The 144,179-nt window shown below is 39.2% G+C and overlaps 3 protein-coding genes and 1 long non-coding RNA gene across 6 annotated transcripts; 3 read left to right on the forward strand and 1 right to left on the reverse strand.

Annotated features, from left to right (window-relative positions):
• Positions 1-36,291: 36,291 nt before the first annotated feature.
• LOC104223780 (protein S-acyltransferase 10-like) lies at positions 36,292-56,155 on the forward strand. Of its 2 annotated transcripts, XM_009775276.2 has the most exons (11): positions 36,292-36,590; positions 36,726-36,840; positions 38,921-38,995; positions 39,108-39,179; positions 39,323-39,460; positions 40,596-40,629; positions 41,556-41,665; positions 52,806-52,892; positions 54,340-54,423; positions 55,349-55,414; positions 55,644-56,155. In XM_009775276.2, the coding sequence occupies exons 1-11, from the start codon at positions 36,515-36,517 to the stop codon at positions 55,819-55,821; spliced, it is 1,035 nt and encodes a 344-aa protein (XP_009773578.1). In that variant the 5' UTR covers positions 36,292-36,514; the 3' UTR covers positions 55,822-56,155. The 2 variants fall into 2 exon arrangements, with proteins under 2 accessions (XP_009773578.1, XP_009773581.1); XM_009775279.2 differs by lacking the exon at positions 52,806-52,892 and having other exon boundaries at positions 36,328-36,590.
• Positions 56,156-57,621: 1,466 nt separating this feature from the next.
• On the forward strand, positions 57,622-87,542 carry LOC104223779 (uncharacterized). Of its 2 annotated transcripts, XR_011405513.1 has the most exons (5): positions 57,622-57,726; positions 75,852-75,919; positions 76,899-76,965; positions 77,352-78,895; positions 87,241-87,542. It is a non-coding gene; the product is annotated as an uncharacterized lncRNA (long non-coding RNA). The 2 variants fall into 2 exon arrangements; XR_710209.2 differs by lacking the exon at positions 87,241-87,542 and having other exon boundaries at positions 77,352-82,052.
• Positions 87,543-92,035: 4,493 nt separating this feature from the next.
• LOC138885842 (uncharacterized) lies at positions 92,036-95,439 on the reverse strand. Its single transcript, XM_070166827.1, has 3 exons — positions 94,873-95,439; positions 92,891-93,046; positions 92,036-92,443 (listed from the first exon to the last, which is right to left on the reverse strand). The coding sequence occupies exons 1-3, from the start codon at positions 95,437-95,439 to the stop codon at positions 92,036-92,038; spliced, it is 1,131 nt and encodes a 376-aa protein (XP_070022928.1).
• Positions 95,440-135,118: 39,679 nt separating this feature from the next.
• On the forward strand, positions 135,119-136,843 carry LOC104211938 (F-box/kelch-repeat protein At3g06240-like). The gene is made up of 2 exons (XM_009761079.2): positions 135,119-136,433; positions 136,556-136,843. The coding sequence occupies exon 1, from the start codon at positions 135,227-135,229 to the stop codon at positions 136,397-136,399; it is 1,173 nt and encodes a 390-aa protein (XP_009759381.1). The 5' UTR covers positions 135,119-135,226; the 3' UTR covers positions 136,400-136,433; positions 136,556-136,843.
• The last annotated feature ends 7,336 nt before the right edge of the window (positions 136,844-144,179 follow it).

Below are 144,179 nucleotides of genomic sequence, written 5' to 3' on the forward strand. Positions count from 1 at the left end.
GTAGTATTTTGGCGCATATTTAATAAGGGTATTTTCTTAAACATGGGTGTGCATTTATGTAACCCAAATCCCAATCTTGGCAGAGTCAAAATGCGTCAACAAATCACGTGTACACTGGTTGTGACGTGGTTCGAGATGCGTTTTCACAACGTTGCAATTCTTGTATAAAATAATAAGAGGAATAATGATAAAAGCGGTTTAAAAGCTAAATTTGCATATAAGTTCTTAATTATTTAAAAAATCAGATAAATAAGCCAAATATAATAGTTGAGCGACCGTGCTAGAACCACAGAATTCGGGAATGCCTAATACCTTCTCCCGGGTTAACAGAATTCCTTATCCGGATTTCTGGTTCGCAGACTGTAATACAGAGTCATTCTTTTCCTCGATTCGGGATTAAAATTGGTGACTTGGGACACCCTAAATCTCTCAAGTGGCGAATCTGAAATAAATAAATAAATTTCGTTTCGATTGTCCTTTAATTGGAAAAAACTCCTTCACCCCTCGCGGGGCGGAAAAAGGAGGTGTGACAGCTCTGGCGACTCCGCTGGGGAAATGAACCCAGAATCTCTGGTTCAGGATTCAAGAATTCGAGCTTAGAATAATTGTTATTATTTGGCTTTATCTATTATTTGATTTTATTACATGTTTTGGCTTAAATATGCTAATCGATTGCCTTTACCGCTTTGATATTATCTGAACTGTATATAAACTGTGCCGAAACCCTTCTCTTCTTGCCTCCGGGGAGAAGCTCGCTGGTCGAGACTCCCTATTCTGTTAGTGTCAATACCTGAAATAAGAAAGAGGCTCGGATAAGTTACAAAGCTGGACGACCCCGCGGGTCCCCGGTACGTAGCCCCCTCCTCGATTCGAGTTGTCCGCTCGGGTAAGCCAAGTCTAGAACAAAGCCCAGTTTAAAGCTTAGTAAAATATGACTTCATGCTGGATCCCTAGTAGGAAAACGCTTATTTGCATCACGTTGCATCTGACTTAGGGGACTCAACACAGGGGTTGGGTCCGTCTAGGACTAGCAACCTGAAATGCAAAGACCATCCTGTTGCATCCTATTTGCTTTATGCATTTATTTACTTTAGACTTGCATGCTGACCGGCTTTGGAAAATCAGGAATATTGAAAATTGTGAAAAAAGGGACGAAGTAATAGTGTAGAGAATTAATTGCCTATTTTAAAAAAAATAGTTTGTATTACCATGAAAAAAAAAGGTCTTGTTTTTAATTGTTTTTTTATTTATTTATTTATCTACAAAAATGCCAAAAAATAAATAAAAGAGTCAGGCTATGCCATGTTGCAAAAATAGCTGAACATTCCCTAAAGGGGCGCTGAAAGGCTGACTCTGCATAAGCAGCCACCTTTGTTTTTTTTTACCTTTCGGCTGGTTAAATCCCTACAGCCTTAAAATCTTCATCCCTGAAAAGTCAGAAGGCCGTATTTAAAGAATCAATTTTTCTTTTCCTCAAAATTAGGAAAAAATAGGAAAATTAGTTTATGAGTCAAATAAAGATTTTTGGTTTTGTCTAAATCCCTTAATAAATGTGCAGAATGAGCACGAATAGGAATTCATTTGAGGCCATTGTAAATGGGATCCCTTTAGGCTTACGCATGTGGTGGAACGACTTAGAAGAATCAGGGCGAGATACAGTCAAGATGTACTTAGGAAACTTAGTTGGGTTACTGGACATTGTTCCAAGAGGGGACATTATAAGGGCGCTAATCTCATTCTGGGACCCAGCACACAATGTATTTCATTTCTCAGACTTTGAGCTCACACCGACACTGGAAGAGCTGGCAGGGTACATCGGGAGTCCCAAAGTCCCTATAAGAGAGTAGTATCTTATCGCACCAAGGACCGTGACCATACACAAATTTTTAGACACCGTGAAGATCCGCAGAGTTATACACAACCCAAAATTATCTGAAGGTTTTTGTAGTTTTGCATTCTTGTACGACAGATACGGTCATTTTGGAGGGTTCAACAATCCTGAGGGAAAGATCTGCAGCGGGTAAAACCAGCTGAAATGGGAAGGACATAGGTGTATTGCTTTCATGGTAGCCTTTCTGGGCCTTCTGGTATTCCCTAGAAAAGACGCGAAAATTAACATACAAGTCGCTGGGGTCGTCAGCACTTTGCTCAAGCAAAACAACAGCACTTTGGCGCCAATGATTATAGCAGACATCTTCCGCGCTCTCACTGTTTGCAAAACCGGAGGAGGTTTCTTTGAGGGTTGCAATGTACTACTGCAAATGTGGATGATAGAACACTTATGTCATCGCCCTCAGTTCCTGAAATATGAGTCGTCACAAAAGACTTGTATAGAAGAGTTTTCCACAAAGGTCAATGGGTTTAGCTTGCCAGAAGGGGTCGCCGAATGGGTCACTTTGTTGCGTTCAGTCTCAGCAAACTAGATAGAATGGGCATTTGGGTGGCTACCCATAGATGAAGTCGTACACATGTCAGCCACCGAATCTCATTTGTTGTTGATGGGCCTCCAAAGTATCCAGCCTTATGCACCATACAGAGTGTTGAGACAGTTGGGGCGATACCAAATAGTCCCAAAGGAAGAGGATCTCAGTGGCCAGGTAATCGAAATCGGGCCTGGTGGGCAGTTCCCTGAAGCAGTCGTTCGAAGAATCTGGAATGAATGTCAAACCCTGAAAGTAGATACTCATGTACAAGACCGGGCCAAAGGCGAAGTATCGCCAAAATACCTCACATGGTAAAGAAGAGAGCTTGAGCACCAGAGACCGACTAAGAGAGCTCACGTCCAATACTTTGTAGAATCATCGCGAGCACAATGGGGTTGGCTAGCAAAAGAGAAGGAATATCGGGTCGAGATTGGCAAGTTAAAACAACAAATTGAGGGGCTAAAATACCAAAGCAGCTTGCAAATTGATGCCGATACAGGAGAGAAAAGCAAGTTGATTCAAGAGAACAAGGCCTTGAGATCCCGAATTCGCCAAGTCAGAAAGAATGTCGGTGACCAACAGAAAAGGCGGTCCAATGAAAGGTTGATAGGAGAGTTGAGGAGTCAGGTCAACAAAAGCCGAGAGGATTTGGAGAGATCCGAGGCCTGTATAGCAAGAATACGGGTCAGGTGGGCAAAAGTTACAGTAGCGCGGAGAGAGCACCTATGGCAAGCAAAAAGAGACTACGAAATGAGTGTCGCAACATTGAGAGAAATAAACTCCATTCTCAATAATCGGGTCCTTAAACAAACCTGGGATGCTAGAACAGATAAAGAATGATGCTATGAGTCGATAGCCCGGATGGAAGAACAAATGGAGAGGTTCCAAGATCAGCTCATTGACAATATGAATATTGGGACTAAAGAATCAACGGATAGAACAGCTGTGCATAGAGAGGGATAGAATCAGGGGTAGGATCAATGAGATAGGGCGTTATATCACCACGAAGTGCCTAACATGTGAAGAGATGCCCCGTGATATCCTTTTTGCCTCAGTCATGGGTTATTTCCACCGGATCATGGAGGAACTAAAAAGCTTGCAAAGAGGACTGGCACTAAAGCCCGCGGAAAGGCCGAACGATGCCTCGCGGGCACCAAAATTCAAAGCTTTAATGTATCCCTAGCTCAATCTTGCACTTGTTTGAGTCTGTTGTCTACCCTTATGTTCTCTTCAAACGTTCTTAAAAAGAAAAGTATGGAGTCTGTATTTTTGTTTGTTTTTTTTAATAATGGCTTGTAATAGCATATTTGAATAATAAAAGTTAAAATTGAGTCTTTATTTTTATGGCACGAACTATGCTTGGTCTGATTCATGCGGGGTCACGATACGTAGGCAATCTCTATAGGATTCGACCGTAATTATGAAAAAAAAAAGAAGAAATATATATATATATATCTGTCAGAACAAAATAAGCCGGGATGATGCATGCGGTCAGAGCAAAAGCATGTTAGAAATGATTAACTACCTAAGAGCATTGCATCCCCCCAACGTGCAATTACAATATCTGTTAAGACTCTAACACTGACAAGTTTGTTGTTTTTCCAATCAATATCAGTTAGTTGTTAGAGCGTACTGGCACCGTACCATTATCAAACAAGATCGAAAGGTCCTATACCAGAAAGCATGACTGGATCAGACAACAGTGTTGAGTCGGAAAAGACGGCAAATCAGATGCTGAAGGAAGCCATGGAAAAAATGGAAAAAATGAGGTTGGAAATGAATGAAATGCAGATAGCCTTGGCTAGATCCCAAAAGGGGCAGGAACTACCTGTTACTCCTACTCTCCAACCAGGACACACGTCAGAATACCCCTCTCCTGGTCCTTCAACAAGTTTCCCAAGCCATCACTATTATCAGGGAAGAGAGGCTTATGATCCCCAAGCTCCACCACCCACTCAAAACCCTCCTCCACCAAATGTTCCCGTCTTTGTGGCACCTCCCCCAGCCCCATTGCACAGATCATCCAGTGAGCCACTGTTTCAGGCTCACGACACACAATATTACCCCCTGAACTCACATTCAAAGCACCCGAGCCACATACCTATAATCCCCACTTTGAGGTCCCGGCAGAGATTGAAAAGCCGGCTAAGAGCCCAGAGCAGGACGAGGTGATGCAGAAATTTAAAAGCCTGGAGCAGTCCTTCAGGAACATACACGGGTTAGGCAACCAGGTCAGCATGGCCTACAAAGATCTATGCCCTTTCCCTAACGTTCAATTACCACCAGGGTTCAAAATGCCCAAGTTCGATTTGTACGAAGGGCATGGCGATCCTATGGCGCATCTACGGGGTTTTTGTAGCAAAATGAGGGGAGCAGGGGGAAAAGATAAGCTACTGATAGCTTACTTTGGCCAGAGTTTGAGCGGGTCGGCACTGGAGTGGTATACAAGACAAGATCCGAGCAGGTGGTACACCTGGGATGACTTGACACAGGCTTTCGCTGGACACTTCCAATACAACCTTGAGATAGTCCCAGACCGTCTCACATTGCTAAAGCTTGAGAAGAAATCCGGAGAAAGCTTCAGGGAATTCGGGTTCCGATGGAGAGAACATGCAGCCAGAGTTGATCCTCCAATGAGAGAAGGAGAAATGGTAGATTACTTTCTACAAACTCTAGAGTCGACTTACTTCGGTCACTTGGTGACATCAGTTGGCAAATCCTTCAATGAAGTGGTGAAGATGGGGGGTATGATAGAAGAGGGACTTAAGTCCAACAAGATCCTGAGTTACTCGGCAATTAAGGCAACAACTCAGGCCATTCAAAGCGGCACGGGAGGTGCGCTCGGAAAGAAAAGGAGAGAGGAGGTCACAACAATAGAGGCGGGCAATTGGTCCAGATCTAAAGGCCCTTCCCCTCATTACCAACCCAGACCCCATCATCTAAACTACCCATCCAATCCATATAACCCTCCACAACCCTGCTACCCACTACAAGAACAAAATATTTCCGTCCATCACGCCCAAACTTACACCCAGCCTCCGGCTCGTCCGCAATGGCGTGTACCTGCTCCCCAACATACATATCTACCTCCCCAAAACACATATCCGCCACCGAGGGCCTACAGGAATCCTTCAGGGCCAAGTTTCCGCGGAAATCAGGCTTTCAGGAACGAAAGGATGCAGAAGCCAAGAACATTCACTCCGTTGGGAGAAACCTATACTACTCTGTTTCATAAGTTGAAGCAGATAGGCCTATTAAGTCCTGTTGAAACCAAATTGCCAAATCCCCTTCCCAGAAATCTGGACCATTCAGTGAGCTGCGAATATTGTTCGGGTGTTCCCGGGCATGATACTGAGAAATGTTGGAAGTTGAAGACTGCCATACAAGATCTTATTGACACAAATAGGATCGAGGTTCAGGCACCAGGGGCCCCCAACATCAATGAAAATCCGTTACCGGTACACCATGAAGCCCACATGATCGAATTAGTGCACGAGGGAGGGAAACCAAAAACACCCTCACAAACGGTAATGATGATTCGCGCCAGTACTAATGAAGAGTCGACCAGTGGAAAGGCAGTGGTACAGTCGGGAAAGGTATATGACAAGCCCTTTGTGATAGCAGGGAAAGGATCATCTATTACTGCGAAGAGGCCAGAGTCAGTCAGAGCAGTGTTGTAGAGAGTAGCAAACAAACCAAGGTTGGTAGTAAAAGGGGTCCATGTGGGACCAGTTGTTATCAAGCCGGTCATACAGTTGCCGATAACATGTGAGAAGGCTGTGTCGTGGAGCTACAGTCAAGTGACGGTGACGCATAAGGGGAAGGAGGTTGTGGAAGACATATGCGAGGCACAAGGGTTAACTCGATCGGGAAGGTGTTTTGCTCCCGCAGAGTTGAGAAGGGTCAATCCTGAAACAATAAAGAAACCTGTAACAGAGGAAGAAGCAGAGGAATTTTTGAAAAAGATGAAGGCGCAGGATTACTCAATTATAGAGCAATTGAGAAAGACCCCAGCCTAGATTTCGTTGCTATCCTTGTTAATCCATTCAAACGATCACTGTCAGGCCTTAATGAAGATTCTGAACGAGGCCTATGTCCCGGACAAACTCTCAGTGAACCACTTGGAGAAAGTAGCGCACAAGATCTTTGAAGTAAACCGAGTGACATTCTCTGACGATGAGTTACTGATAGAGGGTACTGAACACAACAAAGCACTCTACCTGACGGTAAAATGTGAAGAATCGATGGTCACTCGAGCATTAATTGATAACGGGTCAAGTGCCAATATCTGTCCTTTGGCCACTCTCAACAAGCTAAAGGTTGCTGATGACAGGATCCACCAGAACAGTGTCTGCGTCCGAGGTTTTGATGGGGGCGGCATTAACCCAGTAGGTGATGTCATACTGGAACTAACCATTGGCCTAATCGAGTTCACCATGGAATTTCAAGTAATAGATGTGGCAGTGTCGTACAATCTTTTGTTGGGGCGACCATGGATCCATGTAGATAAAGCAGTGCCTTCTACACTGTATCGAGTGGTCAAATTTGAATGGGATAGACAAGAGATTGTGATACACGGGGAAGAAGGCACACACGCCGTCAGTGATGCTATTGTGCCCTTCATAGAAACCGACGATGATAAGGGCCCGTGGGTTTATCAGGTTTTTTATGCAGTCTCGATAGACAAAATTCCTGAGGGCGAGGGCCTTCCACTTCCCAGAATCACAGCTGCAGCCTTCATGATAGCAGCAGAAATATTGAATAATGGGTTTGTACCAGGGAAAGGTCTGGGGGTTGATTTGCAGGGAATGATCCAGCCAGTTTCTTTGCCCAAGAACCTGGAAACTTTTGGGTTAGGATTCAAGCCTACCGCAGCGGATGTGAAGCGAGCCCGCAAATTGAAGAAAAGAGTTTGGGTCCTTCCTAAACCAGTCTCACGCCTGTCCAGATCATTTGTCAAAGCAGGATGCAGAAAGTTGCCAGTCCCGGAAGTTCTTGGACCTCTGATGGGGCCAAACGGAGATTTGAATGAATGCTTTGGAAGAGTGTTTGCCGACGTCAACATGATAGAAGCTGGAGAGGGCTCCAGTAAGGCAGACATACAATTTGTGCGTCCCAAAGTCAAGGTCAACAATTGGGTGGCTACTCCTCTTCCTACTTGGAGGGAGTCTTGGTAGTTGATTCTGATTTTCCTTTTCTATTTTCTGGATTATTCCAGGGCTGTAATCCAGATTTCTTTTTAGTACATCAAATACAGTGTGAAGCCTTGTTATACCATAAATAAAACGAAAAGTTTCTTCTTTATTTCTTATCTTATTTGTTATTATTTTAATTTTTGTTTCTTTCGTTTCTTTTTCTGAACAGTTCTTTTCATACTGGTTCTAATGACATGGCATGCATAACGGATCTTCAACCTAGTCTAAAAAATCAATCTGATTCCGAGCTAACCATACAATAGGTCGATTATGATAATGAATCGGAATACGATGAGGATGAAGCATTCGAGGAGATAAACAGGGAGTTGAGCCAGTTTGAAGAAAAATAAAAACCCAACTTAAATGACACAGAAGCCATCAATTTAGGGAATGCAGGCGATATAAGAGAAACTAAAAAAAGCATCCACATTGCACCAAATATCAGGGAGGAATTGATCAAAACACTTATTGAGTTCAAAGATGTTTTTGCATGGTCATATGATGACATACCGGGGTTAAGCACAGATTTAGTGGTTCATAAATTACCCACTGACCCGGCATGCCATCCCGTCAAGCAAAAATTAAGGAAGTTCAAAACGGATATGAGTGTGAAGATTAAAGAAGAAGTAACCAAGCAGCTGCAAGCAAAGGTTATTTGTGTCACTCGATATCCTGATTGGTTGGCTAATGTGGTGCCGGTACCAAAGAAAGATGGAAAGATCAGGGTGTGTGTCGATTACCGTAATCTGAATAGGGCAAGTCCTAAAGACAACTTTCCTTTACCTAACATCCATATCTTGATCGACAATTGTGCCAGACGTGAGATCGGATCTTTTGTGGATTGCTATGCTGGGTATCATCAGATTCTGATGGATGAGGAAGATGCGGAAAAGACAGCCTTCATTACGCCGTGGGGAACTTATTGTTACCGGGTAATGCCATTTGGTTTGAAGAATGCTGGGGCAACGTATATGAGAGCAATGACCACTATGTTTCATGACATGATTCACAAAGAAATTGAGGTGTACGTAGACGATGTGATCATAAAAACCAAGCATCAGGAAGACCATGTAGCAGACTTAAGGAAGTTCTTCCAAAGACTTCGAAGGTATGATATTAAGCTCAACCCGGCCAAATGTGTATTTGGTGTTCCATCTGGAAAGCTTTTGGGATTCATCGTCAGTCGGCGAGGTATTGAACTGGATCCATCAAAGATCAAATCTATCCAAGAGTTGCCACCGCCAAAGAACAAGACAGAAGTAATGAGTCTGTTGGGAAGATTGAATTACATCAGCATATTTATTGCTCAACTCACAGCAACCTGTGAACCCATTTTTCGGCTGTTAAAGAAGGATGCTGCAATAGGATGGACGGCGGAATGCCAGGAGGCATTCGACCAGATCAAAGAATATTTATCAAATCCACCTGTATTGGTTCCCCCTGAGCCGGGAAGACCATTAATTCTTTATCTAACGGTCTTGGAGAATTCTTTTGGTTGCGTGTTGGGGCAACACGACATTACAGGAAGAAAAGAGCAAGCCATCTATTATCTCAGCAAGAAGTTTACAGTATATGAGGTTAAGTACACTCAACTCGAGAAGACATGTTGCGCCCTAACCTGGGTGGCCCAGAAGTTGAAACATTATTTATCCTCATATACTACTTATCTCATTTCCCGGTTGGATCCGTTAAAGTATATTTTCCAAAAGCCTATGCCCACAGGAAGGTTAGCAAAATGACAAATATTACTCACGGAGTTGGACATCGTCTATGTGACGAGGACAGCCATGAAGGCCCAAGCGTTGGCAGATAACTTGGCTGAGAATCCTGTTGATGAAAAATACGAGCCGTTGAGGACGTATTTTCCTGACGAGGAAGTAATGAATATAGATGAGTTGAACTTACCTAAGGAACCAGGTTGGAAGCTTTTCTTTGATGGAGCCGCAAATGCGAAGGGAGTTGGAATAGGAGCAGTGCTTATTTCTGAAACAGGACATCAATATCCTGTTACAGCTCAACTGCGTTTCTATTGTACCAACAACATGGCTGAGTATGAGGCATGCATTTTGGTTTTGCGATTAGTGGCAGACATGGATGTCCAGGACGTTTTGGTCTTAGGGGACTCGGACCTCCTGGTGCATCAAATTCAGGGTGAATGGGAAACACGGGATTTGAAGCTCATACCATATCGACAATGTTTGCACGATTTGAGAAAGCGATTTCGATCAGTGGAGTTCAGACATATCCCAAGAGTTCACAATGAGGTTGCCGATGCATTGGCCACTTTAGCATCAATGTTGCATCACCCAGACAAAATTCATGTTGACCCGTTGCACATCCAGGTTCGTGATCAGCATGCCTATTGCAACATGATAGAGGAAGAAGTGGATGGCGAGCCATGGTTTTATGACGTCAAAGAGTACCTCAGGATGGGGATATACCCGGAGCAGGCCACCGGAGATCAAAAAAGAGCCATTCGGCGATTGTCAAATGGTTTCTTCCTCAGTGGGGGAGTGTTGTACAAAAGAACCCCAGATTTGGGATTGCTGAGATGTATAGATGTCAGTCAAGCCACGACAGTTATGACCGAGGTACATGCTGAAGTTTGTGGGCCACATATGAGCGGATATATATTGGCAAAGAAGATTCTTCGAGCAGGGTATTATTGGCTCGCTATGGAGCATGATTGTATCAGTTTCGTACGAAAATGCCATCAGTGTCAGATACACGGAGATCTGATTCATTCTCCACCAACTGAATTGCACACAATGTCAGCACCATGGCCATTTGTGGCATGGGGCATGGATGTCATTGGGCCTATTGAGCCGGCAGCTTCGAACGGTCACAGGTTCATTCTGGTGGCCATCGACTATTTTACTAAGTGGGTTGAAGCCAAAACTTTCAAGTTAGTAACCAAGAAGGCATAGTAGATTTTGTCCATTCCCATATCATCTGTAGATTTGGGATCCCGAAAGTGATAATCACGGACAATGGTGCTAATCTTAATAGCAATTTGATGAGAGAAGTATGTGAACAGTTTAAGATTACACACCGTAATTCCACACCTTATCGTCCCAAGGCAAATGGAGCTGTTGAAGCGGCCAACAAGAACATCAAGAAGATACTGAGGAAGATGGTAGAAGGATCCAGGCAATGGCATGAAAAATTACCATTTGCATTGTTGGGTTATCGCACTACCGTCCGGACCTCAGTAGGTGCGACCCCTTATTTGTTGGTATATGGAACTGAAGCAGTAATACCGGCGGAAGTGGAAATTCCATCCCTTATGATTGTCGCCGAGGGTGAGATTGATGATGATGAGTGGGTCAAAACCCATTTGGAACAGTTGAGCTTGATTGATAAAAAGAGATTGACAGCTGTGTGTCATGGCTAGTTATATCAAAGGAGAATGGCAAGAGCCTACAACAAGAGGGTGCGCCCCAGAAAATTTGAAGTGGGGCAACAAGTGTTGAAATGAATCCTGCCACACCAAGCAGAAGCAAAGGGCAAGTTCACCCCGAATTGGCAAGGACCATTCATTGTAACCAGAGTGTTGTCCAATGGCGCTTTATGTTTAATAGATATCGAAGGGAAATGCGTCGACATGGCTATCAATTCTGACGCAGTTAAAAGATATTATGTATGATCTCTTTTGATTGTAATTGTCATTTGTTTGTGGTTGGCATTTATCGGAGAATGAAATGACCGAGGCAATTCTTTCTTCTATCCAAACACCTTAACCTTTGCTTACCCTTTTGAGCCTTATTTATTCTTTCATATCCCTCTTTTGGAGTCAGTAATTAAAAATAAAAGATAAAAAGAGAGAAAAACAATAATAAAGACAAAAGCAAGATCACAAGAAAAACAAAGGAGTTGGGAACTAAGTTTGACCTGATTCCTCAAAGAAGGATACGTAGGCACACCTCACGGCTCGGTCATAATGTAAACAAAAAATAAGAATCCCCAAGCAAGAAAAACTGGGGCAGAATTTGTGTTTATAATTTTGGGAAAGAAAGTTTGATTCCAAGAGTTGTAATGTTTTACCCGTCAAAATTATTTTGAGCTTTTGATAGCCTTTTCTTTTAACCCCACACAAAAATCCCTATTGATGTCCAAAAAAAAGACCTCCCGATCAGTATCCGAGAAGTGCCAAGTCATGCAAACGGAAGTCGGGAATAACACTCTGATCCCTAACAGAGAAAAAGATCATAAGCTGGAAATGAATTGATAGCCGAAAGAATCCCCAACAAAGAGCGTCATATCGACAAACACTCCAATCCCCAACTGAAAAATAAAATAAAATGAGAGAGTCTTGTTGGTGAAAACCTTCACAGGCACCATGAGGCGACGGGAGTTGAGAGAAATGAGAAAGCCTTATTAGTGAAAACCCCTCGAAGGGCACTATGAGGCGACAAGGCGAGATTGGCGGAGAAGGTCCACCTTTGTCAAAAGTTGAGTATTTATTTATCCCCAGCAAGATGAGGCCATCCGAAAGATTGATTGATACAAGTAGACTAGGTTGATCAATCCAAAATGCACGACATGATCGTTGGGATTAGTTATATCATTCAGATAAGTTCTTTTCTTTTCTTTTTCCCCAGCGTTTGTTCAGAAAGTTTTCTTTTTCATTTCTCGGTTTAAAAGATTTTATTCCCCAATAGTTTATTTTTGAAAAGGATTTTCAGAGTTTACTGCCAATTGCCAAAATGGTGCAAGGCAAAATGCGAAAAAGACAAGCCAAAGATAAGGCGACAAAGCGAAAAGAAGTTTGTCGCAAGACCAAATGATGAATGAGTCTAGATCTTAAGAGGCCCAAATTTCCAAGGGAAGTTATGGATCAAATTCCAAGATGATCCTCAACAGATTTGCGAGATACAAGGATAACTCCGACAGATTCTCGACCAAGCTCCACAATGGTCGGACGACACGGAGTGGAGAAGGAAGAGAAACGACAACCATCCCCAGCGGGAATATCAGCCCCAACAATTAATATTCTCCCCAGCAAGTTTTATAGCAATGCAAGGAAAGGAAAAGGGAAAAACCACTCTTCACCATTTTAAACTAATAAATTTTTCTTTGATTTAAAACAGGGAAAAGAAATATTATTGACCGCAGGAAGACAGGGTCACAGAGAAGATCATCAAACTGGGGCAGAAAATTTTCTCTCATTACAAAAATTTTCTTAAAATCAGATAGTCATTTGGGAAAGAGAAAAAATAACACAAGTGTTGAAGGAAGAAAAAAAATCCCCAGCAATATACGAGAAAAGAGATACCAGTTTTAAGAGAAAAGCAATCTTGGAAGAAGCAAGATAATCAGTATCATCCCTACCATTGTTAAAAGGAGAAAGATAATTCCCCAACAGTGTTATTCCCGACAGGTTTCAGGGAAGTGAAAGCACCAGCTTTAAAGGAAATAGTCTTTAAGGAAGAAAAATGACACATTGGTGAAATAAAATATCGATGTTATCCCCAGCAATTTTCAGAGGAATAAAACACCAATTTTGAAGGAAGCAGTTGAAGAAGTCAGGAGCCCGCCTGGAGAATAGAGGTGATAGAATTTAAGAAGTTGAAGAAGTCAGGAGCCCGCCTGGAGAATGGAGGTGATAAAATGTAAGAAGTTGAAGAAGTCAGGAGCCCGCCTGGAGAACGGAGGTTGTTATATTTTTAAAGTTGAAGAAGTCAGGAGCCCGCCTGGAGAAAAGAGGTGTTATTTTTAAGGAATTGAAGAAGTCAGGAGCCCGCCTGGAGAATGGAGGTGTTATTTTTAAGGAATTGAAGAAGTCAGGAGCCCGCCTGGAGAATGGAGGTGATAAAATTTAAGAAGTTATTGAAGTCAGGAGCCCGCCTGGAGAATGGAGGTGATAAAATTTAAGAAGTTATTGAAGTCAGGAGCCCGCCTGGAGAACGGAGGTTGTTATATTTTTAAAGTTGTTGAAGTCAGGAGCCCACCTGGAGAATGGAGGTGTTAAAATTTTGAGAAAGTTGAAGAAGTCAGGAGCCCACCTGGAGAATGGAGGTGATAAAATGCAAGAAGTTGAAGAAGTCAGGATCCCACCTGGAGAATAGAGGTGATAGAATTTAAGAAGTTGTTGGAGTCAGGAGCCCGCCTGGAGAACGGAGGTTGATATATTTTAAGTTGAAGAAGTCAGGAGCCCGCCTGGAGAACAGAGGTTGTTATATTTTTAAAAGTTGTTGAAGTCAGGAGCCCTCCTGGAGAATGGAGGTGTTATTTTTGAGGAAGATGTTGAAGTCAAGAGCCCGCCTGCAGAATAGAGGAACGCATTTCCAGATCAAACAGAGAAATCAGTAATCAGGAGGAGTACAACGAAGATCCCCAGCATAACAAGCTTTAACATAGGAAGCAGTTGTTCCCAGCAGACAGAACGGAATAATAAAACTTATACTCAAAAAGGCAAAAGGTCAGTGTCATCCCCAGCAGTTTTCGAAAGAAAGGCGCCAGAGGAAACACAAGCCGACAAGAAAGCAAGGAAACCAGAGCAAGGGGGAAGACAGATAAGATCTTGTAATTCGTAGTCTAACCTAACTTCTTGATTTTTCTTTTAAGCATGGTATAATAAGGAGGTCAGCAAACAGTAAAAGTAGCATGCAACAGCAGTAACATTGCAGTCTCATGGTAGTCCCAGCTACCAAAACTTCCCGAACTACATTGACCTGATTCCTGTTCAGCCCAAGATATGTAGGAAACCTTTGAAGCAGAGGTTCGGTCAGATCTTTCAAAAAATGCTTCACACGGAGTACTCGAACAGGCAAAAATCGCTCGTATCCGCTCACTTTATCTTTGCACGAAAACCCTTCGTGTTTTTGGACAAAGAGGGGCAGCTGTGAGCACGTGATTTTTGCCCTATATGAGAATCACTCCCAAAAAATTCAAAATAAAATAATTTTCCTTTGTGTGCAATTTTTGTATTTTTGTGGTATTTTTGTATAATTATTTGTATTTTTGTATGTGCATGTTTATTTGTTTTAAATTAATAAAAATATAAAATATGTAGCATTTTCATTTAGTATTTATTTAAGTTTGTTTTACAAAATGAGAAAATCATAAAAAATAATGTACGTTGCATTTTTAGCATTTAACGTCTAAATTATGCGATTTTATCGTTAATTGCTATTTAAATGTGTGATAATAGTTATTTGGAATTAATTAATATTTTTGATAAGTTAATTTAGAATTTTAGTTTTATTAATTAGGAAGTAAAAGAAAAGAGAGCAAGAATATAAAGAAAATCGGAATTAGGTCTTTTCTTCAATTTTGAACCACAGGCCCAAATATACCCAACCTTTCCCTACGACCCGGTCCATTTCAAAGCGGGTCGACCCAGTCCATAACCCCAAAGACCCAACACCCCTATTTCCCTATCTTTCATTTCAAAAAACAAAACCCTAAAAAAAATTTCACTGTTGAAAAATCCCACTCGCCCCTCTCTTACCTTCTTCTTCTTCAAAGCTTCCAAGCTGCCCTCCCATGTCCGCCCGTCGACCACCCTTCGTCCAACAGTCCCAGCTTCACGTTCGCCATTGACGCAGCAACGAAGCTGCTCTCCGACCACCCATGGCTGCCTTGTCTTCATCTCCTTCTTCTTCGTCCAACTGTCCCAGCCCTATCCGCCATTGATGAAGCTCGTCGAGCTCCCATGGCTGCCCCGTCGTCATCTTCTTCTTCTTCACTTCTGTTCCTTCACGTCCAAACGGCTCTTTTCTATTTCTTCTCCAATGTCAAGCTCCCATGGTTATTTGCTGAGCTCCGGTCATCTTCTTCCTCGTTCCGCCTAAACAGTCCGTCACCCATAACCCCGCCCAGCAGCGAACCAGCATCCATCATCCCCAGCCCCGTCGTCGTCATGTCCAAACGACTATCGTCGCCTTCATCAACCAAACAACCAGTAGCAACTACCATGGCTGCCGCTGCTTAACCTCACCTCTCATAGCTGTGGTTTTTTCTCCCTCACGTCAGTCCCTCGACCAAACAACCATAGCAACTTCCACAACTACACGCACACACACGGAGGAAAAGCGAAGCAGTCCGGTTAAAGTCCGGCGAAGTTATGTCAAATTTCGTTTGGTTTCGTTTGAGTCCGTTCGAGTTCATCGTTGGTCATTTCCGGTCAGTTATTTTAAGTTTCATTTCTTCCGTATTTTGTTTGATATTTTCGGATTTGAAATAAGTATATGTTTGATTTTTTTCTTGTTCATTATTTATCATTTCTTGATTATTCCTTCATTTTTGTTTTTATTCATTTGTTTTGGTTTAGTTTTAACATAAAAGAATGTTAGTTCGATCGCTTGAATCATCCATCTTTGTTGTTTAGTTTAGATTTAATTCGTGTTCATTTTTTGTTTTGTTTGAAGTTCATTTTTAATTCGGTAATTTAATGTGAGTTTATGTTTTGGTTTTTAATTTTTTGAATCATGTATTTTTGTTATAATTTTATTGGAGTTAATTAAAAAGATCAATTGATTATTTGAAGTTTAGTGATTTGAATATGTTTATTTTTTTTGTTTAAGCTTAATTCGAATTTGAATAAAACTTGCTTGTTATTGTTGTTGAAACTTTTCATTTATGTTCATACTTTGTTTGATTGTTCTTGAATCCGAAATTAGTATAAGTTTGATTTTCTTGTTTGTTGTTTATCATTTATGATTATTTCTTCAGTTTGCTTCATGATCTTGTTTAGTTTTAATATAGAAATTGTTGGTTGTAATGTTGTTAGATTTAATTTTAAGTTCAAATGATTATTGAATTTAGAAATCTGAATATACATGTTTGTTGTTGTTGAATCTGAAAGTAGGTTTGTTTGTTGTTAAAAATATTGTTCAATCAAGATAATTTTAGTTGTTTCTTTGTTGTTCATCATTTAGTTTGAATTTGTTGTTAAAAAATTGTTTAGAAATTGGTCATATTTGCTGTATTTTGGTTGAAATTAATTAGGTGAATTGGTTATAGCTGATGGGGGTAGTTTGGTAATTTGCAGTACGTTCAGGGGTAAAATGATAATTTCAGTAAGGGCAGAGGGGTATTTTTGGAATTAAAATTCTGAATAATTATTTATTTTGAGTGTTCTTTCCATTAAAATTAAGATAATATTAAAATAATCAATAATGGGGGGACAAGATATAATGGTGGGGAATAATGCAATTGTTTAATATAAGCATGGGGGACAAGATATAATGGGGTATTTGTTTAATAAAGTGGGGGACAAAACATTAGGTAGTGAGATTAAAAGGGGGATGAGTGGAAGATAGTGAGTTTTAATTTTTTTTTAATGCTGAAAGATGTTAATAAAAGGAAGGACTTGATCAGATTTTGAAAAAAAAGGAAGACAGATAGGGAGAGAGAGAAAAAAAAGAGCTGAATATTTAAGAGAGAAAGAAAAATTTCGAAAAATATTAAAACTTTCAAGAAAAAAAAAGAAAAAAAAATACAAATAAAAAAGGAGCTGGAAATTAGAATAGAGAGTAGAACACACCTGATAAATATTCTGATATACGGGTTTAGAAATTAAGGGTTAAACATTAATTAGCCTTTCAAATCTGAAAATTCCCTTGGTTTCTGTCCGTTGTTTGTTGTCGGTGTTTCTGGATTTTATTTTGATTTTCAAATCTGTCACTGAGATTTCTGTTGACTGGATTGCTGGTTATTATTGTTGTTGTTGTGTTACGTACTACGTGGCTGACTTTCTTCTTCTTATATTGGCAATATCAGGTACACAACTGTAATTTTGAAATTTTGTAAGCTGAAATGAAGAATGGAATGTTAAATTTCTAATTTAGTTTTAATTTTTTTTAATTGTATTTAGATTATTTCATGTATTATTATTCTGTAAATCACTGTCATTTGGCATAACTAGACATGTTTTAGCGTATATTAAACAATGCCTTAACCTGATTATTAGGTAGTATATATTTAAGCCTGTTCATTACTGATTAAACTGTCTAATAATTAGAGCGAGAAAAAAAATAACGTAAAAAATGACTTTATTAAATTAGTTTGGCAAAATTGATTAAGTTCCTTATTTATAAGGGTTTTAGTATCGCTAACCTTAAGTTAATCGAAATCATGTAGCTAAATTTAGGTAAAACAGGATTTTTTTTTTATTTTGCGAATCAAGTATTATAACATGATTTGAATTAAAACAAGGTTAGTTAAGGTTAAATTAATTAAATTTTAGAAATACGCATTAGTAATCAAGATTGTTTCTAATTCTCCGTAATTGTAAATAATTAATTTCAATAGCTCAAGTCATCTAACAATGTGAATTTAATCTAGATGGGATAATTAGTTTCTTTTAAAATATTATTTGACAATTCCATATTGTTTTTATAATTACATTTTTAGTGATATTTCATTTCGTTAAATATTTGTCTTAAACTAGTATTTAATACGTTATTTTAAGTATGTAAAAAATTGATTTTTGTATTTATAGACAAGTTTAATAAAAAGAAATGTAGTCATTTTAAGATATTCATAAAATAAGGGAGGATTTCGCTAAAAATAAATAAATATAAACAATACAAAATTTGCAGGGTCCTTCAATCTTATTTATTTATTTTTTTAAAAAAATACTTAGATTCCGGGATGGGCCATTTAGTAAATTTCACAGTCCTACCTAATAGTATAATAACGCGTAGTATTTTGGCGCATATTTAATAAGGGTATTTTCTTAAACATGGGTGTGCATTTATGTAACCCAAATCCCAATCTTGGCAGAGTCAAAATGCGTCAACAAATCACGTGTACACTGGTTGTGACGTGGTTCGAGATGCGTTTTCACAACGTTGCAATTCTTGTATAAAATAATAAGAGGAATAATGATAAAAGCGGTTTAAAAGCTAAATTTGCATATAAGTTCTTAATTATTTAAAAAATCAGATAAATAAGCCAAATATAATAGTTGAGCGACCGTGCTAGAACCACGGAACTCGGGAATGCCTAATACCTTCTCCCGGGTTAACAGAATTCCTTATCCGGATTTCTGGTTCGCAGACTGTAATACAGAGTCATTCTTTTCCTCGATTCGGGATTAAAATTGGTGACTTGGGACACCTTAAATCTCCCAAGTGGCGACTCTGAAATAAATAAATAAATCCCGTTTCGATTGTCCTTTAATTGGAAAAAACTCCTTCACCCCTCGCGGGGCGGAAAAAGGAGGTGTGACAGCCTCAACACAAGGTCTTGTTTGAATTTGTCAACAAGTGCCTATTGCCTAGACAGGAGAAAAGGCATATTGCAAATTATATGGACCTAGTTCTTATGGAGTTCCTGGAAAGTGGAAGGTAAATTAATTGGCCTGCCTTCATCATCAAGCTACTGGACAGGGTCATCAATGGCTCCAAGGCTCATGCTAGCCCCTATGGATTTATTCTGACTATGATTCTGGATATGTGCAATGTGCCTCTGAAGAAATGGGAAATGGCCTCAAGCAAGGATCACTTTGGCATTAACACTCTGATTGTTTGTGACTATTTAGTCAGTGCCATCTCAAATGAACCTGGTTGATCCAAGAAGACTCCTATCAACAGTAAAGTCAGGACTCTTGTTCAGGAATATGCAGCCAAGGATGCTGAGATAGCTAGGCTCAAGGCTCGTGTGGCAGAGGTCGAATCTGAGAGGGATGCTCTCAGAACTGAGTTTACTAAAGAAAAGTAGAAGAATGATGGAATTCTTCATAATATGCTGAATCTTCTCCAAGCCCAAAACTAACCCTCTAGCTCCCCCAAGCCTTAGAAATTCTAGCTTTTGTCTCTTAAACCTGTCTAGTACCTTCAGTGACCAGCATTAGGGATTTTTCTATCTTTTTGTTCATGTTTTAAATGTTTTTTTCTTTCTGGTTGTGGATTGTGGTAGCAACATATCCTCTATCAATGATATCTACTGTTTTTGCTCTTGTTCTATGTTAATCTTTCCTTGATAGTTTAAATATGTTTGCTTGATTACTGATGATTAAACCATGATTGCACTTGCAGTTGCCCCAGTGGGCATGAGTACTTATTAAAATCTGGGACTCGTACTTTGTATGCAACTTTTCGATGATGCCAAAAGGGGAAAGAGAATTTGTGCTTTACTCATTCTGAATAAGTGATATTTATAACCTAATTAACCTGGTCCTTAATGATAAATAAAATTTCTAAACTTTGTATTGATGGTTAAGCTGAGTTCTTATAGGATCCAAGTAAGTAAAAAGCACAGAGTTTGTCATCATCAAAATGGGGAATTTGTTGGCCCAAGAACAAGTGAAACTTTAAAGATTGGCAAAAGAACTCAGACATGGACCAGGTTCATCTTGTGAAGCACAGTTATGATCAACCTGTACATGTGAGATGCACGTAAAGGAGATAAATCTAACTGATCAAGAAGCAATATCTCCTGATCTGATCGAAAATGTTGCATATTGGATAAGGAGAGAAAGACTCTTTACATGAAGAGAACACAGTTTAGGAAGAAGATAGTGTTAGAGTTTGAGATCACCATGAACTCTTCTACGATATAAGAGTAGCAATTGAATCCCAGTCAAACTCTGATTACTAACCTATTAAATGTCAGTGTTGCTCTCTTTTACAGGTGTCACACCTCCTTTTTACCTACACCCTAGGAGGGGGTGTATATAGGGAGTTTTTTCCAACTTAAAGTGACAATCGAAACGGGATTAATTATTTATTAAATTCAAAGTCGCCACTTGGGAGATTTATGGTGTCCCAAGTCACCGGTTGAATCCCGAATTGAGGAAAAGCTTGACTCTATTTAACGGTCCGCGAACCAGAAATCTGAGTAAGGAATTCTATTAACCCGGGAGAAGGTGTTAGGCATTCTCGAATTCCGTGGTTCTAGCACGGTCGCTCAACTGCTATATTCAGCTTAATTATCTAATTTTAAAACACTTATGTGCCTTTTAGCTTTAAACAGCTTTTAATCATTTTAAGGAAACTTTCAACGTCATCTGAAATACATCTTTAGACCGCGCCACATGAAATGCACCCACAATCCGAGACACATTTTATTTAACGTTGTTAAGATTTGGATTTGGGTCACATGAAATGCACACCCGAGTTTAGGAAGGTAATATTATTAAATGACACGCCTAAAGCAACTACGCGTTTGCACTGTGCGAGGGCCATGGAATTTGCTAAATGGCACGCCTCGGATTCTAAGGTTGAGTTCAAGCTAATTAAAACAAGGGCTACACAATTGATATTTTATTCGGCACGACGCACCTCAAATCAACTACAAGGATCTGCTAATTAAATAAGGCTAAAGGAATCATAGCTACTTTTAAACCGCAGCTAAATTCAAGTTGTGAATATAAAGGCTAAGACTAAGTGAAGTCTGCTCTATTTCCGTCTCAGAACTTGGGCCTGGCTTGATGCCCGACAGTTAATTGCCATGATAGGCGAGGGGGCATGATTGGGCTCACCATGAAGCCCAGGTTAAAACTTAACACAAATGGGGAAGCTCAGTGTATATGGATCCCTGTTGATGGCCAACCCAATGCTGTTATATTTGAGAGTATTACATCTTCTATACCATTTCCACTTTGAACCAAATCTTGACACACATTAAACACATGAAAGTCAAAATTCGGAAAATAATACATATATTCTATGGCAAAGTGGAACTCCCAATCACGTTAATAAGCATTTGCCCAAAATATCCATCATTTGATATCAAAACTTAATGATCATAAACTCGTGCAAGGTCTGATTCAAACCAACACATTTAACTAGATCATACATGACTCGCAATTCTTAAAGAAGAGGAGAGAAAACCAAACGTGAACTGACTTAGGCCTGGGGGTTGTCAAATTTGAAGTCAGACTCAGTTCACTTGAAAATCCCTTTCCAGAAATTCGAAGAGCTCAGGACACACGTAAAAGAAGAACCAATGATAAATTATGAAAACATTGAACCGTGTTTCAAACCACACGGAATCCAAAAGCCAAATAATTTAAACTAACCAAACTACAAAATCAGAGTCCCTAATTATTACATGTTCCACCAAGTCTACAGCACTCTAGAGTCTTTTATACTCAAACAAAATTCAAATTCAGCATTTGGAACAGGTAGACAACAACTTCGATTAAGATTTAGAGCAAAAAGAACCCAAGAGATGACTAAACTTGACTAGGCCTACTGTTAATCAACTTTCATGATAATTTAGAACCACGATAAAGTTCAGTTATACAACACCATCATTTAACTATGAGACATTTGACAGAAAATGGTGTCTCTGGCCAACTCTAAACCAAATTCAGCCCTTAAAGGGTATCATCACCAACCAGTGGAAAAGGAGAATAGGCACCATATAACTCATGATTATTTTTTAGAAAAAGAAAACAAATAAAGCTACGCTACACAAAAGAACAGGTTGACAATAGGCTCCAAAGCTCCAGATTTCCATATCAAACTTGAAGCAAGCTTTACATTAGGTAGAATTAAAGAACATATACCTGGAAAAGCAAAGAAAAATAAGAAGACTGAAGGATTAGCAGTAGGCAACAATAGAAGTCAGCCCAGATTCAACCAGTCAAGCTATGAAATTAGCTCAAGAAGATCAATAGAACGTTAAACCAACAACAAGACTTGAACCAAAACTTTTCACAACCCAAATTCAATCCATTTCAACCCCAGAAAGAGAATCTATGATTTTCAGAAGTTTTTCAAGGAATTCTCACTAAGGAAAGGATCAACAATTTCCAATTTATTCGGAATTTCTGTACAATTCTTTTTCCGTTTCTGTTTTCAGGTTTCTATTTTTAATCCCTGCCTTGATTATCAAGGTAGAGTGCCTTTATAGGCAAGGCATTTAGGGCTGCTTAAAAGAATTCAATTTTGCACTTAGAACCTTTTGAAATTTTGGTTTTTGCTTAGATACTCTTAGCTTAAAACTCAGATTTTCAAATTAGCCCCCCACCCCAGCTTCCTAGAAATTTCCTTAGGCTGTTACAACTGATACAATTCCTATTTTACCCCTTAAACACCATGTTATTACCCCTAAAATTAGACGAATTTGGGTCATGGGTTGAATTGACCCAGTAGTTAAGCCCAACGTGGGCTCAATGCTGACCCAATGGCCTAAATCAAACCCCTTGGAGGAGGTTCTGATTTTTGCTTCAAAGCCCAAACAAAATGATCCAAATCAAATTAGTCAACAAATTGAGGGCAGTCACTTAAATGATTTTGAAGCTAAACTTGCACTAATTGAACACAAGTAAGTAGGAAGTTGACTAAATTATCAAAATAAACCTAATTAAATTAACTAAATGACTAAACAAGAGACGAAATCAGAACTTCATTCATGCTGTTACCAAGAAAAACTGAACCTACCAAGAAAAACCAGGGGATAGGATTTTTGAAAAACAAATTTAAAAGGGAATAAAAAGAACACTATATATTCTCTCCCAGAAAATTTTGGTCGAATTTCAATTGAATTGACCAAAGAAGAAAAAGGATAGATGAAGATGAACGAGACTAAAACAATGTCAGAAAGGAGTAAGGAGGGAAAACTCACTGACCAAAACTTGAACTCGCGACCGATATTTTGATTTAAATCCCCAACGAACGTCAACTGCTCGTTCTTTGTCGAATAACGTTGTTTTGTGGTAAAACTGGCCTTGAACACTTGTGAAGACTGGGGAAACACCTTTGCATTAACGAACTCGACCATGACTTCCATGGCTTGAACCCTAGATTTGAAATTCGAGAAGCATCAGACAGATTCGAGGGAAACCAACGGTGGATTAGGAACAAGGGGGTCATGGTGGTTATGTGGTGTAAATTTGGTGAGGATTTGAGGCGTTAGGGTTTTGGTTGTTCACTTCGATTCAAGATTCGAAGAGTTCTAGTAAGATTCAAGGGAGGGGGTTTGGAGATTTGGAATGGGGAGGTGGAGAGGAATCAGGGGTGTAAAATTTGGTAGTGTTTGGACGCCGGCCGACGCCGTGGGCGATTTCCGGCGGGCGGCAGGCGGTGGTTTAGGGCGGGGCAAAAAGGGAAGGTCTCTGATATGGTGAGAGACGAAGATAGAGGGGGGGGTAGGCGGATTCGGATATATATACCAGGTGTCCCCCACTTCTGAGCCGTTAGATCGGTTAACCTCGACGGCTCAGATCTATCCTGACTAAACGGTGTCGTTTTGGTTTAAGGGGGATTGGGAACCGGGTAATGGGGCGGATTTGGGCCGGATTGGGGCAGGTTTGGATGGGTTTTACATTGGGCCTGGAAAGATTTATTACTTAGCCCAAAATTCCAATCCTCTTTCTTCTTTTCCTTTTCTTTTCATTTCTTTTTTTCTAACTTCTTTTAAAACAAATCTAAATTAATTCCTAATCAAATTATCCTATCCAATTAAATTGACTATCTCTAAATAATAATTACCACAACTAATTAAATACCAATCTAAAGAAAAACCACCAAAATTCAAAACTAAAACTAAAGAATGCAAGATAAACTATTTTTGTGATTTTTCCATTTTTATAAAACAACTAAATTACTTAATTAATGCAAAATTAGATCCTAAATGCAAATGCAGAGTATTTTTGTATTTTCATGAATTAAATAAAATAAACACGCACATACAAATGCAGACAATTATCAGGAAATGCCACGAAATCCACAAGAATTGCAAATAATGAAAGAAGTTATTTTGTTTTGAATTTATGTGAGTAATTCATATAGGAAAAAAATCACGTGCTCACAACTGCCCCTTTTTGCCCGGAAACCCCAAGAGTTTTCGTGCAAAGATAAAGTGAGCGTGCACAAGCAATTTTTGCCCGTTTGAATACTCTGTGGGAAGCATTTTTGAAATATTTCACCGCACCCTGCTTCCGAGGTTGCCTACATATCCTTGGCTAAAAAGAAATCAGGTCAGTGTAGTTCCGGAATGTCTGGTAGCTGGGACTACCATGAAGCCGTGATTTCACTGTTGTTGTTGCTGCTACTACTACTTACTGCATCCCCTTATTACACCATGATAAAATAAAAAGAAGCTAGACTATACTATGATCTATGCATTACAAAATCATATCTATGTCTTCACACTTGCTCTTGTGGTTCTTGTTGCCTTGCTGACTTGATGAAATCTCTTTGTTGCCGCCTTAAGTTATAATCTGAGATGTTTTCCACTTCTCCAGGTGGATGCCTGACTGCCACCTACACTTTGAGACGTTTTTCCTTTCTCCGAGTGGACACTTGACTGTTGAACTTGAATGTATTCCCTGCTCTCCAGGCGGGCTCCTGATTGCTAAACTTGAATGTATTCCCTGCTTTTCAGGCGGGCTCCTGACTTCTAACTTGCAATGTATTCCCTGCTCTCCAGCCGGGCTCCTGACTTCTAACTTGAAATGTATTCCCTGCTCTGCAAGCGGGCTCCTGATTGCTAAACTTGAAATGTATTCCCTGCTCTCCAGGCGGGCTCCTGACTACTAAACTTTGAATGTATTCCCTGCTCTCCAGGCGGGCTCCTAATTGCTGAACTTGAAATGTATTCCCTGCTCTCCAGGCGGGCTCCTGACTTCAACAAAATAAACGAAAACAAAGGAAATTTTCTGCCCCAGTTTGGGTATCTGGGAACATATGTAAGTGTAAAACTAGTCACATTACCAAATATCAATAAGAACTTGAAAACTAAAACTTGAATTGTACTCCCTTGTTCTCCAGGCGGGCTCCTGACTGCTGAACCTGAATGTATTCCCTGCTCTCCAGGCGGGCTCCTGACTGTTGAACTTGAATGTATTCCCTGTTCTCCAGGCGGGCTCCTGACTACTGTGTTAAAATGTATTCCCTGCTCTCCAAGCGGTCTCTTGATTGCTAAACTTGAGTGTATTCCCTGCTCTCCAGGCGGGCTCCTAACTTCAACAAAATAGACAAAAACAAAGGAAATTTTCCGCCCCAGTTTGGTAGCTGGGCACAGATGTGAGTGTAAAACTAAATCATATTACCAAGTATTACTAAGGATTTGAAAGCTAGATCCCATTATTCAGGGGGGTCCTGACAACTCTTTACTAAACGACAATTATAAATCTAAGTTATATCTTCTACAGGTGTGGCTTCTGCTAAATCTTGCTATCTAAGAGGATCTTTTAAACTACTTCCCATTATCCAGAAGGGTCCTGAAACTCAAAGGTCAAATTTTATCTTAAGAGTGACAACTTTTATGGCTGAATTATACTATCCTACAACAGAATTTACGCTAAATGTTGTTATCTAATCGAAATCTTAAAGCTAAGTTTCATTATTTAGGAGGGTCCTGGAAACTCCTAATTGAATCTTATCTTGAACATACAAAATTCTAAACCTGCTTATACTCCTTTGGGATGCTAGATTACGCTATTTCTAAACTTTACACTGGGTCCCATTTTCCAGGAGGGTCCTGAAAATCAAAAATCAAACCTGTTTGGTGACCGCCTTTCTCCACGGTGGGTTTCTCCGAAACAACCGAAATTTCCTGCCCCTGTTTTAATCAAAGAAAAATCTTGTCTGTTTAAAATATGGTGGTTGGTTGATGGCATTCTTTGCTGAAGGTCTTTCCGCTTCATTGTTTTGTTTTGACTGGCTTCCCCGAACTGGCCCTGAACCGCTTGACTTCCGACTGACTTTCAAAACACTATGACCCTGAATGACCCGAGTGTTCTATACCCAAATCGTTGTTTTATATCTCTGCCCGCTTTATCTGAGTCTTTGCATCTCCCATGAAAGTGCCGAATCATTTCACCGATGAAACTTTCGGTGACTCCTTATATCCCACTTCACATCATGCTGTCTTTGGTATGTCCTGGTCACACTGTGCTTTGCACTTTTGGACGTTGGTAGTAAGCTTTGAAATTCTTTCTTACTTGCTCCAACAAAACTGACATTGGGAACATCTTAGAGAAATAAACCCAAAGAAATGAAATGCAATGATTTCAGAGTTAAGGATAATAAAATTCAAAACTGGAAGACTATCTGAAGAGGAAAAGGAAAAGAGACTTATCTGAGTGGAGCAGCTGGCACCAATGATCATGACATGTATTTCGGATTAATCGGCCCAATCTGTTCAACCAATCAACTTTCAGTTGCCATACTTTGTTGCATTGGAATTTCCATAACCTGATTTCTTCACCCAAATCCTGACCTTGTTCATCCTGCGGTGCCTTGAAAGGTTTTTACCAGCAGACCTCTCTCATTCGTTCATCCGTCAACTCACTTTCGCCTTAAGGTGGCCATAAGGGTTTTCACTAATAAGACTCTCTCATTTTTATTTCTCTCTGCTCCCGTTGCCTTACGGTGCCCATGAGGGTTTTCACCAATAAGACTCTCTCTCATTTTAATTTCTTTTTCCTATTTGGACCAGAGTGTTGCCCCTGCTATGAATCCTCTCTACCTGCTCGAATTGGCATTTTTTGAAGACTGATCAGAAGGTCTTTCTTTGACCCGTAATGTGGGCTTTTGGATGGGGTTAGAAAGAAAGGGTATAAAATGCTCAAAACAACTCAAATGGGTTAAAAATTACAACTTTCGGAATCAGATTTCTTGCAACAACCACAACTTCTGCCCCAGTTTCTTGCTTGGGGACTTTTGAATTTTTATTTTGATGGGACCGAACCATGAGGCTGCCTACGTATCCTTAAAAGGAATCAGGTCAAACGTAGTTCATGTCATAGAAATTACTTTGTTGTTGTGATTTTTCTTTTTCACTTTCTTTACTATCTCTTTTGCTTTCTTTTTCCCTTTTGTTGTTTTTCTTCCTCTCTTTTTCTTTTCATTCTTTTCTTTCTTTTTTCATTCTTTCTTTCTCTTTTCTTTTCTTCCTATTTTTCTCTCCTTCCTTTACTTATATTTTACGCTTGTGTTTCTGATATTTGTTACTAATTCCGAAAGAGGGGTATGAAAGAAAACAAATAAGGCTCAAAAGGGGTGATAAGGGATAAAGTGTTTAGATAGCAGAACAAAATGACTTCGTCATTTCAATATTCGAGACATGCCAAATACAAACAAGTACAATTAAAGAAAGAAATCATACATAGTATCTCTTGACTACATCAGAATTGATAGCCCTTTCTACACATTTGCCTTCTACATCTGTCAAATACAATGCACCATTGGACAACACTCTAAGAACAACGAACGGCCCCTGCCAATTTGGGGTGAATTTTCCTTTTGCTTCAACCTGATGAGGAAGAATGCGTTTCACTACTAACTGCCCCACTTCAAACTTCCGTGGACACACCTTCTTATTGTATGCTCTTGCCATTCTCTATTGATACAACTGGCCATGACACACTACTGCCAGTCTCTTCTCATCGATCAAACTCAATTGTTCCAAGCGTGTTTTGACCCACTCATCATCATCGATCTTAGCCTTCACGACAATTCGAAGGGATGGAATTTCCACTTCTGCGGGTATCACTGCTTCGGTGCCATACACCAACAAATAAAGAGTTTCCCCTACTGAAGTACGAACAGTAGTGCGATAACCCAACAATGCAAAAGGTAACTTCTCATGCCATTGCCTGGACCCTTCCACCATCTTTCGAAGTATCTTCTTTATATTCTTGTTGGCTGCCTCAACCGCTCCATTTGCCTTGGGGCGGTATGGGGTAGAATTGCGATGTGTAATCTTGAACTGCTAACATACCTTTTTCATCAGATGACTATTGAGATTCGCCCCATTGTCTGTAATGATCACCTTTGGTATCCCAAACCGGCAAATGATATTTGAGTGCACAAAATCAACCACCGCCTTCTTGGTTACAGACTTGAATGTTTTAGCCTCTACCCACTTAGTGAAATAATCAATGGCCACCAGAATAAACCTGTGCCCGTTGGACGCTGCTGGCTCAATTGGTCCAATGACATCCATTCCCCAAGCAATAAAAGGCCACGATGCAGACATCGTGTGTAATTCAGATGGTGGAGAATGAATCAAATCTCCATGCACTTGGCACTGATGACATTTACGCACGAAACTGATACAATCTCGCTCCATAGTGAGCCAATAATAACCTGCTCGGAGAATCTTCTTTGCCAACACGTACCCAATCATGTGCGGTCCACAGACTCCAGAATGTACTTCGGTCACGATAGCTGTAGCCTGCCTAGCATCTATGCATCTCAGCAGTCCTAGATCTGGAGTCCTTTTGTGCAGAACTCCCCCATTGAAGAAAAATCCGCTTGCTAAATGACGAATTGTTCTCTTTTGATCACCTGTAGCTTGTATTGGATATACTTTCATCCGGATATATTCCTTGATATTGTGGAACCACGATTTTCCATCGAGTTATTCTTCCACCACATTATAATAACACATGTTGATCGCGGACCTGAATATGCAACGGGTCTATATAAGCCTTATCTGGATGATATGAAAAGTAGTATATAAAAGACATGAAAGAAATATGGAGTAAGTACTCAACCTGTAAGTCTGAGTAGCTATGTGAATCATAAAACATTTATAATGTCATGCATGTGCATGTAAATGTCATATCATGCATAAGTATATGCGTACATAACATCATCGAGCTCTGATGGCATCCCATCATATCATCTCGACATCTGTGGGCAAAATCATCAATGTATACCAACTGATCAGGTGGTGGTGCGTATATAACGCCATAACCTTTTCCCATACCCCATATATATATACTATACGCGTATATAACGCCATCTGGTCATGGGTCAATATAATGTATAAATGAATGCAATGCATAATGAAGTAAGTCAATAAGATCTCTCAAAATGTCATGAGACCTATGAACAGACAATATGATAGTAGGACATATGGGAAATCAAGAACATAGGCAACCCTAGTACTTCTAAGAATAGAACCATTTGTGAAGCTTACGTGCTTGCTCGTTTCGTTGTATCATATGAATCATGCCAAAAGGAAAGAAGGGATAGCCTTAACATACCTGTATGATATCTTCCTTATTACTCAACCAAGCTCGACACAACATCTTGCATCTACAACAAGTGAAATGATATTGTCGTTAATATATAATGTTGTACCATCGTATTTGGCTAGTCGTATGACTTAAGGAAAATCAGGCAGAAACTCCCCTATTTTTAATACATCCAATAAGGGTCACAAACAGCCCAACAACAACAACTATAACCAACAATAGCGACAACATAATCCAATATGAGTTTCTCTGATTAACTTAACAATCATATTGAGCAGAAGCTCGTTTTTACTCATAACAAGATATGAATTGAATCCAACTCTTATTCCATAAATTATTACAACCTTCATAACATCATACTTATGTGTACCATATTATTTCTGGTTTAAAACATCCAAAAAATGCCTTCCAAAAGAACCCCATGCGTCAAGCACCTTAATTTTTATCGCCAATCACTTTGTTTTCATCTTTTCTTCTTCAATCAACTTAATTAACACCTAAAAAAGCTTAACAATAGCAACCACAAAATTATCAAATTATTTCTCACAATTTACAGCCACCACAAACCATATATTTAGCCCCAAAATAGTCCAACCAAAAAGACAACCATATCATGTTCCTTCAAGTGCATCTTATGGTTTTTCACTCAAAATATATAACAAACACTAGATTAACCTTAGGAACAATCAAGAAAATGTTATACATACCTTGGACAGTAGCTACCACTCGAAACCCTATCTCAACTTAGCCCACAATAGCCCTCAATCACACCACAACACCATAGAAACATTCTCTTGTAGTCTTTAACATATTTGATGATAATTTGAGTTGATTTTCCTTGAGTTTGGTTCTTGGGATCTTGGGATATGTTAGGGTGGGTTTTGGAGATGTTTAGAGTGTTTTTGTGTGAGTAACATCTGCAATTTTAACGAGATTTAAGGGGATAATACCACCGCCTCAATTCTCCAAGCAGGTGGGTAAGCTGCCTGCTTGGCAGCTTGAGTAGTGCCACTTCGGATACTTGTATCTCTCTACTATGATATCATATTGACAAACAGTTTACAGCGTTGGAAACTAAACACATAGGGATTTAATTACATATAAAGATCTCCATGTAACTCTTAATATATTGAGAGAAAACTGTGTCGCAACCTGGCCTATAAAACTGCCAGTTTCTCCGAAGTGCGGCGACGTGACTTGACCATCCTACTTTATAAACTCATATTTCTCTACCTCGATATTGTATGAATAAATGGTTTGGAACGTTGGAAACTAGGTTCCAAGACCTTCATTTTGATATATAATATGTCCCAAAACAACCTCATATAACACATAAAATATATTGCTCAAAATACTTTATTACAAGGCAAATCCTTAGTCGAATTTTCCGTAGCTTAAATCCGATTTTTCCCAAACTTTATATTTCATATCCAAATATCATATATAGTCATATCATGACTTTAAACTCATTTAAATCATGATTAACAAGTCTCATATTCATCTTAACTTACCTAAGACTTTAGTAAACCTTTATTATCCTTGTAGAAGGATTTCGTCCTTTTTGAGTTCACATTAGATAATCCTATAATGACAATGACGTGTGAAGTACGAAGTGTAACAAAATTAAATCACTTTATATACTTTCAAAGAACATCTCATTTCCGAGCTTACATCAATTGACTTACGACATACTTTCACGTACAAAAATATGGGGTGTAACACTCAAAATCCATCAAGTGAGTTTTATGATCTTCATTTACCTTCCCTCTGAAGACACAGTTGTTGTGGATAGTTTGAAGCAAGCCTTGTTTCAACTCGAAATTATTCGCTGCTACTGGTGGAGGTCAAACACTGGACAACCCCTGATTGTATACTAGTCTGGCAAAATCACCCAATGCTCTACCGGGCCTGGGTACCGCATTCTCAAACTGGACTTCAATCAAGGGTCGATTTAGATTGAATCTTTGACCCCTATCATCTTCGACGGTCTCCTCAGCAGCTCTATGGGTTGCCTCAGCTGCTATCCTTGCAGCTTCTTCTCTATGCTGTGCTGACTCTCTTGCAGCTAAATCTACCTCGTCGTCACCGTTATTAGCCATGTGTTCTTGGGTTGAAGGTTGCCCCAAGAACTTTTCGGTGAACTCTTTCTCTTTCCTCAGTTGTTGCAGGTATTTTTCCAACTCCGGTTTGTAGGGTATTACTTCTTTTGAAGAAGATCGAGTCATACACCACGAACTTAACATGTTGCCTACACTCGGAAATGAAACCCGTGAAGAACAAAATAAAATATATTCCTGAATTAGCACCAAAAACTATTTTAAATACTATTGATTGCCAATTCCAGGCAACGATGCCAAAATTTGACGAGCGCAAAACACAACACGAAATTGATGCTCGCTAATCAAAGATAGTATAGTAAAATATCGTCTTCACGGGAATTGGATTTAAACAATATTCGAGTAATTTCTGGTTTAATTGCTATTCAGGAGGATCAACACTTGAGTTAAATGATTATGAACTACGTTTAACTACTAAAATAAAGCAATTGATAATTGACAGCAAGGAATTAGAGATTCGCACAGTTGGTTTCTTATCAATGTGAGGAATAAGGGGCTGACATGACAGGTGCCAGATAGTTATTTGGGATCTAACTCTAGTTTAATTCACGCTAATGTTCTAATGATTCTCACGAATTCACTCAATGATTACTTCAATCATGTAGTCAAGATTCCTCTCTCGATTAAATCTTAACTCTATGAGGTGAAATAATATAAGCACTGTGAAAGTATGCAAGCATTCGTTAATGGATTATTCTTTAGGAAAACGTCTTTCGAATATTCTCGTAACTTGATTTAATCGACAATTCAACAAGCTCTTTCGATTACTTAAGAGAATCAATGAGTTAAATCAAACAAAATAATGCAAAGATAATCACCAAACTATTCCTCTTTCGATTAAATAAGCTGGTGAATAAAATTGCAACAATTCAAAATTCCATAAGCGAATTCAAGCAGGAACTAGAGCCCGTTTGGCTTAGCTGATTTAAGTAGTTGATAAGCATTAGGTGCTGAAAAACACTTTTAGGTGCTGAAAAGCACTTTTAAGTGCTGGAGCTGATTTAAAAAATAAGCAGTTACGTGTTTGGATAAAAGTGCTGAAATTAATAATAAGCAGCTGAAGAATTGGGTATACGAAGAGTTTTGTTTAAAAAGAATTATTTTAGGGATAGAATAGTAAATATTTTGGTCAAACCTAAAGTGCTTATAAGCTGAAATTTAATAAGTTGGGGAAGACCAACTTATGACTTTTGGCTTATTTTTGGCTAATAAGCACTTTTAATTTTACAAACACGTAGATAAGCCAGTTTGACCAGCTTATAAGCTTAGCCAAACACCCTCCTAAAGTTAAAATCCACAAATACTTATCAAAACACCATATCCATTAAACCCTAAGTAAAACTACTCCCTAATCATGGAGGAAGTCATCACAATTATAATTAAAGAGTAAGAAAGCATCAATCTAATGTTACATCCAAACTCTCGTATTGAATTAATGAAAAGATGATAAAATCTCGTGTCTTGTAGCCTCAAATGCTCTCCTAAAGCTTCCAAGATCAAAAGTCACTTCAAAAACGTCGTTTTGGCGTATTTATACTATGTAGGAGTTGTCCCAGGCGAAACTACCTTTTCCAAGCCGAAACAGGAAAATACTCTGAGAAAATCACACCTAGGCGTGCCACAATACACTAGAATTCAAGCTCAAATACAAGTAAAATACAATAATTGGAGTGCAAACTAAGACTAAAATACGTGATTCTAGCCTACCATCAATAATGAATCGCTATCTCAGGACCAACCTCGTAGTCGCGAAGAACAAATGATCACTGCCTTCAAAATACACTACACGAACACGAAGCCACAGCTGCGATGGTTACCAGACCTAACTCTTCGCGATCGCATGCACAATAACGTGATCGCGTAGACTTGAAGCCCGACGCTCCAGCTGACCACTCCTCTACACGAACACGTGAACCATCTCGCTTGCGATGACTTGAAACCTCAAAGCTTCGCGAATGCGTGCCCAATATCACAAATGCGAAGAATGAATTACCACTTGCCAGCAACAACTCTTCGTGATTACGTCCCTTTTTTCGCGATCACGAAAGTGGAAACCAGATACAGAAAATCTGTAGTCCAACAAACTCCAAAATGAAGCCCAACTTGATCCAGATCACATCCGAGTCCTCCGGGATCCCATCCAAACATACCAACAGGTCTTAAAACACGATACAAACTTAATCGAAGCCTCAAATCACATCAAACAACATCGAAATCACGAATCGCACCCCAATTCAAGCTTAATGAACTAATGAATTTTCAACTTCTAAAACTAATGCCGAATCATACCAAACCGATTTCTATTGATCTCAAATTTTTCACATAAGTGATAAATGACACAACGGACCTGCTCCAACTCTCGAAATCAAAATTCGAACCAGATAATAATAAAGTCATCTCTTAGTCAAATCTCTCAACATTCCAAACTTTCAACTTTCTAACTTTTGCTAATTCAAGCCAAAATAACCTAAGAACTTCCAAATCAATATCCGGACATATGCCTATGTCCAAAATTATCATATGAAGCTATCAGAACCATCAAAACTCCATTTCGGAGTCGTCTACACAAAAGTTAAATTCCGATCAACTCTTTTAACTTAAGCCTTTAACCTTGGGACTAAGTATCCCAATTCACTCCGAAACCTCCCTGGAACCAATCCAACTACCTCGGCAAGTCACATAACCATAATTAAGCATAGAAGAAGTGATAAATGGGGGGACGACACTACAATACACAAAAGACCAGCCAAGTCGTTAAAAAAATATCATTATTGTAATACACAGGGCTTAGACACAAAGTTCATATGCGAAGCGATAAACCTTTCAACTGACCCAATACTAGGTTTTCCCCTGACAACATACAAGATTATAATCATCCTTTATTTCTCAGTCCCATTTTCAATCTTAGTTTGTTGCAATTCCACTATTTTCTCACCATTTTGTATCTTGAGAGCAATGAAGGTTAAATTCATCCCTCTTGCAGCAAATTTGTTACCCGCAATTAAGTCTGCTCAGGTCTTTTTCCCTTTATCCATTCCCTGTTTCTCTTGAGCTTCATTTTTCACTTTCTCCCTAGCATCCTGATTGAGTGTAGTCCCATTTTTCCCTGTTTGTTAATCATCTTACCTGCAATATTTTGTTTATACGAGGCTTCAATTACTCTCTTCCGTTCCGATTGAGCTACTGTGTATTGCTAGAGTTGGCCTTCATTGATTGCATGTTTAATTCTCGATTAACCGTATCACTCTCCATTGATTCTGAACCCATGATGATAGTAGGGCTCACTTTCTTGATCGAACCACCCATTGATTTTGGCATAGTTACGCTGGCGTCATTGGTTAGGATTCCTAGCGGAGATTTGCCAGATCTAGTTAGCTTCGTTTCAGTTGCAATAAAATCCGCAAGCTGCACCTTCACACCTTTCCTTGCCAGCCTTCCCCTCCCCATTACCGGCGGGGCACACGTTAGCAGACATATCGTACGCTTATTAATCTATACATTTAGTTCGCAACAAAAAAATCTTGTTTTTTTGAAATATTACATTACTTTTAATGTGATGTACAACTATATAATATGTTCATATATTATTGAATATTTCTTGATAGACTATGTTTTCGGCAAATATTTTCATCTAAATACTATTTTAGTTGATCAAAGCTCAGTGTGTCGATATTAAAATCCACTTGATATGCAATTTTTCCTTTTCTTTTTCCTTTTTCGGAATTTTGACATTTATCTTATTATAAAAATATACATTTCAATTATTATTACTCCAACTTTACCTGTTACGTTTTATAAACAGTCTAAAAGTCTCAATTTATTACTCTAAACTTTACCTATCAAGTTCCTTAATGTTGGAAAAAAGTTCTGGAGTTTTCGGTCAATAGACCTATAAATATCTCTTTGAGTTCCTTTTTCTTTCATTAATTTTTTCTTCACATTTCTTCGTATCGTTGCCCAATCATTGTTCAGTGACAGTGATCACTTAAAATATTTTAAGCGATTCTTTTTTTCTTTTTAATCTCAGGCCGATTTGCTTAGGAAAAGATTCGAGGCTAATAACCATGTGGTTTTCCTCATCACCATGTTAGTTGTATTTTACACATTTATATGGTAAAAAAAGCCATTTTCTTTGTAAAAACAAATGTTTTAAGCTAAATATAGAATTTAATATCTATACATCTATTTTACTTACCAGCGATAAAAAAGCTATATGTATTATTTGTTTTCCCTTTCCCCCAGTAAATCTACTGAGTATTAAAAGCACAAATTTAATAAAGCCAATCAAACATTATATTAAATTATAGGGTGATTTTCGTTCCATACTATCTTTTTTAAAGAATTTATCTTAAAAAAATATTTAATTGTCTTAATTATGAGAGTATTTATTTAAATTATTATTTATAACTTTAAAATTTAAGTATCTCACTTAATTTAATGTCTTACTTAATTAACTTTACACTAATTTAAACAGTAAGGGTAAACTTGAAAAATAATAAATATCTTCTTTTTAATAAGAATTAATTGAAATAAATTCTGTTTGCTAAAACATTAATAATATTTTGGATTAAAGTGAGTATTAAATTTTCCATTATATGTGGCTAATGAGGCAAACCAAATGAGAGTTAGTAGTATTTAATAAGTGAAGGGGTGTTATTCTAATGGATTTAAGCTCCACCCCAGGGCACGTTTTCACATCTGATTGAATGTGAACGAACTCCTTTTATCTCTTTTTTTTTAATCTCTTTTGGAAAAAGACAAAGTTATTCAACTCTTCTGCAACCCTCATCAAACAACACTGCAATTTTTTGAAAAAGCGTCAATTTTGATGAATTTGTATTGAAAAATAGACAGATTTTACTGAATGATTATAGAAGAAGAAGAAGAATGGTAGCATTATGTGGCGGCATATTCCGCGACACATGGGATGGTCTCTCCTTCTTCCCCTGCCTCTCCGACCCCGGTCCGTAACCTCTACGATCCTATTTGTATATATTTATGTTTGTATATTGAGTGTACACTGTTTCTACAACAAAGTTAGTTCAATTGATATTTCTCAATTATATATATATTTTAAATTTTTGTTGATTGAATTTAGCTCGGAGATCGACATTTTGTTTGAAAGTTGCACTGGTGATGCTGCACCTGATCTATGCCGGTGTTCTATTTGAATTTGACAAAGACTTGATTCAGAAAACCAAACAAGATCCCTGGTAACAAATATTCTAACTCAGTATTATTACCTTCATCCCATTATACGTGATGGTGTTTGACTAACCACAGTGTTTAAGAGAGAGAAAGAATTTTGAAACTTGTGAAAAATAAGCTATGGTTATTTGTGTTGCTATAATTCATCTTATTAAGAATAAAATAGGAAGTGTAAAGCTAAATTATTTCTAAATATAGAAAAGTGTCATTCTTTCTGGGACAAACTAAAAGGAAAGAATGTTATGTAAACTGGGACGGCGGGAGTATTTCTTTCAATCAACATCTAGACGTGTATACCAACCTTCAATACTCAAAAATATCACAGAAACATCACTAGCTTTATGCCTTTATGATACGTGTAGGATTTTCTATATTTTACTTGCTTGTTTTCTGAATAAAGAACATATTACTTGCTTTTATACCTAACCAAACAAAGAAAATGATGATTTGTCATGTAAAGTATGTTCGTCTGTGTCAACGTCACTCGTTGTCACTTTTATTCTTTGGGTAAAACAGAGAACTGATTTTGAAGTTGAGGATACTATGTGAAGGAATAAAATGACATGTAATTGGTTGAAAGATGCAATCTTTAAGCAGCAATGTCTTTAAGCTTGACTAGGAAATTGCTTACTATAGCTTTGTTTTCCAGTACTTGCAAATTCTAGCTAATAGTAAGTGATTTAGTTTCAGAGTAGCTAAAGACCATATTGATCAGCAAACGGGAGCTTCGGCATAATTGAAATGCCAAGGAGTTCTGTAATTCAATAAGTACCAATCCTTCGATTTAAACTGCTTTAGTGTTGATTTTGAGAGAACAAAATCATTGGTAGATAAACATGTTAAATAGAGTTGGTTGCTGGAACTTCTCCTTTTCAGGGATTAAAAGTGGGTTCTGATGATATATTAAGGAAAACAGTAAGCCTCCAGGGTTGGTGGCGGATGAGTGCAATGAAAGAGAAGGAAACAGGACGTTTTAATCTTAAAGGTAGTCCATGCTCTTTGAAATTTAGGTTTAAATTTTCAGGTGAGCAACAATTAGGTTGTGAGTGGTTAATACGAGCTTGGAGAAGTTATAAGGACTTAAAATGCCCCATCTCATATTGGACACTATAGGATGTTTGGTTAATCAGACTTTTGAGTCAGCTACTTTTTTTAAATTTAGGATTAAACTTTCAGGTGAACTGCATACATGTTACTAGCTAGGGCTAGGTTTTTATGGTTGATACTGACTACAAAAACTGTAAGAGCCCTTAACCTCTCTATGAAGTTGTTGAAGAGAGTAGTAAAAGGTGCCAGTTCCACTAGATAGATGGCAACTACCTACTATTAGACGAAGATACGAAAAATGTAATTTCTTTGTTAGTTGATCTCTGGAAGTATGATGAAAGGATTGAATAGGCTGCTTCCTTTCATTACAAATTGAAAGATTGATTCAATCAGTCTTTATTGTAGGAAGAGGTAAGGTCCATGTCCCCCTCTTCTATCTGTACATTTTTGCTTATGAATAGACATGGTAGGGGTCTTGCCTAACCCCCCACACCTAAGGCAACATGTCTGAAGGTGGTGGCTTTAAACAAAAAAAAAAAAAACTGTAAGTGCTGGAGTTGCATATGGTAAAATTGCTTTTCCTTAAAATTTCATTTTATTGATTTTGGTAGAAACCAACTAGTTCTGAAGGACACAATTCATTGTTAATGTGTATATAGGAATGAAGGTTCTCTTAGCTAACATCCTGTGTTTCATTAGAAAGTAGAAACTTCTTTCTCTTTCTCTCCTTGTTTTCTTTTTATCTTTTTTGAGAATCTAAAAACTCCATGATGCTGCTCAAATGGATTTTTTTTTTCCCGATTTTGTGGGGTAAAGATCTAGGTTAAATGCCAATGCATAGAAGCTTTTAGAACTTTGTAATTATAGGATGTCAAAGAAATCCCAATTGAGTTACCTGCCAATGCAAAAGTTAGATTTCCTTAACTGATCAAAACTTCATGTCTTTGATTATTTTACTGGATGACTTTTCTTAATATTTCACTTTCTCCGAGGCTCTTTTGATGAAATTGCTCATCACCCTCCTTTTTTGCTTCTAAGGTACACGACAGCGTATTTGCTGTTGCTTGCTGCTACACTGGCTCAATACTTCATCACCTCTGGTTCTTCTCCTGGGTAATTGGGCTAATGATTTTATTTTTAAGCTAAGCATGTAATAAGTCTTTACTAGCTTCACCCTACTACTTACTGAAAGGTCTGTAAAAAGTTAATTTTCATGAATATGTAGCTATGTTCTTGATGCAATGAGGGCTTCCAATGAGACAGATGCATCACATAATAGGACATCAATAACCTCAAAGTAAGATATTTTTCCTCTCTGGTTTGTTACATGCAAAATAAATAACTGGAATATAAGGATTTTCTCTGTAAATAAGGTGGAAAATAGGTTTATCTAATTTCTGTTGTTTTCTGCCTTTTGTGATGTTATATGAACAAGCAAAGCCAGCCTGCTTCAAGCAAAAATGGCAGTGTGGTTATTACGATCGACAGAAACCAGTTAGAAAAGAATCTTCTTGGGAGTGGTACAACATCTTGGGCAAAGCTAGTGATGGATATGTATCCTCCAGGAACATCTGTTAGGTAGGGCTGACTTGAATATCAGCATGTTTATGCTTTTCTTGTTATATGTAAAGCAGCTTGAGTGCTTTGTAAATTGTAACTAATATACAGCATCTATTAACTCTATTTGCTTAATCAAGTTCAGTTTTGCATTTAGATTCTGCTTATTTCAATTTTGTATGAACCATGGATTTCAAAGTTTGCTGTGAGACTGAAATGTGCTTGACGAATTATATTTCATGGTGCTAGTTGGACTAGGAGGATTCTGGCTTCTTAAGTTAAAAAGCTTATAGTGGTGAAGTAGTATTTATCCCACACTATCCATTTTGAACAATGTGATTAGCTGTGGCCTGTGGATGAACATATTAGCACTTTCAGATATAAATGTTATAGCAAGGTACTCCATTTGGAAACTGCATAGTCCCATGAAGAAGCAAAACTGCTGTATAGCTTACAAGTGAAGCCCTTATGTGAAGCAGGAGAAGCCTAATCTTGCATTTCTTAACAAATCAAGACATGGTAAAGGAATATTCACACGACCAACTCATGAGGAGACTTGTTGTTACTCGGTTGTTTAAAGGCACACCTGATGGAATGTAGTATAGCTGCTTGCATTTGATGGATGGCGATTTCCCTCTCAAGATTCCACACACTGCACGATTTTGACAAGTTATTAGATGAGTTTGATCAGGAAGCTGATGTAACCCCCCTAATATGTCATTGAATTTGATTATGTGCGCAATTTGTGTGATTAACCCGTTCTTTCTTGTTCATCGCTTTTAGTTTTAGAAGCAGTTATAGATGGATTATACAATACTGAATGCTTAACTATTTTAAAGGGTGATATAATTGCACCAACAAACCGGGGAAATGTTGTCATAAGCTCTGCCACTGTAAATTCTTCTTGTCTCTCTTTGATGATGAAGCTTGTATTATCTTTGAGGTTGATGACAGTTTACATTAATAACGATTTTCCCAGTTGGTGGACATATATTTTACCATATGAATTCAATCTACCAAAATTATTTCCTTTCTATGTTCTTTCATTTCCACCTATTTTAGATAGAAATCTTACTGTGCGGTTGTGCAGTCAGATTGCATGATTTTCTTAGTATTATCATCAGGTTTTGCTAACTAATTCTCCTCTGTTTTCCAGAAGTGTGACGTGCACCTACTGTAATATTATGCAGGTAGAAACTCCTATCTCTGTCTTCCATTTGTATGCAAAGCAAATATTAACCTCAATACCTGCGGATGATTCTTAACGACTTGAAGTATATTTGGATTAGCCAAATTAGTGACATAATATGTGAGCTATATGCTATGAACCTCTGTGCTATATTTTGGCAGGAAATTAGCTGAATTTTGACCTTAAATACAATTCTTATATTTTCTCTCGTGAATATTACTTATTTCTAAGATATTCCATCCATACAATGGTATACTTTGTTCGAGACTTATCCTACTGTATATACATCCTGAACAAATGTGCACCTAGTTGTGTTAGATAAATGGAACACTGATATTTGATAGTCCGTCTTGTTTGAATTGGTGAAGTCGAACTTTGTCCTATCTTTTGTGCATATGTTTGTGAAAGAAGCTTGGGTAGTTCTCCTTACTGGGGCACCATGCCTTTACCCTTTTTCTCTTCTTCCTTTGCAATTGCTATGCCAGAGCATGGTATGTTAACATGTATTTCAGTATTTTGTCTTATTGATGCATTTTGGATTGGACTGTGTCTTGGAGATTTTGTGATCTTGTGTCTGATGTTATTTTGAAACTTCAAACTGCTTCCATTTCTTTCAATTTAAGTAAACTTTACGTGGTAAAGATTAGCTATACATTTTAAATCTAATAACCCTGCCAATTTACACGTCGGGGTCCTTGTATTTGCACATACTCTTGCCTCAAATGGATGATATCTTTTGACAAGCACAAAAACTTAGACATTGTGAAAGATCAAAGAGGTCAAGTTAATAGGTGAAGATTTAAAGAAATGGGTTAATAATGAGACTATTTTTGATTTGTTAAGTACTTATAATTTGTCCTTTTATGTTTGTTACAGTTGTGCTAACAATTCCTAAGATTTATGATCTTTATTCTGCTTGATTTCCAGCCTCCACGAGCTAAACATTGTCATGATTGTGACAAATGCGTTCTCCAGTTTGATCATCACTGCGTTTGGCTTGGCACATGCGTAGGACAGGGAAACCATTGCCGGTTTTGGTGAGCAAGCATTACTCAATTTGATACACTCATGATATTTGTTTCTTGCTTGCTGTTCAAGAAAAAGCATTCTTCCAATTCAGTTGAAATCATTAAGTGCACCGGCCAAACACACCCCACCCCCTCCAAAAAAAAAAAGAAAATAAGAAGAACCTCAGTTGAAATTGGTGATCCATTTTGTTGATTTTATATGTTATGTTGGAGCAAGATGGAAATTTGATGTTGCTACGACACAATGGTCATTTAGGTTTTAGAAAACTATATGATATAACATACTCCCTCCGGTCCACAATAAGTGGCCAATTTGCTTTTTTATTTTGGTAAAAAATAAGTGTCCATTTATATAATCAAGAAAAAATTCAATTTATTTTTACAAAATTACCCTTATGTACATATCCCTAAAAAGTTTTCTTATTCCTCACATTAAATGTTTAATTAAGGGTAGTTTAGTCATACTAGGTGTTAGAATAGTTATGTAAATAGTAGTAAATAACCCTAATCCCATATGTATTAGGAGTAGGACATGTTATGTATATATATAGGGCTCATTGTATCATGTTTAACATATGAGAATAATATCAATAATATTTTCTCCCGTGCTTTCTCACATGGCATCAGAGCAATTGTGAGAGATTTATCGCTGTGCATAAATTCCAGCGATTCCAGGAAGAGAAATCAGTCACCGGAAGCCTTTTTCCGGCGACTTTTTCAAGGCTGTTGTGTCTGCGTTGTCTCTGTCAGTGGTGTATAAAATCCAACACTACCACAAGAGTCACCACTGTCCGGCGACCAAACCCCAGAAAAATCTCCGGCAACAGCCTCCCCACGCGCCCCCACGCGCCACCAGAAGCTCAAGCGCCGGCGCGTGCAGCATCCTCCGGCCAGTTTTTGAAAAAATTTCTTCAGAAGAGTTGGGTCATGTACCAATTCCGACCCCACCCATACTGTTTCCGTTTGATTCTGACCACTTTGAGTTTTTCCGGCGACTACACTGATTTTTTCCGGCAACTACAATAATTTTCTAGCAAAAACAATGTCTCCTTTATCTGTTTCAGCGAGTTTTCAATTGATTCTTTCTGTTATTTGGTGATAATTTTATAGACCTCACTTCAATCCAACGATGTCTTTGGGAGTCGATGCTTTCGGGTCTAAAAACCCGGGTTCTGGCAGTTCCAGTGTTATGATTACCTCAGAACCTTTAATGGGAAGTTCAAACTACTTAGCTTGGGCTTCGTCTGTCGAGTTGTGGTGTAAAGGTCAAAGAGTTATCATTTAACAAAAAAGGCTAGCGAAGGTGATGAAAAGGCCAAAACACTTCGGGAGAAGGTCGATGCTCGGTTATGTAGTATCTTGTGGCGATCTATTGATTCCAAGTTGATGCCCTTGTTCCGTCCATTCCAGACATGTTAATTAGTTTGGGAAAAGGCTCGTAATTTATACACTAATGACATATCTCGTTTCTATGATGTAATATCGCGGATGACAAGCTTGAAGAAACAAGAATTGGATATGTCTACTTACTTCGGACAAGTACAGGCAGTCATGGAAGAATTTGAGACGTTGATGCTAGTTTCTGCTAGTATTGAAAAGCAACAAGAGCAACGATAGAAGATGTTTCTAGTTCTTACACTCGCTGGACTCCCTGTTGACCTTGATTCAGTACGTGACCAGATTTTGGCTAGTCCGACTGTCCCTACAGTTGATGAATTATTCTTTCGATTACTTCGCCTTGCTGCAGCACCAAGTCACCCAGTGAGCTCATCATAGACGCTTGACTCATCTGTTCTCGCATCCCAGTCAGTGGACAATCGGGCATCTCAAACTATAGAGAATAGACGAGGAGGAGGTCGTTTTGGAAGATCTAGACCCAAGTGCTCTTATTGTCATAAACTTGGACACACTCGTGACGTGTGTTATTCTTTACATGGTCGTCCACCCAAAAATGCTTATGTTGCTCAGACCGAGACTATAGGTAACCAGGGATTTTCTTTATCTGAAGGGGAGTATAATGAGTTACTTCAGTATCGAGCAAGTAAGCAGACATCTCCACAAGTAGCCTCTGTTGCTTAGACTGATACTTCTGTTGCTGGTACTTCTTTTGCTTGTGTTTCCCAGTCTAGTACTCTTGGACAATGGGTTGTGGACTCAGCCGCTTCTGATCATATCTCTGGTAATAAATCACTTTTGTCAAATATTGCGTATTCACAGTCTCTTTCCACTGTTACTTTAGCCAATGGGTCTCAAACTAAAGCAAAAGGAGTTGGACAAGCGAATCCCCTACCCTCTGTCACTCTAGATTCCGTTCTTTATGTCCCTGGCTGTCCTTTTAATCTTGCATCTATTAGTCGTTTGACTCGTGCCCTCCATTGTGGTATATATTTTATTGATGATTCTTTTATTATGCAGGACAGTAGTACGGGATAGACGATTGGAATAGGACTTGAATCAGAAGGCCTTTATTACCTTAACTCACTCAATTCCTCCAAGGCATGTCTAGTTACATATCCTCCGGACCTAATTCACAGATGTTTAGGACATCCAAGCTTATCCAAGCTTCAGAATATGATGCCTAGTTTGTCTAGTTTATCTACATTAGAGTGTGAGTTATGTCAGCCCGGAAAACATACCCGAGCCTCCTTTCCTCGTAGTATTGAGAGTCATGCAGAGTCTGTTTTTTCTTTAGTTCATTCTGATATATGGGGTCCTAGTAGAGTTAGTTCAACCTTGGGATTTCGTTATTTTGTTAGTTTCATTGATGATCATTCAAGATGTACTTGGATTTTCTTAATGAAAGATCGTTCTGAGTTGTTTTATATATTCCAGAATTTTTGGGCTGAAATTAAAAATCAATTTGGTATTTCTATTCGCTCTTTTCGCAGTGATAATGCCTTAGAATATTTATTCTCTCAATTTCAGCAATTTATGACTTCTTAAGGAATTATTCATCAGACCTCTTGTCCTTATACCCCTCAGCAAAATGGAGTTGCAGAGAGAAAGAATATGCACATCATTGAGACTGCTCGCACACTTCTCATTGAATCTCATGTTCCGTTGCTTTTTCGGGGCGATGCAGTTCTCACAGCTTGTTATTTGGTTAATCGGATGCCTTCATCTCCCATCTAAACTCAGATTTCATATGCAGTATTGTTTCCCCAGTCACCCTTATACTCTGTTCCCCCTCGTATTTTTGGGAGCACTTGTTTCGTTCATAACTTAGCCCCTGGGATAGATAAGTTAGCTCCTCGTGCTCTCAAGTGTGTCTTCCTTGGTTATTCTCGTGTTTAGAAGGGAATCGTTGTTACTCACCTGATTTTCGTAGGTACTTTATGTCATCTGACGTCATATTTTTTGAGTCTAAACCTTTCTTTACCTCTTCTGACCATTCTGACCAGCTTGATATATCTGAGGTCTTACCTATACCGACCTTTAAGGAGTTTACTATAGCTCCTCCTTCACCTTTCGCCACAGAAGTCTTACCCATTCCAACCGTTGGGAAGTCTAGTGTGGCTCCTCCTAGACTCCCCGCCACAGGAACACCACTCTTGGCATATCATCGGCGTCCGCACCCAGCATCAGACCCAGCTGATTCACGTCCTGCACCTGACCCTGCTCCTACTGCGGACTTGTCTCTTCCTAGTACACCGATTGCACTTCGGAAAGGTATACGAACCACCCTTAATCCTAATCCCCATTATGTTGGTTTAAGTTATCATCGTTTGTCATCACCCTATTATGCGTTTATATCTTCTTTGTCCTCTGTTTCCATCCCTAAGTCTACAGGTGAAGCATTGTCTCATCCAGGATGGCGACAAGCTATGACTGACGAGATGTCGTCTTTACATACGAGTGGTACTTGGGATCTCGTTCCTCTTCCTTCAAGTAAATCTACTGTTGGTTGTTGCTAGGTATATGCAGTCAAGGTTGGTCCGGATGGCAAGATTGATCGCCTTAAGGTCCGTCTTGTTGCCAAGGGATATACTCATATATTTGGGCTCGATTACAGTGATACCTTCTCTCCCGCGACTAAGGTAGCATCAGTCCGCCTTTTTCTATCAATGGCTGCTGTTCGCCATTGGCCTCTCCATTAGCTGGACATTAAGAATGCCTTTTTACACGGTGACCTTGAGGCTGAAGTTTATATGGAGCAACCACCTGGGTTTGTTGCTCATGGGGAGTCTCATGGCCTTGTATGTTGCTTGCGCCGGTCACTTTATAGTCTAAAGCAGTCTCCTCGAGCCTGGTTTGGTAAGTTCAGCACAGTTATCTAGGAGTTTGGCATGACTCGGAGTGAAGCTGATCACTCTGTGTTTTATCGGCACTCTGCTTCGAGTCTTTGTATTTATTTGGTGGTCTATGTTGATGATATTGTTATTACCGGCAATGATCATGATGATATTACTAAATTGAAGCAACGTCTCTCTCAACACTTTCAGACTAAGGAACTGGGCAAACTAAAATATTTTCTGAGTATCGAGGTCGCTCAGTCTAGCTCAGGTATTGTGATCTCACAACGGAAGTATGCCTTAGATATTCTTGAGGACACAGGAATGACAGGTTGTAGACCTGTTGACACTCCGATGGATCCGAATTCTAAACTTCTGCCAGGACAAGGGGAGCCTCTTAGCGATCCTACAAGATATAGGTGGTTGGTTGGTAAATTGAATTACTTTACAGTGACAAGACCTGCCATTTCCTTTACTGTGAGTGCTGTGAGTCAGTTTATGGATTCTTCGTGTGATAGTCATTGGGATGCAGTTGTTCGCATTCTTCGGTATATAAAATCAGCTCCAGGCAAAGGTTTATTGTTTGAGGATCGAGGCCATGAACAGATCGTTGGATACTCATATGCTGATTGGGCAGGATCGCCTTCTGATAGACGTTCTACGTCTGGATATTGTGTTTTAGTAGGAGGAAATTTGGTGTCTTGGAAGAGCAAGAAACAAAATGTGGTTGCTCGGTCTAGTGCCGAAGCAGAATATCGAGCAATGGCTATGGCGACATGTGAGCTAATTTGGATCAAACAGTTGCTCAAGGAGTTGAAATTTGGTAGTCAGATGAGACTTGTGTGTGATAATCAAGCTGCTCTTCATATTGCGTCAAATCCAGTGTTCCATGAGAGAACTAAACGCATTGAGATTGACCGTCACTTTGTCAGAGAAAAGATACTCTCGGGAGATATTGCTACAAAGTTTGTGAAGTCAAATGATCAGCTTGCAGATATTTTCACCAAGTCCCTCATTGGTCCTCGTATTAACTACATATGTAACAAGCTCGGTACATATGATTTATATGCACCAGTTTGAGGGGGAGTGTTAGAATAGTTATGTAAATAGTAGTAAATAACCCTAATCCCATATGTATTAGGAGTAGGACATGTTATGTATATATATAGGGCTCATTGTATCATGTTTAACATATGAGAACAATATCAATAATATTTTCTCCCGTGCTTTCTCACACTAGGTATTTTTGTATAGAATTTAGTATTTTCTTAATGGGCGTGCCAAAAGCAAATTGGTCACTTATTGTGGACCGGAGGGAGTAGTACTATAGCAACAACTATGCCTCAATCCTAACCTAGTTGGGGTCCACTATATGAATCATCACTAACCATAGCACTCAATTTAGATCTGTACTAATCCAATATTTAAAATTTTAGGTTCTCTAGCGTTAGAAAGCCTATACAGTTTTACTAACATATATATGTTAGCGTTTGGACATAGATTTGGTTGAAAATTGAAAAAGGAGTTTTTGAAGTTGTGTTGAAAAATAGTTTTTGGAAGTTGAAGTTGTGTTTAGACATGCATTTTATTTGGAAAAAAGGTTGAAGTTTCACTAGTTTTTGGGAACTTAAAAATTATTTTCAAAATTTTTCCAGAATTGGTGCATTTGAAGGTTGATATAAGACATGACTAAACCATCTATAGAGACCACTCATTATCATCTACGTGTGCTGAACCTTCTGCAGAATGTGATCATTTCTAATTATGAGAAAGCATAGGAGAAAATATCATTAATTATCTAAAGTGTTGTACAATGCCCTATTTATATACAGTGATTACATAATAATAGGTATCTACTTCCCGATGTGGGACACTATTCATGACTAACTACTTAACATTCTCCCTCAAGCCGGTGCATATAAATCATATGTACCGAGCTTGTTACGATGTAACTAATACGTGAACCAGTTAGAGACTTAGTGAAAATATCTGCTAGCTGATCATTCGACTTCACAAACATTGTAACAATATCTCCTGTGAGTATCTTTTCTCTAAAAAAGTGACAATCAATCTCAATGTGTTTAGTGCTCTCATGGAACACCGGATTTGACGCAATATAAAGAGCAACTTGATTATCACACACCAGTTCCATCTTGCTGATTTCTCCGAACTTCAACTCTTTGAGCAATTGCTTGACCCAAACTAGCTCACACGTTGTCATAGCCATGGCCTGATATTCGGCTTCGACGCTAGATCGAGCAACTACATTCTATTTCTTCCTCTTCCAAGAGATCAAATTACCTCCTACTAGAACACAATATCCAGATGGAGAACGTCTATCAGAAGGTGATTCTGCCCAATCAGCATCTGTGTACCCAACAATCTGCTCGTGGCCTCGATCCTCGAATAGTAATCCTTTGCTTGGAGCTGACTTTATATACTGAAGAATGCGAACAACTGCATCCCAGTGACTATTACAGGGAGAATCCATAAACTGACTTACAACACTCACCGGAAAAGAAATGTGAGGTCTAATCACTGTGAGGTAATTCAATTTGCCAACCAACCTTCTATACCTCGTAGGATCTCTAAGAGGCTCCCCCTGTCCAGGCAAAAACTTGGCATTCAGATCCATAGGAGTGTCAACAGGTTTGCAGCCCATCATTCCAGTCTCCTCAAGAATGTCTAAGGCATACTTCTGCTGTGAAATAACAACACCTGAGCTAGATTGAGCGACCTCAATACCTAGAAAATACTTCAATCTGCCCAGATCGTTAGTCTAGAAGTGCTGAAAGAGATGCTACTTCAGATTAGTAATACCATTATGATCATTGCCAGTAATAACAATATCATCAACATAAACTACCAGATAAATACACAGATTAGAAGCAGAATGCCGATAAAACACAGAGTGATTAGCTTCACTACAAGTCATTCCGAACTCCTGAATAACTGTGCTGAACTTGCCAAACCAAGCTCGAGGGGACTGTTTCAAACCATATAATGACCTACGTAATCGGCATACAAGACCACTAGACTCCCCCTGAGCAACAAAACCAGGTGGTTGCTCCATATATACTTCTTCCTCAAGATCACTGTGGAGAAAAACATTCTTAATATCTAACTGATAAAGAGGCCAATGACGTACAACAACTATGGACAAAAAGAGACGAACATATACTACTTGAGCCACGGGAGAGAGAGTGTCACTATAATCAAGCCCAAAAATCTGAGTGTATTTTTTGCAACAAGACGAGCCTTGAGCCAATCAACCTGGCCATCCAGGCCGACTTTGACTGCATAAACCCAACGATAACCAACAATAGACTTTCTTGAATGAAGAGGAACAAGCTTCCAAGTGCCACTCGCATGTAAAGCAGACATCTCGTCAATCATAGGATGGCCGCCATCCTGGATGAGATAGTGCCTCACTTATAGACTTAGGGATAGAAACAGTGGACAAAGATGATAGAAAAGCATAATGAGGTAATGACAGACGATGCTAACTTAAACCGACATAATGAGGATTAGGATTAAGTGTGGATCGTACACCTTTGCGGAGTGTAATTGGTTGACTAAGAGGAGACAAGTCCGCAGTAGGTGCAGAATCTGATGCAGGACGTGAATCACCTGCGCCTGATGTTGGACGTGGACGACGATGATAAGTCAAGAGTGGTGGAGTTGCAAAAGGTTGAACTGGACTAGGTGGTGGAACTGGAGCTATAGGTGGTGGAACTAGAGCTATAGGTGGTGGAGCTGCAACTGGAGCTGTAGGTGGTGGAGCTGGATTTGTAGTGGAAGATGAATGGGAGATAGTGACGAAATCTCCAAAAGATGAAACCGATAGCACCTCAGAAATATCTAAGTGATTACCTGGACCTGTGAAGTATGATTGAGTTTCAAAGAAGGTAACATCCGCGGACATAAGGTACCACTGGAGGTTAGGAGAGTAGCATCGATACCCCTTTTGCGGTCTCGAGTAACCCAGAAATACGCACTTAGAGCACGAGGAACTAACTTATCTTTTCCTGAAGTAAGGTTATGAACAAAACACGTGCTTCCAAAGACACGTGGTGGAAAAGAGAACAAAGGTAAGTGGGGAAACAGAACAGAGAATGGAACTTGATTCTGGATAGCTGAAGATGGTATACGATTAATAAGATACCAAGATGTAAGAACTGTATCCCCCTAAAAACGCAACGGAACATGAGATTGTATGAGTAGGGTTCGAGCAGTTTCAATAAGATGTTTATTCTTTCTTTCAGCTACCCCATTTTGTTGAGATGTATACGGACAAGATGTTTGATGAATAATCCCATGAGAGTTCATAAACTGCTGAAATGGGGAAAACAAATACTCTAGGGCATTATCACTACGAAATATGCGGATAGAAACCCCAAAATTGATTTTGAATTTCATCGTGGAAGGTCTGGAAAATAGAAAATAACTCAGATCGATTTTTCATCAAAAATATCCAAGTGTACCTGGAATAATCATCAATGAAACTGAAAAAGTAGCAGTATCCCAAGGTAGAACTGACCCGACTAGGACCCCAAACATCTGAATGGACTAAAGTAAAAGGTGACTTTGCTCGATTATCAAGACACCGAGGGAAATGGGAGCGGGTATGCTTATCGAGCTGACATGACTCACACTCTAGAGTGGACAAGTGAGATAAACCAGGTACCATTTTCTGAAGTTTTGACAAACTGGGATGTCCCAACCATTTATGTAACTGGTGAATCAGTAACAGGACAAGTTGTTGAAGGAAGACAAGATGTGAGTCCATGTGATTTTGCAAGGATAAGGTAATAAAGTCCATCTGATTCATGCCCAGTACCAATGATCCGCCCCCTACTGCGTTCCTGTATAAAAGTAAGGTCATCAAGAAATAAAACAACATATTTAAGTGATTTGGCTAAGAGACTAGCGGCTATGAGATTAAAAGGACTACTGGGAACATAAAGAACTGAATCTAAAGGTAAGGAAGGAAGTGAGCTTGCTTGACCTATTGCAGTTGCCATGGTTTGAGACCCATCGGCAATTGTGACTGTTGGAAGAGATAGGGAATATGAAATAGTAGTGAAAAAAGATTTGTTACCAGAAATATGATCAGATGCACCCGAATCAATGATCTAAGACTCAGAGGTTGAAGATTGGGAGATACAAGTCACGCTACTATCTGTTTGAACAACGGAAGCTATCCCTGAAGATGTCTGTTTACATGCTTTGTACTGAAGAAACTCAATATAATCTGGTAAAGAAACCATCTGAATTGGATTCAATGCATTAGATCCAAAGGATTTTGAGTCAAAGACTTCTAATAGGAATGACATTATAATGTTCACGCCGGAAAAATCGGAAACCCTTCTGGAAATTACTATTAACGCCAGAAAAATCAGAAAATTCTCTAGAAATCACTGTTCACACCGGAAAAATATAAAAGTGGTCGGAATTTGGTTTAAATTGGATAGGTAGGCTCGGAATTGCAAGGCGATGACATTGTCCAACAGAAACTTTTTCAAATTCTGGCCGAAACAACCTCACGCGCCGACGGCGGCAGATCTTCGACAGGCGTGTGGGGGCGCGTGAGTGGGCTTTTGGGGAGAATTTTTGTGGGGTTTGGTCACCTCTCTCTTGGGAACCTTGAGGTGGTGTTGGATTTTGCACAACACTGATAATTAGTGACTTTGACGCAAATAGTCACTTAGGTCACCGGAAAATCGCACGGTGACTGAGTTCTTTCTTCCCGGAGTCGCTGGAATTTATGCACAACGATAAATATCTCACGATTGCTCTGATACCATGTGAAAAAACACGGGAGAAAATATTATTAATTATCTAAAGTGTTGTACGACGCCCTATTTATATACCATGATTACATAATAATAGGTATCTACTTCCCGATGTGGGACACTATTCATGACTAACTACTTAACACTAATGCTATCTAATCTTTTTCTGGTTGCATATTCATCTTGACATTGCATTTCCGCGACACTTGTCTTGTTGATATGCTGCACCCTGGAGGCCCAACATTCACTCCCATATAACATTGCTGGTTATACAACCATTATGTAGAACTTATCTTTCACTTTGGGAGGTATCCTCCTATCGCATACCTCTGGTCACACTTCTCCCGTTCAACCATCCTATTTTGCTTCTTCATCATATTTACGCAAGCTTAATCTACTGCAACCCTCCTTCATCACCCAAGCTCGTAACCAGTTATATGAGCAAATTCACAGAGGCGTCTTTTACATAACATAGAGTCAAATTAAAGATTTATGTTTTAAATAAAACCCTTGTTCCTAGAAAATGACACATACATATATATTAGAATCCCTCTCTTTTAGCTTTATCCCTTATCCTGGTTATTTTATCATTCAATGGGAACATAAGGTTATCCTGTGTCCTTTATCATCTAATTGACAATTTAAAAATCTGCTTTTAATATTATATTTTCCTTAAACAAACTTGAATCAGTATGTGACATGCCCATGGCAATTTGGTCAAGTTGGATAGGTCTAAAATTAGACAGGAGTTCGATAAGCTGAAACACAAGAATATGTTGGACATTTCATAGGGTGCAGCAAGACTTGGAGACATATTTGTGTTGGGTTTGTGGCCTTCTTGGAAAATAGGTGCTTTCAAATGTCTATTTCATTGTCATCTAGTCTGCAAAGCAACAGGACTATGGGTCTATAACATGCAAGTACACTTGATTTCTGAGCTTTCAACTGGCTAATACCACTTACCTTGCATGTCAAAACACTTTTTTTTTGCGTACCTCTTAAGTTTTATTCCATTTACACAGGATGCTTTTACTCTATGGGAGTTTCTTGTTTTTATCTTTATCTCTCAAGTTTTAAGTTATTGATCTTTGCTATAGTTATTTACTTTACCAAGTATAACAGGTGGTACATTTGCTCAGAAACAGCCTTGTCCCTTTGGACTGGCACTTTATATATTCAATACTTGAAGTCTCACGTACCTAAGCCATGGTATGTGTCTGTCCAGCAATGCTTTATCTTTTGAGCACTTTTTTTTCAATAACCTCTTGGCTTAAAAAAATGGAGTTTTTGTTCTTGTCCTTCAAATATGTCTTTTTATTTTTTAAAATCAATGATATCTTCCTTTCAGTCAAAAAGAAGATATAAATGGAGTTTTAGGTGGAGCATACAATAGAAGGATAATTTGCATTACTGTCCAACTTAGATTGAACCTTTTTATGGCTTATGCTTCCTAAACTTTTAGTGGAAGCATGTTGGTTTCAGTTCAACTGCACCGATGTGAGCTTTGCATAGTCATAGTATCATGAATCATATAGACTTTAGCAGACCCAACTAAATTTGGGATTAAGGTATAACTGATTGATTTTTATGTGTTGGCTTCAATTGCTTTAGTGTAAGCGATAAATTGACTAGTGTATTCATTACTTGAAAAGTAAATTCTTGCATATCTTGTTACTTTAAAAAGGAAGTTCCAGATTTTGTTGGATGGAACACAGACGAGTTGATTTGAATATGTCGGTGCATGAAATGTCAGTCCCGCTTTATTGATGTAAGAAGCTTGGAAAAGAGGCCATGCCATTACCCTTTAATCTCTGTTGGCATTGCCTTCACATGTCACATAAGGTTAACTCCTTGACTGAACAATCTGAAAAGAAACCAAAGTAAACTTGAGTATGAATAACCACTGGAGGTATAATATTTTAGTTCTTATAAAATGGCAGTTGAAGAGATTACTAAACAATGCTGACCTCAATCCCCGATATCTTGCATTTTTATCCAGGTGAAATTTCATTTTCATTGAACTGTGTTGAAGTTTCATTTGAGTGGGAACTAGGAAATTAGACTGACGAGCTGGGAGATAAAATTTGATTTGCATAAGTGCACCACTTTTGTACTCAAGTTGGGAGATCGAAAAAATAATGATAAAATAGCCATGCTGATTGAATCTGCAAGAATTGTTTCTTATTTAGGTTCCTTACGTCATCTAAGATGAGTAGGGAACTACTTTTGTTGTATAAGAGATTAACAGTGGTAACAGTAGGAAAAGAAGGGACTGCATCATGGTCCCCCAGGGCTTAGTTCAAGTGGCAAAGGTTGAGGGACTTGTGATTTAGGTCACGATTGAGCTCTACGCCATGTGAACTAAGCTTGGTATTTAAGTGGAGAAGGGTAGAGGGGCGGGCCCATTATCTCTGAGTTTCTAAGGCTGCGGTTGGTCCTAAGTGGCCCCAGACGGATTTCACGGTCATAAAAAAAATAGAAAAAAGAAGGGACTGCATCTGCATGATGAGGAAAAAACTTAAGCTGACATGATGACTGTTTTTGCTTCTGTTTATAAATCTTATCTGATGCAAACACATAAAAGATGAGGTTTCCCATGACAATCTTGCAATTAAAAAACGTAATGATGTTAAATGTGACAATGGCTTTGTTGCAGGTGGTCATATGCAATTGTGATATTGCTGTTAGCGGCTTTATCTATTTGCCTCTTCTTTCTTCTCCTTCTCCTCCTATTTCATAGGTAAGATTTCTCGTTACTGGTATGTAAACTCTTGTTACTTAGCGGTATTTGGTAGTTCAGATTTTTGTTGGATCTATTAAATTTGTAAGTTCTTTTTTTTTTTTTTTTGATAAGGTAAAAGTTTTATTAATAAAGTACCAAGAAGGTACTCAAAACTACTACCAAACAAGACAGCCCCTACAAAAGTCTCTAGTTACATATTTGCAAGCGAGTCTAAAAATTCCATATACTGATTAATACTCTCTAGTATACTCCTTTTACACCCAAAAAAAAAAAAACAGATTTTGCAAACAAAGGTTCCTGATGCTAGAAATGTGGTTCTTTTTATTGTCGAAACAAGCACTATTTCTCTGTCCAAAATAGTTCAGAAGATGCATAAAGGGATGGTTCTCCTGATCTGCTTTTGTATCTTGCCAATCCTCTGCCCGTTCCAATTTTTAAGTTCTTACAAGTCACATGTGATAGTCCCTGAACATGTTGCCTGGCTCTGTTTTCTGTAGGTGATTAGGAATTCATGGATAAGGCATGTAGTATTGTCACAATTCATGTTCGTAAAGAAGTAGAAATGAACTCTATATCACTTCACTTTGATCTTGTGAGATAGGTCACACCACATTGGAACTGAGCTAGGGGGAACTTTGGGCCAATCTGTTACATGCTATCTGTTCTAGTTTGGTTAACGGTAGATTAACTTGCTGGTCCAACATCATGGGAAACATCAGTAGTTCTTCTTTAGTCTTGTCGATTAACTTTTAGCTGATCTTACGCAGAAACATAAATTTCAACCATCGTTGTGAAAAGTGATACGGAGTATCGTATGCTCTTTTCAGTATCGTTAGCTGAACATGTGAAGTTTGCACTCCACGACATTTCTAAAATGCAACTTCAGGAATAATAACTTGACTTTTACATGTTTCTTGGACAGCTATCTTATTTTGACAAATCAGACCACCTATGAGCTCGTCAGACGACGGCGCATCCCCTATTTGAGGTTGGTTATTTCTTCATTTCTTGTATCATGTTATTTTGTTGAGATGTAAGAGGTATGTCTCAGGATTGCTTTGAGCTAGTGCTTTTAATAATATGATGGCATATATTGGCTTAACATGAATTGCAGATGTAGGAATTTTGAGTTATTTAAAAAACCAAATGAAGACGTGCATGGCCTTCAGGATTTTCTTGTATTCAAAGTGCAAATTGACACTTGCAATGATTTGCAGGAACATTCCGGAAAGAGTTTTTCCATTTAGCAAAGGAGCATGCAGAAATTCATACGAGTTCTGCTGTGCTCGGAGCAGCATGTACAGGATGGAACCACTGCCAACAGCACAAGAACTTCAAGAGAAGTCAAGACCCTATACATGCTCGGATATTTTTTCTTGTCGGTGTTGCTGTTGATCACTTCTGCTGCAGCTGTGATTGAAATCAAAATTTTACCTCGGTTGTACTGGTATGGAAGTTTATGCTTTCTAGGAGTCTTTTATCTCTATTAGAAATTCTTATACCGATAGGAAATATAGTGAATTTCTAGTTACTTTTCATTTTTTAATATTTTGTATAATGATGGCGTGAGATGAATTTAAATGGGGAACATGGTCAGTGAGGATTCATATAGTCAGCCCCAACTTGTTTGGGATTGAGTCATAGTTGTTGATTGTACCAGTGTGAAAATTCTTTGTCAACCATATGTTTGTAGTATCAATGTGATGATACGTACATAATTTTACCTTTATCTGTGGAATTCACGATATCTCCTTAGCTTTTCAAAATGATGTGGAATCTAAACTTGACACACGTTTAGGATCGCCTTGTTTCCAATTTAAACATGGATACACTGTGCTTACTGCTAGTCACTGTGCCACAAAGTATTAGGGGGCTGGTCTGGCCGGTGAACCATATACCGCATTATCAGGGTCCACGCCTATCCCCTCAATCAGGAACTAGGAATTGACCCGGTCCGGACTGGTTTCGACTCTCTGCCCCTCTCCCTTGAGAATAAAAGAAAGTAGAACGAATGTCTTTTTTTATATAAAAGTAAGAACGACCCAGAGATATTTTAACATTACATAAATAGTACTTCGTTTGATTATTTGCTTGAAAACTGCTATTCTTGAAAAAAAGGAAATGTTTGTACTTTGTGCATCTTCAAAATTAAAATCCATTTCTTTCGCGATATATACACTATTACGCTAAGTTAATGTATATCAAAGGGAAATCTAGGGCAGGTTTTATAGATTCGAGAAAATCCACTACTTTCACACCTCGAACTATGAATGTATGTTGCATATATATATATATATATTAAAAGCATGAACCTCTAAAGTTAAAAGTTGAATTACTAAAATGCCCTTCTTATTTATTTAAATATTCTACTTCTAAAAATATTTAGGAATAACATATTAGTAATACCGTTTAGATAGGAAAGAACCGATTTGATTTAAATGGTGTTTGTAAAAAGTTGTGTTTTTTCTTATTAGCAACTAAGTTTTCTTTTATGAATAGTTTCAACCGTTGGCTTTCTAAAAGTCTTGTTCAAAAGATGCCTTGAAAGGAAAAAAAAAAACTTCCCTAAATGTTTGTCTCTTGCTGTCAAGTGTAGAAAGAAAACAATGCAATTACTAGCTTTTTTCCGAAATTCTTTTTATGACAACTTTGCCAATTCGCCATTCTTGTCAAATCACTTTATCAGTTCTTCTATTCACTTCTTACTATTTGTTTTGAGTTTTTTTGTGAAGAAACTATGATCCCGTTTGGCCATGAAACTTTTTCATTTTTTTTCGAAAACATTTCACTTTTTTAAGAAATCAGTGTTGGATTTTGGTGTTTTCCGAAAATTTGAAAAACTCCAAAAGGTTGTTTTTCAAATCTTTTACTCAAATCACTCACAAAAATTAAAAAACAACCAAAAATTATATTCATGTCCAAACACAACTCTAATTTTCAAATACCATTTTCATTTGAAAAAAAAATTCACTTTTCCCGGAATTTTATTCTATTGCGTGAGCAAATACGCTGAAGATTGCTTCCTTAAAACACCTTGCCTACATACACTCCTTCATACTTTTATTATATAAAATTTTCTAGCATGATTTACTCAATTGAAGGGATGCAATCTTTCATAGTATTAGTTACTAACGTTCAAAATAGTTTCTAACTGTTCCTTTTTCTTATTCTGTTCTCAATTGTGGCAGTCTTTTAAAAACAGAGAAACTATTGGTTGGCTTTTAAAAATGAGAACAAAGCCTTGATGATCAGATGAAAAGATGATCGCGCATTATAGAGCCATACAGTTCTTTGGTGAAGGTAAGCATACAAAATTATATCCTCTTGCCATTGATTTGGGTCTGAAATAACTCATGTGCTTCTACAGAGATGATAGTACATTAGATTATAATAATATTTTATATATGTGTTCCTCTACATATATAATGTGAGACCTTCATATATAAAGGTAAATTTATACTTTTTATCAGATATATAACATGGAACCTTATAAAAAACACTTCTCTTTGTTATTCGTTGCAACAAACCTCTTTATTCTTCGGCATAACAATGTTGCATCCTTTCCTTATATATCCTATGAACAACCCTTCCATACGTGACAATTAATAGGATTAAGGGTTGTTCGTATCATATGACAGTGTATCTCATTATCAGTGTGGACGTTGCATTTTGCTAATCATAAAAGGTTATCATACATGACTGGAGAATGCACATCTTCTTTTACTTATTAACTAATTAATGTGGTCGGATGTTCTAATTCCTTTATGTTTTGCAAGGACGATAAATAAAGTATATAGTTAAACAATCCCAATCCTTTTAGCAGAAGCTCTCTTCTCATTTAACGCGGTTAATTATATAGAGATGCCATGATTATCTCTATTACTTATTATAATACTACTAGGACTTATGAACAACATAAAGGATACATAAGAAACATAACTTTTATTTGTTGAATTTTTTTTCAAGAAACAATAAATTTCACATTAAATTCAGAATTCTGTAACAATTGGTTGCTAAGAGGTTACCTTCTTTGAAATTTATGCAATATATATTTTCCAGCATATATGTGTCAAAATACTAATGAATACACATAAAATATACTATAAAAATAAAAGAATAACCTATGCTATTTTGCTTTACCTTCATTAATAATGAAGTTCATAAAATAAAAAATCTTTTCTTGTCATCCAACTATATATTAGTACCTTTAATGTGCCAACTTTTAATATTAAGCGCTGAAATGCTCTCGGGTCATCCAAAACCCGATCCAAACATACGCCCAAGTCCAAAATCATCATATGAACCTATTAGAAGCATCAAATACCGGTTCCGAGGTCGTTTACTCAAAATGTTGACCAAAGTCAAACTTATCCCTTTTTGCCAACCTTAAGGAACCAAGTGTTCCAATTTCAACCCGAATCCTTCCAAATCCCGAACTAACCATCACCGCAAGTCATAAAACAGTAAAATCACATACAAGAAGTCTTATTTAGGAGAAAGTGGATCTAGAAAGCAAAACGAACGGTCGGGTCGTTACATTCTCCACCTCTTAAACAAACGTTCGTCCTCGAACGAGTCTAGAATCTAACCTGGAGTGTTGAATAAGTGTGGATATCTACTCCGCATGTCCTCATCGGCCTCCCAAGTCGCCTCCTTAACTAGTAGGCCCCTCCACTGAACTTTTACGACAGAAATCTTCTTGGACCTCAACTGATGAACCTGCCTGTCAACAATGGCAACTAGATCCTCTTCTTAACCCAAGCTCTCATCTAGCTGAACCGTGGTGAAGTCTAACACATACGATCTGTCGGCATGATATATCCGGAGCATAGACACGTGGAAAATCGGATGAACTCCTGATAGACTGGGAGGCAAGGAAAGCTTACAAGCAACCTCTCCAACTCGCCTCAACACCTCAAATGGACCTATAAACCCTGGGCTCAACTTGCCCTTCTTCCCGAACATCATGATCCCCTTCATCGGCGATACTTTCAAGAGAACCTTCTTGCCCACCATAAATGATAAATCATGCATCTTCTGATCCGCTAACTCTTTTGTCTGGACTGTGCTGTGCGAAGTCGCTCCTAAATCAACTTTACCTTTTCCAAGGCATCCTTCACCAAATCATAACCATATAACTTAGTCTAGCCGGGATCAAACCATATGATGGGTAAACGACATCACCGACCATATAAAGCCTCAAATGAAGCCATCTCGATGCTAGACTGATAACTGTTATTGTAAGCAAACTCGGCCAAAGGCAAGAATCGATCCCAGTGCCCTCCAAAGTCAATCACACATGCTATGAGCATGTCCTCTAAGATCTGAACCATCCGCTTCGACTGCCCATCGGTCTGCGAATGAAAGGCTATGCTGAGATCTGCCCGAGTCCCCAACTCATTATGTACTGCTCTCCAGAAATACGAAGTAAACTGAGGGCCTCTATCTGATATGATGGAATCAGGCATACCATGCAACCGAACTATCTCCTAAATATAAATCTGGGCCAACCTCTCTGAAGTATACATGGTCACAACCGGAATGAAGTGTACTGACTTGGTCAAACTGTCGACAATGACCCAAACTGTATCAAACTTCCGCAAGTTCCGCGGCAACCTAACTACGAAGTCGATAGTAATGCGCTCCCATTTCCACTCACGTATAGTCATCTGCTGGGGTAGGCCACCTGGCCTCTAGTGCTCATACTTAACCTACTGGCAATTTAGATACCTCGCAACATAATCAACTATGTCCTTCTTCATCCGCCGCCACCAATAATGCTGCCTCAGGTCGAGATATATCTTCGTAGCACCTGGATGAATAGAATACCGAGAACTATATGCCTCATCTAGAATCCTTTCCCTCGGCCCATCAACATTAGGAATACATAGACGACCCTGGAGTCGCAGAACACCATCAACGCCGATAGTAACCTCCTTGGCACCACCCTCTAGTACCGTCTCTCTGAGAACCAACAAGTGCGGATCATCAAATTGGCGAGCCTTGATCCGCTCGAATAGTAAAGCCTAGGCGACAACGCATGCAAGAAATCGGCTGGGCTCTGAAATATCCAACCTCACAAGTCTGTTAGCCAAGGACTGAATGTCCAAAGCTAGTGGCCTCTTCTCTACTGAAATGAATGCCAAACTACCTATACTCTCCGCCTTTCTGCTCAAGGCAACCTCAACTACATTAGCCTTTCCTGGGTGATAATGAATGATAATATCATAGTCCTTTAGTAACTCAAGCCACCTATGTTGTCTCAAATTGGATCCATTTGCTTGAACAAATGCTGCAAACTGCAATGATTAGTGTAAATCTCTCAAGACACCCCATAAAGATAATGCCTCCAGATCTTTAGAGCATAAACTATCACGGCCAACTCCAAATCATGTACATGGTAATTCTTCTTATAGGGCTTCAGCTGACGTGAAACATATGCAATAACTCGCCCCTCCTACACCAATACACAACCCAAACCAACACATGAAGCATCATAATACACCATATACATCCCCGAACCGGAAGGCAATACTAGCACCAATGCTAAAGTCAATGCAGTCTTGAGCTTCTGAAAGCTCGCCTCACAATCATTGGACCATCGAAACGGAGCACCCTTCTGGGTCAATCTAGTCAAAGGTGCTGCAATAGATGAGAAGCCCTCTACAAATCGACGATAATAACCTACTAACCTCAAGAAGCTCCTGATCTCGGTCGCTGTGGTGGGATGAGGCCAACTCTAAACTGCCTTGATCTTCTTAGGATAAATATTAATACTCTCGCTTGATACAACATGCCCCAAGAATGCCACATAATCCAACCATAACGCACACATGGAGAACTTAGCATATAGCTTCTGTTCCCGCAAGGTCTGAAGCACCACTCTTAGATGATGCTTGTGCTCCTCCATGCTACACGAATAGATCAAAATGTCATCAATGAAGAACACGACAAATGAATCAATATATGGCCTAAACACCCTATTCATCAAATCCATAAATGCCGCTGTGGCGTTAATCAAATCCAAGGACATCACTAGAAACTCATAATGGCCATATCTAGTCTGGAAAGCAGTCTTTGGAACATCCAAATCCCAAATCTTCAATTGATGGTACCCCGATATCAAGTCAATCTTAGAGAACACCCTGGCACCTTGCAACTGGTCAAACAAATCATTAATATGCAGCAATGAGTACTTGTTCTTAATGGTAACTTTGTTCAACTGGCGGTAATCAATGCACATCCGCATAGTCCCATCTTTCTTCTTGACAAATAACACTGGTGCACCCCAAGGTGATACACTTGGTCTGATGAACCCCTTTGCTAGCAACTCCTCAAGTTGTTCCTTCATCTCCTTCTACTCTTTTAGAGCCATGCGGTATGGTGGGATAGAGGTAGGCTAAGTACCTGGAGCCAAGTCAAAACAAAAATCAATATCATGATCCGGTGGCATACCTGGAAGATTAGAAGGAAACACATCATAAAACTCCTGGACCATGTCCACTGAATCAATAGCCAGAGTCTTTGTAGTATCCCGAACATAGGCTAGATAAGCCAAACAACCCTTCTCGACCATATGTCGAGCCTTCAAAAAAGAGATAACATGACTAGATGCACTGATAGACAAACCCTTCCACTCCCGTCTAGGAAACTCTGGCATCGCCAAGGTAACAGTCTTGGCATGGCAATCAAGGATGACATGATACAGAGATAACCAATCCATGTCTAGGATGACCTAACAGTCAGTCATATCAAGCAACAAGAGATCCTCTCTAGTCTCAAAACCACAAAATTTAACAATGTATGACTAATAGAGCCGATCCACAACTACAGAATCGCCCACTGGAGTGGACACATAAATAGGAGTACCCAAGGACTCGCGAGGAACATCCAGGAAATGAGAAAATAGAGATGACACATATGAATATGTAGACCCTAGATCAAATAAGATCGAAGCATCCCTACCGTAGATAGAAATAATACTTGTGATCACAGCATCTGGTTTGGCTGGAAAAGCATAGAATCTAGATAGAGCACCACCTAACTGGCCTCCACCTTTAGGACGACCCCTATCCACTTGCCCTCCGCCTCTAGGTGGACAGACATCTGGTGTTGTAATAATAGGCTAAGAACCCTGATGTGCTGCCTTTCCCCAAGTCTGGGACAAAACCTTTTCATGTGGCCAAGATACCCGCACTCGTAACAACCCCTTGGAGCGGTGGACTGCTGCCCTGAAGTTTGACCTTGATGGCCTGAATACCTACTGGAGGAACCCTGAATAGCTAGTAGGCGGTAGGAACTCTCTAGCATGGCTCTGAAATAAGGTCGAACTGGGGCACCCCGAGGAGAAGGCGGTACTGGATATGTGGGCCTACTAGGTTGATCTCTCCGAAACTGACCCTTGTCCCTAGACAGAGCACCACTGAACCCTCTAGAATAATGGAACCGCTTGTCCTGCGTCATCTGCTCTCTGCCCCACTGACGAACACCCTCAATCCTCCGAGCTATCTCCACAACTAGCTCGTAAGAAGTCCCTATCTCAACCTCTCGGGCCATAGTGGTCTGGATACCTTAGTGCAACCCCGCAACAAACCTCCATACTCTCTCCGTATCAACAGGAAGTATCATATGTGCATGGCAAGACAACTCAGAGAATCTCGCCTGGATCTACTTCAGGCACCTCGCCCTGTTCCTCAATAATGAGATCCTCTACTGGATCCGCTAGTGGCATAGCTAGAGCAACTCTGGGACATCCTCGTCCTCTGCCATGGGCTGGAGCCCTCCCTCAGCCTCGGCCTCTAGCCACAGGGGGAGCAGCTCCTCCCTGGTCTGGAACATTCATTGTACGCGTTCTCACCATCTATGAGAGAATACGAGAAAGATACTTAGTACCACATCAACTGCATGATGGGAGATGATGAAAAAGTTTCCTAACACCCTATAACCTCTCAAAGTTAAGAATGGACGTCTCCGCACTGATCCGCGAGATTTCATTAGGCCCGCTCATAATTCGTGAGACCTACATGAACCTAGTGCTCTGATACCATGTTGTCACAACCAATTTCTCCTATAGGCCGTGATGGCGCCCAACGTTACCGCTAGGCAAGCCAACAATGAACTAACCATATGATTGTTTTTTTAACAATTTAGAAATAGTTGATTTTTAATTATTGAATAAATAAGAAGTGAAGATTTGATAAAATGTGAAATAAATAATTTTAAGAGCAAATATGATGAAGTAAATAATCAAAAATCATAGAGTGTCTACTAGCATAATTTCAAAGACTTGGTGTAACAAGTGTATGAGTTACTAGTAGAATATACAAAAATACTTAACTATTGTCTGAAATAAAGTAGACAGAAAGTAAATGCAAAAGAAAGACTTCGGGGGCTGCAGAACGGGCTCGGAAGGCAGCTCACCACAAAGTCTCGAAGTATCAGGAGTGCACGCCGGGAAAATAACAAGATGCACCTGCCTCAAATCCTGCACGGTCAGTGCATAAGTGTAGCGTGACTATACAAACAACATGTACCCAGTAAGTATCTTGTCTAACCTCGAAGAAGTAGTGACAAGGGGTTGACTTCAACACTTACTATGGGCTAACAATAAAATACCGAAATTTTAAATAAGCATGGGCTATGTAAATGATAATGAAAACTCAATAACAAGCAATAAATAAACAATTCTTTCACTGGTAGTAAATCCTAAATCAATTTTCATCATTTAACAATTGTAACCTCTCAAGCCAATAGAACGATATCAAGTATAATTGGGCTCCAAGTATTATTACACACGAATTATGCCAAGGTCGTACGGCCTGATCCAAAATACCTATACATATACTGTATGCACTGCCGAGGGTCGAAGGACACGAACCATAGATGCATCTATTAAACTGTCGATGCAAACAACCCGCTCCCATGAGAGTAGAGGAATTTACCTCGCTTGCGGAAATGCTTGCGATGCGAGTGAACATAGATTTCTCAAAGTTATTATAAAATTCTTCAATTATTTCCAAAAGTAAGAAGTCTAAACCGGAGATATTAAATCTTACAATCCTAAATCTCAGCTCTATTTAAGACAATTAATACACATAATCAAATAATGATGCCAACAAAGCATGATGTAAACATAAGACTACCCGGATATCACATGGAAAATATAGCTATACACGGACTCTCGTCACCTAGTGCGTACGTAGCTCCCCACACAAGTAATTTACAATAAACACATCTAAGGCGATGAGTTCCCTCTTACAAGGTTATACAAGAATCTTACCTCGTTCTCAAGTTCACTTTCGATCCACAAATATGTTTTAAATCATCAACTCAGTGCCAAATGACTCGAAACTAGTCAAATGTTATATAAAATGATCAATACATGTTCAAAAGTTCATATCCTAACTATTAGAGTGGTTACCCAACCCCAATTGAAGGATTCCTAAATTCATCCCCCGAACCCACGTGTCCGAATTCCAAAATTTTTGAAGAAAGTTGTTACCCATAACCTCAAGAACCCATATATATAATTTTCACTCAGTTCCATAACCATTTTCATGGTTAAATTCCATTTTTATCAAAACCTAGGTTTTTCATCTAAATCCATAGTTTTCACAATTTTTCATGTTAAAATCTACCCATAATCTATGTTTTAAACTCATATTGTATAGAAATCACTTACCTCAAAGTATTAGGTGAAAACCCCTCTCCAAAAGCTCCAAAATCGCCCAATGAATGAAAGAAATGAGTCAAAAATGGTTTAACTCCCGACTTAAATGAACCTCACTGCCTAGTGACTTTTGCACCTGCGACACCTCTGTAGCACCTGCGGTTAAGCTTCTGTAGACAAAATCACGCAGGTGAGGACGAAGCCCAGGTCGACCTCCCCCGCTTCTGTGACCAAAGGTTCGCATCTGCGAGTCCACTTCTGCGGTGAGTGCGTCGCACCTGCGCCCCCATTCCGCTTCTGCGATAACCTCCTTCGCACCTGCGCCTCCGCAGGTGCGGTACCTTCCCCGCTTCTACGGTCACTAGGCAGCCTATACTGTGCTGCTTCTGCGGTCCTTGGCTCACTTCTGCGAGCTCGCACCTATGGCTGGCCCTCCGCAAGTGTGATTGCACTAGAAGTTGGGTGCTTCAACTGTTCAAATGGTATTCAGGTCCCCAAGGCCCCGTCCAAACATACCAACAAGTTAGAATCATGAAACGGGCTCGCTCGCACTCTCGGAATGCATAAAACAACATCAAAACTAAGAATCACACCCCAAACTAAATTGAATCAACTTATGAACTTCAAGTTCTTCCAACTTACTCCGAACGCGCCGAAGCATACTTAGACTACTTGGAATGACTCCAAATTTTGTGTGCAAGTCTTAAATCACCATACGGAACTATTCCCAGTCTGGGAATCTCAATTGGACAACGATAACACCAAATCCTACTTCAAACCAAATTTAAAATTTTTTAAAACCTTCAATGTGCCAACTTTCAATATTAAGCGCCAAAACGCTTTCGTTCATCCAAAATCCGATTCAAACATACGCCCAAGTCCAAAATCATCATACAAACCTATTGGAACCGTATCCCGGTTCCGAGGTCGTTTACTCAAAATGTTGACCAAAGTCAAACTTAGATTTTTGCCAACCTTAAGGAACCAAGTGTTCTGATTTCATCCAGAACCCTTCCAAATCCCGAACTAACCATCTCCGAAAGTCATAAAATTGTAAAAGTACATATGGTAAGTCTTATTTAGCGGAACAGGGATCTAGAAAGCAAAACGATCGTTCAGATCGTTACAATATGAGACCCTGTTCTAATTGTTGAGAGGTTCATTTTTGGAATCTAGTTTTCTTCTCAAGATCAGGATTTTAGTTATATATTTGCAAAGTTCTTAGAGAGGACAGAAGATTGGAGAAACGAATAATTTGTTTGGAATTTAGTTCTCTTTTTTTCTTGATATTATGTATATGTGAAGTCGGTGAAGGTTTTTCTTTTATAAGGGCTTGTCTTATAAAGCCTTAGACCAATACCATTCTCATATTCTATTAGCCTTTCATATAATGACAATGGACATATCTCGTTTTTAGTTTAGATATTTATTCTGTACAAACTTAGATTTTTTAGGACTAGTTTATCTCTTTTCCTTAGCATCTATGCCACTGCTAGCTAGAGCTTGCCAAAAGGTTCATTCATTCAAAAAATAAGTTGGTTTAGATAATGTAGGAGGGTTTTCCAAAGTTGTCTGGATTAGACAAACTTTGGCATTATTGGACATTAAAGCATACATATATGACAGGGATTGCATTCAGAGATGTAGTTAAATCATAGAGAGCTGCTTAATAACCACGCTAATTTGGCCCAATTGTTGCCACACTTGTGAAATGACTACCATAACCTCATTCGAATTTCTCCCAACAATTTTCCCTCCAAAACACAATAGTAAATATAGTAACTTCCTCCTCTGCCCAAATACATTGAGCAATATGAAATCATTTATGTTCCCATACAAAGGAAGATGAAAATTCTCTACATTCATTGTGTATTTGATGTGTAGATGTATGCGGCGAAATCGAAAGACTTAATTTCTCGCTATTAAGCCATTTCGGAAGAATGCCTCGAGACCCCGAGGACGTGGAGCTGCGACCGAGTCCCCTCCCTCGAGGCTCGTCAAGGCCCGACTCGAAGAAGATGAAGGTCGAGGCTAGAACGGAAGTGGAAGTTCCCAAGGCATACGACTAAGTCTGACAGAGCCGACCTATCCAGAGCTTATGCCGAAGCGTCGCATCTAGCTGTCCCATCTCCATACTTTACAATTAATGCATGTTGTACTATAACCGGGTTCCCCTCCTATATAAAGGGAACCCACACTACTTTGTAATCGGCTGATGTTACTCCAACTATTCTCTACTAGATCAATAATATCTCTCTCTCTTTTCTCTCTAACTTGCTCGTCCTTACTAGCTCGAGGCCATTTTAGCATTTACTACTCTCTCACTTGTTCTTCATTTATTGCTTGGTATTGGCCATAAAGAACCTTGCTTGATTATATTGTAACTGTTGCCCCATTCCCGATTACCCCCGATAGCTCGAGATCGAGCCCAGATATTGACCTTGAGATCCTCCATCGACCAGTCCGAAGCCAGGGTAGCAAGCCCCTCGGTTTGATTACTGCCCCGTTTTAGCTTGTATTTTATCGTTAAACTTCATATTCTTAGCACCATCTTCTCTAACAACTAGCATAAAAATAGATCACGTATTTTTAGAATACCATTTACAAATTTAATTGTTGTTACCATTTTCACGGTAAACAGTTTGGCGCCCACCGTGGGGCTAAAAATAATAGTGATTATTTTCTTGCTAGTTTCATTACAAAAACGCAAGTTATCTTTCACACTTTTTCTTGTCCAAGATCTCTTGATTTTTGGTCGAAATGTTCTGGCTCGGTAAACAAAGTCGAGAATGACAACCTCGAAAACCATGGGGAAAACAGCGTGGCTGTTCTAGCTGCTGGAACAGAACCGCAGAATCCCAAGGACATGCTCGGACCGATTCTAGCGAACACGGATTCACATGACGCACAACAAGTTAACGAAACCTCACACACCGACGGAAGCATACAACATGGTGACCAACTAGAAGCCCAAAAAAACCTCGGCTCAGGAAGCGCAGGAAGTTAGTCTTCACGATATTTTTGAAATGTTGTAGGCAGAGCAATTGGCTATCGCTCAGTTACAAAGCCATCCGAAGACTTCCAGCACAGTAGCACCGAAAACTACTCCCCCAGCCGAACGGGTACTAGAGAGGTCTAGCAATGATGGATCGGTAGCCGATCCTGCCATGGTGAGAATGCTGGAGGATTGCACCAAAAGGATCGAGTTAGGCGAGAAAATGATAGCAGCCAACGATAAGAAAGTCAAAACCCATAACTTCAGAGTTGACAAAATCCCGGGTGCACCCTCGGTCCTCAAGGGTGTGGATTTGAAGAAGTTCATACAAAGGTCGTTCCCCGAGGAAGCAGCCCCGGAACCCATTTCAAAGAAGCCTAGAACACCAGAACTCCCTAAGTACAGCGAGACCTCAGATCCCAACGAACACATCACCGCTTATACGTGTGCGGGAAAAGGCAACGACCGAAAAGATGATGAGATCGAGCCCGTCTTATTGAAGAGGTTCGGGGAAACACTCTATAAAAGAACCATAATGTGGCATCATAACCTAGCGCCTGACCCCATAAACGCGCCTAACGTACCGGCAGATTCCTCCATAAAGGCACACGCCGGTGCCATCGAAACAACGACGAGAAAGCCCAACACATCCAGGGCCGAGCAAAGGGAGAATGAAACGTTACGGGGATTCACACCTCATTTCCTGATGGAAAGAACGGGATTACCCCCAGTCTTGGATGAATGGGCAACACAGGCCTTCACTCGAAGCCTAAACAAACTGAGCCCGACGATTTCAAGGTAGTTCAAACAAAACTTGATCAGGTACCCAGCCAAGACCTGGTTAGGTGCCCATACCCGGCATCATTCGCAAATCAGGGTCATGGATGACCATTCGGGAGACTCCTCGCAAACAGGCTCCTGGCAAAGAAACCAATGCTAAACAGAGGGAGGTACCGCCCGTGCGCTGCAGACAGGAGGAACGCCCCGAGATGCAATCAACCTCGCAACGACCGGAGAATGGCCCGAGGACAATATCCTCGAGAAATCGACAACAAAGCCAGATTCGACGAGGACACATGGCCGTCAAGGGCACCTTGCCCGTCAGAGTACAATTTCCACATCGATATACCAAACATCGTGTTTGCCATAGGCAAAATCAGGAACGTCAAATGGCTCGGACCAACTCGGCCGAATTCCTCTCAAAGGAATCACAGCCTGACGTGGGAACTACATAGCAAGTACGGCCGCGAGGCCGAAGATAGCCACCAGCTCCGAAGGAAAGACACCAAGCCGCTCGACAAAAATTACCACCGAGAACTGACGAGCGACCGAATTCGAGTTCAGTCCCCAGTGCGGAAGGCGGCCAGGAGGACCGAAACAAACAATCCACATCACATTACCATGATAATGGAGGAGCAATCAAGAACTTGTAAAAGGAAGAGCAAAATTTCTCGCCGCCGGAGAAAGGCAGATCTGGGGATATACCCCCAAGAACGCCCTTACATTCAGCAAAGAGGGAACCTAGAACTCGTCTCTACCTCACAATGATGCACTGGTAACCTTCTTCCTCACTCGATCCATTATTAATAAAACATGTGCACATGAGTGCAGGTGGCTTGATCAGCATTGACGGGCCAAGGATGATGGGGCGGCTCAAACCGCCAGGTCAAAACACAACCACCTCTCGAATCTTTGATAGATTCCAAACGGCGATCACTACGACAAGGAGAAAGACCATTTTCTCAGTACGGCATGACTGGCCCAAACCGGAATGCCGAGTTCCATATCAGCAAAGGAAGCGCAAGGCACGTACGCCTTACCCATATGACCACGAGCACATCGCCCGAGGACAGGGCCGCCCCCACTTTGCCAAAAGGATGAAATTCCACACAAGGGATAGAATTAAAACCGTCGATAGGAAGCAATACGCGACAAGGGTAAATCCTGCATCACATGATGCATCGCTGGCACCAATATCTCCACTCTCGAAAGAGTCAAAGGGTAAGCGAACCACATCATCGGCCAAGCCCGATTAAACATAGCGAAGGGCTGTACTAGAGTCCACACCCTGAAACGGCAGGAACATACCAAACCTCGAAACATCGCCTACACATCCTACGGTAAAGAAGAACTACCTCACTCCTTCGTTATTTTTTCACTAACATGTATGCAGACAATCGGCTAGGGCGTTCGGAAGTTCTAACTCTACCCGGAGACCCCAAGGCCTTAACAGAACCCGTCGCGCTCTTTCCCCTCGGTCAGACTTCCGCCCTGAAGAGGGTCTTGCCAGCAAGGTTCTTAGTGGAGCAATGTACCCCCTGAGGAGGATCCGACAAGACCACATGCCTTCTTCTGCAATCAAACGATGAGGGACACCCCCCCTTTTTTTGAAGGCCCCATCCGCTCGGAAGGGCCGGGGAACGGCAGACTGAGTTCTTGTAGGGAAGCAATGTACCAGTCCAACGGGTCGAAAAAACTGTGTCTGTATAGTCAGGCTCCCGTTGTGATAGGGATAGGATTCACAAAACTAAGTTTACCACCAAGAGTAACAATTGTAAAGCTAGGTTCATTGCTATTTTGGATGATTCTAATTGTTGGCGTATCTCTAAGGTCGTTAATGAGCACAATCATGATTTGCTCCTTGCTATATTGCGGTTGATGGCTAGACATAGGTCCAGTAGTGATTCTTTGAATAGGGATCATGTAGCTCACAATATGCCAGATCCTCCAAGAATGTTAGACTTGCCGAGATTCAATGTGGTTGAGTACAAAATTTGGATTGCACTCAAAAGGATTGTAGAAATGTTATTTTAAAGAGTAAGAATTTTGAATTGCAAGAAGGGGATGCACAATCATTGCTCAACTTTTTTCGTGAAATGTAGGTAAAGGATAGGGAATTTTTCTATTCAATAGACGTTGATAATGTTGGTAGGCTGTGAAATGTGGTATAAGTACATTCACACTGTAATGCGGTGTATGAGTAATTCCATGATTCAATATGCTTCAATTTGACGTACTTTGTGAATTGCTATAATGTGCCATGTGCTTCATTTGTTGGCATCAATTACCACAGACAATCCATACTACTAGGATGTACTCTTGTGTCTCGAAGATATCAATAGTTACTAATTAGTTTTTAGAACTTGGCTTGAGACCACGAGAAATGTTCATCCAGATACTATCATAACCGACCATGTCCGAGCATTAAGCCATCCAATGCTAAAGTAATGCCACATACAATACATAGGTATTGTATTTGGCACATATTCTCGAAGTTGCCTCGTTACTTAAGTGGGGTTCATCATTCTAAAATTGCACATGGAGAATTTAAGTCCATAGTCCTTGATAGTATTACTGTTGAAGATTTTGAGAGAAATGTATAGAATATATTGCAAACTATAATTTGCATACAAGGAATTGGTTCAACAAGCTTTACTCTGAGAAGGAGAAATGGGTCCCTATGTACCTTGATGTGTATTTTTGGGATGGTGTACTATATACGTAAAGAATTGAGGGGATGCATGCATTCGTTGATGGATATATTACCCATCAAAACATCCTGAAAATGCTTGTTCACCAGTGCAAGTTAGCTATAAGTGCTAAGCATGAAAAATAGTTGAAAGCAGAATACAAGTCAAAGGGCTTTCAAATTGTAAGTGAATCACAGTTCAAGTGGGAGGAATATGCAATTCAGTGTTATACTCGTGCATTATATGAATGTTTTAAAGTAAAATTAAGAAAATTATATCATTGTAAAATCAACACCCCTGACGATCATCAAGTTATCCCTGGTGTTGAGATATTCATTGTTAGTGATTATTCAGCTGTGGTAAAGATGGTAGAAATCTATTAGAGTACATAGTTGAATATACACCTAGCGGTGATTATTTTAGTTGTAGATGTATATAGTTCGAGTGTAAAGGGATACATTTTTACCATATACTCAAGATCTTGTCACGCATAAAGATTGATAAAATTGATGTAATGTATATTCTGACAAGGTGGAAAAGAGATGTTATTCCGCCAAACTTGAATCGATTCTTTCAAGGAGGTTACCCAAATATGACTCTTGAGTACAAGACATACAGAGGCATGTTGAATTATTTTGACATGACTTGTGATATAGTATTGGGCACCAACGTGAAGGTTCATTATGTTACGCATAACTTGAAAAGAATGGTGCATAATCTTCAAAATCGAGACGACAAAATGATCATGCCAAATCCCGACCTAGATTACTTAGATGAAACTAAAGGTCCATTTCTACGAGATCCCTAATACACTCAATCATGTGGCAGGGCACGTTTGAATCGACATAGAGGAAGAATTGAGTACTATTTTACAAGTTCAGAGTCATGAGGTGGATTTGGATCTAGTAATGATGGGAAAACTTGTGTTAGGGGAGGTAGTAGGGGTGGTGGCAGTGGTAGTGGCAATCGTGTTGGTAGAGGTAGTGACAATCATCTTAGTTGTATTCTATCTTTTAGACTTAAAATATTGTTCTTCTAAAAAAAAAGAGTACAAAAAGTATTTGTTTGGTGCCTATGTTTTTGTCACTTTGAATTCTAATGTGCTACATGATCCTAATCCAACACTGGATAAATGTATATTAGTTATTATTGATGATGAAATAACTTGAAGTTCATAATACTCCATAACGCAAGTATGTGACCTTTCCTTTGCCTCTTTGGGATAACGCAAGTACGCATCCAACGATTCTATTAGCAGAGGAAAATAGAGTTTCTCTATTAGCAATGTTGATAACAATATATAAAGTACGACTATGAAAACCTAGTGAAATATAAGCTTAGTATTAGACAATAACCTATGATTTGCAAACAGAGGTGGATCTAGGATTTCAAAGGTGCAGGTGCCAGGTGTCATTGTCTTTCATGTTCACTAGCTAGAGATGGAAATGATTCAATCCATTTTAGGTTATTCGATTTAGAAAAATTTTGGTTCATAAATAAATCATTTAATCATCTAACTGAAATTAGTTTAATTCAATACTGATCTAGTTCCTATCGATTCAAATTATATGAATAAAATAAGAAAATACATTAAAATAGAAGCAGGTTTGTTAAAGAGTAAATTGCACCCTTTTAATTCAAACATATAATATACTTAAATCATAGTAACAAGCGAATTGCAACTTATTTATAATTCTATTAAAACATACAAGAAAAAGTAACTTCAGCGAGAGAAATGCACTCGTTCCATCAACAACATAAGTGTAACGACTCGGTCGGTTATTTTGAGTGTTGTAGCCCGTTCCTCCATTTACTGCTCTTTTTATGCTTAACTGTTGTTATGTGACTTGTCGGGATAGTTGATTCGGTTCCGGGAATATTTTGGAATAAGATGAAACACTTAGTCTCAAGGTTGGAAGCTTAAGTTAAAAAGATTGATAGGATATTGACTTATATGTAAACGACTCTGGAATGGAGTTTTAACGGATTTGATAGCTCCGTAGGATATGTCCAGATAATGATTTGGAGGTCCGTAGTTGATTTAGGCTTGAAATGGAAAAAGTTGGAAAATTAGATATTTTGAAAATTGAGAAGTTTGACCGAGAGTTAACTTTGTGGTTACCGGCTGAATTTTGGTTATGGGAGTTGGAGTAGTTTATTGTGTCAATTATGACTTGTGCGCGAAATTCGAGGTCAATCGGACTTGATTTGATAGGTTTAGGCATCGATTGTGGAAGTTGGAATTTCTTAGTTTTTGTTAGGCTTGAATTGAGGTGCGATTCGTGTTTTTGATGTGATTCAAGACCTCAACTAAGTTTGAATCATGTTTTAGCACTTGTTGGTATATTTGGTTGACATCCCGTTGGCCTTGGGTGGGTTTCAAATGTTTAACGGATCAAATTTTGGACTTGGGAGATTGCTAAAGTTTTTCTGGTGTACATATCTGGTTTTCTTCTATGCGATCGCATAGATAGGTCTGCAATCGCGAAAGCTTGTTTGGGAAGCTGAGATTTTTTTACTTTACGCATTCGCGAGATAGAGCCTGCGATCGCGTAGGTTGGTCTAGCAGTGAATCGTGAACACGTGGGCTAGGCCGCGTTCACAAAGAGGAAACAAGGCAGACCTGAGTTCGCGCGTTTGTTCTTCGCGATCACATGAGGAGGGACGCGATCGCGTAGGTATGAGGAGGTAGTGTTTCACGTTCGCGTGAGACTTATCACGTTCACGTAGGGTTAATTATTAGGAATCTTAGTTTGTGCTTCGCGATCGCGAAAATAGCATTTTTTGCGATCGCGAAGTATTTTCCGCGATTGTGATTAAGGTATAACGGGGCAGAATCAAAACAAAGGTTTGAGTTTATTTCACAATTTAATTTTGGGAGCTCGGTTTTGAGGCGATTCTTGGAGAGATTTTCAAGGGAGTTATTGGGATAAGTGATTCTTACTTAGTTTTGGTTAAATTCCATGATTATATCTTTGATTTCATCATTTAATTATTGATTTGGTTTGAAAAACTGGGGGGGGGGGAATGGAGAAACCTTCTTAGGTTAAATTTTGGGTAGGGGTAGGCATCGGTTGGTTCGGTTCGGTTTTGTAGAAGTTTGGTTCGCTTTATTCGGTTTTCGGTTTGTGATTTTGATAACCAAAACCGAATCATAATAACTTTGGTTCGGTTCGGTTTAGTCGGTTCGGTTTTTCGATTTCAAGCCATGACAAAATATTATGAAACAACAAAAATAGATTACCTGTTGAGAGAATAGCCAAAAAGACTAACCAAAAACTCTAAGTCCAATAACAGATCTCTACAAATTTTCTTGATTTTGCTCTCTTTTCATGGCCTTGGTCTTAGGCTGCAGCCTCCATATTTTGTAATCTGATCTGCTCAGGGTGGGAGGGAGGGGCGGGGGCACAACATCTTACCATGTTCACCATCATCTCAGGTTGGATCATCTCTTCAATTCTAGCTTATGAACAATATCCTTCTTGGAGATGTTCAAAATGTCACCTTGCTCTTCCACATTTTCTATGAGAAGTTTTAGTAGAGGCACGTTTGACAGTGTATTGCATGAACCTAACATTATCAACTTCTTCTGTTCAATCAAAAGAGAAGTACATTATTCCATATAAACTGAGGAACTTTACAAAGTTTCAAAAAGAGAAAATTTCAGTCAAATTTCTCAGAGGAACAGTATCTAAACTTAGCACGTGTAAGGGCCACATTAATCCTGTGCCAGCCTCCAAGCAATGAAGAAATGTAGTTTCTTGGATTTTCACTTGACCTTACAAAGGATAGCATGATGCAATCTTTATCCCTTCCCTGCAAAGAGTAGATCAAATTACAACAAAGAGCCAGGTTTTATTCGGTTTTGGGCTTAGGCTAAACAAATTTGTTTTATCGGTTTAACAGAAAACCGAATCATTAAAACCGATCACCGAACGAACACCGAACTTTTTAAAACTATAAACCGCAAACTGACCGAATACACTGAAAAAACGAAACCGAATAAACCGAAATTTTTTATTCGGCCGATTTTTCGATTCGGTCGGTATTATACCCACCCCTAATTTTGGAGATTTGGGCGAGATTTTGGTATCGGATTTGAGTAATTTTGGTATGGTTGGACTCGTGGTTGAAGAGTATTCCTATTTTGTAACTTTCATCGAATTCCGAGGCGTGGGCCTCTAGGTTGACTTTTGAGTTGACTTTTCGACTTTTGATTAGGAACTTAGCATTTTCATATGGAATTAATTCCTGCAGCTTGAGTTTATTGTTTTGAATTGTTTGTGGCTAGATTCGAGGCATTCGGAGGCCGATTCGCGAGGCAAGGGCTTGTTAGAGTAGATATTTGCACGGTTTGAGGTAAGTAACACTTCTAAACTTGGTTCTGAGGGTATGAAACCCCAAATTATGTGTTATACAATTGGTGTTGAGGTGACACACATGCTATGTTACGGGCGTGTGGGTGTCCATCATAGGAATTGTGACTTGGTCAATTCCATGGAACTGTATAGTTGAATAATCTTGTTGTTATCCATATATTTCTCCATGTGTTAGAGAATTTGAGCCGCAAGTCTTGTTAGAAATCATGGTTAGGCTACACGATGGTACTTTTGAGACCCACAGAGGCTGTGTTACATGTTGAGTTGTTTGCCTAATTTAAAATTATGTACTAATCACTGCTATTATTTGCATATCATATCTCAATCTCTGTTGCCCTTTATTGATACATCATATCATCATTGTTTGGGCTGATTATCATGATTTTTGTGAGCTCGAGAGACTAGAGAGATTGATGACTGAGTGAGGTTGAGGGTCTGATTGTGAGGATATTTATGGGATCGGGCTGCATTCCGCGACATGCTTTATTGATCCATGCCATGATTGGCTTATTATAGCGTTTGGACTGGATTTTCCCTTCCGGAGTCTACACACCCACAGTGAGCGCAGGTACCGACTGAGTACGAGTGCAAGTGTTGAGAGATTGGGAGGATTGAGTGACTGTGAAGATGGAGTGATTGTAAGGAATGTGTGATTCGGAGGATGACGTGAATAGGAGGATGGAGTGATTGTTCCTCTGAAAGTATGCATATGATTTTATCACTGTTTTTTACTCCAGTTGGCATACGTAACTAACATGTACATATTGAGATGCATTATTTCTTATCTCAATTGTACTGGGCATACCCTACCTGTTTGGGCCTTATTTGTTAAATTGGAAGCATGTCTACCTTTCTGTATCGTATTTCTGTAATTGAACCGTAACTATAAATCTCAATAGTTAGACTTTTTACTTACTGAGTTGGCTTTACTCACACAACACCCTGCGCTTAATGTGCAGATCCAGCTGTTTCCGGTCACGGTAGTTGCTGATTCTCAGTGTTTTCAGCCATTCGGAGATTTTCAAGGTAATTGCTATGGTGTCCGCAGACCTTGACTCTCCTCCCGTATCCCTTACTTTTGCTTATTTAGTTTCTCCATCTTTGTAATGGTGTAGATGCTCATGTACTCAGTGACACCCTGATTTTGGGAAACTTATCGAGTTGTGACGGTTTTAACTAGTTTTATGAGATTTTTCACTTATTTAAATCAGTTTTAGGATATTTTGAATTTGAAAGGGGTGGTATGTATGAGATGTCAGCTTGACTAACATCATAATAAGCACCATCGCGACAGTTGAATTTTGAGTCGTGAAAATAGTTAAAGGGATAAGGCGTCGTCACATTCATGTATTCTTGTCGTGCGGATTTGTTGATTTCGGGAACTAAACTTCTATTATTATATTCTCTCACAGATGGTGAAGACACGTACTACCGGCCCAGACGGACATCCATCAGTACCACCGGCTAGGGCCACGAGAGGTTGGGGCCCGATAAGGGTCGCTATAAGGGCCGAGGTGCAGCTCGTACAACATCTAGAGTAGCACCTGCAGATCCACCAGTTGCTCCAGCTTAGGAGCAGGTTCCAGATATGGTTGAGATAGTTGGGCCAGCTCAGGCACCAGCTGTGCTCGTTGTGATTCCAGACCTTCAAGAGGCTTTGGCTGAGATATTGACCCTTTGCACTAGTCTTGCTCAGGCAGTTTCTGTTCACACCACGCTAGCCACTTCTTAGGTTGGGAGAGGTACTCAGACTCCCGCTTCTCGTACTTCATAGTAGGTGATGTAGGGACTTCAGACACTAGGGGGTACTACCAACCTAGCCGACTGCAATTGTTCGGGCTCAGGTGGGTCCCATTATGACTGATGAGGAGCAGAAGAGGCTAGAGAGATTTGGGAGGCTTAGGCCTCCATCATTCAGTGGGGTTAAGTCAGAGGATGCCCAGGACTTCTTGGATAGGTGCCAGCGAATTCTTCGCACGGTGGGTATTCTAGAGACTAGTGGGGTCTCATTTACTACTTTTCAACTGTCGGGGGCTGCCTTTAGATAGTGGGAGGTCTATGAGAAGCGCAACACATTCGGTGCAACACCACTTTTATGGCATGAGTTTTTCGTTCTATTCTTGGAGAAGTTTGTGCCACAGACCCGCAGGGAGGAGCTGCATAGGCAGTTTAAGCAGCTGTGTCAGGAGGGCATGTCTATGACCTAGTATGAGATGAGATTTTCAGAGTTGGCTCATCACGCAGTTTGGTTGGTTCCCACCAAGAGGGAGAGGATTAGGAGGTTTATTGATGGCCTCCACTATCAGTTGCATTTTGTTATGACTTGGGAGAGTGTATCAGGTGATACGTTAAAAGAGGTGGTTGATAGTGTTCGATGGCTAGAGATAGTTCATAATCAGGAGCGTGAGGAGAGGGAGGCCAAGGGGCTTTGTGGTTTGGGTGGTTTCAGTGGGTGTTCCTTCTGGGAACAGTCCTACCACAACAGTGGTCGCCATTATAGGCCTTTTCAGATGGCTCATCTAGTTCATCATGGTGCATCACTAGCCATGGTCTCATTGCCCGTCCAGGTCAGTCATCTCTCAGTGCTCTCCCAGCTCATAGTTCATCCCGTGCTCCATTAGTTCAGGGTTCATCTGTGCTAGGTCCTTCTAGCAATTACTCTGGTACTCGGGGCTTGATTATGTCCCCACCACCACAAGCGGGGAGTTTCTTCGAGTGTGGGGAGTATGGGCATATGTGAGACAGTGTCCTCTTCGCCTGGGAGGTCCAGTTTAGTAGAGGGGTCAGGCTATGACTTCCGCACCAGTTACTTTACTACCCACCCAGCCAGCTCGAGGTAGGGCTCAAGAAGCCAGAGGTCGCTCTAGAGGGGGAGGCCAATCAGGTGGTGGTTAGGCCCGATTCTATGTTATTCCTGCCAGGCCATATGTTTTTGCTTCAGATACAGTGATCACAGGTATTGCCTCACTGTGTCACAGAGATTCTTCAACATTATTTGACCCTGGTTCTACTTATTCCTATGTATCATCCTATTTTACTCATTATTTGGATATGCCCCGTGAGTTCTTAGTTTCACGTGTTCATGTATCTACGCCGGTTGGTGATACCATTGTTGTGGACCGTGTGTATCAGTTGTGTGTTGTGACTATTAGGGGATTGGAGACTAGAATTGATCTCTTATTGCTTAGTATAGTTGATTTCGATGTGATCTTAAATATGGATTGGTTGTTTCCATGTCATTTTATTCTAAATTGTCACGCTAAGACCGTGATGTTGGCAATGTTAGGGTTGCCAAGGATCGAGTGGAGGGGTTCTATAGATTATGTTCTCAACAAGGTAATTTCTTATTTGAAGGCCCAACGGATGGTTGGGAAGGGGTGCCTGTCATACTTGGCCTTTGTGAGGGATATTGGTGCTGATACCCCTAGTATTGGCTCTATTTTGGTGGTGCGATACTTTCCGAATGTGTTTCCTGCAGGCCTGTCGGGCATGCCACCCAACAAGAATATTGACTTTTGTATTGACTTGGTGTGGGCACTCAGCCCATTTCTATTCCTCCGTGTCGTATGGAACTAGCTGAGTTGAAGGAATTGAAAAAGAAACTTTAGGAACTTCTTGATAAGGGGTTTGTTAGGCCTAGTGTGTCGCCTTGGGGTGCACCAGTTCTGTTTGTGAAGAAGAAGGATGGTACTATGTGGATGTGCATCGACTATAGGTAGTTGAACAAAGTTACAATCAAGAACAAGTATCCTTTGTCGCGCATTAATGATTTATTTGACCAGCTTTAGGGAGCGAGGGTGTTCTCTAAGATTGATTTAAGGTCTAGGTTTCACCAGTTGAAGATTCGGGACTCTGATATTCTAAAGAAGGAATTCAGTACCCATTATCGTCACTATGAGTTCCTTGTGATGTCTTTTGGGCTAACCAATGCCCCAACAACATTTATGCATCTGATGCACAGTGTATTTCAGCCATATCTTGACTCGTTTGTCATAGTATTTATTAATGATATCCTGGTGTACTTACGTAGCTAGGAGGAGCATGCCTAGCATTTGAGGATTGTATTGCAGCGGCTGAGGGAGGAGAAGCTTTATGCCAAGTTCTCAAAGTGTGAGTTTTAGCTTAGTTCAATGGCGTTCTTGGGTCATGTGGTATCCAATGAGGGGATTAAAGTGTATCCAAAGAAGATAGAGGCAGTTTAGAGTTGGCCGGATCGTCCTCAACTACTGAGATTCAGAGCTTTCTCGGCTTGGCCAGATATTATCGTTGCTTCGTGAAGGGTTTCTCGTCTATTTCAACGCCTTTGACTAAATTGACCCAGAAGGGTGCTCCTTTCAGATGGTCGGATGAGTGTGAGGAGAGATTTCAAAAGCTCAAGTTTGCCTTGACCACAACTCCAGTTCTAGTTCTGCCTTCATTTTTTGGCTCTTATACAGTATATTGTGATGCTTCTAGGATTGGTATTAGGTGTTTCTTGATGTAGGAGGGTAGAGTGATTGTTTATGCTTCGTGCTAGTTTAATCCCCGTGAGAAGAACTACCATGTTCATGATTTAGAGTTGGCAGCCACCGTTCATGCATTGAAGATTTGGAGGCATTACCTCTATGGTTTGTCTTGTGAGGTATTTACGGATCATCGGAGTCTCCAGCACTTTTTCAAACAAAAGGATCAAAATTTGAGACAGCGGAGATGGTTGGAGCTACTAAAGGAATATGATATTACCATTCTGTATCATCTCAGGAAGGCCAATGTGGTGGAGGATGTCTTGAGTAGAAAGGCGGCGAGTATGGGCAGCCTTGCATTTATTCCCATTGGTGAGAGACCACTTGTAGTTGATGTTCAGTCCCTGACCAACCAGTTCATGAGATTAGATGTTTCGGAGCCCAGCCGGGTTCTAGCTTGTGTGGTTTCTCGGTCTTCCTTATATGATCGATTAGAGAGCGCCATTATGATGATCCTCATTTGCTTGTCCTTAAGGATACTGTTCAGCACGGTGATGCCAATAATCTTACTATTAAGTATGATGGGGTGTTGAGGATGTAGAGTCTAATTGTTGTGCCTAATGTAGATGGGCTACGTGAGTTGATTCTTGAAGAGGCCCACAATTCGTGGTATTCCGTCCATCCGGGTGCCGCTAAGATGTATGAGGACTTGAGGCAACATTATTGGTGGAGGAGAATGAAGAAGGATATAGTGGGGTTTGTAGCTTGGTGCCTAAGCTGTCAGCATGTGAAATATGAGCATCAGAGGCCGCATAGATTGCTTCAGAGGCTTGATATTCTGGAGTGGAAATGGGAGCGTATCACCATGGATTTTATAGTTGGGCTCCCATGGACTTCGAGGAAGTTTGATGCTATTTGGGTGATTGTGTATCGGTTGACCAAGTTCGCGCATTTCATTCCAGTTGGGACTACTTATTATTTGGAGCGGTTGGCTGGGATCTACATCCGCGGGATTGTTCGCCTTCACAGTGTGCTGGTGTCCATCATTTCAGATCAAAACATGCAGTTTACATCGCAAATTTAGAGAGCAATGCGGAGAGAGTTGGGCACACAGGTGGAGTTGTGTATAACATTTCACCCTCAGATGGACGGACAGTCCGAGCGCACTATTCAGATATTAAAGGATATGCTACGTGCTTGTGTCATAGTTTTCGGGGGTTCATGGGATCAGTTTTTGCCGCTGAGTTTTCCTACAACAACTACCAATTGAGCATTTAGATGGCTCTGTATGAGGCTTTGTATGTGAGACGGTGTTGGTATCCAGTGGGATGGTTTGAGCGAGTGAGCTTAGGCTACTAGGTACTGACTTGGTTCAGGAGGCTTTGGACAAGGTTAAATTGATTCAGCATCGGCTTTGCACGGCACAGAGTAGACAGAGAGTTACGCCAATCGGAAGGTTCATGATGTTGCTTACATGGTGGGGGAGAAGGTACTGCTCAAGGTTTCACCCATGAAGGGTGTTATGAGGTTCGGGAAGTAGCGCAAGTTGAGCCCTCGGTATATTGGGTCATTTAAGGTGCTTCAGAGGATTGGAGATGTGACATACAAGCTTGGCTTGCCGCCTAGTCTGTCAAGTGTTCATCCAGTATTTCATGTTTCTATGCTCCAAAAGTATGTCGGCGATCCGTCTCATGTTTTGGATTTTATCACGATTCAGTTGGATGGTGATCTGACTTATTATGTGGAGACAGTGGCCATTTTAGATCGGCATATTTGAAAGTTGAGGTCAAAAGACATAGCTTCAGTGAAGGTGTAGTTGAGGAAGCTACTTGGGAGACCGAGCGGGAGATGCGGAGCAGATATCCACGCCTATTTGAGACTCTAGGTATGTTTCTAGACCCATTCGAGAACGAACGATTATTTAAGAGGGGGAGGATGTAATGACCCGGTCGGTTAATTAGAGTGTTGTAGCCTCGTTCCCCCATTTACTGCTCATTTTATGTTAATTGTTGTTATGTACTTGTGGGGGTAGTTGATTCGGTTTCGGGGATGTTTTAGAATGAGATAAGATACATTGTCTCAAGGTTGGAAGCTTAAGTTGAAAGGTTGATCGGATATTGACTTATGTGTAAACGACTCCAAAATGGAGTTTCGACGATTCCGATAGCTCCGTAGGGTGATTTTGGACTTAGGAGTGTATCCGGATAGTGATTTGGAGGTCCGTAGTTGATTTAGGCTTGAAATGGCGAAAGTTAGAAAATTAGAAGTTTTGGAAATTGAGAAGTTTAACCGAGAGTTAACTTTGTGGTTACTAATCTCGTCCAAGTCACACCTATATTCGAGGTTGTGAAACGGTCGATGCAATAGTAATACCCAACTAAGAGTCAGGATCGAATTCCACCGGGAGCTATAAGAATGGGATAAAATAGTACATATTTGGACTAATCACGTGAAGTATCTAGGTTGCAATTCCACAAATATGGGTTGTTTTTACTTCTAAAATTATGCTAAAGATTGTAATTCTAAAAATATGAAACTAGGAATTATTGTTTTTGGTTGTTTTTAAAATATTGTAAAAGGCCTAGGGCTATGACCTTCACCTAGGTGTTTGCCTAACGGGTTGTAAACTTTAAAGCTTGTTTTGTTGGCCAAGGTGTATTATAGCTATCAACACTCAATTACCCACTCAATACCTCTTTGTAGAGAGTGATTTTGCTAATTTTGCTTTCTCAAGTCCAAATGGGTATTGAACAAAACAGTTGATAAAATGCTCAAGTCGGGTTTTACTATCTCTAGGTTCAACCCTTTAATTAGGACTATCAATCTCTAGATTTCATCCCAAATTCTTGTTAGCCAAGTTTTTCTGGACTAAGTCTCTCTTTCTTAAGTAGAGACCAAGTCAAATAGGCATGAATTAATGTTTGCAACTATTAATTCTACAATGAAAAGCAAGAACAAGGCTAAATAATCAACATCCAACCATAAACAAGCAATAAATTAAACACCCATTAGGTTTACACACTAGGGTTGGGTTACAATAATAGATAAAAATCTAGCTACTCATAATGGGTAATGAAGAAATAGAGAAGAAATGATAATTAAACTCATATTCAAAGATTAAAATATGAAAATCCAATGTTAAATCACTAAAGTAAGCTAAAGTTGCCTAAAGCAGTAAGTAAAAATGACTACAGCAGGCCAAAATTCAAAAATTTGACCTAAATTCGCGAAACTAATTTATTTATACAAAGCTGGAAATTATAAACAAAAATGCCCTTTCGAAGGTTCTGCAGCCGCACAATTCCATGTGCGGTCCGCACTTTGCTTGAGTCTTTATAGGAGTTGGAATCTGCGGCCGCACAATGCTGGATTGCGACCGCATGTCTCTTGTTCTGCGGTCCGCACAAATCTGAGTGTGGTCGTGTAGGGTCCTTCTGTGGACCGCACAAATTCGAGGCGGCCCTCTGGTTGACTTCTGCGGCCGCACAATAATTGTGCGGTCCACATTTCCTTTAGGCTCAATATGAGACTTCTCTGAACTTGAGCTCTGGCATAGCTTCTGTGACCGTACAATAATTGTGCAGTCCAAACATTACATTAGGCCTCTGACAGACTTTACTTCACCTTCGGTGGCTGCAGATAGAATTCTGCGGTCCGCACTTGAGCCTTTTTGCCTTATTTTTGTTCTTCAGTTCAGATCACTCCTTCTTGAGCTGGATTTCATATTTGTGACCTATTTTCCAATACTCCTACAATTAAGCATATTTCATCAGTTTTCGGGAATATAATTAAACACTTTTGGACTAAAACGAAAGTAAAAATGCGCTAATAAGTAGTCAAAATCCTCACTTATCAGTTAGCGGGATCGGATTTTGATTCTGAAAGTTGGAGTAGGTCCTTTGTGTCAATTATGACTTGTGTGTAAAATTTGAGGTTAATCGGACTTGATTTGATAGGTTTTGGCATCGATTGTAGAAGATGAAATTTCTTTATTTTCGTTAGGCTTGAATTGAGGTGCGATTCTTTATTTTGATGTAGTTTGATATGATTGAGGCCTCAAATAAGTTCGTATCATGTTTTAGGACTTGTTGGTATGTTTGATTGAGGCCCGGGTGGCCTTGGGTGGGATTCAAATGTTTAACATATCAAATTTTGGATTTGGGAGATTGTTGAAGTTTTTCTGGTGTACATGTCTGGTTTCCTTCTATGCGATCGCATGGATAGGTCTAGGATCGCGAAGGCTTGTTTGGGCAGCTGTGCATTCGTGAGATGGAGCCTGCGATAAGGCTGTATTGTTAGGGATCGCAATGGGGCGGGGCGGATGCGGGGCAGGTTTGGCAGAACCCACAAAAATTTCAACCCGCCCCGCCCCACTTAATTATTTTCTTTTTTCTTTAATAAGTATGTTTAAATTAATTATCTTTTTTATTATTATATCTAAGTTTAATTTAACAAGTTTCAACCATGCGTATGATGCAACTTTATAGGAAGATACGTAGCGTATCTGTGGCTATATGTATATGAAGCCAAATATCATCTCGTAAGCTAACAAAAACGCCTAGGAATGCTCATTTGTTTCTTTCTCTTTCTTGGTTTCTGATACTCTTAATATTATGTTATACTAATATTAAGTGCAAATGTATTAAACATGAAAGGAATGCCATTATGTAGATTTATTAAAGACATAATTAATTTGTTGTAAAAGCTGAAGAATCAAGAAAGATTAATTCCAACTTTGGTAAAATTCAAAGTTGCCCTGCATTGAACCCGCATTAAACCCGCAACCCACCCCGCCCCACACCTGCATAAGAGTAAACCCACCCCGCCCCGTATCAAACAAAACCTGCCCCACCCCGCCCCATTGCCATCCCTATGTATTGTGTTCCGGGCCTAGCCCGGGACCGTGAGACCATGGGCTAAACGGGCCGGTCCAAACGGTCCGGTCCCAAGCGGTCCTAGGAGCCCACTGTGGGCTGCTCCTCCATGTTGAGACCGCGAGCCTGGAACCGTTTAGCCCGGGACCAGCTGGCGGGCCTGGGTCGGTTCAACCGGGCCCAACGACTATTTTTCAAAAAAAAAAAATTAAAATTGGCCAACAGTTGGAAGTTTAAAAACTAGCCGTTGGCCTTCCAATTTAGCCGTTTGGCTTTTTAAAAAATAGTCATTTGGCCCCCAAACTTTGTTTTAACCCTAAACTTGTTATAATTACACTTTTTCCCTATTCTCAACTATAAATACCCCCTCATTCTTTTATTTTTACTCACAAAATCATCAATCTCTCTCTAATTTTCTTCTATAATTGCTTACTTTATTATTGCAATTTGTGAAAAATTGTGAAGTTGGTGAATTGAAGTATTCAAGTTTTCAAGTCTTCAACGATATACAATTTTCAAGAAGTTGTTCGTCAATTCGGTAAACTTGTTCCAACTCTTAAGTTTTAATATTATAGTTTTGTTTGTTTTAGTTTGTAATTATAATTAATATGGCCTTTTCTTTGAAAAAAAAAGGTGGTAAGGGAAAATCTAAAATTGGTGAATCTAGTCGCCAAGCTACTACTCCTCCCCCGACTCCCTGACGCAGACATGTTACCCGTCCTCCTCCACCTATTATTCTTGATAGTGATAACCCTTGTTTTCAATTTACCGATAGTCAATTTTGCCATGATATTGCACCAGGTCAACAATTAAATGATGAATATATGAATGCTCTTTATGCTAATCAAACTATCGATGAAAATGATGAGGAAAATGATGATTTAGATGAAACGCAATCGGATTTAGATGATACACCTACTAGTCCTGTTGTTAACCCAACTGATAATAATCCAAATAATGCCCTGCCTGACCCTCATGTAGTAACCCCTACTTGTAATAGACAACCTTCTAGACGGCCCGAAACATTTCTTGTTTGGCACTTTTTAACTCAACTAAGAGATCAAAATACGGCTAAGTGTAAAATTTGTGGGTCTTTGATGGCTTATAAATATACCGGAGACCGTAGCGGTACGGGTACTTTGACTAGACACATAAATACACACCCTAGAGATAAAGCTAGATATCATCAAATGAAAGCTGCACAAGAGGGGACAAGAGTAGGTACTGAGGTTAACCCTAGTATCGGGTCAAATCTAGTTCAACCGGGAATTAACACTGTTACCAGTAGCATTTTATATTACGATCCAAATAAAGATCGTGAAGAATTGGCAAAAATGGTTACTGTTATGTGCTTACCCTATAGTTTTCCTTCTAACTCTCACTTTGTGCATTATATTAGAAGAGTTTTTAATCCTACTTATAAAGGATGGTCTCGCGCAAACTGTAAAGAGCGATATTTATAAATATAAACATGAATATGAACAATATTTGCGCTATTTATTTACTCATATAAATTGTCGCGTTGCTATTACTACTGATAGTGGTAGAAGTGGTAATGACTGTGATTATCTTGCTGTTACCACTCATTGGATTGATGAGGAATGAAAAATGCAAAAGCACATTATTGCTTATAGAATAATTAATTCACATCACAGAGGTAAGTTTATTGCTAACATAGTTGCAGATATTTGTAGATATTTTTGTATTAGAGATAAAATATTGTCAGTTTCAATGGATAATGCTTCTGGTAACACTAATGTTATAGGCTTGCTTACAACTACACTAAATCATGCATTTAATAATATTTTCCATGTTCGATGTATTTGACTAGACACATGATGTTGATGATGATGAGCACCTTACAAATCAGGATTGGACTAATGTTAAAATGCTTGTAGACTTTTTAGAATAATTTCATGTTGCTATAAATGAATTATCTGGGCAATATTATCCTACTATTTCTAACTATTTAGTTTATATTGTAGCACTTGTAGATTTGTTTACTCAATTTTCAGAGATTGGATCCGTTCGGAAAGAAGAAATTTTGGACTTGCTGAATCACAACCGGAGATAGACGAAGCTTATGAAGAAATGCTAGAGGAACTTGCGGAGGATGCTGCTTTGCCCGGAAGTGGTGATGAACAAGCTTCTTTTCCGCCACTACCAAAGGAAATTCCTCCGGACCTTGAAGGATTTATGAAATGTGTTAGAGATAATACATAGACTAATATGTAACTTGTATTTTGTCACATCTTCATTAATTTTTTTTCCTTTTGGTGGTATTAGCACCTTGTTGTGCTCGTTCCATTGGGGGGAGGAAGACTAAGAAAGATATTGCAATTTTTTGTTAATGTCGTAATAATAAAAATTATAAGGCATTCCCTTGAATATTTCTTTGCAATTTTTTTTTGTGTTTAAATTTGAATAAGATTTAAGTAACAATTATATAATATAATTTACAAGAAATTGCCTTAGAAAAAATATTCAAAAAATCTTATATAAGGCAATATACTATATACGGCAATTTCTTGTAAATTATCTAAGTTATATATATATATATATAAGCAATTTACATAGTATGTATATATATAATTTACAAGAATTTCCTTAGATTAAAAAAAATAAAAAAAATAACCCAGAACACTTAGGCCCGTGAGCCCAACCCATTTATCCCGAGACCATGTGGGCTTAGGCCCACATTGGGCCGGTTCCACCCTCCAGGACCATTAAACCCGGGAACGTTTGGCCCGGGACCGCTTGAGCCCGGGACCATTTGGCCCGGCCTGTTTAGCCCATTTAGGCCCAAGACCGGATCACAATACAACCTTAGCCTACGATCGCGTAGGCTGGTCTAGTAGTGAATTGCGAGCGCATGGGCTAGGCCGCGTTCGCGAAGAGGAAATGAGGCAGAGCTGAGTTCGGGCGTTTGTTATGTGCGATCGCGTGAGGAAGGACACAATCATGTAGGTCTGAGGAGGCAGTGATTTGCGTTCACGTGGGGATTGTCACGTTCGCGTAAGATTAATTATTGGGCAGCTTATGTCACGACCCATTTCCATAATAGGTCATGATGGCGCCCACCACCATTGTCGGGCAAGCCAACGCGGAAAACTACCAAATAAGTTCTCATTTTACTTTTACTAAATATTTTCAATAATTCCTTAAGTTAAGATTAGGACAGGCAATAACCAATAATGTATCAAAAATAATTATACAATCCCCAAAATAATAGTTTACTAATGTGTGTGCCAAGACCTGGTGTCACAAGTTGTAGGCGACTAGTAGAATATACAAAAGAATCACACTATCCTACTGTCCGAAATAGAATAGATAGCAAAAACACATAAGAGAGACTTCTTCAGGCTGCTGAATGGCATGGGAAGGGAAGCAGCTCACCGTAGAAGTCTCAAAATCTGCTCAGGGATGCGCACCAGACTGATAACCAGAGACACCTACCTCAGATCCTGTACAATTAAGTACAGAAGTGTAGTATGAGTACATAAACAATATGTACCCAGTAAGTATCCCGTCTAATCTCGAAGAAATAGAGACGAGAGGTCGACTTGATACTTACTAAGGTCAAATAATATGAGAAAGAATGTATACTAAGCATGGATAGCATAATTAATTAACAATTTATGGCAAGGAATAACAGTTCTTTTTCCAGATAATATCATGGGTATCCATTTATGTTTCAAGGCATATACGAAGTTCAGTCCATAGAAAAGTACTAAGTAAAGCATGCGCAAGTAACACCGAGGGACGTACGTCCTGGTCCAACATAAAAGTAAATTGTGCACTACCGAGGGTCGAACGACACGAACCATAGATGCATCAATTACCCCGCTCGCGAATCACACGTGCGACGCGGTCAAATATAAATAAACTCAATAACAAGCAGACAATAATGTATATCTTAGAAGTAGTTATTCACAGGAATATTCAAATTATCTTTTAAAAGACCAAGGAAGATAAGGTCCCTCTTACTAGTCTCATTTACCTTAATCAACAGGATTTATACGAATCCGAATTTAACATGAAGTTACAAGAATATCACATAGAGCATGCTTTTGGGTCCTAGACTACTCGGACTTAACATAATAGTAGCTACGCACGGACTCTCGTCACCTAGTGCATACGTATCCCCCGCATATAATAGCAATTTTAGATTATTACACCTATGGGGACAATTTCCTCTTATAAGATTAGAAAGTAGACTCACCTCGCTTCAAGTATACTTCCAAATGCCAAGAAAGAGCCCAAACTCTCAATTTGGAGCCGAACGATCCAAAACTAGTTAAAAGAGGTAGGAACTAGTCAATATAAGTTCACAAGATCATATTCTAGCTATTTAAGCAATTCCCCAATCCTCAACCCAAGTTTCCTAAAATCTGACCCCAGGTCCACGTGGCCGGATTCCAAAAATTTTTTTTAAGGAAGTTGTTCGCTATAAACTAAGGATCAATAATATATGATTTCTAATTTATTTCATAACAAATTTCGTGGTTAAATCTAACTTTTGTTAAAACACTAGGTTTTGCTCTAATACCTTGATTTTACCTAAATTCTAGTGTTTAATCTACCTAAGACACAAGTATTAAGATAAGAATAAGTGGGATAAACTTACCTCAAGATGCTAGGTGGAAGTCTTCTCTCAAAAGCTCCCAAAATCGCCAATGGAGGAGTAAAAAGTGGTAAAAAATGACTTAGAACCCGTATTAAATGAAGCTCACTGCTTTAGCGATTTCCACATCTACGGTCCCACTTCTGCGATAGGAGGACCGCATCTGCAAAAATGGGCCAAGCGGGCTGGGACCGCTTCTACAGTCTTGAAGCCACTTTTGCGGAGCCGTTTCTGCGGTTCCTGGCCTGACCTGCCTTGGTCACTTCTACGATAGGAGGACCACTTCTGTGGTCTCGCACCTGCAGTCAACCAACTGCAGATGCGGTTATGACAGAAGCAGATGCTTTAGCACTTCTCAAAAATTCCAACTTCACTCGAGCCTCATCCGATTGACACTCAGGGCTCCCGGCCCTGCCTGAACATACCGACAAGTTTGAAATCACGAGACTAACCTACTCAACCTTTGGAATGCCCAAAACAACGTTAAATCCAAGAATCACCCCCTAAAACCAAATGAATCAAACTTATGAACTTCAAGTTCTGAATTTTCCTCTAACGAGCCGAAACGCCCTTAAACTACTCGGATTGACACCAAATTTTGCGGGCAAGTCTTAAATGCTATTTTGGACCTGTACTGAGCTCCGAAACCAACATACAAGCCCGATACACATGTTATCAATCATTATTTAGTTTCTTTAAATCCTTAGAATTTCAGTTTAACAATTTCTAATAAAAAATCATTACTCGGGCTAGGGACCTCGGAATTCAATTTTGGGCATTTGCCCAGATCCCATATTTTCTTACGGACCCTCCAGGATCGTCAAAACATGAATCCGGGTCTGTTTGCTAAAAATGTTGACCAAAGTCAAACTTGCCCTTTTAGAAAAATCTTAAGGAATCAAATGAGCGTATTTCTACCCAAATCCTTTCAAGTTCCCAAACCAACCATACCCGCTGGTCGTAAATGAGTTAATGCAAGTGCGGGAAGTTTTATTTTGGGGGACGGGGTTCTAAAAGGCAAAACGACCAGTCGGGTCGTTACATTCTCCACCTCTTAAACAAACGTTCGTCCGCAAACGGGCATAGAAAAGTACCTGAAGTGCTGAATAAATGTAGGTATCTGCTCCGCATGTCCTCCTCGGACTCCCAGGTCGCCTCCTCGACTAGTTGGCCCCTCCACTGGACATTTACCGCTGAAATCCTCTTGGATCTTAATTTGCGATCCTGCCTATCAATAATGGCAATTGGCTCCTCCTCGTAACTCAAGATCTCATCCAACTGAATAGTACTAAAGTCCAACACAAGGGACAAGTCGGCATGATACCTCCGAAGCATGGACACGTGAAAAACTGGGTGGACTCCCAATAAACTAGGGGTAAAGCAAGCTCGTAAGCAACCTCTCCAACTCGTCTCAACACCTCAAATGGGCTAATAAACCTTGGGATCAGCTTGCCCTTCTTCCCGAACCTCATAACACCCTTCATTGGCGAGACTTTCAAGAGGACCTTCTCGCCAACCATAAATGATACATCTCGCGCCTTCTGATCCGCGTAACTCTTCTGTCTAGACTGAGCTATGCGAAGCCTCTCCTTGATCAACTTTACCTTGTCCAAGGCATCCTATACCAAATCTGTACCGTGTAACTTAGCCTCACCAGGCTCAAACCACCCAAGAGGAGAACGACAACGTCGACCATATAAAGCTTAGTATGGAGCCATATCTATGCTGGACTGATAGATGTTGTTGTACACAAACTCCGCCAAGGGCAAGAACTGATCCCACTGCCCTCCAAAGTCGATCATACATGCTCTAAGCATGTCCTCTAAAATCTGCACCATTCGCTATGATTGCCCATCGGTTTGAGGATGGAATATTGTGTTGAGCTCTACACGGGTCCCCAACTCACTCTAAACAGCTCTCCGGAAATGGGAAGTGAACTGAGGGCCCCTATCTGATATGATGGAAACAGGTACACCCTATAACTGGACTATCTCCCGAATGTAAATTTGAGCATACCTCTCTGTTGTATAAGTAGTCACCACTGGAATAAAGTGGGCCGACTTGGTCAACCTGTCAACAATGACCCATACTAAATCAAACTTCCGCAAAGTCTGCGGCAACCCAACTACGAAATCTATGGTAATGCACTCCCACTTCTACTCTGGTATAGGCATTTGCTCAAGTAGGCCATCCGGCCTCTGGTGTTCATACTTGACCTGCTGGCAATTCAAACACCTAGCCACATACTCTACTATGTCTTTCTTCATCCTCCGCCACCTGTAATGTTGCCTCAAGTCATGATACATCTTCATACCACCCAGATGAATGGAATACCACAAACTGTGTGCTTCTTCTAGAATCGTCTCTCTCAGACCATCAACATTAGGAACACATAGGCTACCCTGGAGTCGCGAAACACCATTCTCGCCAATAGAAACCTCCTTGGCACCTCCCTGAAGCACCGTCTCTCTGAGAACCGCCAGATATGGATCATCGAACTGCCGGGCCTTTATCTGCCCTAATAATGAAGACTGAGCAACCACACACGCAAGAACATGGCTGGGCTATGAAATGTCCAACTTCACAAGTATGTTAGCCAAGGACTAAATGTACAAAGCTAGTGGCCTCTCCTCTGCTAGAATGAATGCCAAGCTACCCATACTCTCTACCTTTCTGCTTAAGGCATCCGCGACCACATTTGCCTTGCTCGGATGATAAAGAATGGTGATGTCATAATCCTTCAGTAACTCAAGCCACCTGCGCTGCCTCAAATTAAGATCCCTCTGTTTGAACAAATGTTGCAAGCTGCGATGGTCAGTATAAACCTCACATGACACCCCATACAGATAATGCCTTCATATCTTAAGAGCATAAACAATCGCGGCCAACTCTAGATCGTGTACAGGATAATTTTTCTCAGGAATCTTCAGCTAGGGCAAAAAATAGGCAATAACTCGCCCCTCCTGTATCAATACACACCCCAATCCAATGCGCAAGGCGTCGCAATATACAATATACATCCCTGAACCGGAAGGCAACATAAGAACTGGTGATGTGGTCAAAGCTGTCTTGAGCTTCTGAAAACTCTCCTCACAATCATCGGACCAATGGAAAAGAGCGCCCTTCTGGGTCAATCTAGTCAATGGTGATGCAATAGATGAAAAGCCCTGCATGAATTGTCTGTATTAACCTGCTAACCCCAGGAAACTCCTGATCTCGGTCACTGAGGTAGGGCGTGGCCAACTCTGAACTGCCTTAATCTTCTTGGGATCCACCTTAATACCCTCTCCTGACACAACATGCCCCAAGAATGCCACTGAGTCCAGCCAAAACTCACACTTGGAGAACTTAGCATAAAGCTTCTGCTCTCGCAAGGTATGAAGCACTACCCTCAAATGCTGCTTGTGCTCCCCCAGGCTACGGGAGTATATCAAGATGTCGTCAATGAAGACGATGACAAAAAAATCAACATAAGGCCCGAATACCATGTTCATCATGTCCATAAATGCTGCTGGAGTATTAGTCAAGCCAAAGGACATCACCAAAAATTCATAATGGCCATATCTAGTCTGGAATGCAGTCTTCGGAACATCCGAGTCCCGAATCTTCAACTGATTGTACCCTGACCTCAACTCTATCTTAGAGAACACCCTAGCACCCTGCAACTGGTCGAACAAATCATCGATACGAGGTAACGGATATTTGTTCTTGATGGTGACTTTGTTCAACTGGCGGTAATTAATGCACATCCGCATTGTCCCATCCTTCTTCTTCACAAATAACACTGGTGCACCCCAAGGTGATACACTGGGCCTAACAAACCCCTTCTCCAACAACTCCTCAAGCTATTCCTTCAATCTTTTAACTCTTTAGGAGCCATACGGTACTGTGGAATAGATATAGGCTGGGTTCCTAGAGCCAAATCAATACAGAAATCAATATCACAATCCGGTGGCATGCTAGGATGATCAGAAGGAAACATATCGACAAACTCTCAAACCACTGGAACCGAATCAATCGTCAGAGACTCTATGGTGGTGTCTCGAACATAAGACAAATATGCCAAACACCCCTTCTCGACCATTTACCGAGCCTTCAGGAAAAAGATAACCCGACTAGATGTATCAACTGTGGAACCCTTCCACTCCAACCTCGGTAACCTTGTAATCGCTAATGAAACAGTCTTGGCATGGCAATCTAGGACGACGTGATATGGAGATAACCAATCCATGCCCAGGATAACCTCAAAGTCGATCATATCAAGCAACATGAGATCTGCTCTAGTCTCGAAACAACAGAATATGACCATACAAGACCGGTAGATCCAATTCACAACCACAGAATCACCCACATGAGTAGATATATGAACATGAGTGCCCAAAGGCTCAGGGGAAATAACCAGGAAATGAGCAAACAGAGATGATACATATGAATAAGTAGACCCTGGATCAAATAATGCTGAAGCATCTCTACCACCGACGAAAATAATACCTGTGATGACGACATCTGAGGCCAATGCATCTAGCTTGGCCGAAAGGGCATAGAATCTGGCTAGAGCGCCGGCTAGCTGGCCTCTACCTAATAGAGCAGTAGCTGGCTAACCTCTCCCTACTTGGCCTCCACCTCTAGGATGGCCCCTACCCATCTGCCCTCCACCTCTAGGTGCCGGGGCAGCCGATGCTGAAATCATAGGCTGCTAACCCTGTTGCACTGCCTTGCCCCAAAGTCTGGGGCAGGTCCTCTTCATATGACCTGGATCTCCACGCTCGTAGCACACCCTCGGTTCCATAGCCTGCTGCCCTGAAGTCTGAGCCTGCTGACCCGAATACCCACTGGAAGAACCCTAGATGGCCGGTGGGTGATAAGAACTCTCTGGCACGACACTAAAGTGAGAACTTGAAGAATCTTGATGACCAGAATACCCACCATAGGAACCCTGAATAGCTGGTAGGCGGTAAGAACTCTCCGACATCGCACTAAAATAAGGTCTCACTGGAGCACCTCGGGGAGGGGGTGGTGGTGCTGAGTATGGGGGCCTGCTGGGCTGACCCCTCCCGAAGTGACCTTTACCCCTAGCTGGGGCACCTTTGAACTCTCCCGTAAACCGGGCCCTCTTGTCCTGCTGAATCTGCCCTATATCCCTCTGGCGATAACCCTCAATCCTACGAGAAATCTCTACTACTAACTGATATTCAGTACCCATATCCACCTCTCGGGCCATGCTAGCTCGAATACCGGGGTGTAACCCCGCAACAAATCTCTGCACTTTTTCTGCATCTGTGGCAAGTATCATGAGTGCATGGCGAGACAACTTAGAGAACCTCGCCTCATAATCAGTCACAAACATCTGAACCTGCTCAAGATGCTCAAACTGATATCGTAGCTCTTCCCTCTCAGAGGGTGGAATATACCTATCCAAGAATAATTGGGTGAACTGACCCCAAGTGAGGGGAGGAGAACCTACTGGCCTGCCAAGAACATAGGACTGCCACCATTTATGGGCCCTACCTTCCAACTTAAAAGTAGTGAAGTTAACTCCATGCGACTCCAATATCCTCATGTTGTGTAATCTGTCCCTGCAACTATCAATGAAATCTTGGGCATCCTCATGGGTCACCCCCGAAGATAAGAGGGTGAAGTCTAGTCCCTCTATCTAATAACTTTTGTGGGTCACCGTCCGTAGCTGGTCTGGGCTGGGGCATCACTGCAGCAACTGGCTGGGGCCTATCTGCGGGTAGTGCACCCGAAGTCTGATACACTACAACTGCATGTCCAGAAGCCTGAGCAGTAGGGGTCTATGCTCCCCCTCCGGTCTGTGATATAGCTGGAACTGCTGAAAATAAACCAGCCTGAGTCATAGAATCCATGAATCGCAGTATACCGCCCATGACCTCCTAGAATCCCGATGTTGTCATAAAGTCCACCGGGGTAGGCTCAGCTGTGGGCACCTCGCCATGCTCCTCGATAATAGGATCTCCTACGGGATCTACTGGTGGTACTACTGGGATAACTCTGGGATGCCCTCGCCCCCTACCTCGGGTCGGTGCCCTTCCCCCGGCCTCTGCCTCGGCCTCTAGCAACGGGGGGAGCAGCTCCGCTTGGGTCTAGAACATCAGTCGTGCGTGTCTGCACCATCTGTGAGAGAATAGAAAAGGGAAATTTAGCATACCAGCCACTGCACGATAGGAAATGAATAAAGAGTAGTTTTTCCTAATACCCTATAGTCTCTCGAAGATAAATACGGACTAATCTGTACCGATCTGAAAGACTCTATTAGGTTTGCCCATGACTTGTGAGACCTACGTGAACCTAGTGCTCTGATACTATGTTGTCACGACCCATTTCTATAATAGGTCATGATGGAGCCCAACACCATTGCCGGGAAAGCCAACGCGGAAACTACCAAATAAGTTCTCATTTTACTTTTACCAAATATTTTCAATAATTCCTTAAGTTAAGATTAGAACATGCAATAACCAATAATGTATCAAAAATAATTATACAATCCTCAAAATAATAGTCTACTAATGTGTGTGCCAAGACCTGGTGTTACAAGTTGTGGGCAACTAGTAGAATATACAAAAGAATCACACTATCCTACTGTCCGAAATAGATTAGACAGCAAAAACACATAAGAGAGACTCCTTAAGGCTGCTGAACGGCATGGGAAGGGAAGCAACTCACTATAGAAGTCTCAAAATCTACTCAAGGATGCGTACCAGGCTGATAGCCAAAGACACCTGCCTCAGATCCTGTACAATTAAGTACAGAAGTGTAGTATGAGTACATAAATAATATGTACCCAGTAAGTATCCCGTCTAATCTCGAAGAAGTAGAGACGAGGGGTCGACTTGATACTTACTAGGGTCAAATAATATGAGAAAGAATTTATACTAAGCATGGATAGTACATTTAATTAACAATTTATGGAAAGGAATAACAGTTCTTTTTCCAGATAATATCATAGGTATCCATTTACATTTTAAGGCATATACGAAGTTCAGTCCACAGAAAAGTACTAATTAAAGCATGCGCAAGTAACACCGAGTGACGAGTGGCTCGATCCAACATAAAAGTAAATTGTGCACTGCCGAGGGTCGAACAACACGAACCATAGATGCATCCATTACCCCGCTCGCAAATCACACGTGCGATGCGGTGAAATATAAATAAACTCAACAACAAGCAGACAATAATGTATATCTGAGAAGTAGTTATTCACAGGAATATTCAAATTATCTTTTAAAAGACCAAGGAAGATAAGGTCCCTCTTACTAGTCTCATTTACCTTAATCAACAGGATTTATACAAATCCGAATTTAACATGACATTACAAGAATATCACATAGAGCATGCTTCTAGGTCCTAGACTACCCGGACTTAGCATAATAGTAGCTACGCACGGACTCTCGTCACCTAGTATGTACGTAGCCCCCGCATATAGTAGCAATTAATTCGATTATTACACCTATGGGGACAGTTCCCTCTTACAAGGTTATAAAGGAGACTCACCTCGCTCCAAGTATACTCCAAATGCCAAGAAAGAGCCCAAACTCTCAATTTGGAGCCGAACGATCCAAAACTAGTTAAAAGAGGTAGGAACTAGTCAATATAAGTTCACAAGATCGTATTCTAGCTATTTAAGAAATTTCCCAATCCTCAACCCAAGTATTCTAAAATCCGACCCTGGGCCCACATGCCCGAATTTCGAAATTTTTCGAAGGAAGTTGTTCGCTATAAACTAAGGATCAATAATATATGATTTCTAATTCATTTCATAACAAATTTTGTGGTTAAATCTAACTTTTGTTAAAACACTAGGTTTTGTTCTAACCCCTTGATTTTACCTAAATTCTAGTGTTTAATCTACCTAAGACACAAGTATTAAGCTAAGAATAAGTGGGATAAACTTACCTCAAGATTCTAGGTGGAAGTCTTCTCTCTAAAGCTCCCAAAATTGCCAATGGAGGAGTGAAAAGCGGTAAAAAATGACTTAGAACCCGTATTAAATGAAGCTCACTGCTTCAGCAATTTCCGCATCTGTGGTCCCGTTTCTGCGATAGGAGGACCGCATCTGCGAAAATGGGCCAAGTGGGTTGGGACCGCTTCTGCGGTCTTGAAGCCGCTTTTGCGGAGCCGCTTCTGCAATTCCTGACCTGACCTGCCTTGGCCGCTTCTGCGATAGGAGGATCACTTCTGTGGTCTCGCACCTGCGGTCAACCAACCGTAGGTGCGGTTATGACAGAAGCAGATGCTTCAGCACTTCTCAAAAATTCCAACTTCACTCGAGCCTCGTTCGATTGATGCTCGGGGCTCCCGGGCCCTGCCTGAACATACCGACAAGTCTAAAATCACGAGACGGACCTACTCAAACCTTCGGAATGCTCGAAACAATGCTAAATCCAAGAATCACCACCTAAAACCAAATGAATCAAACTTATGAACTTCAAGTTCTGAATTTCCTCTAACGAGCCGAAATGCTCTTAAACTACTTGGATTGACACCAAATTTTGCAGGCAAGTCTTAAATGCTATTTTGGACCTGTTCTAAGCTCTGGAACCAACATACGAGCCTGATACCCATGTGATCAATCAATATTTAGTTTCTTTAAATCCTTAGAATTTCAATTTAACAATTTCTAATAAAAATTCATTACTCGGGCTAGGGACCTCAGAATTCGATTCCGGGCATACGCCCAGGTCCCACATTTTCCTACGGACCCTCTGGGACCGTCAAAATACGAATCCGGGTCCGTTTGCTAAAAATATTGACCAAAGTCAAACTTAGCCTTTTAAGAAAATCTTAAGGAATCAAATGAGCATATTTCAACCCAAATACTTTCAAGTTCCCGAACCAACCATCCCCGCGGGTCGTAAATGAGTTAAAGCAAGTGTGGAAAGCTTTATTTAGGGGGACGGGGTTCTAAAAGGCAAAAATGACCATTCGGGTCGTTACATCTTAGTTTGTGCTTCCTGATCGCGAAGCATTTTCCGCAATCGTGATTAAGGGATAACTGGGTAGAATTTAATGTCTCAAAACGAGGGTTTGATTTATTTCACAATTTAATTTTTGTAGCTCGGTTAGAGGCGATTCTTGGAGAGATTTTCAAGAGAGTTATTGGGGTAAGTGATTCTTACTTAGTTTTGGTTAAATTTCATGATTATATCTTTGATTTCATCATTTAATTAGTGATTTGGGTTGAAGAATTGGGGAAAAATGGAGAAAACTTCTTAGGCCAAATTTTGGTGATCTAAGCGAGATTTTGGTATCGAATTTGAGTAATTTTGGTATGGTTGGACATTGTGGTTGAATGAGTATTCCGATTTTGTAAATTTCATCAGGTTCTGAGACATGGGCCCCGGGGTTGACTTTTCGACTTTTAATTAAGAACTTAGCATTTTTATATGGAATTGATTCTTGTAGCTTGAGTTGATTGTATCGAATTGTTTATGGCTAGATTCGATGCATTCAGAGGCCGATTCGCGAGGCAAGGGCTTGTTGGAGTAGAGATTTGTATGGTTTGAGATAAGTAACACTTCTAAACTTGGTTCTGAGGGTATAATATCCTGAATTACGTGTTATATGATTAGTATTTGTCACACCTCCTTTTTACCTACACCCGCAAGGGCATAAGGGAGTTTTTCCAATTAAAGGACAATCGAAACGGGATTTATTATTAAAGATTTCGAGTCGCCACTTGGGAGATTTATAGTGTCCCAAGTCACCAGTTGAATCCCAAATCGAGGAAAAGATTAACTCTGTATTACAGTCCACGAACCAGAAATCTGAGTAAGGAATTCTGTTAACCCGGGAGAAGGTGTTAGGCATTCCCGAGTTCCGTGGTTCTAGCACGGTCGCTCAACTGTTATATTTGGCTTAAATTATCTGATTTTAACAATTATGAACCTATGTGCAAATTTTAACCTTAACCGCTTTTATTCATTTTTAAAGAAAATTGCAACGTCATTAAAACAAGTCTTGAACCACGTCACATAAATGCACCCGTGGTTTTTGGACATACTTTAACATCGTTGGGATTTGGATTTGGGTCACATAAATGCGCACCCGAGTTTAGGAAGGTAATGTTATTAAAATACGCGCCTAAAGAGACTAACGCGTTATTATTTTGGGGAAGGCCGTGAAATTTGCTAAAATTGCCCATCCCGAAATCTAATTATTTTAATATATACAATTATCGAGGGCCCCACAATTTATGTGTTTTGTTTAGCGAGGCTCATCCCGTTTTATTATTTTAAAGTGCAAACCTAGAGCAATCTATAGTTTTCTACTTAATTTGTCTCTAAAATAAAAGAAAGGCCCTAATTAATTTGTTACTGGACTGATGCAAACTAAGTAATATTTTTGCACCAACATCCGACCATTGGGCTCCGATGTGAGCCCAGCAGAGGGAATTTAAAACTAGATATACACCATAAAATCGGCCAAAACAGACCTTGGCCCAGGCCTAAATGAGAAAGGGGCCAAAACTGGCCTGGGCCGTGCATCAATTATCCTGAGGCCCAAACGTTTAGGGACTAGCCTGTTAAGCCCTGTCTTTTACACTAAATGAAATTTCAATTTAATTAAGAACACAAATCTGATGAATCTACTACTAAAATTAACTAGCCAACAAAATAAATTCAATGCAACATTAAACATGAGTTGGAAAGCAACTGATTTCAGATTTCATGACCCACGTAAACTGCTTATGATCACAATTTCAAACATGGTGCATACTAGTTCAAATTTCAAATTCCCTACTATGACTCATTTTTATTAAAATGCTGACTCATGAACTTTTATTAAACACTAACGTGACAACATATGAGAATTGAAACTCGAGAATTAAGGATGCTGGACGAAAATGGATTGCCTAAATTAACCTTACGAATTACATATCTCATATCTACTTTTAACTTTCTGATTTTGAACCCACACACAACCACTCAAACTCAGAATTATAGATTAACTCACATCATCACTACTAAATATAAAGCTCCCATGATCAGAAGAAGTATCACACTACTTTAACAGTCTACAGCCTAATTAATCACAGCTTGAAAATACCATTTGTACAGATCTAGGAGAACCGAAAATTAACTAAACTAATAGAAACTATTCTGTTAGTCCAGCATGGAATTATTACAACGAATACTCAACTAAACTCATATGCATTCCTAAATATCTAACACACACTTAACGCTTCAAATGCACAAACTTATAATTAACAGTCCATCAGTACGATTATTACAGTATAATGAAAGCAGTAAATCAACAATAGGCCTCCACTTCGACAACAATAGGCCTCCACTTCACTCATTTCAACTGGATATTTTCGTACATCGAGTTTCAGGACATGTACCTGGTATGTAGAACAGAAAAATGGGGTAAGTAATCAGCAACAGCAAACAACAAAATACAGCAGCAGAAAGCCCAACACAGTAGCTTCAATACCTCAATCCAGAAATCCCAGCAACACGGAGAAAACCAATAAAAATGGAAAAGAAAAATAGTCCGGAAATCTCTCTTTGTTTTCTCTTTCTAGATTTGAACTCTCTCTGGTGTTCTTCCGCTCTCAATATTTCAGAAAATTTAGTTTTATCTTTTTTACTCTCTCCAAAATGAATTCTGCCCCTGTATATCTAGTGTGTCCAGAGTGTATACCGCTCTCTCCTCCCCCTTCTTTTTTTCTTCTCCTCTCTTCTTTTTTTTTCCTCCGATTTATAGCAAAATTTTCGAGATTTTTCAGATTTTTTAAAAAATATTTTATTATTTTTTAATTAAAAGAAATCCACTTACAAATTACTTTTATTTTTTTATAAAAAGAAATCTCACCTTTCTTTACTTTTATTTTTTTAAATTCCAACTTTAATTACTTTTATCTTATTTAAAATCTCATTTTTTTTACTTTTTAAAAGAGAATTCCACTTTATTTAACTTTTCTTAAAAAACAATCCACTTTCTTTTGCTTTTCTTTTAAAAATGCTACTTTCTTTTACTTTATTTTTTTTTAATTTTCAGATACCTTATATTTGTTTTTTAATTCCAACTTCCTTTTTATTTTTTAAAAATTTTCACAAAACTTTACTTTTATTTTTTTAATTTTCTACTTTCTTTTATTTTTTAAAAGAGAATTCCACCTACTTTTATTTTTATTTTTTATTCAATACTTCCCTTTTTCTTAATTTTAAATCACTCCCGAAAATTAAAAAAATTAATATTTTATCGAATATTTTTTTTTATTATTTTAAAAATAAAAATAAAAATAAAAATAAAATAATATTAATAGTAATAATTCACCTTTTAAATTTTGTAGTTTTACCCTATAATAAAAAGTGTAACAAATCTAAAAATTGTAGGTTAAAACCCCTAAAATATTTACATAGAAGAAGTGATAAAACAAATAAATATTATCAAAAATTAGGTACTCACAGCTGCCCCTCTTTGTTTGGAAACATGAAGAGTTTTCAAGCAAAGATAAGGTGAGCCAGGTGACTAATTTTTGAACATATTTATATTCAAAAGGGAAGAAATAAGGATAAGAGAAAAGAGAAAGGGTGCAACCGAGTCTTGGTTTTGGACAGCCTACATATCCCGGGTTATAGGGGAATCAGGTTGCGTGTAGTTCAAGAAGTTTGGTAGCTGGGACTACCATGAAGCTGCGGTTTTACTGTTACTGTTGTTGTTGCTGCTGATACTGCCTACTGACCTCCTTATTACACCATGACAAAAATGAAGAAGCTAGACTAAGCTATAATCTATGCTTTACAAAGATTTATTTCCAAACTTGATCTTGTGACTGATGTTGGCTTGTTGATTTGTGCTTCCTCCGCTGTTTCTTTACTTCTGGCTCGACTTGTGGTCTTCCTTCTGATTTCTGCTGGGGATTTTTGTTGTAACCCTCCGCTTTACTGACTTCAAACTTCAATGTATTCCTCTGTTATATGGGCGGGCTCCCAACTTCAAAACTTAAAAAATGTAAAGACTGAAATGTATTCCCTGCTCTCCAGGCGGGCTCCTCACTGCTAAACTTGAACTGCTTCTCTTTGTTCTCCAAGCGGGTACCTAATTGCGAGACTTGAAATGTATTCCTTGCTCTCCAGGCGGGCTCCTGACTGCTAACTTGAAATGTATTCCCTTTTCTTCAGGCGGGCTCCTGAATTCAACCAAAATAGACGAAAACAAAGGAAATTTTTCTGCCCCAGTTTGGGTATCTGGGAACATATGTAAGTGTAAAACGAATCACATTACCAAATATCAATAAGAACTTGAAAACTAAAACTTGAATTGTACTCTCTTGTTCTCCAGGCGGGCTCCTGACTGCTGAACTTGAATGTATTCCCTGCTCTCCAGGCGGGCTCCTGACTGCTAACTTGAACTGTTACTCCTTGTTCTCCAGGTGGACGCCTGATTGCCAAAACTTGAATTGTATTCCCTTGCTCTCCAGGTGGGCGCCTGATTGCTGAAACTTGAATTGTATTCCCTTGCTCTCCAGGTGGGCGCCTGATTGCTGAAAATTGACTTGCTTCTCCCTGTTCTCCAAGCGGGTCCCTGATTTCAACAAAAATAGACAAAACAAAGAAAATTTTCTGCCCCAGTTTGGTAGTTGGGCGCATATGTGAGTGTTAAACTGAATCATATTACCAAATATTACTAAGAATTTGAAAGCTATGTCCCATTATCCAGGGGGTCCGGACAACTCTTAACTAAACGACAATTTTAAATCTAAGCTATATCTTTTAAAGGTACGACTTCCGCTAAATCTTGTTATCTAAGAGGGTCTTAAACTACTCCCCATTATCCAGGAGGGTCCTGACAACTCTTAACTAAACGACAATTTTAAATCTAAGTTATATCTTCTAAAGGTGTTACTTCCGCTAAATCTTGTTATCTAATGGAAATCTTAAAGCTAGGTCCCATTATTCAGGAGGGTCCTGAAAACTCCTAATTGAATCATATCTTAAACATGCAATCTTTGAAACCAACTTATATTCCTTTGGGGTACATTTATGCTATATTTTTCTATTTATGATTGTTTCGTTTTTTTTAAACTAGGTCCGATTTTCTAGGAGGATCCTGACAACTCCTAGCTGAATTCTATCTACAGAAAAAAAATTGAAACCAACTTATATTCTTTTGGGGTACATTTATGCTAGATGTTACTACTCATGATTGTTTTGAATTTTAAACTAAGTCCCATTTTCCAGGAGGGTCCTGAAAATTTCAAATTAAATCTCACCTTAAGAGTGACAACTTCAAAGCTAAATCATATTTCCTAAAGGTAAAACTTACGCTAAATCTTATTTTCTATGAAGGTCTTAGAACTAAATCCCATTGTCCAGGAGGGTCCTGAACACTTAAAACTAAATCTCATTATCCATGAGGGTCCTGAAGAGCCGAGAATGAACTTACCTGAGCCATGCTTTCTTTCTGGAGGATCTTTGCATGACGAACAAAATTCCTTGCCTCTGAACCATGCTTTTCCTCATGGAGGGTTCCTACAGATCGAACAAATTTTCCTTTCCCCTTCTCAAACCGCCTTTGTGCTGACAAAATTTGGGCATGACATTTGAAAAAAATTCAATCTTCCAAGCTTTGATTTGGACACAATATTTGTCCCTGTTTCAAACAAAGAAAACTTGTGAGTTTATAAATATGGTGGTTGCTTTGTGGCATTGACTTTGAAGGCGATTGCTCATTCACTTCCCATGATAACTTTGGTTTCAACTTGAAAGACCTTGCCTGTTTATTGATTGACCACTTTCTCTGTCACCCTTATCACAAAAAATACCTCTGATCCGTTCAGACCCAATACATTCTATCTGTTGCATTGCTCATGAACCGGCATCTACCAAACCTTTGTGTTTCACATGATCCCCACGGTATATTGATTATTACCAACTTCAATGTACGCATTGTTTTTTCCCGATTTAAATCACTGGCCTTGGTCTCGAGGTCTATTGCTCCATTGCTTGCCATGATAGCTTTGATTTCTGCATGGAAGATCTTGCTTGTCACTGGTTTACCACCTTTTTTTTCCTTGTATTTCACATGGATCCCAACGCATGTTGATTGTTACCAACTCAGTGTATATGTTATTCTTCCTTGACTTAAACCACTGGCCCTGGCATTGAGGTCTACTGCTCCCTCGCTTGCCATGATATCTTTGATTTCTGCTTGGAAGACCTCGCTTACCACTAGTTAACCACTTTTGTCAATCTTAACACAGAAGATACATTTGATCCATTCACCTAACACCCTCTATTTGTTGCATTGTCTATGGATTGATATGTACCAAAGCTTTGTATTTCACAAGGATCCCAAAGCAAGTTGATTGTTACCAGTTTAGTGCGCTTGTTGTTCTTTACTGACTTATGATGCTTTAATGTGCTAGCCAGATCTCATTTTGTGCACTTGGAAAGCTGGTGGCAAATTTTGAAGTCATTTCTTACTTGTTTGGACCAAACAGACTCAGAAAAAGGAAGTAAACACGACAAAAGAAATAGAGAAAAGGACAAGGGAAAGAGATGACTCCTAACAAGAAAACTACCAATGAGAAACCTATCAGATTGGATACCAACTCTAACGACCATGACAAGCACCTGTGGCCTATTCTGTCAAGCAAGTCTGATGTTCAACTATTGTTGTACCCTCTAAGCCGTGAAACTGGGCTTCAATGCTCCGATTATCCAATCTGATTTACAATCCTTATTCGACTTGTAGTGCCCAAAGAGTTTTCACCATCAAGCCTCTCTCATTTGATTCTTTCTATAAACTTTCGTCGCCTCAAGGTGCCTGTGAAGGTTTTCACCAATAAGACTCTCTCATTTTTATTTCTCTCAACTCTCATAGCCTTACGGTGCCTGTGAGGATTTTCACCGATAAGACTCTCTCATTTTCATTACTTTTCCTGCTTGGACCAGAGTGTTACCCTGATATGAATCACCTCTATTTGCTCGACTTGGCATCTCTCGAAGACTGATCGGAAGGTCTTTATTTGGACTGTAATGTGGGATTTGGATGGGGTTAGAAAGAAAGGGTATCAAAGGCTCAAAACAGTTCGACATGAGTTTAAAATTACAACTTTTGGAATCAGATTTCTTACAGTAAACACAACTTCTGCCTCAGTTTCTTTGCTTAGGGACTTTTGGATTTTTATTTTGATGGGACCAAACCGTGAGGCTGCCTACGTATCCTTAAAAGGAATCAGGTCGAACGTAGTTCATGTCATAGGAATTACTCTGTTGTTGTGATTTTTCTTTTCTCTTTTCTTTTATTTTCTTTTCTTTCTTCCTTTTTCTTTTCTTTTTGTTGTTTTGTTGTTTTTTTCTTTCTTCTTTTTCCTCTTTTTTTTCTTTTTCTTCTTTTCTCTTCTTTTTTTTGTTCAATTTTCATTTTTCTTCTCTCCCTTTTCGTTCTATTCTTTTCTCCTTTTTCTTTACTTATCCTTCACGCTTGTGTTTCTGATCTTTGCTACTGATTCCGAAAGAGGGGTATGAAAGAAAATAAATGAGGCTCAAAGGGGTAACAAAGGATAAGGCGTTTAGATAGCAAAACAAAATGCCTTCATCATTCCAATCTTCAAAACATGCCAAGTACAAACAACACAATTAAACAAACCAAGGAAAACAATCGTAACATCTTTTGATTGTACCAGACTTGATAACCATATCTACACATTCGCCTTCTACATCTGTTAAATATAAAAGCACCATTGGACAACACTCTCACCCTCATTACCACGAACGACTCCTGTCAATTTGGGCAAACTTGCCTTTAGCTTCAACCCGATGCGGCATGATGCATTTTAGTAGGGTTTTCTTTACGTTCTACCTGCCCCAGTTTCACACAATTCGGGCTGAAAGTGATCTCAAAATGCCTTTACTTATTTCCCTCAAATGTCCCTATCATCTTCAAAATTGTTCCATTTCTTCATAACTAAACTGACTTTAAGACCAGGCTTAGAATTTTGCATGCATGTCATGTCACTAGAACCAGCATTAGACAAAAGACAAAATGAAAGGATAGAAAAGAACTAAACAAAGAAAACAACTGGAAATAACAAAAGACAGGACATTGCATTAGACAGACGGTGAAACGGTTCGAATAGTAAAACAAACTGGGATGCAACCCTGGAACAAACCTAGACAACACTAAATGAGATATTACGACTAAAGGAACTAGACAAAATAAAAGGATAGAAGGGTTTGAGTCACAAGACAATATCCGGATTACAACCCTGAAATAACCCGGACAACAGAAATGACAACAAACTAAGCCACCAAAGCTCCTCCCTGGCTCACCAAGAAAAGAGCATCTTTCCAATCCTCAAACTCAACATCTTAGCCACTGACTTCTACATCAACAATACTAGGAACTTCACACGTCTTCATCACATTGTTCTTAACAAATTGCTTTTGGGTTCCTTCCGCCGGCTCATTCTTAAGATCAACCTCTGACAGCGCTGAAAGCTTAGTAGCATGTGAGACTCCGAGGCTCCCAGGAGAATTCTCACATTCCTTTTCAAAATAAATCATACCCACCATATGCGTCTCATTATGCACAGGCGATGGACTTTGGCTGGTGTCTGTTGCATCTGGATTTTGCACGACAATGTCGCCTACATCAATAAGCTTCTGAGTCGCATTCTTCAGATTCCAACACTTCTCTATGTCATGCCCCGGGGCATCTGAGCAATATGCGCACCTTTGAGAAAAATCAAACTTCTTTGACAGGGGGTTCAGCATTTTTATCTAGATCGGCCTCAACATGTCCAATTGCTTCAACTTTTGGAATAAACTGGCATATGACACTCCCCATGGGGTGAAAGCCTTTTCTTTTTTCAGCAACCTCTCATTCTTAAATGCTTGATTGGGTCGGAAACCTGATCTAGGGGGTTTTCGATAGGCTCGTGGGGGTGGATAGGCATTTTGTGGAGCTGGGTACTAGGAGAGTGATGTACGACTTTGGGAGTTCTGTGGAGAGAAGTGGCATTGGGGAAGATCATCTGGTGCATAAGAATATCCACGGGGACGATGTCGAGGATGGAAGTGTTGATCGGGAAAGCCGATTGGATCATCTTTTCTGTTTCTCTTTCTTCCACCCAAGCTTATTGGGATGTTCTGAATAATTTTCGAATAACTCATGATTTTGCCTGACTTGATTCCCTCTTCTACTAGCTCCCCCATTTTTAACACATCATTGAAAGGTTTCCCCAGGGCCGGTATCAAACAACTGAAGTAGGTAGGTCCCTGGGCTTGTAGGAAAAGCTCAACCATTTCTTCTTCACCAATCGGGGTATTGACTCGAGCATCCTGCTCCCTCCATCTGAGCCCAAACTCTCTAAAGCTTTCCTGCGGTTTCTTTCCCATCCTAGATAGGGAGGAGCGGTCTGGGGTAACACCTGATCTGTATTGAAAGCACCGAACAAAATCTTGAGCCATGTCACCCAATGTAGGCCACTTACTAACATCTTGACGAGCATGCCAGTCCAAAGCTGCCCCAGTCAGGCTCTCACTGAAGTACGCCATCAACAAATCATCTTTCTCGCCTAACACTTCTTATTTTACTGCAATAATCCCTCAAATGGGCTACTGGATCTTCACACCCATCATACAAGTTAAACTTTGGCACTTTAAACCCTGCGGGAAGGCGAACGTCAGGGGACACGGAGAGTTCTTTGTAGGACATGCTGCACTGATCTTCCCTTCCTTGTTTGTTCTTCGAGGATTGTTCTATGCCTTTCAGCCTCCTGGATATCCCCTCTTTCCTTTCTCTTCCTGTGAACCTTTCATTTTCAACATGCAACTTATCCCAAGGGCTCTGTTTGTATGAGTTGGGAACTTTGTGGGCAACCTCTGAGGGGTAATATCGGGCATCGTGAGCTTTGAGTGGGTGCTCATTGTTGGGGATGGTGGAAAAGATAGGAGGGCAATTTTTAGGAAAGGTAATTGGAAGATGAGTGACGGAGCTACTAGGGTGGTTGGGAAAGCCATGGTAAGCGGGTGAATCTAGAGAGTATGGGAGATCATTTGGCACTGTGACCGGTGTTTGGGTAAGGGTAGCATTTAGGAAGCTAGTTGGTGGAGGGGGTGGTGCCCTCCCAGTCATCTAGGCCTGATACATGTCCGTCATGTGTTGTCTTAACATCCTCACCTCTTCAACCAACCCCTTATCCTGTTCAACCAACTGCTTTCGGGCACCGGTATCAACTAACTCAGTTCTGTTGTTGTCTGCCATTGCCTTTTGACTTGGTGTTGTGGAGAAGAGTTACCACTTTAAAAACCACAAACCAACCACCCTTCTGCTCTTGAATATAACAAAAGGAAACCATCACGTTAGCGTTAGGGCATTTAACATAAGATAATCTCACTTCATGTGCAATGCACCTAGCCACAGTTATCGGTTCTAAAATGACTTCGAGGGTACAAAGGTCAGTTGGCATCATCCCATTTTGTTCATTTCAACCTCTCTTTTCTTTGTTTTTCTGGTACTTCTTAGCTCGCTCATTTTCCTTCCCCTTTTTCTTTCTGATTATCGCTCTTTTTCTTCCTTCTCATTTCTCACATCCCATGACTTCACCCTTTTTTTTTCTCTCTTTTCCGTTTCCCTTTTTCCTTTCTTTTAACAATAAAAAAAAGTGATTTGATCGAACCCTATGTAGGTTGTCTACGTATCATAACCCCGCATGAATCAGATCTTTGCGTAGTTCTGGAAGATCGGGAATAAAGTAAACAAACTGACATTTTGTTTTTTACCTTAATGACTACTCTGATGAGAAAAAGAACTAAAAGAATTTGAATTTTCTAAACTGAATGTTCTATAACTTATTCCAAACTCAAGCTTAACGAACACATATTTTTTCTCTCTTTTGGAAACAAATACTCTATGGGAATTATTAAGGGAAAATCGTAGAAGAGAAAAATATTTTTTTTAGGAAGAAAATCTAAAGAATAAACCACAGAAAAATATTTTGAATTTTCATTTGATATCTTGACGCAAGATTTCGAAACAAGCAAAAAAAATATTTTTGATTTCAATTTTGATTGCCTAAAAGAGAAACTCCGAAAATAAATCAAAGGTAAAGTATGTTGTCTTTTTTTTTCTCTTTTATGTACAATATCCTAATAATTTTTTTTTCATTTTCACTAATTTCCCAAAGAAAATCTTTTTAGATTTTGAATTAACACCTTAAATAAAGCTTTTAAAGAAGTACTATAAGAAAATTCTCTTTTTGTTTTGGAATTTTGGTCCTAATATACTTAAAGGAAACATAAAAACAATTCATTTTAAGTCCTAGATATTGATTGCTTAAAGGAAAAACAACCTCAAAAATTTTTCTTTTTCCCATTTCTAGAATTAGTAATCTAAAGAAAACTTATAACGGAAATATAAAATGCAATATCTCTTTTTTCTGGATTTTTGAGTTACAACACATGTTTTTCAAATATAAAGAAGAAAAATACAATAACAAAAGACTTGACATTATTGTACATAACTAGAAAGTAAAAGACAAACATAAAATGAAGAACGGACTCAAAACATAAAAATAAAACAAATCTCCTTAAGCAACTCTAGATTGAGCGATCCTGACTGGATGGTCACGGGGTGTCTGTCATGCTCAAACTCCGGTAAATAAATTCACATCTGTATGAGAAAACTTTAAACCAGCACTATGTGAGACAATAACACTCCTTACTGGACACATGCAAGACATGATTGAGGCTATTTTTGCAAAATGGCTTATTTGGCCAAAAGGTGGCTAGAAGTGCAAAATTTGGCTAAGACCCCGCAAAGCCAAGAACCTAAGATTTACTAGGAAGACCGGACCCTATGTGGGTTGCCTACGTATCCCGCCCCGAGAGACGAGAATCAGGTTCGCGTAGTTCGGGCTAATAGGATACGAGCGAGAAGTAAAAATAACAACTAATTTAGAGAAAATATGTTTTTTTTTTCTTTCTCTTTTTTTTTTTGAAAAAATGATGAAACATGTAAACTCTTTTTTTTCCCTTTTTTTGATTTTTGATTTTTGAAAAATGATGAAAAAGTATAAAAATCTTTTGAATTTTCCAAGCTCTTTTTTTTCTTTTCTCTTAACAAAATGTAACAGAAAACATAATTAGTCCCCACTCGCTTTATCTTCACACTTCACCCTCTCTTTTTTTCTTTTTTTTTTTTATTTTTTTTCATTTGCCCTCAACTATCATTAGTCCGCCAAATGACCCTTTTACCCTCGAAGAAATGCAACATGTAGCACATAGGATGCATCAAGATGGTCTGTTATTTTGGGTACACCTGTCCTAGACGGACCCAACCCCTGTGTTGAGTCCCCAAAGTCAAAATGCACATGATGCAAACAAGTGTTCCTACTAGGGATCCAGCATGAGGTATTGTTATACTAGGTTTAAAAACCTGGGTTTGTTTGTTCTAGACTTGGCTTATCCGAGCAGACAACTCGAGCCGAGGGGGGGCAGCGTACCGGGAATACAGAAGCTTCACCGGCTTTGCAACTTATCCGAACCTCGTTCTAAAATTGGGATATGACTCTAACAGAAAAGAAGTCACACGAAGTGCACACTTCCCAGATGATTTAGAAGACTCAGAGAGAGGAGGGTTTCGTAACAATTTATATACAGTCCAACCAAATATCAAAGCGGTAAAAATAACATTTAGCACATTAGGCCCAACCATGTAAATAAAACTAGACAATAAATAAAGCCAAATATAATAATTATTCTAAGCTCGAATTCTTGAACCCTGAACCAGAGATTCTGGGTTCGATCCCCAACAGAGTCGTCAGAGCTGTCACACCTCCTTTTTACCTACACCCGCAAGGGCATAAGAGAGTTTTTCCAATTAAAGGAAAATCAAAACGGGATATTTATTAAAGATTTAGAGTCGTTACTTGGGATATTTATGGTGTCCCAAGTCACCAATTGAATCCCGAATCGAGGAAAAGATTGACTCTGTATTACAGTCCGCGAACCAGAAATCTGAGTAAGGAATTCTGTTAACCCGGGAGAAGGTGTTAGGCATTCCCGAGTTCCGTGGTTCTAGCACGGTCGCTCAACTGTTATATTTGGCTTAAATTATCTGATTTTAACAATTATGAACCTATGTGCAAATTTTAACCTTAACCGCTTTTATTCATTTTTAAAGAAAATTGCAACGTCATTAAAACAAGTCTTGAAACACGCCACATAAATGCACCCGTGATTTTTGGACATACTTTAACATCGTTGGGATTTGGATTTGGATCACATAAATGCGCACCCGAGTTTAGGGAGGTAATGTTATTAAAATACGCGCCTAAAGAGACTAACGCGTTATTATTTTGGGGAAGGCCGTGAAATTCGCTAAAACGGCCCATCCCGAAATCTAAGTATTTTAATATATACAATTATCGAGGGCCCCTCAATTTATGTGTTTTGTTTAGCGAGGCTCATCCCGTTTTATTATTTTAAAGTGCAAACCTAGAGCAATCTATAGTTTTCTACTTAATTTGTCTCTAAAATAAAAGAAAGGCCCAAATTAATTTGTTACTGGACTGATGCAAACTAGGTACTCCCTCTGTTCCAGTTTATGTGAACCTATTTCCTTTTTGGTCCGTTCCAAAAAGAATGAACCCTTTCTAAATTTTGTAACAATTTAGCTTAAAGTTACAACTCTACCCTTAATGAGAAGTTTTTATAACCACACAAATATTCTGGGCCTCATTTGGACTTGTTTAGGACCACAAATTCCAAAGGTCTTCATTTTTTTCTTAAACTCCGTGCCCAGTCAAACAGGTTCACATAAATTGGAACGGAGGGAGCAATATTTTTGCACCAACATCCGACCATTGGGCTCCGATGTGAGCCCAGCAGAGGGAATTTAAAACTAGATAAACACCATAAAATCGGCCAAAACAGACCTTGGCCCAGGCCTAAATGAGAAAGGGGCCAAAACTGGCCTGAGCCGTGCATCAATTATCCTGAGGCCCAAACGTTTAGGGACTAGCTTGTTAAGCCCTGTCTTTTACACTAAATGGAATTTCAATTTAATTAAGAACACAAATCTGATGAATCTACTACTAAAATTAACTAGCCAGCAGAATAAATTCAATGCAACATTAAACATGAGTTGGAAAGCAACTGATTTCAGATTTTATGACCCACGTAAACTGCCTATGATCACAATTTCAAACATGGTGCATACTAGTTCAAATTTCAAATTCCCTACTATGACTCATTTTTATTAAAATGCTTACTCATGAACTTTGATTAAACACTAACGTGACCACATATGAGAATTGAAACTCGAGAATTAAGGATGTTGGACGAAAATGGATTGCCTAAATTAACCTTACGAATTACATATCTCATATCTACTTTTAACTTTCTGATTTCGAACCCACACACAACCACTCAAACTCAGAATTATAGATTAACTCACATCATCACTACTAAATATAAAGCTCCCATGATCAGAAGAAGTATCACACTACTTTAACAGTCTATAGTCTAATTAATCACAGCTTGAAAATACCATTTGTACAGATCTAGGAAAACCGAAAATTAACTAAACTATAGAAACTATTCTGTTAGTCCAGCATGGAATTATTACAACGAATACTCAACTAAACTCATATGCATTCCTAAATATCTAACACACACTTAACGGTTCAAATGCACCAACTTATAATTAACAGTCCATCAGTACGGTTATTACAGTATAATGAAAACAATAAATCAACAATAGGCCTCCACTTCAACAACAATAGGCCCCCACTTCACTCATTTCAATTGGATATTTTTGTACATCGAGTTTCAGGACATGTACCTGGTATGTAGAAAATAAAAATGGGGTAAGCAATCAGCAACAGCAAACAACAAAATATAGCAGCAGAAAGCCCAACACAGTAGCTTCAACACCTCAATCCAGAAATCCCAGCAACACGGAGAAAACCAGTAAAAATGGAGAAGAAAAATAGTCCGGAAATCTCTCTTTGTTTTCTCTTTCTAGATTTGAACTCTCTCTGGTGTTCTTCCGCTCTCAATATTTCAGAAAATTTGGTTCTATCTTTTTTACTCTCTCCAAAATGAATTCTGCCCCTGTATATCGAGTGTATCCAGAGTGTATACCGCTCTCTCCGCCCCCTTCGTTTTTTCTTCTCCTCTCTTCTTCTTTTTTTTCTCCTATTTATAGCAAAATTTTCGAGATTTTTCAGATTTTTTAAAAAATATTTTATTATTTTTTAATTAAAAGAAATCCACTTACAAATTATTTTATTTTTTTATAAAAAGAAATCTCACCTTTCTTTACTTTTATTTTTTTAAATTCCAACTTTAATTACTTTTATCTTATTTAAAATCTCATTTTTTTACTTTTTAAAAGAGAATTCCACTTTATTTAACTTTTCTTAAAAAACAATCCACTTTCTTTTGCTTTTCTTTTAAAAATGCTACTTTCTTTTACTTTAAATTTTTTTTAATTTTCAGATACCTTTATATTTGTTTTTTTAATTCCAACTTTCTTTTACTTTTTATTTTTTAAAATTTTCACAAAACTTTACTTTTATTTTTTTAATTTTCTACTTTCTTTTACTTTTTAAAAGAGAATTTCACCTACTTTTACTTTTATTTTTTTTATTCAATACTTCCCTTTTTCTTATTTTTTAAATCACTCCCGAAAATTAAAAAAATTAATATTTTTTCGATTTTTTTTATTATTTTAAAAATAAAAATAAAATATATTAATAGTAATAATTCACCTTTTAAATTTTGTATTTTTACCCTATAATAAAAAGTGTAACAAAGCTAAAAATTGTAGGTTAAAACCCCTAAAATATTTACATAGAAGAAGTGATAATTTTTTTTAAATATTATCAAAAATTAGGTGCTCACAGTATTGAGGTGACGCACATGCTAGGTGACGGGTGTGTGGACATGCAATGTAGGAATTGTAACTTGGTCAATTCCATGGAACTATATAGTTAAATAATCTTATCGTTATCCATATATTCTCCAGGTGTTAGAGAAATTAAGCTACAAGTCATGTTAGAAATCATGCTTCGGCTACACCATGGCATTGTTATGACCCACAGAGGCCGTGTTACATGTTGAATTATTTGCTTAATTTGCAATTATGTACTTAGTCATAACTATTATTTGCATATCATACCTCAATCTTTGTTGCCCTTTATTGATACGTCATATCATCATTGTTTGGGCTCATTTTCATGATTCTTGTAAGAATGAGAGACTGGAGAGACTGATGACTGAATGAGACTGAGGGACTGATTATAAGGATATTTATGGGATCGGACTGCACGCCAAAACATAGTTTATTGATTCATGTCATGATTGGCTTAATATAGCGCTTGGGCTGGATTTGCCCCTCTGAATTCTGCACACCCACAGTAAGCGCAGGTACCTACTGAGTGCAAGCGCAAGTGCTAAGTGATTAGGAGGATTGAGTGATTGTGAAGATGGAGTGACCGTAAGGAATAACTGATTGAGAGGATAGAGTGAATGGGAGGACGGAGTGATTGTTACCCCGAGAGTATGCATATAATTTCATCACTATTTTGTACTCCAGTTGGCATACATAACTATGATGACCCAAAAGGGTAAATTCTGTGTTTCAAGGCCTTAAAACCCTCTTTTTGTCTCACCTCGATTTACGTGCGTATTTCCGGAAAGCTTTTATGTGAAAACTAGGTGAAATAAGGAAATTGGCTATTAAAATTGAATAAAGTTGACTTTGGTCAACATTCGTGGTAAACGGACTCGGACCCCTGATCCGACGGTCTCTTAGGGTCCGTAATAAAATTTGGGACTTGGGCATATGCCCGGAATCGAATTCCGAGGTCCCAAGCCCGAGAAATAAATTTTTAAAGAAAATTATTTTCTGGAAAATATAAAGGTTTTTAGAAGTGAATTGATATACTTCTTGATGTTATCGGGCCCGTATCTTGGTTCAGGAGCCCGGTACAAGTTTGAAATAATAATTAGGTTGAATCTGTAAAATTTGGTAAAGATCGGAATTGGTTTGGTATAAAACGGACCTAAAGTTGAGAAATTGGAAATTTTGGTGTTCTTGAATGATTTCATGAATTTGGGGTTTAATTCATAGTTGTTGATGTTACTTTGATGATTTGATTGCACGAGCAAGTCTGTATGATGTTTTTAGATTAGTGTGCATGTTTGGTTTGGAGCTCCGAGAGCTCGGGTGAGTTTTGGATAGGCCACGGAGTGAAATTTGACTTAAGAAAACTATTACTGTGTTGCAGGTCTGCAGGCTTTGCAATTGCGAAGCCTGGCTCGCAATTGCGAGCTCGCATTTGCGACTAACCATCGCATTTGTGATGACTGGGCAGGGGGTGACCTTCGCATTTGCGAAGCTCCAGTGGCATTTGCGAATCCAACAGTGTTCGCATTTGCGAACGGTCGTTCGTATTTGCGAGGTTAACAGGGCATGTCTTCCTTCGCAATTGCGAAGCCTTGGCCGCAATTGTGAGTTCATGTTCGCAAATGCGATATTTGCACCTGTGTAAATCATAACTTAGTCGAAAATTCTTCATTTTTCAAACTTTCTCAGAACCTAAACTCTTTTGGGCAATTTTCTAAAGAAACGTTTTTCTCCAAATCGATTGTAAGTCATTTCTAACTCATTTTATTTAATCTATAACATCTTTTCACATGATTTCAACTCAAAATCAAGGGTTTTCATGGGGGAAATTGGGTGTTTTGGGTAGAACCTAGGATTTTCAATTTTTTGGGATTTGGACCTCGATTTGAGGTCCGATTTCAAAACAAGTTATATATTTGAGTTTGTGGGTGAATGGGTAATCGGGTTTTGGTTCGAACCTCAAGTTTTAACCATGTGGGCCCAGGGTCGATTTTTGACTTTTTGGGGAAATCTTTATAAAACCTATTTTCATGCATTATAATTGATTCATTTAGAATTTATTAATTTCGTTAAGTAAATTGTGGCTAGATACAAGCGAATTGGTGATGGAAAGAAGAGATAAAGCGGTAATTGAGGCTTGAATTGTGTTCATGGCATCGAGGTAAGTGTTTAGTCTAACCTTAGCTTGAGGGATTAGGAGTTGTGTCCTATTTGCTATGTATTAATTGTTGAGTACGACGTATAGGCATGGTGACGAGTATCTATACATTGGTGTCAAGCATTCCCGTGAGTCTTATACTATGTTTAATATGACTCCGTTTTGTATTGTTCATGCTTTATATGGCGATTTCTATTGTGGAACTAGGCTTGTGGAAGTATTATTGATAATTGAACATTGTAGAGCGTTGGCTCAAGTTGAGAATTGAATTGCGAAGTAATTGTGGAATAGAGAAGAGGTTTATGATATTGTATCGAATTGTGAATTGCGAAGTAATTGTGGAATACATTAACTAACATGTAAATATAGAGATGCATCATTTCTTATCTCAGTTGTACTGGCCATATCCTACATGTTTGGGCCTTATCTGTTAAATTTGGAAGCATGTCTACCTTTCTGTATCATATTTTTGTAATTGAACCGTACCTGTGAAGCCCGTCATTGCTTTCAGCCAAATAGTTAGACCTGTTACTTACTGAGTTGGTTGTACTCACGCTACACCCTGCACTTCGTGTGCAGATTCAGGTGTTTTCGGTCACGGTGGTTGCTGATTCTCAAAGTTTTCAGCCATTCGAAGATTTTCAAGGTAGCTGCCCTGGTCCGCAGACCTTGACTCTCCTCCCCTATCCCTCAGTTTTACTTATTTAGTTTCTGTTTTTCTTAGACAGTGTATCAGTCTTTGTATTGGTATAGATGCTCATGTACTCAGTGACACCCTAGTTTTGGAAAACTTCTGTATCGAGTTGTGACGGTTTTATTCATTTTTAGGAGATTTTTCACCTATTTAAATCTGTTTTAGTATATTTTGAATTTGAAAGGGGTGGTATGTATGAGATGTCGGCTTGCCTAGCATCATGATAGGTGTCATCATGGCATGTTGACTTTTGGGTCGTGACAACAGGCAAAGGGATAAGAGTTAAAATTAAGGGAAAGATAACATTACAAGAGGGATTAGAAGAGAAAAAGAGTTAAAATTACATTTGAATACAATTTTGGATTCAATGGATAGGAAAAAGGTAGCAAAATATACAATTATAATTTAAATAAATAAAGATAAAAATGGAGATGTATGGGAGGAACAAAGAAGAAAAACATAGCTCAAGAAAATAAAAGAAATTGATGAAAGAAGAAAACGAAGCAAAGAGAAGGAAACAAGGAAAAAGCGCCTTGGGAGTGGGAAAATAAAAGAATTAAGGGAAGAAGAAAAGAAAATCTGGAAGCCGCCTCAGACAGGATTATGTATTTGAATTTTCGAACTCAAGTCATGAGTACAAAACTCATATGACTAACCATAGCACCTGACAGTCTGCTTAAGAAATAGGTTGCCACTAGGTTAATATAACCGATTTTCCGGAAAAAATATCTCAAAAAGTATATGAAATTCTAGCCGAGAGTCCGGGTGGCGTGCCACCCCCACTTCCCTATGTAAATCTACCCTTGTTTTCGAATGAAATGAAGTAAGACCGTGAAACAAGGTAGTATAATGGTAGGAGCTGTCACAAATACACCAACACAGTTCGAACTCCATCACCGTGTTGGAGTTTCACTTATATAAGTTTGAAAATCCAACACAATCAGGGCAGATTTAGGATTTAATGACTACGGGTACTACTATTTTTAATGGAAACCTATCACTAGTGAAGGAGATTGAGTAGGGTGTATATTTTGTCAGTTCGATGAAGGGGAGCCTCGGAGCAACGGTAAAGTTGTCTCAATATGTCTTATTGGTCATGAGTTCGAGCTGTGAAATCAGTCACTGATACTTGCATTAAGGTAGGTTGCCTACACCACACTCCTTAGGGTGCAGCCCTTCCCCGGACCTTGTATGAATGTGGAATGCTTCGTGCATCAGGCTACCCTCTTTTTATTTAGTCGGTTCGATATATTTTGAATTAATTTGGTTCGGGTCTATTTAAATCATTTTAGAAATAATTTAGTTCGATATACAAGATTTTTAATGCATAAATAAATAGGCGATCACCAAACTGAATAAGTTTTGTCTAATTCGATCAATTTTCTCTATTCAAATTTCATTGAATAATGTGATTAAAAAATATAAATATAAATAAATCATGTTCAAACAAATATCTAGAAAAAAAAGGAATAAATATATAATTTAATAAATAATAAAAATAGGTACAAAGAGAGATGAAGTACAAAGATGAAGATTGAAAAGTTAAAAGAAATAAAGAAAACGAGCAGAAAGAGAAGAAAGAAAAAGGAACAAGAGAAACTAGCTTGGGAACACCGGTGGTGAATATCGATCCTACGTTCCAGATGAGAAGTTGGCATTTTGCCCATGGCATCTGAAAAATTTATTTTGTGCCTCACATAACACACAATCGACACAAATTGTGTGAAACCTCTTTTTTGTCTCATAATTTTATGGACCTAAAAGTGTAAGATATGGGTCCATAAATCCGTGAGACAAAAAGGTAGAAATGACACCAGATAACCATTTTAAAGGATTGCTATTTAGGAATTAGTAGTGTGTCCTGAATTTAAGTTTTTCAGTTTAATTTTTTAGGAGAAAATATCCTGAATTGTCCTTAAATTCAGATATTTAGTGTAAATTTTTAGGACAAAATAAGTATTGACTAATCTCTAAATAGCATCGCTGAGAATGACTATATGTGCACTTGCCCCGACAAAAAGAGGCCTCACACAAGTAATATCAGTTGTGTGAGGCATACCATAAAACTTTTCATAGCACCTAAAGTGAATTTGTGACTCCGGGTGTAGGGCCACCCTTTTATTGTGTAATATATCAATATTTTTATAAAATTTTACCTGAGTGTTCGGATGGCGTACCACCCCCAGTTCCCTACATATATCCGCCCCTAAATGCTAGTTTAAAGTTTCAAATTACCACACATTGTATTAGCATTTTTCTGTGCGTTATCTCAAATATTTTATTTTATTTATTTTTGTATTAAAAATAACTATCTTTAAAGATCATTTCAAATTGCAGCTAAATATTAAAAAACGGCCATCCTGTTATAAAATAAAGACTGTAAAGTAAATTAACCGAAGACAAGTATAGAGAGAAACTGATATATTATTCAACTTCAAACTGATGTACATAATTAAAACAAAATCTCCTCTATTTGTAGAAAAAAGGAAGTTGATGAGGAAGCTACTACGACAAGCTGGTATGTAAGTTGCTTGTAAATTGATACTGCAAGCTACTGTATAAGCTGTTTATAAGCTCCTACTGCAAGCTGTTGTGTAAGCTTCTTGTATGTTCTTATCGTACCAGCTATAGATAATCTTCTACATGGGATAATATTTATCCATAATGGAGTACCGAAATGATAAACTTCTTCAGGAGGCTTATTTTCAATAAAGTACTAAACAGATAAATATATTTACAGCGGAGTCCAATATGGATAAGCTTTTTGAGGAAGCCTATTTATAACGAAGTACTAAATGGACATCCATAATATAATATATTTATAACATTTCGTCTTGGATGTTCATTAAATGAAAATGTGTCTCATTAAAACCTTATTAGGAAAAATCCTGTGGGAAAAATTTTAGTTAAAGAAAAAGAGTACACATATGTAGTAATTGTTAACTGCCTCATTAAAAACCTTATAAGGAAAATCTTGTGGGAAAAACTTAGTAAGGGAAAAATAGTACCATGCATATTTTACTCCCCCTAATGAAAATCTTATTTTAAATATTTGAGTCTCCGCATACCAATCTTGTATACCATCTTCTCAAAATTTGAAGTTGGTAAAAATTTAGTGAATAAATCTGTCAGATTGTCACTTGAACGGATTTGTTGCACATCGATATTACCATTCTTCTGGAGATCATGTGTGAAGACTAACGTTGGTGAAATATGTTCCGTTCTATCTTCTTTTATGAATCCTCCCTTTAATAGGGATATGCATGCAATATTGTCTTCGTATAAATTGTGGGTCTTCTATCCCATTCCAACCTATATTTTTCTCGAATAAAATGAATCACTGATCTCAACAATACACATTCCCTACTTACTTCATGAATAGTTATTGTCTCGGCATAATTTGAAGAAGTAGCAACAATAGACTACTTTGTGGAGCGTCATGATATGATAGTACCTCCATATATAAATACGTACCCGATTTGAGATCGAGCTTTATGGGGATTAGATAAATAACATGCATATGCATAACTAACAAGATCTGCACTACCTTTGTTAGCATAAAACAAAACCATATAAAGAGTTTCCTTTAAATACCGCATATTCTTAATCCCATTCCAATGTCTCCGGTAGGAGAAAAACTATATCTTGCTAGCAAATTATTAGAAATTGCTATGTCAGACCTTGTAGCATTAGCAAGACACATAAGTGCACCAATTGCACTGATGTGATGACCCGATAGGTCATCTTATATTTTAGAAACTAATTCTGTGCTTTGAAGCCTTAAATACCTCATCTTAGCCTCCTTGATTTGCGTGCATAGCCCGAATATTTTTTCGGAAAGCTTTTATGTTAAAATTTGAGAAAATATGAATTGTTGGCCTTAAAAATCTATTTGAGTTGATTTCGATCAACATTTTGAGCAAACGGATCCAAATTCATATTTTGATGATCCCGCTAGGTCTGCATCGTGATTTGAGACTTGGGCGTATGCGCAGAATCGAATTCCGAAGTCCCTAGCCAGAGTTATCGCACTTTGTTGAAATTTGAAGGTTTAAAGGCTTAATGACTTTGAAAGTTTGACCAATGTTTGACTTTATAAATATCGGATCCGTATTTTGGTTCCGGGACCTAGTATATATCCATACTATATTTATGACTTGTCTGTCAAATTTGGTAAGAAACGGAGTTGGTTTGACGTGACTCGGATGTCCGGTTGTGAAAATAGAAGTTCATGAGTTCTCTTAAAATTTTCCTTTGATTTGATGCTCAATTCGTAGTTCTAGGTGTTATTTTTGCAATTTGATCGTACGAGCAAGTTTGTATGATGTTTTTAGATTGGTGTGCATATTTAGTTTAGAGCCCCGAAGGCTCGGGTGAATTTCGGTTAGGCTACGGAGTGAATTTGGACTTAGAAACATTGCTGGTGTGCTTTAGTTCTGGTGCAGGCCTCAGACCTCGCAATTGCGAGGTCAGGCTTCGCATTTGCGACCTCTGATAGGTTCGCATTTATGAGTAACTCCTCACATTTGCGAAGAGTAGCTGAGGCACCTCAGTTTCGCCTTTGCAAACAATACTTCGCTTTTGCGAAGTGGGGCTGGGAAAGGCTTGATCACATTTGCGATCAATTTGGTCGCAATTGCGGAAGATCAATGTTTGTATTTGCGAACAAATCATCGCAAATGCAATGAGAGCAGAAATGGAAAGACTTCACATTTGCGCCATGTCGTAAATGCAACATTTGCGACTGATCAAATAGCTAATAAATGGGATTTTCTCTCATTTTTCAAATTTTCAAAACAAGAAAATCCTAGAGGTGATTTTCCCAAGCACCCTTCTTCCCCAAATGATTGGTAAGTGATTCTAATCTAGTTTTTTTCAATCTTTCAGTACATTTCCTAAGATTTCTACCAAAAATCTAGTATTTTCATGGTGGAAATGGAGGTTTGGGTAGAATTAGGGATTGTTGTAAATAGGGATTTAGACCTCGAATTAAGATCAGATTCCAAAATAAATTACATAACTGGGCTCGGGAGTGAATGGGCAATCGAGTTTTGGTTCAAATTTCGGGTTTGGACCAAGCGGGCCCGAGAGTTGACTTTTGTTGACTTTTTCAATAATAACATAAATTGAATCCTTTGTAATCATGGGTAGTTCCTAAGGCTTAATTTGAATCATTCTGTTGGTTATTTGCTAGATTCTATTGGTTCGGAGGCTTGTTTGAAAGGCAAAGTTGTGGTTGAGCTTTGAGTTGATCTTTGGAGCGAGGTAAGTATTGTGGTTAACCTTGACTTGAGGTATTAGGATTTGTTTGTTAATTTGCTACATGTTTAGGTATTGGGTACAATGTATATGTGAGGTGACGAGTACTTATGCGTTGTTGTTGGGTTAATGCATACGAATGGGATGGTTCCTTGTAATTTATTGTTTACTTTGATCATGTTTTCCATGCTTAGACTAGTTATTTATTATATTGATTGTCCTTACCGCGTTTATGGGCTTTTGGTGATAATTGAGGATTGTTTCTAAAGTTGATATTGGTATTGTGGAACCATTATTGATGTAAGGCTTATTCTTGTTATTCTATCTCCCTGTTGTTACTTGTTCATTGTTATATGGCAAGGGGGAGTGTTCATGCACGAAGAATGATGCGTGTCGTATGTGAGTGTTAATGCGCGAAGGGTGATGTTGCGCCATATTGTGAGTGTTAATGCACGAAGAGTGATGATGTGCCATGTTATGAGAGTTAATGCACGAAGGGTGATGTCGTGTTATATTTATTGATTTATACTGAAAGTGAGAGTAAAAGCACGAAGGGTGATGCCGTGTAGTATTATTGTTTCATTGTGAGGTTGAGAGTAAGAGCACGAAGGGTGATGCCGTGCAATTTTCTTCATTGTGCTTAATTGCTTTTATTGGGTAAAGGCATATTGACTAATTTGGTTATCATTTCCATTGTATTTTCTCGTATTTTGTATCCCCTTTAGCATGTCCTCCTCCCAATAGTACATGTTTAGCTTTTATTTGTTGTTATCTTGTACGTATACTATTATTTGCACAGGTTTATTACGTGGGTGTCTTGTTATAGCCTCGTTAGTACTTTATCGAGGTTAGGCTTGACACATATAGAGTACATGGGGTCGGTTATTGTCACGACCTGGATTTTTCACCCTCGGGAGTCGTGATGGCGCCTACTAGTGAAAGCTAGGTAAGCCTATTATTCCAATTATTTAACCCTTTTCATTTTTAAATCCCTTAATAGTTGTAAGTTAACAATTTATAAATAGCGGAAATTAAATAAGCGGAAGAATGAAATTCAACAATTAAGCCAATACCAATACGAATCTATGACATGAACCACCCAGAACTGGTGTCACAATCTTACGGACTATCTAAGAAAACTACAAATAAAGTCTGAACAAGAAAGTACATGCCTGTCTTTGGAATATAAAAGAACAGAAAGAAACTAGATAGGGAGGGGACGCAAAGGCCTGCGGATGCCTGCAAGTCTACCTCGGTTCTCCTGATGGACTGAAGGAAGCAACCCCTAGCTAAGGTCTGTATGCTCCAGTACCGAGATCTTCACATAGTGCAGAGTGTAGTATCAGCACAACCGACCCCATGTGATGGTAAGTACCAAGCCTAACCTCGGCGAAGTAATAACGAGGCTAGGACAAGACTACCAAACAAACATGTGCAGTTAAAGCATATACGGCAAGAAATAATAATGGAAACTAGCAGTTAAAGATGGGAAGGGGAACATGCTGCGGGGAAATATCAAATACCAACAGTAACTCAGGAGAAAAGCATAAAGAACATTTTAAGTTTTGCATTAGTAAGAATAAGGAAACAATAACAAATCAATAGCCACTTTTATTACTTATTATTACGACGCGCAATCCGATCCAAATCATACAACACTGTTGCAGCGTGCAACCCGATCCAATCATATATCATTATTGCGGCGTGCAACCCGATCCAATCATATATCACTATTGCGGTGTGCAACCCGACCCCTCCTATCCTCCCTTATTACTCCATGTTGCGGCGTGCAACCCGATCCCATATAATGTTGTTGTGGCGTGCAACCTGATCCCAATATACAATTCAACACCAATCACAAAAGAATCCCAGCAAGGGAACAATAAGGAAAAAACATTATCCCGGCAAGGGAACCAACAATGAGAATAAAAACATCCCAGCAAGGAAACCAATAGTAAGAAGTAAATACGTCCCGGAAAGGGAATCGGCTATAACCACACTTGTTCCAACATTTAACTTTACAAAAGAAACCTCAACTAGAACCAATACTCAACCATAAACAAATATCACGAGAATAATCATAATTCTTACCCAACACCGAGAATCAACTACTTAGGCATTTGTAGTACTTATTAAGAACACAACGATTCCAATTTAAGACTCATGTGCATGCTTGACAACAACGTATAGATACTCATCACCACACCTGTATGTCGTACACTACCCTACCACATAGCAAATAAAGCACGATACCTATTCCCTCAAGCTAAGGTTAGACCAAACACTTACCTCGAATTTCCACGGCCAACTCAAACCTCAAACACCATTTTTTCGTTTAGAATTCGCCTCCAAATTACTTGTATCTAGTCCAAATTAATTTAACAACATTAATAAATGCTAAGGAATTCATACCCAATGCTGAATTATAGATTTTCTACCATTTTCCTCAAAAAGTCAAAAATCGATCAGGGCCCGCTTGGTCAAAACTCGAGGTTCGGACCAAAACCCGATCACCCATTCACCCGCGAGCCCAAATATGCAATTAGTTTCGAAATCTAACCCCAAAACGAGGTCTAAATTCCAATTATTCAAAAAGCCCTAACTCTACCCAAATCCCCAATTTCTACCATAAAAATCCTAGATTTTTGGATGAAGATTGATGAAATGCAATGGGAAATTGAAAGAAAAAGGTTTAAAATCATATACCAATGGTTTAGGGAAGAACTTGTCTCTTGAAAATCGCCTCAATCCTCTCTACTTTTGAAAATATGAAGTAAATGGGTTTTGCCCGTTTTTTGCTACTGTTTTAAAAATGACTGGGCAGGCCTTCATCGCGGTCGCGATGGGCCTATCGCGTTCATGATGGGTCAGGCCCAGATGGCCATTGCATTAGCATTCAAAGGCTCGCGTTCACGGAGCTTCAGCTCTTCAAGCCCTCACATTCGCGGTCAGGTGGCCGTGTTCGCGTAGAACAATTTGAAATCCCTCCCCCGGGCCCACTAACCCTACGTGTTCGCGAGAGCCTGAACGTGTTCACGAAGGGTAACTCCCCCCACAGCTTTGCATTCACGAAGAACAAACTGGCACCTGAGGAAACTTGCCTTACGCGTTCGTGAGTGAAGCCACGCGAACGCGAAGAACAAAATCTCTGTGCACCCAAGACAGCAAAACCTGCAACATTTCTAAGTGTAAAAACATCCTGAAACCTATCTAAAAGTTACCCAAGCCCTCGCGGCTCCAAACCAAACATGCATACTAACCCAACAACATCATATGGACTTACTCGTGATCAAATCGCCAAATTAACATCTTTAACAATAAATTTAGCATTAAGATCAAAGAAGAATCCCAAGAACTCTTAAGTTCAAATTTTAACAACCGAGGGTCCGATTCACGTCATTTCAAGTCCGTTTCGTACCAAATTTTACAGGCTCAACCTAAATATCATATAAGACCTGTACCGGGCTCCGGAACTAAAATATGAGCCCAATACTATAAATTTCAAATACGTTTAAATTTCCAAAAACTCTTAAAATTTCAGTTAAACAATTTTCTTCAAAAATTCATTGCTCGGGCTTGGGACATCGAAATTCAATTTCGGGCATATGCCCAAGTCCCATATTTTCCTACAGACCCTTCAGAACAGTCAAATCACGGGTCCGGGCCTGTTTACCAAATTGTTGACCAAAGTCAACTTAAATTAAGTTTTAAAGACCAAATTAACATTTTTACCAAATTTTCACATAAAAGCATTTTGTATATATGCTCAGACTGCACACACAAATTGAGGTGAGATAAAAGGATGATTTTAAGGCCTCGGAACATAGAATTTACTTGTAAATCAAGTGATAACCTTTTGGGTCATCACATCCTCCACCTCTAAAACAACCATTCGTCCTCGAATGGACATAGAAAAGAAGTACCTGAGTCGGGAAAAAGATGGAGATAACGGCTCCGCATATCAGACTCAAACTCCCAGGTAGCTACCTCGGCAGGATGACCTCTCTACTGAACACGAACAGAAGAGAACTTTTTCGATCTCTACTAACGAACTTGTCGGTCTAGAATAGTTATTGGCTCCTCCTCATAGGTCAAGTCCTTGTCCAACTGGACAGTGCTGAAGTCTAACACATGGGATGGATCGCCGTGATACTTCTGAAGCATGGACATATGAAACACTAGGTGCACAGCTAATAAACTTGGCGACAATGCAAGCCTGTAAGCCACCTCTCCCACTCGATCAAGAATCTCAAAAGGACCAATGAACCTAGGGCTTAGCTTGCCTTTCTTCCCAAATCTCATCACGCCCTTCATAGGCGACACCTGGAGCAACACTCGCTCTCCGACCATAAATGCCACGCCACGAACCTTGCGATCGACATAACGCTTCTGCTTGGACTGAGCTGTATGAAGTCTGTCCTGAATAATCTTCACCTTATCCAATGCATCCTGGACTAAATCTGTACTCAATAACCGAGCCTCTCCCAGCTCAAACCATCCAACTGGCGACCGAAATCGCCGACCATACAGTGCCTCATAAGAAGCCATCTAAAAGCTTGACTGGTAGCTGTTATTGTAGGCAAACTCTGCTAAAGGCAAGAACTGATCCCACGAACCTCCAAAGTCCATAACACAAGCTCGGAGCATATCCTTCAAAATCTGAATAGTACGCTCGGACTGTCCGTCCGTCTGGGGATGAAATGTTGTGCTCAACTCGACCCGTATGCCCAACTCACACTGAACTGCCCTCCAGAAATGCAAGGTAAACTACGTACCTCGATCGGAAATAATAGACACGGGCACACCATGAAGACAAACAATCTCCCGAATATAGATCTCAGCTAACCTCTCGAAATAATAGGAGACTGCCACAAGAATAAAATGCCCTGACTTAGTAAGCCTATCAACAATAACCCACACTGCATCGAACTTCCTCTGAGTCTGTGGGAGTCCAACAACAAAGTCCATAGTGATACGCTCCCACTTCCACTCAGGAAGCTCAATCCTCTGAAACAAACCACTAGGCCTCTGACGCTCGTACTTTACCTGCTGACAGTTCAAACACCGAGCCACATACGCAACAATGTCCTTCTTCATCCTCCTCCACCAATAATGTTGCCACAAATCTTGATACATCTTAGCGGCGCCTGGATGAATAGAATACCGAGAACTATGGGCCTCCTCTAGAATTAACTCACGGAGTCCATCCACATTAGGCACACAAATACGACCCTGAATCCTCAGAACTCTATCATCTCCAACTGTAACCTACTTGGCACCTCTGTGCCGCACTATGTCTCTAAGGACAAGCCAATGAGGATCATCATACTACCGATCCTGGATACGCTCAAATAATAAAGAACGTGTGACTGTGCAAGCTAGAACATGGCTAGACTCAGAAACATACAACCTCACGAACTGATTGGCCAAAGCCTGACCATCTAAAGTAAGCGGCCTCTCACCGACTGGAATATATGCAAGGCTGTCCATACTGGCTGACTTCTTACTTAATGCATCGACCACTACATTGGCCTTTCCCGGATGATACAAAATGGTGATGTCATAGTCTTTCAATAGCTCCAACTACCTCCCCTGCCTCAAATTTAGCTCCTTTTGCTTGAACAAGTATTGCAAACTCTTGTGATCCATGAACACCTCACATGACACACCATACAAATAATGCCTCTAAATCTTCAGCACGTAAACAATGGCTGCTAACTCCAAGTCATGAACTGGATAATTCTTCTCGTGGATCTTCAACTGTCGCGAAGCATATGCAATAACATTGCCATTCTGCATTAACACCGCACCAAGTCCAATATTCGATGCATCATAGTACACTATATATGGCCCTGAACCTGTGGGCAAAACAAACACTGGCGCCGTAGTCAAAGCTGTCTTGAGCTTCTGAAAGCTCGCATCACACTCATCCGACCATCTGAATTGGGCACCCTTCTAAGTTAACCTAGTCATCGGGGCTGCAATAGATAAAAACCCCTCCACAAACTGATGGTAATAAACCGCCAAACCCAAGAAACTAAGGATCTCTGTAGCTGATGCGGGTCTAGGCAAGTCCTTGACTGCCTCTATCTTCTTCGGATCTGCTTGAGAACCCTCTGCTGATACAATGTGACCCAAGAAATCAGCTGATCCCAACCAAAACTCGCACTTTGAAAACTTAGCATACAACTGACTATCTCTCAAAGTCTAAAGAACAACTCTCAGATATTGCTTATGCTCCTCCCGGCTGCGGGAATAAATCAAAATATCATCAATGAAGACAATCATGAAGGAATACAAATAAGGCTTGGGCACTCGGTTCATCAAATCCATGAAAGCTGTTGCGGCATTTGTCAACCCAAATGATATCACCAAGAACTCATAATGCCCGTACCGAGTGCGAAAAGCTGTCTTAGGGACATCAGATGCCCTAATCCTCAACTGATAGTAGCCAGATCTAAAGTCAATCTTCGAGAATACCTTAGCACCCTGAAGCTGATCAAACAAATTATCAATCCTCGGCAATGGATACTTATTCTTGATTGTAACCTTGTTCAACTGCCGGTAATCTATACACATCCTCATCGATATGTCATTCTTCTTAACAAACAACACCGGTGCACCCCAACGAGAGACACTAGGTCTAATGAAGCCCTTATCGAGCAAGTCTTGCCACTGTTCTTTCAATTCTTTCAACTCTGGCGGGGCCATACGGTATGGCGAGATAGAAATGGGCTGAGTGCCTAGAGCCAAATCAATGCAGAAGTCAATATTCCTGTCGGGTGGCATACCCGGCAGGTCTAATGGAAATACCTCAGGAAACTCACAAACAAGAGGCACAAAATCCATAGAAGGAACCTCGACACTAGAATCATAAACATATGCCAAATACGTTTAAATTTCCAAAAACTCTTAAAATTTCAGTTAAACAATTTTCTTCAAAAATTCATTGCTCAGGCTTGGAACCTCGGAATTCAATTCCGGGCATACGCCCAAGTCCCATATTTGCCTACGGACCTTCCGGGACCATCAAATCACAAGTCCGGGTCCGTTTACCCAAAATGTTGACCGAAGTCAACTTAAATTAAATTTTAAAGGCCAAATTAACATTTTTACCAAATTTTAACATAAAAGCGTTTTGGATATACACTCGGACCATGCACACAAATTGAGGTGAGATAAAATAAGGCTTTTAAGGCCTCGGAACATAGAATTTGCTTGTAAATCAAGTGATGACCTTTTGGGTCATCACAATTGTAATTATACTACACTCTACATTTTTTGTGCAGACTTTGGTACCGACCCTAGCTGTTTGTGAGGCGTAGCAGCGTGGATTCGCTCATTGGAGACTCCAGGTAGATTTGGTAACATCCGCAGACCTTGAAGTCCCCTTATATTTCTCCTATTTTACTCTTTCTTTTCGTTCAGAACAATTGTTTTATTTCAGACCCTGTTTGTAGAAATTATAGAAGCTCGTGAGTTGTGACTCCAGATCCAGATTGAAGTAGATATTATGGGTATTTATGTTATCCTGCACTCAGTTTTATTTTATTTTGGCTTAATTGACTTTATTTATTGAGATTGAATAAAAAATTGGCTTAACGGTTCTCTAACATTGGCTTGCCTAGAAAGTGAAATGTTAGGCGTCATCACAGTCCCGAAGGTGGAAATTTTGGGTCGTGACAACTGAGATAGGGTATTTCAAGACCAAGAAGTTCACCATCCTTTTCTGGATGTCAGAACGGATCCTTATTCACTCCAAGTGATCGAACAACTATTGTACTCAATGGGTGTGCTTTGTCCATATAAAAGCGTTTTAAGATCCTTTATGTATAGCCAGATTGATAGATAAAGATCCCGTCTGCTAGATGTTCAATTTGCAGACCATGACAAAGTTTTGTCTTTCCAAGATCTTTCATCTCAAATTCGTTTTGTCTTTCCAAGATCTTTCATCTCAAATTCTTTCTTAAGATATTCAATTGCCTTTTGGAGATCTTCTGGAGTTCCAACAAGATTTATGTCATCAACATAAACAGCAAGTATAACAAATTTTGATGCTATTTTCTTAATAATAATACATGGACAAATAATATCATTTATGTAACTTTCTTTCATCAAATATTTACTGAGGCGATTATACTACATGCCCTCAGATTTCTTTAAATCATACAAAGATCTTTGTAATCTAATTAAATACATTTTTTGAGATTTTGATATGCTTCAAGCATTATAATTTTGTCAGAAATTTTCATGTAAATTTCATTATCTAGTGAATTGTACAGATAAGTTGTAACTACATCCATTAGATGTATTTCAAGCCCTTTATGTATGGTTAAACTGATAAGATACAAAATGGTATGGTATCCATAACGGGCGAATATGTTTCTTCATAATCGATTCCAGGTCGTTACGAGGATCCTTATATGACAAGGCGAGCCTTGTATCTTTCTATTTTATTTTTATCATTCCTTTTTCGCACAAAAACCTATTTATGACCAACTGATTTTATACCAACAGGTGTTTGGACTACAGGTCCAAAGACCTCCCCTTTAACAAGTGAGTTCAATTATGATTGGATTGCCTTTTGCTATTTTGGCCAATCAGATCTTTGTCGACATTCTTCGTCAGATCGGGGTTCAAGATCCTCACTACCTTGCATAATGTTAAGTGCAACATTATATGCAAACACATCGCAAAATCACATCACCAGTAGAACTTATTAAAAGTTCCTTGCTCACTTGAGTCTCGGATTCATTGATTTCTTCAGGAATCTTAGAACTAGTTAGATCTTTGGTCTCTTCAGGAGATCCCTTCATAGTATTATTTTGATCATTTTTCGATTTTCTTTTTTTAAGATTTCAATCCTTAGAACTCAAAGGCCTACTATGCTTCAGGCGTTCTTTATGTTCAGTAGCTCTTATGCTAGTAGATGGTCCTGCTGGGATATCAATTCGGATAGGAACATTCTCTGCATGGATATGTAACTTAGTTATCCTTTTGAATTAGTAAATGGATGATCTTATGGACCTCCTGATTACATATAAGGGTACGTGGATCATAATGAGATAATGATGAAACTTTTCACATAATTTTTCTTTTGATTTCCTTTTTGTCTCCCCCTAATTGTGGGAAATTTATTTCATCAGATCGACATATGCAAATCGAGTAGTAAATAAATCTTCCGTCAATGGTTCAAGATAGGAATAATAGAGGGTGATTCAAACCCAACATATATTCTTAATCTTTTCTGGGGGCCTATCTAACTATGCTGTGGTAGTGCTACTAGCACATATATAGCATATCTAAAAATTTGTAGATGAGCAATATTTGGTTCATGACCAAAAACTAATTATGACGGAGAATATTTATTATAATGTGTCGGTTTGAGACAAATAAGTGATGTTGCATGCAAGATAGCATGTCTCCAAACAGTAGTGGGCAACTTTATTTTCATAAGTAGTGGTCTTGCTATCAATTGCAGGCGTTTAATAAATGATTGCAAGACCATTTTAAGTATGAACATAAGCTACATGATGTTCAACTTTTATCTCAACTGATAAACAATAATCATCAAAAGCTTGAGATGAGAAATCTCCAACATTATTAAGGTGAATAACCTTTATAGGATAATCTAAGAATTGTGCCCTTAATCGAATTATTTGAGCTAATAGCTTTACAAACGTCAGGTTGCGAGATAATAGTAGGCATATATAAGACCACCTTGAAGATACATCTATTTGGACCATAAAATATTTAAACAACCCACTTGGTGGGAGAATATGTCCACATATATTCTCATGTATACGCTCTAAAAAGGCAGGGGATTCAATGTCAACCTTCATTTGTGATGGTCTAGTGATCATTTTGCTTTGATAACAAGCATCATAAGAAAATTCATCATTTGTAAGAATCTCCTAGTTCTTTAATGGATGCCCACTCGAATTTTTAATAATTCATCTCATCATTATTGATCCAGGATGGCCCAAGCAGCAATACTAAATTATAAAAGTATTTGAATCAATAAACCTCTTGTTTACGATAGAGTGTGCTTTAACTGTACTAATCTTTGAATAATATAAGAAAGAAGATAAAGTTGGTAACTTTTCTACAATGCACTTCTGTTCAAAAACATTCTTTGTAATACAAAGATATTCCATATTCATTTCATTTATCGTCTCAACATGATACTCATTCTGGTGGATAGCTATAAAACTCAATAAGTTTCTTCGGGACATCGAGGAGAATAATGTATTGTCTATAATAAGTTTTGTTCTCTTAGACAGAAATATAGTGGCTCTTTCGGAACCTTCAATCAAATTTATATTACCAGAAATTATTGAAACATTTGCTTCTTCCCTACGCAAATAAGAAAAGTATTTCCAATCTTTAAATATCGCATGAGTTGTTCCACTATTAATTACACAAATATCTTTATGATTGGTCTTTAATCTAAATATAATTTGTGGATTATCCAAATTCTTCAAAATAAAATGACATAAACAAAATAAATATTATAGTAAACCTCATTATCAAAGTATAACTTTTATTTATGTACAAAAATTACATAACCACACAAACAAAAAATTTAAAATATTTAAATTTCAATAGATTCATCACCAATCATATGGCTTGTTTCTCCTTCTGGGAGTGCAAAGTAATCAGCTACATCCAAATGCATGAAATCAACATTATCTTCAGAAATAAAATTTACTTCAGTATTTTTCTCTGTCTTCTTTAGGGAGGCTTGATAAAGCACAACCAGGTGCTTTGGTGTACGATATGTACGTGACTAGTACCATTTTCCTCCACATCTATAGCATGCATTTTCTGTATTTGTTGCTTGCATCGCTTCATACTTTTGTTCCTTTCTTTTCCACCGATGATGGTGAGGATGGTTCTTTGATGCATTATAATTACCATGATTAGAGTTTCTTCCCCGACCATGGTCATGACCATGGCTGAGGCCACGACCTCTTCCACGCTTAGCCTAGTGGAAAATCGTCTCATTCACTTCAAGGAATGGACAAGAACCCATAGGTTAGATTTAGTGATTTTTCATTACTAGCCCATTATGTTGCTCGGCTACAAAAATATATGAGATAAGTTCAGAATACTTTTTGAATCCATCTCTCGATATTGCTGCTGCAGGAGTATATTCAAGGCATGAAAAGTGATGAAAATTTTCTCCAGCATATCATGATCAGTAATATTATCACCCCATAATTTCAATTGAAAAATAATTTTGAACATAACAGAATTATACTCTCTGTTGGATTTAAAATCTTGTAGCCTTAAATGAATACAATCATAAGGTGCATGTGGAAGAACGACCATCTTCAGATGGTCATATGTATCTTTTAAATTATTAGTGGTCATATGTATCTTTTAAATTATTTCACAGTATGAATGGATCTTTAACAATAAGATATTCCATTTTCAAGCCATCATCAAGGTGATGACGTAGGAATATCATTGATTTGGTACGATTTTGATTTGATGCCTTATTTTTATCCTTGATGGTGTCTGCCAGACCCATCGCATCAAGATAAATTTCAGTATCAAGCACCCAAGATATGTATCTTTTGCCTAATATATCCAGGGCTACAAATTCAAGTTTAGAAATATTTGACATTATTTAGAAAAAGAAAGTTCGTACCTTTGATACTTTCAAGTATTTGCTCGAGATGACAAAGTCTCGTGCTGATAACGTGTTATAAAATAAAGATTGTAAAGTAAATTAACCAACAACAAGTATGGAGAGAAATTAATTTACTATTCAATTTCAAATTGATGTACATAATAAACTGAAATCTCCTTTATTTATAAAAGAAAGGAAGCTAATGTAGAAGTTGCTGCGTAAACTGCTACTACAAGTTGCTGTGTAAGCTGCTTGTAAGTTGCTACTGTAAGCTGCTGTGTAAGCTCCTACTGCAAGGTGTTGTGTACACTCCTGGTATGTGGTTATCGTACCAGCTATAGATAATCTTTTATAGAAGTAATATTTATCTATAACGGAGTACCGAATAATAATTTTTTTAAAAAACTTATTTTTAATAGAGTATTAAATAAATTAACATATTTACAGTGGAGTTCAATATAGATAAGGTTCTTCAGTAAACATATATACAACGGACTACCAAATTGACATCCCACCAATTTTGTGCTTTGGAAGGATTATCTGTGGGTCCCATCCTTTACCTTACGGGAAAAACTTCTATACATTGAAATTTTCTAGAGCACATTTTGTACGATCATTTAAGGAAAAATCTTCTGTAAATCAAAACGGGTAGGGTTTTCCTCCTGTCTCTGCTATCGATCTGGAAAACTCGATTCCGCCCGATTGAGATGTGGGATGAAACGGCAAGCTTAGGCAGCTGTACTCTGCCGGTAGATGCAATGGTGGAAATCCTGTTTCGGCTTCCCGTCAAGTCATTACTGCGATTCCGAGCGGTTTCCAAATCATGGTATGGTTTTCTTAGTAGTCGTGATTTTATTGAAATGCATCTCCGTCACTGTCAACAACCTCACCATGAAAAGCTCCTGAGAGTGAGCGATAGGGGTCCTAGAGACACCCCTACTATTTCCTTCTTCTCCATTGATCCTACTGTTACTGTTACTGTTAATGCTGATGATATTGACGACGGAGTTGATGTGTATAAAAATAATAATGATCTGTATCCGTCTTCTGTTGTTGATTTGCCGTTTCCGTCTAGTCCAGATGATGAGGTTCGGGTTGTGGCTTCTTGCAATGGCTTGTTGTGTGTTCATTTTAATAGGACTTCCAACATTATCTTGTGGAACCCTGCTACGAGAAAGTATAGATTCCTTGAATCCCCCGATAATTCTGTATCCTTTTATTGTGATCCTTTCTTCCCTTATATAATGCTTGGTTTTGTCCCCGAGATTAACGATTATAAGGTTGTCAAGGTTCCATCATCCAGTAGGAAACACATTGATGCTAAGGTTTGGGTTTACACCCTGAGTTCGGATTCTTGGGAAGAGATGGGAGCTGTTAATCTGCTGCCCAAAGGTGGGTCTGCAGTTAATCTTAGTGGGTGTTTGTATTGGATGTCATATAATATTGATAATGGACGGGATATTGTTACTTCTTTTGATTTGTATAAACAAGTCCTTGGACAAATTATGGTCCCCAATTCTGATTCTATTACTGACTTCACTATCAAGAAGCTTGTGGTACTAAAGGGTTGTCTTTCTATGATAATCTATTCTGAGAATGGTTTAAATGTTGATCATTACGAGGTATGGATGATGAATGAACAACAAGGTGTATCTTGGACTAAGCGAGTTGAGTTTTCACCTTTCTTTAAGCTAGCAAGACCTGTTGGATCATGGAGGGACAGCGAAATTCTTTTTGGCTACCCAAATGGGTTGTCACATGAACTGTTATCATACAATCCTTTTACTAAAAGAGCTCGGAGCTTTCAAAGGAGAAGTTCAGTGGGTGGGTTTAAAGTCATAAATTATGTCGAAAGCCTAGAATCTGTGGAGGGTAGTTAAGTGGACTCTAGAGATTTGAAGTCTGATATTGCAGGTGTTGTTGCAGTTTCTTTCTTTATGCTAATCATATTTTGAGCTTTTTAGTTTCAACTCTTCCTATCACATGATATATTTCAATATTGTGTTTATGTTTACTCTACCATCTTTTTATTGCAGTTTCATTTGGCATGGTATAAAGTAATGATTAATTACCCTTGCTTATCTAGCAGCTCACCATAAGTTTGAGCATGCTTGACGCCTTTAGATGTTGGTTTGGTCAAGGGATGTCCATTGAAGCTTTTTCTCAAAGGTGACACTTATAAAGGTAGATACTGGGTGAATTGTGAAACTGGAGAGTTTCACTAAATTCTGGATAAACACGAAAAATTTAGAAGCTCTAGTGGATCAGTAAACATTGAAGCTTAATGTTTCCTACATATAGTTTTTAACATTATTTCCTTAGTATTTTTCACATTGTTTCCTGTGGTTTGACTTTCCGACTATGTTGCGCGGACCCTTCATTTTAGACCCGTGTTGGCACAACACTAGTACGGGTAAGTGTGTGGGTTTTGTACCGGATATGGTCAATCGCGATCGGCTACTTTGACCACAATCCATTGACAAATTTGAGGAAAAACTGAATTTTGATTTCTCAAGACAAAAGTTAGTACAAATTTGAAGCCATGGGAAATGGCATACCTTCAATATTCTACTACTGTGAGGTAGCAAATTCTACTCCTTTTGTCTCCTTTTCAACTTTTCCGCTTGAATATATTTTTATATATCTATTTTTAGAATTTTGAATTATATTTTGCCGAAATCCCGGCACATGTATTTGTACCTGGATCCCTTATTCCCGAATCTTAAAATTTAGATTATAAAGGATCCGAACTCTGGATCTGCACCTGGATCGGATACCCGCACCCAAGTCCGAGCAACTTCGCTTTCCGAAAGCAAATTAGCCATCGCCATAGCAAGATTTGACATAGAAGGGAGAACTCATAGAACGCCATATGGACAGATAGTTCATAGAATGATAGAGTAAAAAAAGATGATAATTTTGAGTATAATTCATCTTGTTTTTCCTAAAAAAGCTACAATATTGTGTATGTACAATATGACAACAACAACCCAGTGTAATCCCACAAGTGGGGCATGTACAATAGGAGGTAAACTATATTTTTTTAGCAGGAGAGAATACTTAAGAGAGAGCTCCTTGATCTAATCATGCACCCAAATGTCCCTCCCAGTCTATTTTTAAGCTATCAAGTAGCCTCAAAAGCTTCCAGCCTGGTTTATGTTTGTGCTTTCTTCTTGGCCTTCACGTGCTATTTTTCTTTTAGACACCAATCTTGAAACCAATGACCCTTTAGATGGCTCGGGCTTCAAAAGTGGCAAAGATAAGAACTGCAAAAGCATTTGAAAAATCAAACTGCACACTGCATTGGCTTTTGTTGTGGCTCTGATCCCAGCTATGATGTCCTGATTTTCATCGAGAACAACTGATATTACTGTTGAAATTGGCAAAATGTTTGTCCCACATCGGTGGGAAAACAAAAGTTGGGGGGATTTTCCCCCTATAAAAGAAGGCTTAATGTTTAGGATTTAAACACACCTCTCATTTGCCTTCTCATCTGTTTAAGGCATTTGTATCTTCTCTCTTTAGTATTATTTCACTTGTATTTTTGGAGTGAAATAAAATATTGGTTGTGTCCGAGGAGTAGGCAAAATTAGCCGAACCTCGTAAATTCTGGTGTTCCCTTTATTGTTGTTTTATTGTCTTATTTATTATTTGGTGGCTGTCATAATTTTTGGTATAGTAGTTGTGACTTATTCACACTATATACATTTGGCTTCCGCAACAATTGGTATCAGAGCCAAGGTACTGTCTAAGTATGCTCTGTGGTTGCAGCATAGTCTGATCTTCCACATCAGAAAAGATTTATCTTGGTAACTGAGTCAAGGTTCTGTCTGAGTATGCTCTGTGGTTGCAGCTTAGTCTGATCTTCCACACCAGAAAGGAAATAATCTTGATTTGTGTCGTCAGCTATTAAATAATATTTGTGTCAAAGATGGGAGACAATAAACAAGAAGAATCTACATCAAGTGTCAACAATACGTCATCATTGGCATCTTCGCTTATGACAAGAATTGTGTCAAATGCGAAATTTGCGGTAGAAATATTTGACGGGTCCGGACATTTTGGGATGTGGCAAGGCGAGGTTCTAGATGTCCTTTTTCAACAAGGGCTAGATCTGGCCATTGAAGAAAAGAAACCAGATGTTATTGGAGAAGAAGATTGGAGAATTATCAACCGTGTTGCTTGCGGTACCATTCGATCCTACCTTGCTAGAGAGCAGAAATATCCATACACAAAGAAAACTTCTGCAAGTAAATTATGGAAAGCACTGGAGGATAAATTTTTGAAGAAAAACAGTCAAAATAAATTGTACATGAAGAAGAGACTGTTTCACTTCACCTATGTTCCTGGTACCACGATGAATGAACATATCACCAGTTTCAATAAGTTGGTCACAGATTTGCAAAATATGGATACAACTTATGATGATGGTGACTTGGCCTTGATGTTGTTGGCGTCACTTCCTGATGAGTACGAGCACCTTGAAACTACTCTACTCCATGGAAATGACGAAGTTTCTCTCAGAGAAGTTTGTTCGGCTTTGTACAGCTATGAACAAAGAAAGCGAGAAAAACAGAAGGGCGGAGAAGGAGAAGCACTATTTGTGAGGGGTCGTCCTCAAAATCAAACGAGGACAAAGAAGGGAAGATCCAAGTCAAGATCCAGACCCAGCAAAGATGAATGTGCCTTTTGTCGAGAAAAAGGGCACTGGAAGAAAGACTGTCCGAAGTTGAAGAATAAGGCCAAACATAACAATGGAAAGGCCATTATGGATTCAAATGTAGCTGATTGTGATGATTCAGACTTCTCATTAGTTACAACAGAGTCATCAACATCATCAGACATATGGTTGATGGACTCGGCTTGTAGCTATCATATGTGTCCCAACAGGGACTGGTTCGTGGAATTTCAAGAAGGAGAATATGGAGTCGTCCACACAGCGGATAACAGCCCTCTTACCTCATATGGCATTGGTTCAATACGATTAAGGAACCATGATGGAATGATCAGAACATTAACAGATGTTCGATATGTACCGGATTTGAAGAAGAATCTCATCTCTGTGGGAGCCCTAGAATCAAAAGGGTTCAAAATCATTGCAGAAAATGGAGTGATGAGAGTATGCTCCGGTGCACTAGTGGTAATGAAGGCTAATCGGAAGAATAATAATATGTACCGCTATCGTGGCAGTACAGTTATTGGGACAGTGACAGTGACATCCAGTGACGACAAAGAGGCAGAAGCAACCAAGCTATGGCACATGCGCTTGGGACATGCTGGAGGAAAATCCTTGAAAACTCTATCAGATCAAGGATTGTTAAAAGGAGTAAAGGCTTGCAACTTGGAGTTTTGTGAGCATTGTGTCAAAGGGAAACAGACAAGGGTTAAATTTGGTACAACGATCCATAATACTAAAGGCATTTTGGATTATGTACACTCTGATGTTTGGGGTCCTTCCAAAACACCTTCATTGGGTGGGAAGCACTATTTTGTAACCTTTGTTGATGATTTTTCTCGAAGAGTGTGGGTGTATACAATGAAAAACAAAGATGAAGTGCTAGGAATTTTTCTCAAATGGAAGACGATGGTGGAAAATCAAACAGGCAGGAGGATCAAGTGTATTCGCACAGACAATGGAGGTGAATACAAAAATGATCATTTCAATAAGGTCTGTGAAAATGATGGCATCGTCCGACACTTCACTGTTAGACATACACCACAACAGAATGGAGTGGCAGAACGTATGAACCGGACCTTGCTGGAGAAGGTACGGTGTATGTTGTCCAATGCTGGCTTGGGCAAAGAATTTTGGGCTGAGGCAATTACATATGCATGCCACCTCATTAATCGTCTACCATCTGCTGCTATTGATGGCAAGACACCATTTGAAAAATGGTATGGAAAACCTGCTGTAGATTATAACTCTTTGCACGTGTTTGGCTCAACTGCATATTATCATGTGACGGAGTCAAAATTGGATCCAAGGGCAAAGAAGGCTATTTTTATGGGAATTACTTCTGGAGTCAAAGGATATCGCTTATGGTGTCCTATGACAAAGAAAGTAATATTCAGCAGGGATGTTACCTTTGATGAATCTGCTATGGTAAATAAGGTAACAGAAGATACCAAACAAAATAAAGGTGCTTCTAAGCAGGTGGAGTTTGAGGGAAAATTTATTTTTCCTACACAAGAAGCAGAGGAGGAAACAAATGAAGATTACCCTCTGGAAGGAGAGCCAGTAGAGGAGATTCCAACTCAGGAACCTCAACAACAACTTGAATCAATAGCAACCAGCAGGCCAAAAAGAACAATAACGAAACCTGTTCGTCTCATAGAGACAGTTGCTTGTGCAACCTCAATTGTAGCTGATGATGTTCCTACCACTTATAAAGACGCAGTCCAAAGTTCAGAAGAAGATAAGTGGAGGATTGCCATGAATGATGAAATACAGTCCCTTCATCAGAATCATACATGGAGATTGGCCAATCTCCCGAAGGGAAAGAAAGCAATTGGGTGCAAATGGGTATTTGCAAAGAAGGAAGGATTTCCTAACCAAGTAGATGTTCGCTACAAAGCAAGATTGGTGGCCAAAGGATATGCTCAAAAGGAGGGAATTGATTACAATGAAGTATTTTCTCCAGTTGTAAAACATTCCTCCATTAGAATTATGTTGGCTTTGGTAGCACAATTGGATTTGGAACTAGTTCAGATGGATGTAAAAACTGCGTTTTTACATGGAAACTTGGAGGAGGAAATCTACATGACTCAGCCAGAAGGATTCAAAGTTGCTGGAAAAGAAAATGTGGTGTGCAAACTTGAAAAATCGTTGTACGGATTGAAACAATCTTCTAGACAATGGTACAAGCGATTTGACGAGTTTATGTTGCGGCAAGGGTACAAGAGAAGCAAATACGATCATTGTGTGTATTTGCACAAGCTTAAAGATGGTTCCTTTGTATATCTTCTCCTATATGTTGATGATATGTTGATAGCTTCCAAGAATTCGGAAGAAATTGATAAGTTGAAAATTCAACTGAAGAAGGAGTTCGAGATGAAGGATTTGGGTGAGGCAAAGAAAATTCTTGGCATGGAGATAATAAGAAATAGACGTTCAAAGAAACTCTGTTTATCTCAGAAAGAATATTTGAAAAGAGTACTACAACGTTTTGGCATAGATGACAAGACTAAGCCAGTTAGTACTCCACTTGCTCCCCATTTTAAGCTAAGTACTAATATGTCGCCAATGGATGAAGCTGAACGAGAGTATATGTCAAAGGTACCATACGCAAATGTTGTTGGTAGCTTGATGTATGCAATGGTTTGCACAAGGCCTGACATTTCACAAGCTGTTGGAGTTATTAGCAGATATATGCACAATCCAGGGAAGGAGCATTGGCAAGCTGTGAAGTGGATTCTACGGTATATTCATAATACTGTAGATGTCGGGTTAGTTTTTGAGCAGGAAGACAATCAGTCTGTAGTTGGATATTGTGACTCAGATTTTGCGGGTGATCTGGACAAACGACGATCAACTACTGGTTATGTGTTTACTTTTGCAAAGGCACCAGTTAGTTGGAAGTCTACTTTGCAGTCAACAGTTGCTTTGTCTACAACAGAGGCAGAGTACATGGCTATTACAGAGGCTGTGAAAGAGGCAATTTGGCTTCAAGGATTGCTAAAGGAGCTTGGTGTTGAACAAAAAGGTATCACAATTTTTTGTGATAGTCAAAGTGCTATTCAATTAGCGAAAAACCAAGTGTATCATGCAAGGACGAAGCACATTGATGTTCGGTATCATTTCGTACGAGAAATCATAGAAGAAGGTGGAGTCACAGTGAAGAAAATTCATACTACGGAGAATCCTGCTGATATGCTGACAAAGGTGGTGACTGCGATCAAGTTTCAACATTGTTTGGATTTGATCAACATTGTTGAACACTGAAGATTGAAGATGAAGACACAACCAAAATTTGTTATTGAGAGAAAATTGAAGATGTGGAATTTTGCCAAGGTGGAGATTTGTTGAAATTGGCAAAATGTTTGTCCCACATCGGTGGGAAAACAAAAGTTGGGGAGATTTTCCCCCTATAAAAGAAGGCTTAATGTTTAGGATTTAAACACACCTCTCATTTGCCTTCTCATCTGTTTAAGGCATTTGTATCTTCTCTCTTTAGTATTATTTCATTTGTATTTTTGGAGTGAAATAAAATATTGGTTGTGTCCGAGGAGTAGGCAAAATTAGCCGAACCTCGTAAATTTTGGTGTTCCCTTTATTGTTGTTTTATTGTCTTATTTATTATTTGGTGGCTGTCATAATTTTTGGTATAGTAGTTGTGACTTATTCACACTATATACATCTGACATTTCGCAACAATTACAATCTCCTTATTCTTTTATTTCAAAGCAGAGACTAATGTTTTGACATGCTTCTTCATCTTCTTGCTGAAAGAAGTGAATCTGCAATGTCGGATTCTGTACTCAAATCTCCTTTTCTCATTCTGAGAGAGGATTATAGATCTCTTACGTTTTCTTTACACTGGGAGACAAGTTCCTTTGTGGTGCCACAAACATCGAGTGGCCTCACCGACTTGTCCAATAAATCTTCGACCAATTTCTCATGTTTACAGGGAGAGAGGGCTTGAAAGGTTATTGGCAAGTTGAGATCATCTATGTACTTGTATAATTCCTCCAAACCAAGTAGGCTATAGCAAATTGTCTCAGTAGTTGCACCAACTGCTGTTTCCAATGTTTTGAGCTTGTTGAGCTCCTCTTCCACTCTTAGAGTGTGCTTAAATGTGAACTTGATGATGAACTGATTGAACGGGTGTGATTATTAGTTTTTGAAGCATCCATGGTGATTGTTCTTTTCCTTTCTTGAGAGAAAAACTCAGAATTGGTGATGAGCAATATGCCCCAAGAAAGGCCACTATATAGTCAAGCAGGAATAGGAGGACAGAATATGAGCATGTGGTTGTAACCTGGTAATGTATGCATGTGAGTATCCCTTTGAATTTGGTAACTACAATCTTCTAACTAATATTTAAATTTATTAATGATAATATTCAGTATTATTTATTGATTATCTTTATTTTATTTATTAATTTATGTCGAATTATATTCTCTCACACTATCTCTACCCTGTTATTTTATATTAATTTTCTTACTATAAAATTTTATATATTTTATTTAGTGTTTAATTCAATAATAGACCAAAAAAAAGAGCTTCCGCTCATATTTTCTTATACTTCACCAAAATATCGAGGTATTGTTTTCATCGTTGGAGTTTTTCTTTCCTATGCAAAAGCTTGGATAAGATTTGATTTGTTTGTTTTTCAATTTAAAAGCTTAGAAAAGAATTGAGTTGAATTGGTTAGTCGACTTTTTCCCCCCCGAGCTTTCTTCTGCTTTGAATTCAACTCAAGAGAAGTTTTAATCCTCCCTTTTGTATGATGCAACCCATCACCATGCAACTTTTTTTGCCCTTGTCCTTCTTATTATATTCTTCTTGTGTGCTCCTTACCTAACTACCGCTAGATGGACTTGTAACCTTCATAACTTGTTCCACTATTGAACTCGGTTCATTTGCATATGTCATAACTAACTTAAAACCTACATCTGTTTCAGAAGCTTTTGCTGCTATTCTAACAAACACCGGACAAA

Source organism: Nicotiana sylvestris, chromosome 2 (genome assembly GCF_000393655.2).
Source record: "Nicotiana sylvestris chromosome 2, ASM39365v2, whole genome shotgun sequence".
Lineage (NCBI taxonomy): Eukaryota > Viridiplantae > Streptophyta > Magnoliopsida > Solanales > Solanaceae > Nicotiana > Nicotiana sylvestris.

What these genes read in the sequence shown, in the direction of transcription:
- LOC104211938 (XM_009761079.2), top strand. Translation starts at nt 135,227, where the DNA reads ATGTGGGATGAAACGGCAAGCTTAGGCAGCTGTACTCTGCCGGTAGAT.
- LOC104223780 (XM_009775276.2), top strand. Translation starts at nt 36,515, where the DNA reads ATGGTAGCATTATGTGGCGGCATATTCCGCGACACATGGGATGGTCTC. An exon ending in CCTCCAGGAACATCTGTTAG is followed by an intron (nt 39,461 to 40,595) that starts GTAGGGCTGACT and finishes TCTGTTTTCCAG; the next exon opens with AAGTGTGACGTGCACCTACT. An exon ending in TCTCACGTACCTAAGCCATG is followed by an intron (nt 52,893 to 54,339) that starts GTATGTGTCTGT and finishes GCTTTGTTGCAG; the next exon opens with GTGGTCATATGCAATTGTGA.
- LOC138885842 (XM_070166827.1), bottom strand. Translation starts at nt 95,439, where the DNA reads ATGAGGATATTGGAGTCGCATGGAGTTAACTTCACTACTTTTAAGTTG. An exon ending in CCCCTCCCCGAGGTGCTCCA is followed by an intron (nt 93,047 to 94,872) that starts GTGAGACCTTAT and finishes CAATTCATGCAG; the next exon opens with GGCTTTTCATCTATTGCATC. An exon ending in CCGGTTCAGGGATGTATATT is followed by an intron (nt 92,444 to 92,890) that starts GTATATTGCGAC and finishes GACATTTCATAG; the next exon opens with CCCAGCCATGTTCTTGCGTG.